The 144,179-nt window shown below is 37.6% G+C and overlaps 2 protein-coding genes across 2 annotated transcripts; both read left to right on the forward strand.

The window, feature by feature from the left end:
• Positions 1 to 29,887: 29,887 nt before the first annotated feature.
• IFI44L (interferon induced protein 44 like) lies at positions 29,888 to 53,849 on the forward strand. Its single transcript, XM_059134881.1, has 9 exons — positions 29,888 to 30,042; positions 33,121 to 33,608; positions 34,331 to 34,379; positions 35,116 to 35,311; positions 35,910 to 36,062; positions 38,224 to 38,395; positions 51,031 to 51,131; positions 51,422 to 51,594; positions 52,314 to 53,849. Exons 2-8 carry the CDS (start codon positions 33,131 to 33,133, stop codon positions 51,584 to 51,586), a joined length of 1,314 nt encoding a protein of 437 aa, XP_058990864.1. The 5' UTR covers positions 29,888 to 30,042; positions 33,121 to 33,130; the 3' UTR covers positions 51,587 to 51,594; positions 52,314 to 53,849.
• A 1,723-nt stretch (positions 53,850 to 55,572) lies between these two features.
• Positions 55,573 to 70,542, forward strand: IFI44 (interferon induced protein 44). Its single transcript, XM_059134880.1, has 9 exons — positions 55,573 to 55,946; positions 56,182 to 56,648; positions 60,609 to 60,645; positions 61,419 to 61,614; positions 63,068 to 63,217; positions 65,567 to 65,738; positions 66,781 to 66,881; positions 68,862 to 69,036; positions 70,098 to 70,542. The coding sequence occupies exons 2-9, from the start codon at positions 56,192 to 56,194 to the stop codon at positions 70,127 to 70,129; spliced, it is 1,320 nt and encodes a 439-aa protein (XP_058990863.1). The 5' UTR covers positions 55,573 to 55,946; positions 56,182 to 56,191; the 3' UTR covers positions 70,130 to 70,542.
• Positions 70,543 to 144,179: the final 73,637 nt, after the last annotated feature.

The following is a 144,179-nucleotide window of genomic DNA, read 5'->3' on the forward strand; positions in this document are numbered from 1 at the left end:
CAGACTTGTTAGTTCCAGTGGCTTGGCTCTCTCCTGGAAGGACCGTTTCCCAGATCTGTAAGTGAGAGTTGTTTTAGTTTTCTTAAATCAGATCTCTGGTTAAATGCCCCCTTCCCAGACAGGACTTCCTTGATCAGTCTGACTGAAATACTGTTGTCCACCCACTCTCGTGCCTCTGTGCGGTCAGACGTGTTGTTTAGTATTGCCATGGAACTTATTCCTCTGCTGTCTTGTTTATTAGTTCGTTTGCTTTTCCCACATCAGTTCATCACTCTAAAAGTTAGGTCCCATTAGAACAGGAACTTTGTTCTGTTGTATCCCTGGTGGCCAGAAGCACAGCTGGCCCTTACAAGTTCAGAAGTATTTGCTGAATGAAGGGATATAAGTTATATTTCATAAAAACAAGCCCGACAGCCTGTTTTGAGTATTATGAAAATACTCAAGTATTTTGCTTGAGTTCAAATTTATTTTGTTTATAAACTTGTTATTTAAACAGAAAATCATGTCCAACTCCCATCATCCAACTGATACTGCTGGAGGCATTTCAATATTTTGGCCAGAATTTAACCTAAAACATAATTTATACTCACCTTAGTACATGTGAGTACACTAATATATCTAGTCAGAGGAATACAAACACACAGTGAATTCAGCTGGAAAAGTCAGCAATAAAGGCAGCCTGCGCTTAATATGCCATGACCTTGAACCAATTCCATCAAGAATTGATTATTGGACAAAGTGTAGCACTTTTGAGGAGAAATGGCAGCAGGAGGAGAGTTTAGACTTGACCACGTGGCCTCAATGCTAGGCAAGTACAGTTTTATCACAAATGTTCTTTTATAAAGTTCTGAACATTTGGGCTTAGAGCTTAATTCATTTGTGATGCAGAAGTTGAACAGATGAATGGGCAGCAGACATATGCTCTGTTGACTTCTGTGAGCTGATCTCTTCATCTGTGAGGTAAGTAGACTAATTCTTGCCACTTTGGATTTTCATGGAACTAAACAAAACTACGTGTGTGGCATAGAATGTGCCCCAAACACAGTAGGTACTTCGTAAATATCAGCATATTCATTGGTTTGTCCAAAAAGATTGTGCTTGGTATAGTTACAGAGTTAACAGAAGCAGTTAAAAAAAAAAAAAATCTCATGGCATTCAACAGAGCCTGATGTGGGCTTATTCCCAAGACCTTGAGATCATGACCTGAGTCGAAACCAAGAGTCAGACGCTTACACAACTGAGACACCCAGGTATTCTGTCACTCAACAGCCTTCCAGATTCTTACTATCTCGCTATTCTGTGTTGGGTACCTCATCTAAATAGTCACCGTGTATGTTTGCACACATGCTCATGCACACATGAAGGCTGGGGTGAGTGAGGAGTGTGGTAAGCCATAGAGTGAGAGAAAGAAGTAAAACGGGATATGGTAAGTTAGAACACATGGGAAGTGATTTTCAGTTTTGTACATTAGATGTACTGGATGGTTATGTGGGATTATTATCAACCAGAGGTCATGCAGCAGTTTGTTCAACTAACTGGCATTCTTAAGACTTGCAAAACTGTGTAATTTAGGGCACTCAATCACTGGGAAACCACAGTAAATATTTGGAGGATGTGTTTATTTAACTTTAGCTTGCTTCACAACTAATATTCTAATAAATGCCATTCAAATTTTTATATTCCAGTAGAATAAAAGACATCTAACCTTTTTCTTATCCTAAAAGCTTTTGTAAATAATATTTATCTCAGTGCTAAAGTGCTGTGTGTATATAGTCCCATTAAACTGACCTAGATGTCATCTTAGAAGTGTGTATTAAAAATAGCTAACTACCATGAACTATTAGGGCTGCATCTAGTTACTTCTGATGTGGCAAGTGTATTTCAACTCTGCAGGAAGAGAGTGAGTTTCAAAGCCTACTTCTGGGTAAATATTTGGCTCTACTGAAAACTTTGGAAAGGTGATATAATAGCTTTCCATGATAATAGCTGTTACTAATAGCTACATGTTATATGCTTTTGTTATAGTTAATCGTCCTGTATCAGTGAGAGTCTTGATGGAAAATAGAATTCCACCTAGATAATTCTACTGAAAAGACTTTAACAAGGGTGGGGACAGGGTTAAGGGAACTAATGCATGGTGCTGAGGGGGTTGGTAGCCCAGCAACAGTGGTAAATGGTTATGAGTTGAGGAGGCTAGAAGGGAAAAGGGGATATCCCCAGAGTCCAAGGAGAGCCGGAGCCATACAAGAAGGTGCAACTGGCAGAAGCTGAAGTCCTGAGAGATTTGGTGACTGCCTGAACTTCCTGATACAAATGCGGGAGAGATAGGGAAGAAATACTCCAACATCTCTCTTTTCCTGCCCTCTGATCTTCTATCGTTAGGTTACACTACGAGGAAAGTCTCTGGATGCAGACCGTTGATGTCAGCCTACTGGGGCATAGATTAGGGCAGAGAAAGATGGAAAAGAATGATTCAACTCCAGGGGTAAAATCTACGTTATGAACATGAACACACTGAGCCTGCCAAACTACACAGATTATAAATGGTAAGGTCAGGAACTTATACCTGAACTCATACGCTTTCCGTGATAGCATTAAGATTGATTGACTCAGAATGAAAAAGAATGGGTCTAGACTAGCATGCGATCAAGAAGGACAATAATGGATAGATTAGATAGAATGACAAAAAGAAGGGAAGGGGGTTAAGGGTGAATTCCAGAAAAGAGATGAGGTATATAAAACGTAGTCTCTGAGACAAAGTCAGAGTCATTACTTCAGATCAAAATAATCCCACCATGATTGAAAGAATGGTAAACAGAATTTGTAAGCAATTGGGATCATATAATAAAACAAAGTTTAACTGTATGGTATGTTTATTAGATACTTGTAGAATGAACAAAGACAAATGTATTAATAGTTAAGGTCATGAGGTCTGGAGAAAAAAATGACTAGACGGGACCCAGGCTCTACAATTTAGGTAATCAGGAGCAAGGATCTCATTTTCCTTGTCTGTAAAACTGAGTAATAATGGTAACTACCCCATAGGGCTGTATACATTGAAAAGATATAAAATGAATAGATCTAAATATATGTATACACACATATGCACACACACATTGCTCAGTAAAATGCCTAGCATAGAGTGGTATATAATTGTTCTCTATTTTGTCTTCTAACTAGTTCAGTGTTAACCCCAACAGTTGTAGCAACATCATTTGTAATCCTTTGTACTACTTTTGCACAGACTATATTGAGATGTTCAGAATTTTCTCAGCACAAAAATAAACCTATAAAACTACTTTCTTTTAATTGTTTTGAACAGTATGCCCTAAATGCCTTTAGTCATATCAAAGTACACATTGACACCACAAATAGCTATAGGTCACCAAGTGCTCTGATTTATAACTGAATGCTCATTAACCGCATTAGAAGACATAAATGATTTACTATTTGTTTTTATGTGAACTGAAAGGTGTTTTGTGATTTAACCTCCTTGCGTTCAATAATCTAAGCACCAGTGTTTCCAAGAGGACTATCTTGATGAATGCTTGTCTTCATTCGGGGCATCCAATTTCTGCTGTACTTCCTGGCACTTTTTAAAACCAATTTACTGTCTGTAAAAGGATTCTGAACCTGGGACAATGTTTCATTTAATTAATCACTCCGTTTTATAGCAATATCACATATTTTATTTGCATTTTAAAAACAGTGGCAATTTCGGTCTTTTTCCTGGTACATTAACTTTTATAACTTGGATATTTTTGTACCACAGTTGTAGCTGTCATTATGGTTCATTTCATAATGGAGTCTTAAGTTGTATCTTTTTTGACACAGAGATGCTTTATTCAAATATGCATTCCATTTGGATTTTTTCTTTATTTTCCCACTTTTGACAAAGAAATGCTTTGGGAAATGCCATACGTGCCTCTAGCCACTTCCTCTCTGTCCACCTTTGATTTTGGCTGTGATCTAGTGGAGATCCCTTGATTCCCACTTCAAGTGCCATCTGTATCCGTTAGCTCTTTTATTTACCTAAAGCCCTGGCAGCCTGGGATTCTGCCCTAGAGTTGGGGGGTGAGGGTGGGTCAGAAGCGTCCCTAGGTGCAGCCCCCTGCTGATGTGGGTAAATACACCAGCCTTTCAACAAGAACAGTCATGTTTGTCTCTTCGTACTCAGCCTTAGTTTTTCAATAAAAAGAATAGTGGAGATGAAACTAACTTGGAAAGGTTATTCTCTATGGAAAAGGGATGCAGCAATGTAACTGCAGCCAATCAGTAACTAGCGGGAATAGGACAGATCTCTTAATTTTTCAAAAGAAGTTAAAACCTTGCTAATTAGTGTTTTTGAAATTAAAAAAAATTCAAAATAAAATATCTTCTTTTAGTTTGGATTCAGCCTTTGGATTATCAGTTACAAAGTAAAATTACAATGCTAGTAGCTGGTTTTCCTGTATGATAGCTGAACTGGTTAGTATCAAGTAACTAGGAAAAAATGTAACAAAAATGGGCGGGATCTAAATGAAAAACACAGAGTCTTATTAAGAGATATAAAATAGATAGGACAAGATGGCGGGGGAGTAGGAGGAGGCGCCTTTTCAGCCGGCACCCCAAAGTGAGCTGATTACCTACCAAAGAACTCCGATCACCCATGAAATCAGCCTGAGATCAGAATTATACACGTCTGGATCTCTACGGGGCAGAAGACGCCAGTGGGCAGGTAAAGCGGAGTGGGAACTGCGGACTGATATCAGAAGATAAACAAAAGGGGGAGGGAGCCACCAGAGATGACCGGTTGGAAAGTAATACCCCAATATGAGCGAGAGTGCCCTGCATCTGGGGACCAGCATTAACTCGGAGACTGGTTGAAAACACTCCAAAAGAGCAAAGGATCACGGGGGGAAATTATGGGAATCGGGGCGGCTAGGGACAGGAGCTTAAGTCCCTGGTCCCAGGACAGCCTCCCCTGCGCTAAGGCAGAATGAGTGCGGCGGAGAAACCAGGTCTTGGTCCCTAAGCCGCCAGCGCGCCAGGGAATACGTGGGTTCTGGCTCCTGTGAGGGGATGGGAGCCACTCCGGTGGGCAGAACGCGGGAGCCCTACTACAAAGCTTGAGATACGTGCGCACGTCCTTCATGCTCCCCTGAGAGAGTAACAAAGGCCAGGCCGGCGCTCTTTGACCCGCGCCATTGTTTCAAAGCCTAAGCCACGCGCCCCAAACTCTCCCCTGACAGAGGTGTGCAAAAGCCCAGCCTGGTCCTTTCGGACCTGTGCCCCGTTCTCAGTGCCTGAAACATGCACGCGACCCATAGCCGCCCCTGAAAGAGGTGCGCGCAAGCCGGGCACTCCCAGCCCAGGCCAGCGGCAAAATCTCAGTGTGCGATTGCTACTTGGAACCTCTCTGGTGGTTGGGAGCTCCCAGACAGCCGCCACTGCCTTGGCTTTGGGTACAAGCAAAAGATCCTGCGCCCCCAGGGTCTGCAACTTGGAACCTGCTCTGCCAGCGGCCAAGGGGGAACTTATTTAGGCTCTGCACCCAGACTGAGGCTTCTCTCTGAGAGGGAGATCAGGGTGCGGTTTGTTTTCCTCTAAAACTACAAAAACCATCAGAGGCGGTCAAGGTGAGAGAAAAAAAAAAGTGAACAAACATAAAAACTGCCAGAGAACAAAAGCCTGAAAAAAAGCGGTTTCCTCAGAGCCCACCCCTTGAGGGGGGCGGGAGGACTTAACTCAGGAAACATCATTGACTGACAACCCACGTGGCAGGCCCCTCCCCCAGAAATCCAACCAAGAAAGAAAAAAAAAAAAAAGAGAGAGAAAGAAAGAAAAAAGGACTACAAGAGAACAACCACTACTTCATAGGAAAACCTGTATTGTTTACTCGTTACCACTATTCCGGTTCATTTTTTTTTTTTTTTTTACACATAGGTAATTTTTTTAACCTATTTACCATTACAGGGAGCTGTACAGTACATCAAATTCCATAATACCTTTCTAACCTGAACTTTTTGATACATACACCTATGTTATACTTTTGCATTTTTATTTTTTGAATTCCTTTTTTTAAATTTTAGTTTAGTTTAGTCTAGTTTATTCCTTTTTATTTTTATCCTCTAATATTCATATAGAGTTAAACTTCAAAGTAATCCCCTTTCCCCAATCAATACTACCCCTATAGGTAAACCAATTTTTAATCCCCTTTATCTTAGGAAAGTTGAGTCCTTTAACAAAGATATCAAGATACACCCAGGAAGAATCAAAACAACATTCCTCACACACACTGAGAATTTATAAGAACTCTCCCATCTTCTTCCACCAGTGTTTCTGTGTTTGTTGTGTTTGTCCTGATAGCATATAAATTTTACACTTGGGGTTCTTTTTGATGAGGTTCTTTGTTTATTTGCATATATATATATATATATTTTCTCTTGTCATATACTTGTATTAGACTTTTTATCTCTTTTTATTTGTCTACTTCATAAATCTTACCTTGGGGCCCATCTGGGCTGAACCTTCTTTTTCATCTTCTCTTTCTTTCCTGTCTCTTTCTCTCTCTGTTTTTATTCTTTTCTTTTTTTCTTTTTCTTTTTCTTTTCTTTTGTCTCTCCTTTGGGTGGGGAATCCTGATTGCTCAGAAGTGTTCCAGGGTGCACCTTGACTGCACCACAGTTGATACATCCAGCTACATCTGTTTAGTCATCTCCCACCAAAATGACTAGGAGGGGGAACGCCCAACAGAAGAAAAATACAGAGGATGGACCTTCTGCAACAGATCTAACGGCTATCAACATAGACAATATGTGGAAAGAGAATTCAGACTAACAATTATCCAGGCAATAGCTAGGTTGGAGAAAGCCATGGATGACCAAACGGAATTGATTAGGGCCGAACTGAAAGCGACCAGACAGGATGTTCACAATGTTAGGGCGGAGCTTAAAGCTACCAGGGTGAGGTTCACAATGCTCTCAATGAGTTCCAATCTAATCTAAACTCTCTCAAAGCTAGGGTAACTGAGACAGAAGATAGAATTAGTGATCTGGAAGACAAACAGATAGAGAGAAAGGATCAGGAGGAAGCCTGGAACAAACAGCTTAGAAACCACGAAAACAGAATCAGGGAAATAAATGATGCCATGAAGCCTTCCAACGTCAGAATTATTGGAATCCCTGAAGGGGAGGAGAAAGAAAGAAGTCTAGAAGATATAGTGGAACAAGTCCTTCATGAAAATTTTCCCAATCTTGTGAATGGAACCAGCGTTCATGTACTAGAGGCTGAACGGTCTCCACCCAAGATTATACATTCCAAAAAAAAATCACGACACCTGATAGTCAAATTGAGGAATTATAATTGTAGGTATAATCTCTTGAAAGCTGCCAGGGCAAAGAAAGGTCCTTACTTACAGAGGGAAGCCCATCAGAATAACGTCAGACCTGTCCACAGACACCTGGCAAGCCAGAAGAGGCTGGCAAGATATATTCAGAGCACTAAATGAGAAGAACATGCAGCCAAGAATACTTTATCCAGCAAGACTGACATTCAAAATGGATGGAGAGATAAAGAGTTTTCAAGACCGGCAAGGCTTAAAAGACTATGCAACCACCAAGCTGACACTGCAGGAAATATTAAGGGGGGTTCTATAAAAGAGGAAAAATCCCAAGAATAGCATTGAACAGAAATATAGAGACAGTCTACAGAAAGAAAGACTTCAAAGGTAACTCGATGTCAATAAAAACGTATCTATCAATAATCACTCTCAATATGAATGGCCTAAATGCACCCATAAAATGGCACAGGGTTGCAGATAGGATAAAACGACAGGACCCATCCATATGTTGTCTACAAGAGACCCATTTTGAACCTAAAGATACACCCAGACTGAAAGTGAAGGGATGGAGAAGCATCTTTCATGCCAATGGGCCTCAAAAGAAGGCTGGGGTAATGATTCTCATATCAGATAAATTAGACTTCAAACTAAAGACTGTGGTCAGAGATACAGAAGGACACTACCTAATCCTTAAAGGGACTATCCACCAAGATGATCTAACAATTGTAAATATCTATGCTCCCAAAATGGGAGCAGCCAATTACTTAAGAAAACTGTTTATCAAGATAAAGAGTCATATTGATATGAGTACACTAATCGTAGGAGATCTTAACACACCTCTCTCAGAAATAGACAGATCATCGAAGCAGAAAATCAATAAAGAAACAAGAGCATTGAATGACACATTGGACCAGATGGACCTCATAGATATATACAGAACATTCCACCCTAAAACAACAGAATACTCATTCTTCTCAAGTGCACACGGAACTTTCTCCAGAATAGACCACATACTGGGTCACAAATCGGGACTCAACGGATACCAAAAGACTGAGATTATTCCCTGCATATTCTCAGATCACAATGCTTTGAAACTGGAGCTCAATCACAAGGAAAAGTTCAGAAGGAACTCAAACACCTGGAAGCGAAAGACCCCCTTGCTTAAGAATGGTTGGATCAACCAGGAGATCAAAGAAGAACTGAAACAATTCATGGAAACCAATAAGAATGAAGACACTTCGGCCCCAAACCTATGGGATACAGCAAAGGCGGTCCTAAGGGGGAAATACATAGCCATCCAAGCCTCCCTCAGAAAAATTGAAAAATCAAGAATACACCAGCTATCTCTACACCTTAAAGAACTGGAGAATCAACAACAAATCAAACCAACTCCACACATAAGAAGGGAAATCATCAAGATTAGAGCTGAGATCAATGAGGTAGACACCAGAGATACAGTAGAACGTATGAAACTAGAAGCTGGTTTTTTTGAAAGAATCAATAAGATCGATAAATCATTGGCCACACTAATCCAAAAGAAAAGAGAGAAAGCCCAAATTCATAAAATTATGAATGAAAAGGGAGAGAGCACAACTAACACCAAGGAAGTAGAAACAATCATCAGAAGTTATTATCAACAGTTATATGCCAATAAGCTTAGCAACCTAGATGAAATGGATGCATTCCTGAAAAACTATAAACTACCAAAATTGAACCAGGAAGAAATTGACAACCTGAATAGACCAATATCTAATAACGAGATTGGAGCAGTGATCAAAAACCTCCCAAAAAACAAGAGCCCAGGACTTGAAGGATTCCCTGGGGAATTCTACCAAACTTTCAAAGAAGAAATAACACCTATTCTCCTGAAGCTGTTTCAAAAAATTGAAGCAGAAGGAAAACTTCCAGATTCTTTCTATGAAGCCAGCGTTACCCTGATCCCCAAACCAGGCAAAGACCTTACGAAAAAGGAGAATTTCAGACCAATACCACTGATGAATATGGATGCTAAGATTCTCAACAAGATCCTAGCCAACAGGATCCAACAGCACATTAAAAATATTATCCACCATGATCAGGTGGCATTCATCCCTGGGCTACAAGGATGGTTCAACATTCAAAAATCAATCAATGTGATACAACAAATAAATATGAGAAGAGAGAAGAACCACATGGTCCTCTCAATTGATGCAGAAAAAGCATTTAACAAAATCCAGCATCCGTTCCTGATTAAAACGCTTCAAAGTATAGGGATAGAGGGAACATTCCTGAACCTCATCAAATCTATCTATGAATGACCCACAGCAAATATCATCCTCAATGGGAAAAAGCTTGCATCCTTCCCATTGAGATCAGGAACAAGACAAGGATGCCCACTTTCACCACTCTTGTTCAACATAGTATTAGAAATCCTAGCAACAGCAATCAGACAACAAAGAGAAATAAAAGATATCCAAATTGGCATTGAAGAAGTCAAACTCTCTCTTTATTCGCAGATGACATGATTCTCTATATGGAAAATCCAAAAGACTCCACCCCCAAACTATTAGAACTCATACAGCAATTCAGCAACGTGGCAGGATACAAAGTCAATGTGCAGAAATCAGTGGCTTTCTTAAACACTAACAATGAAAATACAGAAAGGGAAATTTGAGAATCGATTGCATTTACTATAGCACCAAGAACCATAAGATACCTGGGAATAAACCTAACCAAAGAGGTAAAGGATCTGTACTCGAGGAACTACAGAACACTCATGAAAGAAATTGAAGAAGACACAAAAAGATGGAAGACCATTCCTGCTCTTGGATCGGAAGAATAAACATTGTTAAAATGTCTATACTGCCTAGAGCAATATATACTTTTAATGCCATTCCGATCAAAATTCCACCAGTATTCTTCAAAGAGCTGGAGCAAAGAATCAAAAAATTTGTATGGAATCAGAAGAGGCCCCGAATCGCTAAGGAAATGTTGAAAAACAAAAAAATAAAGCTGGGGCGCTTCACATTACCCGACTTCAAGCTTTTTTACAAAGCTGTGATCACCAAGACAGCATGGTACTGGCATAAAAACAGACACATAGACCAGTGGAACAGAGTAGAGAGCCCAGATATGGACCCTCAACTCTATGGGCAAATAATCTTGACAAAACAGGAAAAAATATACAGTGGAAAAAGACAGTCTCTTCAATAAATGGTGCTGGGAAAACTGGACAGTTATATGTAGAAGAATGAAACTCAACCATTCTCTTACATCGTACACAAAGATAAACTCAAAATGGATAAAAGACCTCAACGTGAGACAGGATTCCATCAGAATCCTAGAGGAGAACATAGGCAGTAATCTCTTCGATATCAGCCACAGCAACTTCTTTCAAAATATGTCTCCAAAGGCAAAGGAAACTAAAGCGAAAATGCACTTTGGGACTTCATCAAAATCAAAAGCTTCTGCACAGCAAAGGAAACAGTCAAAAAAACAAAGAGGCAACCCATGGAATGGGAGAAGATATTTGCAAATGACAGTACAGACAAAAGGTTGATATCCAGGATCTATATTGAACTCCTCAAACTCAACACACACGAAACAGGCAAACATATCAAAAAATGGGCAGAAGATATGAACAGACACTTCTACAATCAAGACATACAAATGGCTATCAGACACATGAAAAAATGCTCATCATCACTAGCCCTCAGGGAGATTCAAATTAAAACCACATTGAGATATCACCTTACACCAGTTAGAATGGCCAAAATTAAAAAAACAGGAAACAACATGTGTTGGAGAGGATGTGGAGAAAGGGGAACCCCCTTACACTGTTGGTGGGAATGCAAGTTGGTGCAGCCACTTTGGAGAACAGTGTGGAGATTCCTCAAGAAATTAAAAATAGAACTTCCCTATGACCCTGCCATTGCACTCCTGGGTATTTACCCCAAAGATACAGATGTTGTGAAAAGAAGGGTCAACTATACCCCAATGTTTATAGCAGCAATGGCCACGGTCACCAAACTATAGAAAGAACCAAGATACCCTTCAACAGACGAATGGATAAGGAAGATGTGGTCCATATACACTATGGAGTATTATGCCTCCATCAGAAAGGATGAATACCCAACTTTTGTAGCAACATGGACGGGACTGGAAGAGATTAAGCTGAGTGAAATAAGTCAAGCAGAGAGTCAACTATCATATGGTTTTCATTTATTAGTGGAGCATAACAAATATCATGGAGGACAAGGGGTGTTAGAGAGGAGAAGGGAGTTGGGGTAAATTGGAAGGGAAGGTGAGTCATGAGAGACTATGGACTCTGAAAAACAATCTGAGGGGTTTGAAGTGGCAGGGGGGTGGGAGGTTGGGGTACCAGGTGGTGGGTATTAGAGAGGGCACAGATTGCATGGAGCACTGGGTGTGGTGAAAAAATAATGAATACTGTTTTTCTGAAAATAAATAAATTAATTTAATAAAAATAAAAGAGATATAAAATAACACTTGAAAATTATAAGGATGCAAATTGTCCCTAAATTAACTGTTAAAATTAGCACAATACTAAAGAAAATTGCCTTTTTTTTAAGAACCCAAAAGAATTATAAAGTCTACTTGGAAAAGTAATTAAACAAAAATAGTTTCCAAAGCAAACCTGGAAGATACTTGCTAAAGCAGATATTAAATGTATTACAAAATTACAGTATACGGACCTTGGGTAGGGTATGTGCTATGTTGAGTGCTGTGAAGTGTGTAAACCTGTCGATTCACAGACCTGTACCCCTGGGGCTAATAATACATTATATGTTTATAAAAAAATAAAAATAAATTAAAAAATTACAGTAATTGAAACCCTGTAGAACCACAATGAGATATCATTCACACCCACTATTAATAATAATAATAATAATAAAATAATAAAATGATAATGGTAATAATAATAAAACAGAAAGTAACAAATATGGGTGAGGATGTGAAGAAACTGGGGGCCTTGTGAATGTAAAATGGTGAGGCTGCTGTGAAAACAGTTTGGACGTTCCTCAAAAAGTTAAACATAGAATTACCATATGACTCAGCAAGTCCCATTCTAGCAATATACAGAGAAGAACAAGGAAGACTTGAAGCAGATATTCACACAAAACCTCACACATTAATGTGTTAACAAAAGGTGGAAACAACCCAAATGTCCATCAGACATAAGTCTGGGCCAATATATACAGAATTGGGAAGAGGAAATTTTTAATCAAACAAAATTATATCCATTCAAAATTATATCCATTCAAATGTATTATATTTCATACATGATGCTAATAAAAAGATAAATTCAGAAATGTGCAGAAAATATAATACCAAAAATATGATTTTTGAGAAATATGTCCAGGCATGCACAGGTCAACAGAGAAATAAAGATTTATGATCCTAAAATGAGGAGTTTGTGGTATTAAAGGAATGTGATGAGTATAGAGAACATTTCAATACAAAGTAAGTAACCAGCAATTATGTTAAATATTGCTTTAAAATATTGGAAGTGTCAAAAGTTCTTATCAAAAGAAAAATAATGTAATACTGAAAATGAAAATTTGATGTGACTAACATATATTGAACTCCCAGATTATATTTACTGTTGTAGAATGAAGAGAAGGAAAACTAAGTAAATTCCCATTTTACATATGGTGGGATAAGGCAAATTCACTACCGATTTTGGTAATCAGAAAAATACAGTACTTTTAAAAAGATTTAATTTATTTATTTGACAGAGAGATAGAGCACAAGTAAGCAGAGCAGCAGGCAGAGGGAGAGAGAGAATCAGGCTCTCTGCTAAGCAGGGAGCCCGATGTGGGGCTTGATCCCAGGACCCTGGGATCCGAGCCGAAGGCAGCCGCTTAACCAACTGAGCCACCCAGATGCCCCAGTATTTTTATTTTTTAATCTTAATGTGACTAGCAGCATATATTAAAGTTGCATATATCTCTGTGAAATCACTAGAGTAGATAAAAGCTAAGAATGGTTAGCCTATGCAACAAAACATGAAAACTTAATAGTGTATTTTCTTAAAGGAGGAAATACAAAAGAAGAGAACAGTTATTTCGGTTATGACAATAGACACAAATTGGTTAATCTCTCCTATTACATAGCAATATTCTCATAGTGATTTAAAAGGATATTTTAGCAATAAATTCTGTGTAAAATTTCATCTAAAGTAGTGACACAAGTGATTAAAAAATGAAGGGATGATGAAAAGTTACAAGGCAAGTAGAAACAAAGAGCAAAAGAAGCAGTGTTAAATTTCAAAGAAAGGATAATTCAAGCCAAATTATTTAACAGCATAATTTTACATCCCTAAGTATGGTTCATAATGACGATATAACAGTCATGAACCATTGTAACAGACTATGTATCTTTGAAATATTTCATGCAAAAAGGTGTTAAAAGTATACAGAGAATTTGATAAAAACAACTGTGGAATATTATGAAAAATACAACTAATGAAACAGATTATATCCAAAGGCCAGATATTTCAATAACAAAGTCATTTTAAAATTTGTATACATTAAAAAAATAAATTACTAAGAACAACCACTAAATTATTACTAACTACTAAATAAAATCCAAACTCAACCTTATACTATTTAGAGAAAGTAAAGTGAGACTGTTTCATATCAAAACATGAAATGTATCCAAAAAGCTACTCCACAGAAAATCCAAAACCTTAAATATTTAATGGCTCAAGCAGATGAAATTTAAAAATAGTTGAATTAAACATCTAACCAATGAAATTTGAGAATGAACAGCAAAACCATTATTGAAGCATAATGGACTGAAGGGAAAATTCTGTAGGAAAGGTAAAAGTAATCTCGTTCTAAAAGTCAGAGGAAGAGCACAATGCCAAAAACAGTATTGAGTAGAGTATAGAGCAAATAAGGAACCAAGAACTTGGAAAATAGTTAAAACAAGAGAACTGATAAAATTAAAAAAAAATTGTTACTTGCTGAGAGAAATTCAACAGCCCAATGTTCTTGAAAAGCCTGACAAACATAACTGGATTAAAGAAGAAACTATTAAAATCAATAATGAGAAGCTATATATAATAGCTCATATATAAATTACTTTTTAAAATTAAGAAAATATTATACACAATTCCATGCTACATATGAAATAAACTAGATGAAGTCAATTATTTCTATTCATTCTAATTTGCCTACATTGACACATATTGTAAACAATGAATATTTTCCAGTGCAAGAAACCACATTGTTAACTACAGGTACTATGTTGTGGAGCAGATCTTTACTCCTTCTTTGTTTTGCATGACAGAAACTTTGGATACGTCCAAACTCAACAAGACTTTGCCTACTTTAGATGTGTGTAATACTTTCATGTATTATTTATATCTCAATAAATATAAAAATGTGAAGAGTATTTCACTGGTCTTTTGTAATGGCACAGACTGAATCTAGACCATATTATGGTTTACTTTGGTCAAAACATTGTTTAATCTATTATTTAACTGCTTTGACTCCAGGCACTCTCTCGAATAACAATTTTGCATACTATATCTCTACCTGTATGATAATTTATTTATCATCTGTCTCTAATCTCATCTTTCCATAAATTGTTTTTCATACAAGTCATCTAATGTTTGCAAAACTCTTTTTCCTTGAAGCAGTTGGCTAGTTCCTAAGGTGGAAATCATTTGGAGTGTCTTTGTAAACACCAAAATATACACTTGTTCTAGTGAGATATCAAAGCATGAACATAAATTTATTCGGTCTTACAGCTTCCCCTAAAAGCATTATTCCTCAGTGGTCTTAGCTGGAGATTTGGGTTAAAATAAATGACCTCAGTGTGAAGTCCATGCTTCATTTTTCTCAGCTTTCCTAAGGCCATAAATAATGAAAGACAAATTTTAACTTCTTCGTATTTCCAATGACATCATCAGGCATAAAAGCATGGAAGTGAAACAGAGTATTAGGAAATGAGCAGGCTCTTTGTACATCAATAGAAACAACATCTGTTGGATCCTGATCTCTGAACCCTGTGTTCTTCAAAACAGGTGCTTAATTTTCCTGTGCTAATAAGTCTGTGTAAATTGAAACATTATATCATCTTCATGGGAAGTACTGATTCTTCCTTTCCCTGAAACAAATATTTGCTAAACTCTTCCAATATCTCCTAATTTTAAAAGCCTTGTATTAAAATTACATATTAATCATTAAGCTCATGGCAACTGAGGGGCCAATATTACTTTTATAAGAATAGAAAGCACAATGAGGATTTGAAACTTATATTGGGTATTATTAACTTAATAGCACCTGGAAATTTTAAGCACAAAATAATTTGTACTTAGTTTCCTTTTTTTAAAAAAATTTATTATTGAAGTAGCATTGACATACAATGTTATATTAGTTCCAGGTGTACAACTTAGTGATTTGACAATTCTGTACATTACACAATATTCTCCATGATAGGTATAGTTATCATCTGTTATTTGAGTATTATTAATATATTTTATATGCTATACTTTTCATCTCTGTGACTTACTCACTTATTTTATAACTGGAAGTTTGTACCTCTTCATCCCCTTCATCTATTTCACTCATCTTCTTACTCTTTATCCCTCTGGCAGCTCCCAGGTTGTTTTTTGTATTTATGAGTCTGTATCTGTTTGTTTGATCACTTGTTTTTTATTTTTGATTCCACATACAAGTAAAATCATATGGTATTTATCTTTCTCTGTCTGACTTATTTCACTTAGCATAATACTCTCTAGGTCCATCCATGTTGTCATGCATGGCAAAAAAAAAAAAAAAAATTCTTATTCTTTTTTATGGCTGAGTAATATTCCATTGGGCCTATATACCACATCTTCTATATCTGTTCATCTAGTGATGGACACTTAGGCTACTTCCATATCTTAGCTATTGTAAATAATGCTTCAGTAAAACATAGGGTACATCTACCTTTTCAAATTGGTGTTTTCATTTTCTTTGGGTAAATTCTCAAGAGTGAAATGATTGGATCATTTGGCATTTCTATTTTTCATTTTTTGAGGAACCTCCATACTGTTTTCCATGGTGGCTGAAACAACTTACATTCTTGCCAACGGTGTATGAGGTTTCTTTTTTCTCTACATTCTTGCCAATATTTGTTATTTCTTTCTTTTTGATACTAACCATTTTGACTGGTGTGAGGTGATGTATCATCATGCTTTTGATTTGCATCTCCCTGATGATGAGTGATGTTGAGCATCATTTCATGTGTCTGTTAGTCATCTGTATGTCTTCTTTGGAGAAATGACTATTCATGTCCTCCACCCTAATCAGATTATTTGTGCTTTTGATGTTGAGTTGAATCAGTTCTTTGTATATTTTGGTTATAACTCCTGATTGGATAAATTATTTGAAAATATGCTCTTCCATTCAGTAGGTCACCTTTTGTTTGGTTGATGGTTTCCTTCACTGTGCAAAAGCTTAATTTTAGTTTGATGTAGTCCTAATAGTTTATTTTTGCTTTTGTTTCCCTTGTCTGAAAAGACATATCCAGAAAAATATTACTAAGGCTGATGTCCAAGAGATTACTGGCTATGTTTTCTTTTAGGAGTTTCATGGCTTCAGGCTTAGGAGCTTTAATCCATTTTGGGGTTATTTTTGTGTATGGTGGAAGAGAGTGATTTAGTTTCATTCTTTTGCATGGAGCTGACAGTTTTCCCAACATCATTTATTGAAGGGAATTTCTTTTCTTTTATTTTTTTAAAGACATGTTTTATTATAAAAATAACACACAGAAATTATGGAAAATTTTAAAGTATTAAAATATAAAAGAAGTAAATAAAATCCCTGTAACTCCTCCTACCAGAAAAAGTCACTGTTAATATTTGGTTTTAAGGATTTTGTTCTGTTTTTCACTTAACTTATTTGCATATCTCTCAATATTATAGAGATGATCTAATACAGCAAACAAAATAGTGTTTATTACTTATATTGTTGGAAATAACTAAAAGCAAAACTTATGGCAGAGACAGATCTAAATTTCCTGAAGGGAATTTCTTTTTCCCATTGGATATTCTTGCCTCCTTTGTTGTAGGTTAACTGACCATATAAGCATGGGTTTATTTCTAGCTCTCTTGTTCCACTGATCTATGTGTCTATTTTTATGCCAGGACTATACTGTTTTGATTACTATACCTTTGTAGTAGATCTTGAAACCTGAGATTGGTAGCTACAGGTGAAATGAACATAGTTGCTGAGCACATCAGTGGCAGAAGACTAGAGTGGGATGCAGGGACTACTACTGTGGTAGGGTGACAAGTGTGCCGGATAAAGATAAAAATTCAAAGCTACCGTAATGCTGTGAGGTTCAACAGCACTGTGGCCTTTTCTTCCTCTAAGGTCAGGGTGCTTGTCTTATCTTGAATTCTCCTGACAACTAACCAGCGCCCGTGATTCCTCCTATTCTTATTTCCCTGTGCAGCCGACCAACTCGATCCTCATTAACTGAAATAGCTTGAGTAAGACTTTGTATTTTGCAAAAAGCCTAAAGCACGCTTGTGGACACACACACACACACACACACACACACATTCCTTAAACATTCTTCCTAGATTCTAACCAGTGATTTAAAGCGACACCAAACATTAATGAAATTTTGAGAGCAATATCTCTAAATTTGAGAAAAGTAAGGACATGGAAACTATTCTGAAAGTTACTGAACAAAAAGATTCTCACGAAGGTTAGTTACCTTAGATAAGAGACCAAAAAAAGGGATAATATACATATTTTAAAGAAAATAATAGTAAAAGCTGTGGAATATACAAAAGTTAGGTTCTAGAAACTTTGACATTTTAAATGAAGTCATGTCAAATATACTCAAACACATTTAATATTATATTAGCAAAGATATTATGAAACTGGAGAGTATAACTGCCTATAAAATAGAATTATAAAGGATCTTAAGCTTTCAAAAATTATGTTATCTATTAGTTGGAAAAAATAAACATAATGTTTATACAGTATTGAATGTGTGACCTACATAAAAAATTGTATTTTCCAGAATAATTTCTGTCAGATTATACTTCATCAATCACAGATATAAGATTGTATGGTAAATCGAATAATCTTGGTGGATAGAATTTGAGAAATGTAGAGAGACTGAAAGCAAAAGATACTTGGACGCAATGTTCTTACAGCACATATTTTTTTAGTGCCAAATATTTGAAAGAACACCAGAAAGCAAATTTCCAAGCTATACTCCAAAGCCACTGGCTAGTATGTGGTCTGAAGTCCCAAAAATCCAGTGATTAGAACACTGTGGTTCTCATCTTTCCCTGTCCATAGGTATGTGTGATCTCATCCCATTGTGTCTGAGCTTGTAAATTTTCCATCCAGCTGTAGTCAACCCTACTCTTATGGGACTATCTTGATGCAAACATTTAAAAATTAATTCTGTTTGGTGATGGAAAAAGGTTAGAGATTTAAATTGTTAGGACTACTCTGTATAACTTACAGATATTTGTATGAATACTTTTCAGGGTCTGTGTCCTGCAGTACATGGAAAGCTCTGTGAGGACAAGGACCATATTTATTCTGCATACCACTCCTCCTATGGTCAATAAAGATTAGGTAAATTAATGATAATAGAAAATGGTTTTAAAATTTCTCTGTCCTATTCTCCAATCCTTCCATTGTTTATCAGTTGTTAATTCTTTATTTCTTGACCCTCATTGGTATAGTGTAGATAGATATACTGAACTCTAAAGCAAGATAGTAGGGATTATGAATAATACAAATGAAGAAGTGCTTTAAAATTTGACTTTCTAGAACGGCAAAAGGAAAGCTTCATCAATATAATTCTCTCAATATTTTATTCAATTTTCTTGGAAGATTTTAAAGAGATTTGGTAAGCCAAAATTTTGATGATTTGCTGCAGTAGACATACAAGATAGGATTATTTGTTGATTGGCCATAAATGGAAACAAAGATTCCAATGCAGGTCCTGCCAGCTGCAATGAATTATTTTCAATATACCATGGTATTTTCTGCAACAAACTATTTAATCACTGAATTGAAAACCAGACTTCAAATGATAAGAGAAGCTTTTACTTATATACATATATTTTCTATTATCATTCTTCAGCTTTCATTTTTGTTTTGTTTTGTTTTGTTTTGTTTTTGGGGGGGAGAGAAAGAGCATGAGTGGATGGGCGGGGAGTGGGGAAGGTAGGAGGGGCGGGAGGGGCAGAGAGAGAGGGAGAAAAAGAATCCCAAGCCGGCTCCACACTCAGCCAGGAGCCAGACGAGGGGCTTGATCCCACGACCCCGAGATCACGACCTAAACAGAAATCAAGAATCATACGTTTATCCGACTGAGTCACTCAGGCACCCCATCTTTCAATTTTTCAATTCTTGCAGGGAGCAATGTTTGCAATCTGGTGGAATCTGGAATGCTTTTCTTTAATTTTAAGAACTAAAAATATTTATGATCATTTTAAATAAAGAAAAGAGTTTTATTTGTAATTCTTTTAATATTTGTTATTTTGTACGTAATTCTCATGCTAAGATATGTTTATCAAAAAAAAAAAAAAAAAGAAAATACATTTGTTGCCCATGGAACTGTCATTATTAATATATCCTTTTATTATTTTGACTAGATATTTTTTAAGAGATTTCATTTATTTATTTGAGAGAGAGAGAGAGAAGCAGATTCCCTGCTTAGGGCTCTATCCCAGGGCCTGGAGATCATGGGAGATCATGACCTAAGCTGAAGGCAGACGCTTACCTGACTGGGCCACCCAGGTGCCCCACCTAACTAATTTTTTATACTGAATGAACTGTAAAACTAAAGATTTTATTTACAGCACCTTTATGATATCATCTTTAATTACCAACAGACCTAAATATTTGTGAGCAAACCAATATATTTCTTTGTATTCTCCTTCTTTCCTTGTCTCCCTGTACTTCTCTGCCCCTCTGTCTGTCTCTGTCATTCCCTCCCCCCTCCTCTACTTCTCATTATTCTCCATTCTGATGAAAGTTAAAAAATGAATTTTCACAGGCAGTTTTCTTTACATCAGGAGGTGGAGTCATTTGGTGAGACCACTAGTTAGGTGGTGTCCAATTCCACTTAGGTAAATCTCCATGGATTTTGCCAAACAGGTTTGGCTGCTAGGATTGACTTGACCTATCCGGTTACTGGAGGAAACAAACTTAAGCCAGGCAAACAACGCTTTATCTGCTTATAAAAAAAATTGTCAAAGTTTTGGTCTTTGAGCTGGCTTAAAAGTATTTTTAAAATGGTAGTGTTTTGTTTACATAATCTCTGTTTAATTAATATGCTTTATATAAATATCAGCATTGGTTCAAGCAATATACAAGTGGACTAAAAAAAAAAAAAGTCCTGATAACAAGAAATGGTTCCTAATTCCTGCAACTTTTTACTCTCTGGGGAGAGAAATAAGATAAATATGTAGTATATAATGTAGATTAAACTGTACTCTCTGTTTTGTTCGGGGACATGGTAGACTGTAGGGAGTGAGGTATGAATCATTGAACATATATCTAAATAAACCTGGGATGTGCCTTCTACTGGAATTTCCCCAAAATCAGCTCGCAGATGGAGAGAGAGGAAGAGAAAGCAAGGGCCTGAACAAATGATCAAGTGACGAGTGCTCTTTAGGAACCCCTTACTGCTCTCATGTCCAACCACCATGAAACACCATGTGGACGTTTTACCATCTAGCCTTGTACATCCAGAATGGAAACTTTGTATCCGAGTGCCAGATCTGATCTTTCCTCAGTTTCCTTTTCATTCAGAAAATGACACCTCTAAACAGTCAATTGTTTAAGCCAAACATTTAAGAGTTGTTTGTTCTTTGTTTCTCTTCTGTCAGTCCTGTATACAATCCAACAGCAAGATCTCCCGATTTTACCTCTAAAGTATTTTCCATCTTTTCATTTATTTTATCCTGATCATTACCACCCTATACCAAGCCACCATAACCGCTTGGATAATAACCCAATTTTACCACCTTTTCTCTCAATCCATCTTCTTCTTCCCAGCATTCATAATCCTGTTTTAATTCCCCAAGCAGATAATATCTTTCACTGGAAATCTTCTGTGGGTCCCTAATGCACTTGGAATTAAACACAAACTCTCCAACCTGGCTAAGTCAAGTCACAACTCAAATGATCCTTTTTCAAAAAGATCTTCCCTGACCACCCTTTCTCTCCCTCTAACTCTCTTCTGCCCCAAGTTTGCTTTTATTAGCTAATCAGAACATATTGCAATGTGATACTAACTTACTGATTTATTTGTTTGCTTATTTATTTTCCATTTTTATCCCACTAAAAATAAGGCTCCTTGAAGGTAGGAACTATGTTTGTCATATTCAAGGTCCCCATCCGCAGCTTCTAAAAAGTGCCTAGCACCTTGTAGACGCTCCATATATGTTTGGTGAATGAATGATTGCCTGAATAAATGAATAGACTTATCAAGGAAGCACAGTTATCCTCAGATACCATCATACATTAGCCAAAAACAGGTTTTAATCCTCGTTGTGAAGTAGGTTGCTAGATCTAAAGACTTGCGTCATGCTGTAGACGTGGGATATATGGATTTCTGAAAAAATAAGAGAAAAAGGATAAATTTTTTAAAATATATGTTGACAAGATAGAGAAATGTAAATCCACTTTACAGTTATTTGGATTCCAATTGCTTTGTTCTTTTGTTTTGTTTTGTTTTTAAGATTTTATTTATTTATTTGACACAGAGAGAAAGCAAGAGATCACAAGCAGGTAGAAAGGCAGGCAGAGAGACAGAGGCAGGCAGGTTCCCTGCTGAGCAGAGAGCCCAATGCCATTGGATCCCAGGATCCTGGGATCATGACCTGAGCCAAAGGCAGAGGCTTTAACCACTGAGCTACCCAGGTGCCCCCCAATTGCTCTGTTCTTAAGTATATTATTTCACAAATTGATGAATATTACTGAGTTATTACTTTATGTTAGACACATTATGAGATCTGAGGCATTCAAGGATTTGTGTCTAACATAAGATTTGTGGAATCTAGTTTGATAACTGAATAAGAATGAAAATATATTGTAATAGGCTGAAATAATTGTCTAAACTTAACAAAGCCTATAAGGATTCACAAAGGAATTAGCAAAGTCCTACAGTGTGGGTTATACAAATGGTTTAAACATGACAACACTCAGAAAAAAAGCCATCTGTGAGTGTTACCTAGCCGTTAGCTTAAGTGCAGTTAGAGACAGGATGAAGCCGATATAAATAACCTCAGCTGCCTTCGTAGAAGTTTACACACTGTCCAAAACCAGAGAATTCTGGTTGTAAGAAACAGAGCAAGAACAGAGGCTAGACATGATGAGGACTAAGTTTAAATATTAAATTCGGATGCATTTTTCTAGTGATCAGATAACAGTTTTTGGAGAAACATGTTCTAGGACTTGTTGGATAACTATTTTCAGAGTAATTGTAGAGAAACTTCATGCTGTATACTGTATTCTGTACATTTACAGATTTTCAGCAAAGTGTGTGCCATGTTGAGCCCTTCAAGGATAAATAGGTAAAACGCATTAGAACACCAACAGACTAGAAAATATGTACTATCATAAACAAAGGAGTGTAGCAAGAGAACCCCCTTGTGGCCAGAGAATATTTATACCAAATGAAGACTGTAATTAGAGCTGGTTAGATTTGTCTGATCATAGACCCAGCTCACTTAAATTGTGGGTTCATTGTACCCCATTCACTAACTTGATGTCATCATGTTTTTCTATTTTTGTTTGCTTTTCTTTTCTCTTTTAAAAAACTTGACACATAAAACATACAAAAAATATGTAAATCACCAGTGTATAGTTCAATGAATTATCACAAATTGAACACAACTATGTAACCACACCCAGACTCAGAATAAGAATGTTACTGGCACCCAGAGTACTCTCCTTGTCCCTGCTTCTAACCATGACCCCTGCAAGGGCAGCCATTATTCTGATACTTAGCACCACAAGTAGGTTTTGATTATGCTTGAACTTGGGTAAATCTCACAGTATGTATTCTTTTTCCATCTGACTTCTTTCACTTAACGTGTCTGTGGGATTCATGGATGTAATTTTTTTCTGGAGCAGTGCAGAATTCCATTTTGTGCATTTACTCTAATCTACTTGTTCTATTGTTAATGGGCATTTGAGTCGTTTTCAGTCTGGGAGATTATCAACAGCGCTGCTAGGAACACTGTTGTGCTCGTCCTCCGATGAGTATGCTGAGGAGAACGCAGAGATGCTAGAACTGCTGGGTCATAAACCGTGCCAAGGCTCAGCTTTCACTGATGCTGCAGGCGGGTGGGGCGTGGGCGGGCGGTCGAAGTCATCACACCCACTTCTAACTCCGCAACAGAATTGCCATTGTGCCACATTCTAGCTAACACGTGGTTGGTTTTTTTTGTTTTAGGTGAATAGTAGTATCTCAGTGTGGCTTTATTTTTCATTTTCTTAGTGACCGATGAAATCGAATTATCTTTGCATCTGCCTTGCTGGCCGTTCAAGAAGTGTTCATTTTTCAGTCGAAAATCACTGTGTATGAGCTGTGGGTATTGAAATATTCTGGAGATGAGTTCTCTGTTGAATGTAAGAATTGGAACTCTCCTCTCCAAATTTATGGGATGCATTTTCATTCCCAGAATTGTGTCATTTGATAAGAAATCCTTCACTTGAATATTTTTCACCTTATCAGATTTTATGGTTAACAGTTTATGCATATTATTTAAGAATGTTTTGTCTACTCTGAAGTCTGGAAATGTTCTCTTATAATTTTCTTCTAAAAGTTTGATTGTTTTACCTTTCACATGCAGATTTGCAATCCATCTGGAAGTTTTTGAGTATGGATAGAAATTAATTTCTTTTCTGTAAGGCTATCTGGTTAATTCAGAACCATGTATTGAATAAACTATCATTTCTTGATCTGTACTGGTATATATATATATATGTGTATATATATATATATATGTTATGGTTAGAAGCAGGGACAAGGGGAGTACTCTGGGTGCTAGTTATATATATATGTATATGTGAGGGGTATACATATATGTGTATATGTCATCACGTGACTATGTATGTGTGAGTCTGTCTCTGGACTCTATTTCGTGCAATTGGTCAGTTTATCTCTCTTTCATCAATTACCCATTGTCATGTTTATGATGGTTTTACAATAGTTTGTAGTAATGAGTCCCCAAGTTTTGCTGTTCTTCTGTTCCAGTTATCTGTTTATTGACTCTTAGTTCCAAATTTATCTTTTGTTGTGGAGTCTCTGAGATGGAAGCTGTCCCTTTAAATGCCCCGCCCTTGCCTGTTGGCTCCAAGTTCAGTTCTGTCATAGAGGGCTCTGGAGAGTCGTTGCAAGAGAAGGGTTCTGCTTCCTGGTTCTGCAGGTTCTGAAACGTGGGGCTTCTTCAGGGTCCCGCTCCTACAGCACGCACAGCCATTTCAATGACGGGGCCCTCTGGGGTATGGGGGCCAGCAGCACCACCAGCCCACCGTGTTCCCCAGGATCCCCCCTTGAGCGGTTTTGCAGCCAGGTGACTCCAGTGAGACACCTCTCGCTGTGGCTTTCCCTAGCACACGAGGGGGTGAATTTCCAGCCATTTTCCCTTCTGCACCACAGGCACTTCTTTGCCATTTAGTGAGACAAGGCCATAACCAGGTCTTGCTCGTACACCTGCTGGGACATCTTCCTCTGTATCTTATTTCACCCTAAGGGTAAGATCATTCCTGAGATCCTGACATCTGCTCTTTACTATAGTTTTTGGTTTTTTACCTCTAGCTAATCCCTCATCACTACCATATGCTGTTACTGTAAATAGTTATTTAAATTAAACTTTCTCAGATCCTACCGTGTGGTTTCTTTCTCCTGACTGTATTCAGGCTGATACAATATCTTTATAATAATGTCTTCCAATATGTGAACATGGTATGTTTTTCCGTTAGTTCTAGTCTTGTAAGTCACATGATACATTTATTCCTAAAATTTTCATGTATCTTTTATTTTTTATCTTTTATTTCATCTATTTTATTAATTTTCCTGTTGTTCTTATAAGAGGAATCTAATAGATTTCTGGCAATTTACCTTTTATCCACTGAGCTTGCTAAATTTACATATGAATGCTTATAGTGCATATAATGTTCCTTGTTTTTCACATATAAAGTCATGCTTATGCTAATAACTGGGTTTATTTTTTCCTTTCTAATCCTTATACTTTTTATTCCTCTACCTTAACTTACTTCATGTCTAACTTTCCGTACAATATTGATTAGAGCTGGTAATAAAGCCTTGCTTTTGGAAAACTGGTTCAGTATTACACCATTAAATATGGTGCATGCTAAATTTGTTCACTTATTACCAGACACTGTATTGGATTAGGGAACATCCATTCTATTCAAAGTTAAGGTTTTTAAAAATTAAAAAAAAAAACTTTTTATTTTTAGAGAGGGAGAGAGCACGAGAGAGAATCCTGAGCAGGCTCCACACTAAGTGCAGAGCCTGATGGGGGGGCAGGGTTCACTCAGTCTCACAACCCTAAGATCCTGACCCCTGCAGAAATCGAGAGTCCTGTGGTCAATCAACTGAGCCACCGGGGTGCCCCTAAGGCTCTTTTTTAATATAATGAGTGGGTGTCAGAGTTTAAGTGTTTATCACTTGAATCGATATTATCATATTATCTTTATCTTTTTTGTTTATTGATATGCCAAATTACAGTGCTTCTTCAATGTAAAAACACCCTGTGTTATGACAATGAACCTGTCATTGTTGTTGGCTGTTCTTCCTGAGACTGAGTCTGAGTTTAAATCAGTTCACTTTCGATGTCTAATACAGAATAATATGTAATCAATAAATGACAAAGTAAATGTTTAATCATAAGGAAAGGGAATGATTTAACCATAAGAAAAATGTTCATTTTTATTATTTTTATTTTCTCAAAGAGACACTTTTCTTTAAATATGCTCTATCTCCTTTCAGAAAAGTAGATTGTGTCACAACGGCTAATACCAGGCTCCTCTTTAATCTTCACGACTCCTAAGTTGTCACTCATCTATTTCGTTTAATTCATTTTTGTCGTAAATCAAGCAGCTAAGGTACGGCAAGCAGAGGTGGGGGAAACTACAGAGGAGGAAGGAGAAGGCCAAGGAAGGAAAAATACTGAGAGGGCAGAAATAAAAAAGAAGGAACTATGAGGTGGGAAACCAAGTGGATGGAAGGAAAATGAAATCTTCGAGGCAAGACAGTACTGGGAAGTACATGACCCCAGGTTTGTACCGGCAAGAGGCTGCCGAAGAAGAACGGGGAGAGTGAAGAAAGAGAGAGAAGGCGGAGCCTCGTTTTGATGTCTCTTAGGTGAGGTAGCTCTGGCTCCCTGGTCTCCCGGACTCGCCACACAACATGGGTGATGCTCACTGCTTTGAGAGGTGGTTCCCTTATTCAGCTCCAGGATTATCTCAAGTGACAAAAAAATTTTAGCCATTCAGTTTTTGAGGGCTGGAGTGTAGGATTTAGGGCTTTACTCCAGGGAGGCCCTGGAATGATTTCAACTGCTCATTAATCCCACCAACCTCAGACTTGAGAGATGGGAATATCCTCTCTTCATAGTTCTCCACCTTCCATTTCTTTCTCTTTAAACAGCCTTTATATACTTTTTAAGAAGATTTGTTTCCTTATAAATAAATAGCATCCTCAAAACTTAATGAAAATATCAATTACTTTTATATTATGTGGTTTTTTAAAAGTATATTTTTTAACTGACAAAAGGTATACACCGCAGCTCTTTTTTTTTTTTTTTTAAAGATTTTATTTATTTATTTGACAGAGAGAAATCACAAGTAGATGGAGAGGCAGGCAGAGAGAGAGAGAGAGAGGGAAGCAGGCTCTCTGCTGAGCAGAGAGCCCGATGCGGGACTCGATCCCAGGACTCTGAGATCATGACCTGAGCCGAAGGCAGGGGCTTAACCCACTGAGCCACCCAGGCGCCCCTACACCGCAGCTCTTGTACGTACTCTAGTACCTCAAAAAAGATGGTCATGTTACCTCCTAATCCAGCAAAGATGACATCCATTCATCCTGTGGTTTTTCTGTGAAGGTAGCTTTTTCATTTTCTGTTGCCCATGGTCTAATAACTAAAAATACTTTAAAAAGAACCAGAAGATTGTTATGTGTTTCCCTTAAATTCTTTATTGCACCTAATCTTATTCTTAGGTTCATGCAGTGCCTCACCTAATTTCATTCTGGGTTGGTTTTATGAGGTAGAATCTATGTTTATGTCCCAGAGTTTAGCACAGAGTGTGGCATATTGGTACTCAATATATCTTTATTAAGAGAAGAAAGAACGGATGGATGAATGGATGAATGAATTAATGAGTAACTGCAAAAGGCTAAAAATTAATCGCTTGGATTCTAGTCTTGTCCTTTGTTATAGTCAGAAATCTATCACGGCCTCCCAATGGCCTACCTCCTTGTACAACTCCTTCCCCTGGAGTGTGGCAGAGATCTAAAAATGATGGGGTATCACTTCCATAATTCATTTATTGTCTTTAAGAAAGTGATTGTCTTCAGTGGCCTTGAAAAAATTGGACAAGCCCTTAAAAGAAAGGGATGCTTTCTGAAGGCAGAGACTCAGGCATGAAGGAGACAGACACAGAGAAGATTCTGCTGCTGACTTTGGAGGATTCTGTTGCTGCCATGTTGTATAAGACGAGTGCAAAGGCCATTGTCAAGAAACTGGGAGCAATCTCCAGGAGCTGAGAGTAGCTTCAGGTTGGCAATCAGCAAAGAAAACCGGACCTCAGTCTTACACTTGCTAAGAATTAAATTCTGCCAACAACCAGAGCTTAGTGTTAGATTCCTTCCCAGAGAAAGATCGGATCACTGTTGGCCAATGTCTTGAGGGAGGCACCCTGAGCAAAAAATTCTTTTGAACCATGTTGGGTTTCTTGATCCTCGGAAACTATGCTGTAATAAATGTGAGTTGTTTTAAAGCCTCTAGATTCATGATATTTGTTACAAAGCAGGAAAAAACGAGCTCTTCTTCCTAAGACTTTGAATTTTGATGATGCCATTCTCCTGCTTTTAGCGTCTTCGTATTGCCGAATCCTTTCCCTAGGGTCATTACGGCCAGTTTGATGCTGTCAATCTGTGCCAGCAGGCTAAAATCCTTGGAGGTCCCTGATGACCCTGTGCTCTCTCTTGCATCATGTCTTCCTTGCACTTTGTAGGGTCCCAAGGTGGGCTGCCCTCAAATATATCACAATGACATACTGAATATTTTGAATTGAGGCTACTTGGGAAACAGTCGGTGCAAAGACATTTAGAACCTTCTCTGACCCCCAGAAAGGAGGAGATAAATCTGTTACATGAAAAGTATCTTCCCTGTACTAAGTAGTAAAAAGATATCCTTATCACCAAAGAGAGGGAACTTAAAAGCCAAGAAAGCAGTAACAATAAACCTCAGTGTGTGTGTGTGTGTGTGTGTGTGTGTGTGTACCAATCTATAGCTAGCTTAGCGCAGATTCCAATTAGAATTCCTTACTAATGAAAGTTCCCAACCCTCTCTTTTCTTTATCCTGCCGAGTTCTCACAAATTTATGGTTTCTTTGTCTAAATTGTATAAAAACTGCCTGGCTTTATCATTTCATCAGGTCTCAATTTTATTATTGGGCCTCCATGCACATATCCTGAAACTTTGTTTTTTCCTTGTGTTAATCCGTCTCGGGCCCGTTGAATTCCTAGACCTCCTGGAAAAACCTTGGAGGGCAGACAGAAGGAAATTTCTTCCTGCCCTACAATTCATGCCTTAGTCTAAATTTTAATTTGCTAGCTTTTACTAGTGCCTTAAGACTGGGTGAGTCCACTGTTATCCTGGTCCCCAGGAGATCTGTTTTTTACCCCTTTTGTAGTATGCAGGGCATGGATATATCTGTCTGTGTATCTGACTGCCTCCCTGAGCACATGGCATGCGATGTGAGGGTGGTGTTTTCATCTTACTCAGCACTATCCATCCCCAGGTTCGAAACCAGTGCTGAATGACTGAATGTGTAAATGGGAAACAAGGCTGTGCACTGTCTTAGGAATGAATTGAAAAGTCCGATCCTCATCTGTTTGTTCCCGCGCAGGAAGACCTGGTTTCAAATACCGGCCAGGGCTACCACTCTGCTCGTGGAATTAATTTGGGCAAAGTCACCTCATGTCCTTAAGTTTTGTTTGCATACTTTGAGAAATAAAGATACTATGAGTGATTAGTGATTAGTGATACTATTAGTGATTAGTATGAGATTGTTTCAAGAAGAAACTAGGAAAATAAATGCAGTGGCACAGTGTCTAGTCCACAGTTAAATGTGCAGAATGTTAACTATTGGTTTTAGGGCAGTTCTTTATTAATCGCCATTTCTTGCAAGCTTCCATGTGGGCTCAGAGGAGACCAAGATCTTTTTCATGTGTTTGGCAGAAATCATTTTCTTTTTCTTTTGCCTTTTCGTTTTCTCTGTCTCTTTGTTTCTAGCAAGGAAAAAGAAACTTAAGGACAAGCCACAAGCTGCCTGCTGACTGCTGCTTTGAGTTTCACTTTCTTTTTTCTTGAACCGGAAGATACCGGTCTCAGCAGAACCTTTCAGTCTCCAAACTGGCTGCTGGATACGGGAAACAGAGCACCTACCACTACATGTAAGCTCCCTCCAACTCTTAAAACACAGGTAAGTGGCTTTTTGCCATTGGATGTTTTCCAGCTGTGTATGAAGAAAATTGCCTGTTTGCCTTTTTTTTTGAAAAAGAACTTCAGAGGAAAATTGCTGCTAATGATCACAACTTCCTCTTGAATTTGTTTTGTTTTTAATGAACATTTCAAACACAGGGGACTCCAGGATGTAAGTAAGCTCCAGTGTAATCTCACGCAGTTCTATCAGATTTTAAAAAATGACTTGCTTTATCAAATTAGAATAGTTTTTTACCTCGGAAAAATAAAAGCCTTACAAACAATGTTGAAGTTATGTTTGAATCTCTCCTCCATTCCTTACTCTTCCCTTCCTTCCCTGAGGGAAATATTATCCAGACTTTGGGATCAATTATTATTTTGCTGGGTTTTGGTGCCTTTGATATATGGACATATGTATCTAAACACAAGCTCTAGTATCCTTTTGTGTTAAGTTTATTTAAATATCATAAGTGTATGATTCTCAATTGCTTTTTTCCACTCAAGATTGATGTTTTGAGCTTTAACAATGTTGATACAAATAGGTCTAGTTTAGTCACTTCAGTGCTCTCTAGTATTTCATTGTGTGAGTCTGACAAAATTTGTCCCTGCAATCTTCTAACGTCACCCTAAACAATGCTGCTATGAGCACACTTGCTCCCCAAAATGATGTGTGTCTCTCAAAATAATGTGAATATTAGGGGCGCCTGGGTGGCTCAGTGGGTTGGGGCCTCTGCCTTCGGCTCAGGTCATGATCCCAGGGTCCTGGGATCGAGCCCCACATCGGGCTCTCTGCTCGGCGGGGAGCCTGCTTCCCTTCCTCTCTCTCTGCCTGCCTCTCTGCCTGCTTGTGATCTCTGTCTGTCAAGTAAATAAATAAAATCTTTGAAAAAACAATGTGAATATTATCTCTGTCTGGGTCAACTTGGTATTGCTGGACTTTTGTTTGATGTGAAATAATATCTCATTTACACTTCTTCATTTGTAAAATGATTGAACACTTTTGTATGTTTACAGCTTGTTTGAGTTACCTTGTCTGTGAATGTCTTCTTCATATACTTTGACTGCTTTTTCATTAGAGACAGATTTTCCACTAGATGTGAGATACACACACACACACACACACACACACACACACACAGAGTAACATCAGTCAGCCATACAAAAGGACGAGATCTTGTCATTTGGGACATGGATAGATCGAGAGGGGATTATGATAAGTGAAATAAGTCAGAAAGAAAAATGCCTTCTGATTTCTCTTACCTGTGGAACCTAAAAAACAAAACTAATTAATAAACAGTATGGGTTCATTTCTGTGTTCTGCTTTTTCTCTTGGTTTTTCTATCCTGTTATTCCATTTCCTCTCTTGTGTTTATAATGAATGTGAATCACTGAATATAGAAAAATGGAGGCTACGAAGATGTTCTCTTAATCTAGACAAGATCTGTTTTTGCATCTGCCATGCTGTTGGGGGCATAAGAAATCCTCATTTATACTAATCCAACCGTAGACTGAAATTACTTAGGAGATGGAGTTGAGTCTGTCCATTTCCAGTCCACCCTTCCTTCTTCCCTGTAGCTCTTCAGAATCCTTGTACACGGGGACGCCTGGGTGTCTCAATCAGTTAAGTGACTGCCTTCACCTCAGCTCATGATTCTGGTGTCCTGGGATCAAGCCCTCTCACCAGGGCCCCAAGTCATCAGGCTCGCTGCTCCCAGAGGGGGCGTGTCCGCTGCTCCCCCGCCCCTTGCTGCTCCTTGCGCCTGGCTCCTGTCCTCTCTTGGGCTCGCTCCCTCTCCCTGTCTCCTATAAACAAAAAACAAACAAAAATCCTTGCCCATGGCCTGAGAGGAGGGTTGCCAAGGCATCCTCTTCGTTGCACTCTATTGACCTGGCTCTGGGAGTCTAGCAGCAGTTTTGCCCCAAATCTCAGCATCTCTGGCACCTCGTCTAAAGCTAACAGACAGTCCTCATGGAAATGCGCTCCCCAATGCCCAGCTTACCTCTCTGTGTTCACTTCTTTTCCCAACCTTAGCCCTCCAGTGCTTTCAAATATATGTATTTACCGTTTACCCTGTGTTCTCATTTTTCTCGTTGAAATAATTGGCATGATGGCCAATTATTTATTGGTTGGTTTATTCTGCTGCTGTAGGACCTTGTTGTCTGTTAACTCCTTTCATATGTCAGTTTCTTTCTTTGGGAACTGTTTTCTGTAAAAATTCCTTTCTCCAACCTTCTACTTCATGGGTTGGCCCACTATAACCTGTGTGACACCCACCTGTTTTGATAAAAAAGGCTCTTTTGGAACACAGTCATACCCATTTGTTTACACGTTGTCTCCATTTTTGTGTCACATTGGCAAAGTTGAGTAATTACGGCAGAGACCACAAAGCCTAAAATATTTACTCTCTGTCATTAAGAAAAAATTATGCTGATCGCTCTTCTAATTTATTAATTTTACTATGTCCTTTATCTAAGCTTTCATTTGTCTACTGACTGCAAAAAATATAATGATTTTTAATTTCTAAATTACCTATTTTTTTCATAGGTACCTACTGTTTTGCATTTCTCTTTCTCTCTCTCTCTATGTGTGTATATGTGCGTATGTACATAGATATACGTATACATACATGTATATGTATACGTATATCTATGTATATATGCACGCATACACACATAGAAGAGAAATATACATACATAGATCTATGTATATGTATATACATACATAGATCTATGTATGTATATGTACACATATCTATATACATATATGTATATGTACATGTGTATACATATATCTATGTATACATACATACATATATCTATGTATATCACATGCATACACATAGAGAAGGAATAGAAAACAGTAGGATATATATAGGATATCCTATATATATCTATATATAGAGATATATATGTATATACATTTGCATACACATTTCTTTTTGCCTTGTGGTCCAAATAACATATTTTAATTGGGCCAGAGGGAAAAAAATAACGTGTTGGAGCTAGAAGCAGAAATCTATGCTTTAAACCATTGTGATATACTAACTAGCCTCTCAACAACTTATTGTTTTTCTATCAGATACAGAACAATGGCAGTGGTAACCAGATTGACATGGAGTCAGCAGAAGAGTCTGGAGAAGATGCTTGGAAACGTGTCCTTGAGACTTCTTTATAAGTCTAGTGTCCATGAGAGTGACATTTGTAGAATGAATGAAAAGTGCACTCGTCAGGGACCTACTGTAACAATAATTTATGTTGGTAACTTTGTTTTGGGGGTCTTTATGCTTGGGGATCATCCTGAAGAGCATAACAATTTAAAAAGGCCCAACCCCTCCTTCTATTTTTCATTTCAAAAGAATGATATAACTGCAATGATAACTGCAGTTTTAGAAACAGAAACAAAAATTAATTCTGGACAAATGGTATGTTATTCTTCTGGCCAAGAGGTGTTTTCTGTACATCCAGGCGAAAGCAGCTTTTCTGTGGATGATTCATTAAAGAAGACTTTAGGCATATATTTTCGTTCTGGCAGCAAGTATTCGGAATGTGAAGTTTTTCACGTTGACGGTATGTTAAATTAGATAATCTTACCTTTTTTTTTTTTTTTTTTAAAGATTTTACTTATTTATTTGATAGACAGAGATCACACGTAGGCAGAGAGGCAGGCAGAGAGAGAAGGGGAAGCAGGCTCCCCACGGAGCAGAGAGCCCGATGTGGGGCTCGATCCCAGGACCCTGGGATCATGACCCGAGCTGAAGGCAGAGGCTTTAACCCACTGAGCCACCCAGGCGCCTGATAATCCTACATTCTGATTCTAGTTTCTCTTTGTGTTCATGGGTCATAATTGAGCTGCAAGAACAAGAACAAATGAGAGGAAAGTCAGATTTCATGCTATCCGCTTTCTCGTTCATAAACTTCAAAATGAAACCTAGGGAGCATGAAGGTTGTGAGGTATTGCTTAGAATGTACAGGCAGCTTTGAGCAAAGCAAGCTGAGAAGTAGGAGTGGAGAATTGGAGAGGGAGAGCCAGCGAGGGCGGGGTTTATGTTGGTGCGATGACGGCTGGCTTTTGGGTCAGCTCTAAGATCTCTAGGTGTAGTTAGGTGAGAGTTTCCAGAACCAGTTACTGTGCAGGGAGGTTAGTTTTCCCTTCTCTTTGCGTGATGTTGCCAACTGGACAGCCCAGCCCTGGTTTGTATAAGCAAACTCTCTGCCCCATTCAGAAGGCTCACTGGGGCATATTTAGTTGGGCAAATTAAAAAGCTTATTATGCTGTTTCTTTCCTACAGGAATTGGGGATGATAAAAACTACATAAGCAAGATAACAGGAGCCACCAAGTAAGTTAGGTTCTTGGACTATCTGTTACTTATTTTATTTAGGACACATCTATAAATGGCATTGGAAATGAACGAGTAAAATAAAGATCATATAACTTGGAGTGATGAAAAATGAGTTATAACGTTATTTTATAGTATGTTCAAGGCAATTTACGGCAACAACAGGGACAAAATCACTACCAACTGCGAACCTTTAAAATAATCTACCTGGTGATAGTTTGGCTTTATGTTTCACATTGGACTTGCTAGATTCAAAGTCTTCCAGACAGAAAAGTCTAGAGGACTATTTCAGATAATTCCTGTGAAGGCTTTCCCTGGATATAAAGGTTTTGGGGGAGTTTCAGTAAGTTTTAAAAACAAAGTCTTCTTTCGCTAATCTATAGATAAATATCTGCATTGCATATATTTCATTTCTCCTTAATATGGTATTATTACTGAAATAATGCTTATCTTCAGGGTTGTTGGAATTTGTTAGATCTGTGTGGTCTAATGCTCATAGTTTTTAACAGTGATTTGGTTGCTGGTTAATGTTTCTTTATTTGGATATAGATAAACGCATTGTCTTCATGCACAAAATGCATTAGCTTTAGACCATTTCAAATCATATGATAGATGTTAATGCGAAGATAATAAGTAATGAAAACATACTTGTAAAGGGAAGGAAAGAAGCAGCAGAATTGTACTGTTCCTGTGAAAGTTTGGCTTTTGTCTTTAAGTATTGCGTGTTACTTGACAGGCACAGAAATTCACTTCTAGTCGAACTTGGAACCTACAAGCCCTGTGTAGACTTTGTTTCAGAAATTCGTATTCTCTTGCTGGGTCCAGTTGGGTCTGGAAAGTCTAGTTTTATCAATTCAGTGAAGTCTGTTTTCCAAGGCCGTCTGACTCGCCAAGCCAGAGTGGGGTCTGATGTCACCAGCATTACTGAACAGGTAAGTGATTTAAGGATTTCCTGAGGATTTTGTTTTATTGATTATAATTTTCAGGTTTGTTCATTTCTTCACCATTTTCTCTTAGAACATTAACCTCCTCCTGATCCAAGCAATTAAATGCTAAGTCAAATATAAAAAAGGAGCAAAAGTTGATTCAGAATTCCCTCCATTGAGTTGTGTTTCACTTAGAGGCTTTCCATTTTTATGCATGCAAGAAGCAGTAATTCGAAGAATGCTTTTTGGTACTTGTTAAAAAAAAAGAATTGCAATTGATAATTTTGGGGGGGAAATAATTTTTTTTCATAAAAATGTCCTTAAACTTAACATTGTAATATAGATTCATAATTGTATTTTAAAATTATTAAAAAATATTTAATTGTTTTGTCTAAAATTTTTATGTTAAATGTCAATAGCTATAACCTACTTTAATAAAATACCTTTGAGATTCTCAGTAATTTTTAAGTGTCAGGTGATCCTAATACCAAATGTTTGAAGACCACAGTGTCAAAATATTAACCACTCTCTGTTCTTCCTATTGTCATGTTCTGAATGCTGGGGGAAGAATGAATTTTTACCTTTGATATACTTTGTTTTATAGTATAGGATATATCCTATTAAAGATAGGAGACATGGCAAATACCTGCCATTTAGGTTGTGTGACTCCATGGGCCTACATGAGAAAGAAGGAGTTGGATTGTGCATGGAAGACATACCCTACATCTTAAAAGGCTGCATGCCAGACAGATATCAGGTAAGAGCTCTCCAACCTCTAAAACATTTAAAATCAGTTTCATCAATTGTTTTTGTTAAATTTTTACCCCATAAGGTGGTTTCAACTGTCATAAGGTATTTTCAACATCAACCAACACTACTCTACTTTAAATGAATAAGTACTCAAATAAGTAAAATAGAGTAACTTGTTTTCTAGAGCATTAAGAAAGAAAGCCTGGGGTACATGGCTGGCTCTCTGTAGACCTCATGACTCTTGAGTCTGGGCCATGAGTTCAAACCACACTGGGTGTGGTGATAACTTAAAAAAAAAAAAAAAAAAGTGATCTCAAAAGAAAAAAAAAAAAGAGAGAGAGAAAGAACAGAAAAGAAATGCAGCCAAATTACTCATAGAGATTCCAGGAAAAGGACAGGAGGAGATTTTGTTTATATCATTCTTTATTGTAAAATAGATAGGAATGTTATATTTTAATCTCATGCACTTTTTTTGATCAATTAGACAAAATCTTGGAACAATTAACCACTTTTTGTTGAAGTGTGCTATTATTATACTGTAAGTACTTAGATTTCACTACTTAAATGCTACCTAATTACCTACGTCCAAAGGTTGGCTCTGCCACTAGTTCGATGTGTACCCATAAGCAAGTTACATACTTGTCTTTATAAGTCTTACTTTTTTATGTGTGAACTGTAGGTGATCATAATGCCCATTTCATAGGGTGGCTGAGAAGATAAATCAGATGATAACTTTTTATTCTCAAAAGGCCAACCATTATCATCACTTTTCTTTTAGGCATTGGGTATAATACAATTTTTGAACAGTGACTTCTGTTGTGCTTGATTGGAAACCTTAACTATGTACTCATACATTAAAAAAAAACGTGATTAAAAACCTAATTTGTGCCAGATGCTATGCTGCTTACTGGAAACACAGGGTTGAATTAAGAACATAATTTTTATCCTCACAATCTAAGGAGACATAAAATACAGGGAGGTGGAACAGAACAGAGAAATGGGAGATATTGTGAGCCTATGAAAACCTTCATTTTTTACAACAGAGAGGAATCAGTTCAGTCCAACATGGAAAAATATGGGGAAAAAATGAATGTAGCCCTTTACTATATTTTTATTTATTTATTTTAATATTTCTTATCTATCTATCTATTTAATATTAAGTATTACATATTTATTTATTTTTTAAGATTTTATTTATTTATTTGAAAAGGTGGGGAAGCAGCAGGCAGAGGTAACGGGAGAAGCAGGCTCCCCACTGAGCAGGGAGCTCCATTCCAAGACTGGGAGCAAGACTTGAGCCCAAGCAGCCGCTTAACCGACTGAGCCACTGAGGTGCCACCCCTTGCCCCCTCCCCCCCTTTACTGTATTTTTAAATCTATTTTCTTAATCCTAGAAAAATTATTGTTCTGCGGTATGGGGATACTAACTTAAAATTTGATATTTCTTCTGTTTCATTTTTATTTATTTTTCTTCTGCGAAATTAAGGAAACTATAGTATTTTAAAAATGCATTTTCAATGTATTTTTCTCTTTCCTTTTTTTCTCTATCCATTAGTCCATTTAAGTACACAAAATGTTTAGAGAGGGGTGCCTGGGTGACTCAGTAGGTTAAGGCCTCTGCCTTCAGCTCAGGTGATGATCCCAGGGTCTTGGGATCGAGCCCCACATCGGGCTCTCTGCTCAGCGGGAAGCCTGCTTCCCCTTCCTCTCTCTCTGCCTGCCTCTCTGCCCACTTGTGATCTGTCTGGCAAATAAATAAATAAAATCTTAAAAAAAAAAAAGAAAATGTTGAGAGAGAAATCTTAAATGAGGTATAACCAGTTGTAACGGTAGTTTTCTTTCTTTCTTTCTTTCTTGACTCTGGGATGTGAGATTAGCTTTTTAAACATTGTACTTTCCTGAGATATTTCCACTATGGATAATATAAAGTGTGTGTAATTCTCATTTTCACCAGTGCAATGATGTGGTTTTTCTATAAGCAAGATAGAATATTACACTCATAGTGGAGAGGAAGTATGGAAGGACACTACTAATTAACCTGGGGGCAGAGTGGGTGGAGGGAGGAAAGTTTCAGTTTGGAGGTTAGTGGTAGTCACATTTGAAGCATGAATGTGTCTTAAAGAACTCAGCATAGATTCTCTAAATGTTATCTTATGTTTCTATAACAGTTGAACCCCAGTAGACCAATTACACCCAGTCATCCTAACTTCATGGCCTCTCCGTCACTGAAGGACAGGATTCACTGCGTGGCTTATGTCCTAGATATCAACTCTATCAATGATCTCTCCTCTAAGATGGTGACAAAGTTCCAACAAATTCAGAAAGAAGTCTTGAGCTATGGTGAGTCTCATTGTCCTTCTCAAAAAACTTCTATTTTGAAATAATTACAGATTCACAGAAGGTTGCGAGGAGGGTTCAGAGAGGTCCTATGGACCTTTCACCCAGTTTCCTGAATCCCGGGTTGGTTGGTGGCAATAGCAGACAGAGGTCATTCATTTTGTTGTTGTTGTTGTTGTTGTTGTTGTTGTTGTTGTTGTTTTTGTCACATGTGCTTTTCCAGTGGCTTGGTAGGGTGGTCATCTCCCCAGGTTATGTGACCTGACCAGGAAGATCAAACGCAGAAAAATGACACTGTTACAATGCAAGCGTGTGCCTCTGTATTGTTGAATCACATGTGTAGATTTAAAAGGAGTGAGTGGGTCTCTCTCACAGTCTAGCTGCTTTTCAGTCTGTGGCTTTCTCACTGGATCTCAACGTCTGGGTTTGCGTGGGAGCCGTTTAAGATTGGGATCTCTATTCTTCATAGGTCTGTGATTCTCTTGGTCTTAATCCCCACTGATTTTCAAGACCAGACATTTTGGGGCTTATCTTTTTGGTGCCAGCCCCCAGGGTTGGGATGCCTGATGTAAGGCACAATCTCTTCATACCTTGAGAAAGAGTTCATATTTTTTTTGAGTCCCACCTGAATTTGGGGTCACTGCATCTGGAGTGGGGTGCTGGGTAAGGCAGTGTCTCTGCCTCTCATACCTTTCTGGATGCAGTTCATGTTTTTGTGTGTGGAGGTGCTATTCATCTAGTTGTCAGGTCCTTTTCAGAGGAAAATTATTCCATATGTAGTTGTAAACGAGCTGTGTCCGTAGGGGGAGGTGAGTTCACAGTTTTCTTATGCTGCCATCTTCAATTCCTCCTCTACGGGCATTTTAGAATTACTTTGTCTATTTTCACACAAAAAAAATTTGATTGGATATTGATAGTAATTACATTAAAAACATAAATTTTGAGAGAATTGACATCTTTACTCTGTTGAGTTCTTCCAATCTATGAACATAATATATCTACCCATTTATTTAGGTCTTTGATTTCTTTCAACAGTGCTCCATAGTTTTTATTTATTTCTTTATTTATTTTTTTAATTTTTTATTTTTTATAAACATATATTTTTATCCCCAGGGGTACAGGTCTGTGAATCACCAGGTTTACACACTTCACAGCACTCACCAAAGCACATACCCTCCCCAATGTCCATAATCCCACCCCCTTCTCCCAAACCCCCTCCCCCCAGCAACCCTCAGTTTGTTTTGTGAGATTAAGAGTCACTTATGGTTTGTCTCCCTCCCAATCCCATCTTGTTTCATTTATTCTTCTACCCACTTAAGCCCCCATGTTGTATCACCACTTCCTCATATCAGGGAGATCATATGATGGTTGTCTTTCTCTGCTTGACTTATTTCGCGAAGCATGATATGCTCTAGTTCCATCCATGTTGTCGCAAATGGCAAGATTTCATTTCTTTGGATGGCTGCATAGTATTCCATTGTGTATATATACGACATCTTCTTGATCCATTCATCTGTTGATGGACATCTAGGTTCTTTCCATAGTTTGGCTATTGTGGACATTGCTGCTATAAACATTCTGGTGCACGTGCCCCTTTGGATCACTACATTTGTATCTTTAGGGTAAATACCCAGTAGTGCAATTGCTGGGTCATAGGGCAGTTCTATTTTCAACATTTTGAGGAACCTCCATGCTGTTTTCCAGAGAGGCTGCACCAGCTTGCATTCCCACCAACAGTGTAGGAGTGTTCCCCTTTCTCCGCATCCTCGCCAGCATCTGTCATTTTCTGACTTGTTGATTTTAGCCATTCTGACAGGTGTGAGGGGATATCTCATTGTGGTTTTGATTTGTATTTCCCTGATGCTGAGTAATATGGAGCACTTTTTCATGTGTCTGTTGGCCATCTGGATGTCTTCTTTGCAGAAATGTCTGTTGATATCCTCTGCCCATTTCTTGATTGGATTATTTGTTCTTGGGGTGTTGAGTTTGCTAAGTTCTTTATAGATTCTGGACACTAGTCCTTTATCTGATATGTCGTTTGCAAATATCTTCTCCCATTCTGTCAGTTGTCTTTTGATTTTGTTAACTGTTCCTTTGCTGTGCAAAAGCTTTGGATCTTGATGAAATCCCAATAGTTCATTTTTGCCCTTGCTTCCCTTGCCTTTGGCGTTGTTCCTAGGAAGATGTTGCTGCGGCTGGGGTCGAAGAGGTTGCTGCCTGTGTTCTCCTCAAGGATTTTGATGGATTCCTTTCGCACATTGAGGTCCTTCAATCCATTTTGAGTCTATTTTCGTGTGTGGTGTAAGGAAATGGTCCAATTTCATTTTTCTGCATGTGGCTATCCAGTTTTCCCAGCACCATTTATTGAAGAGGCTGTCTTTTTTCCATTGGACATTCTTTCCTGCTTTGTCGAAGATTAGTTGACTGTAGAGTTGAGGGTCTATTTCTGGGCTCTCTATTCTGTTCCATTGATCTATGTGTCTGTTTTTGTGCCAGTACCATGCTGTCTTGATGATGACAGCTTTGTAAGAGCTTGCAGTCCGGAATTGTGATGCCACCAACATTGGCTTTCTTTTTCAATACCCCTTTGGCTATTCGAGGTCTTTTCTGGTTCCATATAAATTTTAGAATGATTTGTTCCATTTCTTTGAAAAATATGGATGGTACTTTGATAGGAATTGCATTAAATGTGTAGATTGCATTAGGTAGCATAGACATTTTCACAATATTTATTCTTCCAATCCAGGAGCATGGAACATTTTTCCATTTCTTTGTGTCTTCCTCAATTTCTTTCATGAGTACTTTATAGTTTTCTGAGTATAGATTCTGTGCCTCTTTGGTTAGGTTTATTCCTAGGTATCTTATAGTTTTGGGTGCAATTGTAAATGGGATTGACTCCTTAATTTCTCTTTCTTCTGTCTTGCTGTTGGTGTAGAGAAATGCAACTGATTTCTGTGCATTGATTTTATATCCTGACACTTTACTGAATTCCTGTACAAGTTCTAGCAGTTTTGGAGTGGAGTCTTTTGGGTTTTCCACATATAGTATCATATTGTCTGCGAAGAGTGATAATTTGACTTCTTCTTTGCTGATTTGGATGCCTTTAATTTCCTTTTGTTTTCTGATTGCTGAGGCTAGTACCTCTAGTACTATGTTGAATAGCAGTGGTGATAATGGACATCCCTGCCATGTTCCTGACCTTAGCGGAAAAGCTTTCAGTTTTTCTCCATTGAGAATGATATTTGCAGTGGGTTTTTCATAGATGGCTTTGATGATATTGAGGTATGTGCCCTCTATTCCTACACTTTGAAGAGTTTTGATCAGGAAGGGATGCTGTACTTTGTCAAATGCTTTTTCAGCATCTATTGAGAGTATCATATGGTTCTTGTTCTTTCTTTTATTGATGTGTTGTATCACACTGACTGATTTGCGGATGTTGAACCAACCTTGCAGCCCTGGAATAAATCCCACTTGGTCGTGGTGAATAATCCTTTTAATGTACTGTTGAATCCTATTGGCTAGTATTTTGTTGAGTATTTTCGCATCTGTGTTCATCAAGGATATTGGTCTATAGCTCTCTTTTTTGATGGGATCCTTGTCTGGTTTTGGGATCAAGGTGATGTTGGCCTCATAAAATGAGTTTGGAAGTTTTCCTTCCATTTCTATTTTTTGGAACAGTTTTAGGAGAATAGGAATTAGTTCTTCTTTAAATGTTTGGTAGAATTCCCCCGGGAAGCCATCTGGCCCTGGGCTTTTGTTTGTTTGGAGATTTTTAATGACTGTTTCAATCTCCTTACTGTTATGGGTCTGTTCAGGCTTTCTATTTCTTCCTGGTTCAGTTGTGGTAGTTTATATGTTTCTAGGAATGCATACATTTCTTCCAGATTGTCAAATTTGTTGGCGTAGAGTTGCTCATAGTATGTCTTATAATAGTTTGTATTTCTTTGGTGTTAGTTGTGATCTCTCCTCTTTCATTCATGATTTTATTTATTTGGGTCCTTTCTCTTTTCTTTTTGATAAGTCGGGCCAGGGGTTTATCAATTTTATTAATTCTTTCAAAGAACCAGCTCCTACTTTCGTTGATTTGTTCTATTGTTTTTTTGGTTTCTATTTCATTGATTTCTGCTCTGATCTTTATGATTTCTCTTTTCCTGCTGGGCTTAGGGTTTCTTTCTTGTTCTTTCTCCAGCTCCTTTAGGTGTAGGGTTAGGTTGTGTACCTGAGACCTTTCTTGTTTCTTGAGAAAGGCTTGTACCGCTATATATTTTCCTCTCAGGACTGCCTTTGTTGTGTCCCACAGATTTTGAACCGTTGTATTTTCATTATCATTTGTTTCCATGATTTTTTTCAATTCTTCTTTAATTTCCCGGTTGACCCATTCATTCTTTAGAAGGATGCTGTTTAGTCTCCATGTATTTGGGTTCTTTCCAAACTTCCTCCTGTGGTTGAGTTCTAGCTTTAGAGCATTGTGGTCTGAAAATATGCAGGGAATGACCCCAATCTTTTGATACCGGTTGAGTCCTGATTTAGGACCGAGGATGTGATCTATTCTGGAGAATGTTCCATGTGCACTAGAGAAGAATGTGTATTCTGTTGCTTTGGGATGAAATGTTCTGAATATATCTGTGATGTCCATCTGGTCCAGTGTGTCATTTAAGGCCTTTATTTCCTTGCTGATCTTTTGCTTGGATGATCTGTCCATTTCAGTGAGGGGAGTGTTAAAGTCCCCTACTATTATTGTATTATTGTTGATGTGTTTCTTTGATTTTGTTATTAATTGGTTTATATACTTGGCTGCTCCCACGTTGGGGGCATAGATATTTAAAATTGTTAAATCTTCTTGTTGGACAGACCCTTTGAGTATGATATAGTGTCCTTCCTCATCTCTTATTATAGTCTTTGGCTTAAAATCTAATTGATCTAAGGATTGCCACTCCTGCTTTCTTCTGATGTCCATTAGCATGGTAAATTCTTTTCCATCCCCTCACTTTAAATCTGGAGGTGTCTTCGGGCTTAAAATGAGTTTCTTGGAGGCAACATATAGATGGGTTTTGTTTTTTTATCCATTCTGATACCCTGTGTCTTTTGATTGGGGCATTTAGCCCATTCACATTCAGGGTAACTATTGAGAGATATGACTTTAGGGCCATTGTATTGCCTGTAAGGTGACTGTTACTGTATATGGTCTCTGTTCCTTTCTGATCTACCACTTGTAGGCTCTCTCTTTGCTTAGAGGACCCCTTTCAAGATTTCCTGTAGAGCTGGTTTGGTGTTTGCAAATTCTTTCAGTTTTTGTTTGTCCTGGAAGCTTTTAATCTCTCCTTCTATTTTCAGTGATAGCCTAGCTGGATATAGTATTCTTGGCTGCATGTTTTTCTCGTTTAGTGCTCTGCAAATATCATGCCAGCTCTTTCTGGCCTGCCAGGTCTCTGTGGATAAGTCAGCTGCCAATCTAATATTTTTACCATTGTATGTTACAGACTTCTTTTCCCAGGCTGCTTTCAGGATTTTCTCTTTGTCACTGAGACTTGTAAATTTTACTATTAGGTGACGGGGTGTGAGCCTATTCTTATTGATTTTGAGGGGCGTTCTCTGCACCTCCTGAATTTTGATGCTGATTCCCTTTGCCATATTGGGGAAATTCTCCCCAATAATTCTCTCCAGTATACCTGCTCCATAGTTTTTAACTTTCAAGTCCTGTTCATATTTTACTAGATTTATACCTTGGTGTTTAATTTTAAAAAATGGTATCATATTTGTAATTTTGGTTTCCAGGTGCTTCTTGCTGGTACATAATTTACAATAGAATTTTGTACGCAGATCTTGTCTATTGTGATCTTGCTGAATTCACTTATTAGTTCTAGGAAAGGTGTTTTTTTTTTTTCCCCCATGCCATTTTAAACTGGGATAATTTTCTCTCTCTTTTTAATCTGCATGCCTTTTATTTCCTTTGCCTTTCATATTGTTCTGGCTAGAAGTTCCAGTACTATGTTGAATAATAGTGGTGATACCACATACCCTTGTGGTGTTTCTTATCTTAGAGGGATACTATTCACTGTTTCACCATTATGAAGATAGTTATGAGTTTTTATTTTTTTAATTTTTTTTTTTTTTACAATTCTTTATTAGTTTGAGGGAGTTCTCTATTCTTAGTTCTCTGAGAGTTTTTGTTCATGAATGGATGTTGAAATTTATCAAATAGTTTTTCCCCACAGTTTGACATAATCATGATATTGATCTTTGTCTTCTTAATATGGAGGATTACATTAATTTTTGAATCTTGAACCAGCCTTGTCTCTTTAGAATAAAACCTGTGTAATCATGATATATAATTCTATTCACATTTGCTGTCTTATTGATAATGTTTTATTAAAAATATTTCTATCTATATTTATGAGGGATATTGGGCTGTAGTTTTTTTATTTTGTTTTTGTTTTTGTTTTTATTTTTCCATATTTTGTCAGGTTTTTGTGTTAGAGTAACACTGGCTTCATAAAATGAGTTAGGAAATGTTCCTCTTCCATTTTCTTGAAGGGATTGTGAAGAATTGGTGTTATTTCTCTTAAAATCTTTGTTATAGTCTTTCAATGAAGTCATCTAGTGTGGAGATGTATTTTTCAGGTTTTTTTTTTTAAGTTTTTTTTTTTTTTATGTATTTGAGAGAGAGAGAATAAGAGAGAGAGAGCATGAGAGGGAGAAGGTCAGAGGGAGAAGCAGACTCCTTGCTGAACAGTGAGCCGGATGCAAGTCTTGATCCTGGGACTCCAGGACCATGACCAGAGCCAAAGGTAGTCGATTAACTGACTGATCCAACCAGATCCCCCTTTTCAGGATTTTTAATGCCCAGAATTTATTTCTGGGCATTTAAATTTTTTTGTAGCGACAAAAAACTACAGCCCAAAATAGTCAGCAAGCTATTAAAATAATTTGTTTCATATTAGGTGAGTTGGGATAGTTTTGTAATTTTTAGTTCAGTCTTTTCCACCTAAGTTGTCAAATTTATGTGTGTAAAATTGTATCATCTCCTCATTATTTCTTTTCTGTCTGTGGGGTCTGTAAGGATATCCCCTGTGTTCTTCACCATGTTGATGATTTACGTCTTTTCTTTTGTTTCTCTGTCACTATTTCTAAAGGTTTGTCAATTTTATTGATCTTTTCAAGGATCTATGTTTTTGTTTTACTGATACTTTAAATTGTTTTCCTGTTTTCAGTTTGTTCATTGATTTCTGCTGTTCAATTTCTTTCATCTTCTTGATGTGGATATACTTTGCTTTCTTTTTTCTAGGTTTTTGAGGGGAGGAACTTAGATTGTTGATTTTGTACTTCTCTTTTCTATTATAAACATTGAATGTTACATGTTTTTCTGTAAACACTTGTTTAGTTACGTACACAATTTTTGATATGTTATATCTTTATTATCTTCCAGTTTAATGTATCTTTTATTTCCCTTGAAACTTCCTTTAGGACACATGGATTATTTAGAATGTATGGTTTAGTTTTTAAGTGCATGGAGTTTTTCTTGTTACCATTCTGTGATTGACTTACAGTTTGATCCACTATGGTCAAAGGATACACTCTGATTTAAATTCTTTAAATAGGTTTTAAAGTTAAATTATGGCTTAGTCTATAGTATATTTTGGTAAATGCTCCATGGTACTTGAAGATTATGTGTATATTCTACAAGTGTTGATTAGATAGGTTTCCTTGGTTTTTGGTATGACAAGTGATTCTTGATTATACCTTTAATATTTGGGATATTATACTGTGAGACCCTGGACCTTATTTATTTATTTATTTTTCTTTTTTAAAAAAAGATTTTATTTATTTGAGAGAGAGAGAAAGAGAAAGCACAAGTTGGGGGAGGGAGAGGGACAAGCAGACTCCACACCAAGTACAGAGACAAACTCAGGGCTCCATCTGAAGACCCTGAGTCCATGACCCAAGCCAAAATCAAGAGTCAGATGCTCAACTGAGTTGGCCTCTTCTGACACTGGTAAAGAGGGAGGGGGTACACTATTACTGATGGTTGGGGTGGACGACCGGAATCCCTGAGTAGTATTCATTGATACCATCAAGAGGGACCTAGCACAGTACAGGTATCAAAGTCCTGGATCCCTACCCATTCTTATTCTATGATACTATCCTGGCAGAGTATGGAGGATAGAGAAGGGAAGTGACACTTCTGTAGATGGGACTGAGGTTTTTTCATGGTGTTTGGCTTGCATAATGTTGCTACTGTGTGAAAGTTTTTTGTCTTGTTAGGTTGTTCCTTTTCTCATGCTTGGCAAGAGACAACAGACTTCCTTTTCCAGTTCGATTTCCCTAGAGGTGTACTTTGCTAGCTGCCAATATAGGATTTATGAAGTAAAAAGAAAAGCTAGAGAACTCACCACCATATTATGATTGTAATAACGTACTAGCAAAAAGAGAAATTAAGAAAATAGTCTTTTACAATTACATAAAAAGGAATAGAGTATCTAAGAATAAATTTAACCAAGGAAGTGAAAGACTTGCATACTGAAAACTGTAAGACATTAATGCAAGAAATTGAAGAAGACACAAATAAATAGAAAGACATTCTGTACTTAGGGATCAGAAGAATTCATATTAAGGTGTGCCTACTCTCCAAAGCAATGTACATATTCAATGCTATCCTTATCAAAATTCCAATAACAGAAATAGAACAAATAATCCTAAAATTTGTATGGAACCACAAAAGACCCCAAATAGCCAAAGCAATCTTGAGAAAGAAGAACAAAGCTGGAAGCATCATGCTCCCTGATTTTAAATTCTATTACAAAATCATAGTGATTTTAAAAGTATGGTATTAACATAAAAATAGACACATAGATCAAGAGGACAGAATAGAGAGCCCAGAAATAAATCTACACATTTTGGTCAATTAATTTATGACAAAGGGGCCAGTAATACACAGTGCGGAAAGATAGTCTCTTCAATAAATGGTGTTGAGAAAACTAGACAGCCACATGCAAAAGAATAAAACCCAACCACTGTCTTACACCAGAAACAAAAATGAAATAAAAATGCATTAAATTCTTGAATGTTAGGCCTGTAATCATAAAAGAAAACATAGGTGGTAAGCTCTTCACTGTAGACCTTGGGGATGATTCACTGAATCTCACATTAAAAGTAAAAGCAACATGTTGCATCACCACTTCCTCATATCAGGGAGATCATATGATAGTTGTCTTTCTCTGCTTGACTTATTTCGCTAAGCATGATACGCTCTAGTTCCATCCATGTTGTCGCAAATGGCAAGATTTCATTTCTTTTGATGGCTGCATAGTATTCCATTGAGTATATATACCACATGGGGCTTAAGTGGGTAGAAGAAGAATCAATGAAACAAGATGGAATTGGGAGGGAGACAAACCATAAGTGACTCTTAATCTCACAAAACAAACTGAGGGTTGCTGGGGGTAGGGGGGTTGGGATAAGGGGGTGGGATTATGGACATTGGGGAGGGTATGTGCTTTGGTGAGTGCTGTGAAGTGTGTAAACCTGGTGATTCATAGACCTGTACCCCTGGGGATAAAAATATATGTTTATAAAAAATAAAAAATTAAAAAAAAAAAGTAAAAGCAACAAAAGCAAAAATAAACAAATGAAACTGCAGCAACCTAAAAAGCTTCTGCGCAGCAAAGGAAACCATCAACAAAACAGAAAGGCAGCATACTGATTGGAAAAAAAATATTTGCGGATCATATAAATGATAAAAGATAGGTATCTAAAATATTTAAAGGGGTGCTTGGGTGGCTCAGTCAGTTAAGCGTCTGACTCTTGATTTTGGCTCAGGTCATGATCTCAGGGTCCTGGGATAGAGCTTCACGTTGAGCTCTGTGCTCAGCAGGGAGTATACTCAGGTATTCTCTCTCCCTCCATTCTTTGCCCCTTCCCCATACCTCTTTCTCTCTCTGTAATAAATAAATAAATATTTAAAAAAATATGTAAGAATCCATACCATCAAAAGCAAAACAAAACATAAAAGCAATCTAATTAAAAATGGGCAGAAAATGAGTAAACAGCTTTCCAAAGAAGATATACAGAAGGCCATCAAGTACCTGAGAACATGCTCAACATCATTAATCATCAAGGAAACACATAATAAAACCACAGTGAGGTATCATATCACACCTGCTAGAACAGCTGTTATCAAAAGAAGATGAGAAATAACAGTACTGGTGAAGATATGGAATAAAGGGAATGTGTGCACACCATTAGTGGGCACATAAATTGGTGTGGCCATTATGAAAATAGTACAGAGGTTCCTTAAAAAATTAAAAATAAAACTACCATACAATATGGGTACATATCTGAAGAAAATGAAAACACTAACTCAAAAAAATATATGCACTCCCCCACCATGTTCATTGCAGCACTATTTACAATGGCCAAGATATAGAACAACCTAACTGTTCATCAGTGGATCAATGGATAAAGAAAATGGGGTGTACATACACACACACACACACACACACACACACACACACACGTGCGTGCGTGTGCTCTCACACCTAGGAATATTATTCAGTCATAAAAAAGAATGAAATCTTGCCCTTTGCAACAACCTTGGTGGACCTCAAGGGCATTATGCTAAGTGCAGTAAGTCAGACAGAGAAAGATGAACAGTTAGACAGAGAAAGATGAACACCTATATGAGCTCTCCTATATGTGAAATGTTTAAAAGAAAAAAAAAAGGCTCATAGAGACAGAGTAGAGATCAGTGGTTACCAGACGTGGGGAAATGGAGCTGGGAAAAATAGGTGACGGGTGAAGGTGGTCAAAAGGTAAAAAGATTTTTAAAAAAGAGAATTATTTGGTCATTTATACTCTAGAGCCTCTTCTTTAGTATAGCTGTAGAAATACCACTTAACAGAGAAAGCCACACAGTGTAATGTACAGAGGATTGTCTTAGTGACGAAGTAAATCTATATTTTTTAATAGTCATAACTTGATCTTGTGAAAGTTAACTTCAGGGCACTGAACTTTAGTTTTCTGTGTAATGGGAATAAGTTTTGAATCTAAATATTATAAAATTATAATATTTAAATATTATAATCTAAATATTGTAGTAAGTACATTAGATGTACTCAACGTAAGTATATAAACATACACAGATCTATTTCAGTTTACAATGGGCTTAGTGTAACTTGAGAATGCATTTATTTATTTATTAGAGATTTTATTTATTTATTTGACAGAGAGAGACAGAGAGAGAGAGAGAGGAAACACAAGCAGGGGGCAGTGGGAGAGGGAGAAGCAGGCTTGCCATGGAGCAAGGAACCCAATGCGAGACTTGATCCCAGGACCCTGGGCTCATGACCTGAGCCAAAGGCAGACACAACTGACTGAGCCACCCAGACACCCCCTGGAAAGACATTTAATGTGCCTAACCTACCAACATTGCAGCTTAGTGTAGCCTTTCTTAAGCATGCTGGGAACACTGTAGCTGTAGCCTGTAGCTGGGCAAAATCATGTAATGCAAAGCTGTTTTATAATAAAGTGTTGAGTATCTCATGTCATTTATTGAGTGCTGTAGTGAAAATGAGAAAGAGAATGGTGGTAAGTTTATAAGTTGTTTACCCTGTGGTCATGTGCTGACTGAGAGGTACCACACTATGTATCTCTAGCCCCAGATAAGGTCAAAATTCCAAATTTGGAAGTATGGTTTATTCCAAATTCATAATGCTTTTGCACCATCGTTAGGTCAAAAAATCTTAAATTGAACCATCTGAAGTCAGGGACTGTCTGTATAAGCATGTAACAGCTCTAAAACGATGGTGGATTTGGACTAAGGCTGATTTACAAAGTGCTGAGGTCTGAAATGTTTTTTCTCGAGGACATCTGGCCATACTCCATGCTGGGCAGCATGGCTTTGTTCATCTAACTGGGCTGATTTAGAGCTCTAAGAAGACATTGCATTAATTCTGAAAGAGAAGAATTGCATTTTAGCAGAAGTTGAAAAGAAATTATATGTGTCAATTGAGAACTGCCTTCTACACAAACCAGGTTTTATTTAATTGGCCAACATTGTTAGTTATTCCTCTGGGACTTGGATAAAAGGAAGAGGGTAAAATAATCACATAGGAATAGGGACCACAAACACTAGATTTATGTTAGGGGAAAATACTAAGAGCTCTGGTAAAGAAGTCTCTCAGGGCTATCCTTGAATGGCATTTGGAAATTTCAGGTTTATCTCTTGGAGAAGCATTCCTTAGTAAAGCAGAACTTTGATTTGATTAGAAGCCAACTGGGAGAGGACAAGAGGTCCTTAGTAGATTTCCAATCCTCACATATAACCTTCCTCACTTCCTAGGGTTCTTTTTCAGTCCTCAGTGTCCAGCAACCATTCCCTCCTACACCCCTGATCGCCTTAAAACATACTATTTGGAATAATAAATGATTGCAATGCAGTGTGAATTCAGTTGCATTTAGAAAAAATCTCTCTGCTGGAAGAAAAAGATAATTTCTCCTATTAGAAGAACTTCAGGTTTCATATTGACATTTACTAAAGATATTTCATTTTTTTAGGAGAGCTGCTTTTACTCATACTTAATTTCTTTGTTGAAACATTGCTATTTATGATACAAAATAATTGATTTATCTCTTTGATATAGATACAGCCTGTGTACTCTTGCTTACTAAAGCAACTAATTGCGGTGAATTTCTTCAAGGAAATTTTTCAAACATGGATAAACCTATGACTTTCCAGAGTCAGGTAAAAAATATATTTCTAACCAGGCATTATTGTGATGCTGTTATATTGTGTGCATGTGTGTGTTTCTCTGTGTGCGTGCACGCGCTCATACTACGTATTCATAGGTAAATGAAGACATGGATTGATTGCCTTGTTAATTCAAGTTTATGTCCCACTTTAAAACAATAATTATTTGTATTATAATTATATTCAAAAGAGTACTTTTTTTTGCTTTTTCAGTTTCTTTCTTGAATTATATTTGAATTCAGTCAATTTTCAGATATGAGTTATGCTTATTAATTTTTCCACAGATAATGGATGCCAGCAAAATGTTAAATATTCCTATTTATAATACATTCGTGGTTGAAAATTACACATCAGAGTGGGAGCTGGACCCTGTAAAGGACACTCAGATCCTCTTTGTGCTGAGGCAGATGTTACGGGTAGCAGAGGACTTCTTTGAGGACTTGCCTTGAGGAAACAGGTGATCTGGCTCCTTTCTGTCCCTCTCATAAAGCATGGTGCTCTTTGAAAATCCCACGGTTCTATCTCACTGGATGACTGATGTCCATTAGCTTGCTCTAGACCTGATAGCTATGTCAGGATATGTGCTCTGCTTCTATTCTCTTTTATTTTGCTCTCAGATAAAATTGTAGGAATGTTCCAGCTCTGCATGTGATATCTTTGTCTTGGTTCTGTTACTTGCCCCAACCCTGGACTGGCAGGACTCAATGAGAGTCATTGTCTGGTGACAGCCTCCTTATGACTTCTGCTTTCATTCACATTTTGCCTTCAGTCCCTGAGAGCGTCTAACTGATGGTTTCTTCTAGAATCTGTCCTTCTTCAAGCTCAAAGGTCAACCCTGAGCAGTGGTGGGCCAAGAAAGGCAAACCACCATTTGGGATTTTAATTTCTGTGACACTTTCCTCAACCTCCCCAGCAAAATGAACTATCCCCTTACTTATTTGTCTATAGCACTTTAGTTAGAACTCTATGTGAGTACTATTACATTGAATAATAAAATGGTTACTTGGATATCCACTTCCCTAAATAAATTGTGAGTTCTTTAGGAAGCAGTGTTTGGATTTTACATACCTTTGTATTCACAGAACTTAGCACAGGGTCTTACAGTGAGCAAGCATGCCCGCCATTATGCCTCTCTCCCAGGGTGATAACATGTACTGAAAATTTTTCTTCTTGTAGAAGGGAAGACTGGAAGAGAATGAAATGCTGGAGAGAAGAAATGGACATGAAGGAGGGAGAATGTTTTACTTATCTTTGGCTGAAGATATGAATTTAAGCTAATTAAAAAGAACAGATATTTCTTAAGGACTTAACATGTTATTTCTGTAAAAAAAAAAAGTTTTCATTAATCAATTTCAAAATATCCTGCCATGTCTCCCAAGTAGAGTGATCAAATAAGGTTACTAGTGCAAGTCAAGAAGAAGTTTATCTGGGGCGACTGGGTGGCTCAGTGGGTTAAAGCCTCTGCCTTTGGCTCGGGTCATGATCTTCTCTGCTCAGCGGGAAGCCTGCTTCCTTGTTTCTCTGCCTGCCTCTCTGCCTACTTGTGATCTCTGGCTGTCAAAAAAAAAAAAAAAAGGTTATCTTATACACATGAAGAAGGTTATCTTCTACACATGCCCCCAAAAGGTTTTAAATTCCTCTGGGTAGCTGTAGAAATTAGCACTATTAGTAAAGAAAAAAAAAAAAAGATTTTCAGAAGATAAGTTTTAGGTTTTCCACTTAAACCCTAACTCTCTTTTCCAAATTTCTTAGTATTTTTCAAATGAATATGCTTTGGCTCAATAGTTATGTTTAATAGTTATACTATTATCTTTTAATAGTTTTTTTAGTTTAATACTTTTATCTTTTAATAGTTATTAAAGCCATCTAATGTGCTTTTAGTCAGAATTATTGTCTTCTTTGGGAAACTAGGAATACTAGAGATTTTGTGTGGTGGGTGGGTGGGGTGGGCTGTGGCATTAAAAAGTGACTGTTTTGAACTTAAGTGTGTCTATTGGCAGAGGAATGGAGAAAGAAAATTTGGTATGCTGGGGCATCTGGGATCAGCCACTAAGTGTCTGCCTTTGGCTCAGGTCATGATCCCAGGGTCCTGGGACTGAGCCCTGCATTGGACTCCTTGCTCAGTGGGAAGCCTGCTTCTCCCTTTCCCACTTCCCCTGCTTATGTTCTCTCTCTCTCGCTGTTTGCTGTATCTCTCTGTCAAATAAATAAATAAAATCATAAAAAAAAAGAAAAGAATTTAGTATATGTATACACACACACACACACACACACACACACACACACATACACACACACCCTGGAATATTATTCAGCCATAAAAAAGAAGGAAATTTTGCTATTTGAGACCATAATCTCACATATATGTGAAATCCTGGAAAGCCTAACTCATAGAAACAGAGTAGAATGGTGGTTGCCAGGGGCTGAGGAATGAGGGAATGGGGTGATGTTGTTTGAAGGGTAAAAATACCCAGTTACAAGATGAAAATGTTCTGGGAATTTAATGTATAACATGGTGACTGTGACTAATAGTGCAGTATTATGTACTTGAAAATTGCTAGGATAGTAGACCCTAAATGTTCTCATCACATATACAAAAAAGGTAATTATCTGAGGTAATGGATGATGGATGTTAACTAACCTTATGGTGGCAACTATTTCATAATATATACATGTATCAAATCATTGCATTAAATAACTTACCTAATTTTATATATCTTTCTGCTTGTTTTTTCTGGGGATTTTTATTTATTTGGTATTAAAATCCACTGGTTCCTGAGTAACCCATGAAGTCTGGAAACAAATTTCTTGAGTCTTATTTACTTATTTTAATTTAAATTTATTTTGTTCAGTAATTTCAAGTTTTTATTTAAATTCCAGTTAACACATAGTATACTATGAGTTTTAAGAGTAGGATTTAGTGATTGATCATTTCCATATAACAACCAGTGCACATCACAATGACTGCCCTTCTAGTCCCCATCACCCATTTAACCCATCCCCTGCCCACTTCCTCTCTAGCAACCATCAGTTCTAGATAGCCAGGAGTCTGTTTATATCAATTATATCAATCTGAGCAAGCTGGAAACTGGCATACTACCTGTAAGTCTTTGCAAAGTCTGGTGATGTTGGAGAAAATGCAGACTACTGGGGGCAGCCAGACAACAGAATTAGGATTATGGCCAATATCCAGCTGCTTGCCCCCCACATGCTTTCCCAACACGACTCACACAATGGATTTGAGCTGGTTCCCGACTCCGGGACAGGAATAACAGCGTCAGCAAAACTGCAGATAGAGATTGTAGGAATTGGGGTGAACATGGCAAAGAAGAAGAACAAGCTATGTTAAATAATGGTGTGTAAATATAATGGTCGAAGTTTTAAAACAATTAATTTCTTTTTGAGAGAGGGAGAAGACGCATGCACAAGCAGGGAGAAGGGGGGTGGGGAAGAAGGAGAGGGCAAAAGAGGGAATCTTAAGTGGGATCCATGCCTGGTGTGGAGTCCTATGTGGGGCTTGATCTCACCACTCTGAGATCATGACCCAAGCTGAAACCAAGACTTGGACGTGTAACCAACCCAACCACCCAGTTGCCCTCCAACACAGGTCTTTAGAGGGGACTGTCACACCTCTGAGCTCATGTTGGGGGTTGGTGTCTTCCAAAAGCTCAAGGAAAAGAGAGCTGGGAATATTAATTTCTGGAAGGTGATTGTTCATTCAAATGATGTAATTTACGAGCAAGGGCTACCTGAATTATGGATTATTTGTGTGTGTAGGGGGGGTTGGAGGCAGGTTTGAAACTCTGCCTTAAATGCCAATTCTATCTTAGAAGAATATGAGCTAACTGGAGACTACCAAGTGATCTTTTCTACCATCTCCATGTCTCATTTCTTTATCATTAAGGCGCTAAGCCATTTTTTTTAAAAAAAAATTCTATTCCATTGATGATACAAGTAATTTGTCAAACATGAAGAAATCTGGCTTCCTTAGTGAACTGAAAGCTGTTTGCCAAGCGATGTTAGATCCTCCCGCTTCAGTCTGAGTTCTTGAGACGGTCTGCAAAATGAAAAAGAATCTCCTGCTTGTTTGAATCAGGGAGAAGTGGGACCCGACCATGGGGAGGTTTTCAGATGGTGGTGACATGGCCCTTAACACTGGCTGATCTCCAAAAGCGTTCTGCATTAGCTCAGTGTTCTCTGTTTGGGATCGTGGCTCCTCTGGCACAGCTTGTCAGAAATCTGTGTTTTGCTGTGTTTTTTTTTTTTTTTTTCCCTGAAATCTGTCTCCCCTACCTCCCCCTCCCCGCAAGCAATGCAGAAAACAGTGGACCCGATGAAAGGAAGTCAGTTGATAGCAGAGAAGTGGATGAGTTTGAGGCATGCGCCCTGGCGTAGGAATTAACAGCCCTTTTTTTTTTTTTTTTTTTTTTTTTTTTTTTTTTTTTTTTTGTATTTCAACATACATAAACGGATTGAATTTTTCTTTAAAGAAGTCGGTTAAAAATCTAGTGGGCTGTTAGGTTTTCGTCTCTCTGACATCAATTCTTTGATTCTCCTAATGTTTTTATTTGACCCGAGTGTGTAAATGTAACTGGAGCAGTTCCCGTCTCCCCTCCCCGCTCCTGGGCGGGAGGAAGCTGGCACTCTGCCCAGTGGGCTGAGCCTTGCTAAGTTTCATTTTCCTCTTCTCCGAGTGCCTGAACCCCGGAGGTTGCTGAAGAATGTTCTGTGTGGATTTCTGAGTCTGCTTAGCCGTCCAAACAGAGCAGCCACCCTCAGCCCCAGTCCTTGTAGAGGTTCCACAAACAGGTAAATGACGTGCTGCTTTCTACTTTTCCTAGCCACTTGCCAATAATAGTCTTTTTTAATTAAAAAAAAAAATTTAGAATGAAAAGCGAGTAATTTTTCTGTTATCTGCTCATCTTCTTTTTACTCACCTTAAGTGTAACGTAGAGTACGTAAGAGGCACATATACAAGCTTCATGCCAGGATGTGTTACCTGGTTTTCAATATTTAATGGAAAGTATGTTTGATTTTCTGCTAGATTGAGAAGCATGGCAGTGGCGACTCGTTTGACGGCGATGCAAGAAAAGAAGCTGCAGAATTACTTTGGAGGAAAACGGTTTACCCCTCTCTATAAAGCTAGTGTCCATGAATTCTCTGGATCTAATTGTCTTAAGAGATGCTGTGGCCAAGGGCCTACTCTGATGGTGATTTATGGTGGATGTTATGTTTGGGGGGCCTATATAAGAGAGAATTACAAGAGAGATGACACAGTTCCCGTTGTCCTTTTTGCCTTTCAAGAGAATGAAATTTCAGAATGTGATGTAGGAGCACACTCACCATCTACATTTCTTTATGAATATAGTGTAAGGTGCAGTAATAGTTTAGGGTTCTTCCTAAATCTGAGGGAAAAAAAAGCGACTGTGAGTTTAGATACAGCTGAAAAACTTGGACTGCCTCAAGATCAACCTATTTCCCTTGAGGAATGTGAAGTTTTTCGTTGTGAAGGTAAGTTTAATCAGATAGGCTCTTAGAGAGTTCTCTCCTGAATGTTTGGAGGATTTGAGGCAACCCATCTCTTTAAGGAAAGAATGTCCTTATCTCTGGATGACCCAGACTGAAACCCGGCCACACCTCTTTTGCTGAGACCCAACCGTGGTCAAAGGTAGCATATACAGAATTTTCTGGAGTGTGTTTGTGTGGGGGATGGGGTAGGGGAGAGGGAGGGAAGGTAGAAGGAGAAGGAATGGGGGAGAGGCAGCAAACTTAAAGACTGAGATTCTTTCGGAATGAAACCAAACCTCAACCTTCTCTTGACTGGTACTAGATCTTGCAATTTCCTATTGTATCCATTATATTAAAAGACCAAAATGAATATACTTATTTTTCTCCTAAAGGACATTGTTTCCAATATTTGCTGTTAGAATCAATGCTTTTGTAATGTGTTTGTGAATATAACTGTGCACAAAAATACTCTTTATAGTAACTTCCTGGAAGTGGGTTTGTTGTTTAAGAAAGATTTATGTTTTCACTTTAATAGACACATCTCAAAGGCTTTTATACTTTTCCCAAGAGTGTTATAGAAATGCCTATTTCCCTATCTTCTTGCCAACATTTGATATTATCAAACTTTGGAATATTTGCAATTTGATGGTCAAGAGATGGTTTCCCATTTTCTTCTTTGCTTATTCCCTATTATTAGCAAGTTTATGTGTATTGGCCATTTACATTTTATCTCTGAAACAGTTATTTATGTCTATCCATTTAAAAGAAGGGGCCCTGGAAATAATATCCTCTTGAGTATTTGCATGTTCCAAACTAGTTGTCTGTGGTCTTTATACTTGAATGATCACCAGAGTACATAATTCTTTGGGGACTTGTAATGTTTTCACAGTACTGATATTGCTGTGGAAAACCTAGGGCCAGACTTACTTATTTGTTTTTATTGTTTCCCTTTGAATGATTTGATCTTACTTCCTGGCTGCCTCAAACATCTAAAAAATTTTGTTGATGTCTGGTCAGTTTACTTGGATATGTCATGATGTTGACAATCCTGGATCAGTTAAGGAAACTTTTATTGAGGTATAACACATATTGAGAGAAATGCACAATTGATAAATGTACCAATGACAAACTTTTATAAACTAGACACACTAATGTCGCTACTACTAGGATGAAGACATAAGATTATTATTATCATTTCAAAAAGCTCCTTGCTGATTCTTCGTGGTTATTACCAACCAAAGATAACTATTACTTTGGCTCATTGACACTAATTACTTCTTCTTTTTGAATTCTATGTAAGTGGAATCCTTTCACAATGTGCACTCTTGTATGTCTGGCCTCTTACATTCAATATTATGTTTGAGGGATTGAGCTAAACAAGGGAGTGGATTATAAAATCAGACCTCTACAATTCGGATATCTTTCCCAGTATCAGGCTTGACTAATCATTTCATGGATAAGGTTAAAAGCAGTCAGAAATCTCGGAGAAGGCAGAAAAGGTATAAGAATATTGTGCATGGCTCATAGGATCTTCCTTTGCATATTAGACATATGCTTTCTGGATAAAACAATAGGCAGCGTTGTAAAACAACCTGCCTGTTGTTTTTTTGAACTTTGTGGGTCACCTTAAGTACTGAAGAGTGGTTATATTATGGAATGTTTATATGTCAGTGCTATGGACTGAATGTTGCCCCCAACCAAGACTCTTATGTTGAAGCCCTAACTCCCAGTGTGGCTATACTTGGAGACGGGACCTCTAAGGAAGTAATTAAGGTTAAATGAGGTCCTAAGAGTGGGGTCTTAATTTAATAGGATACACATTCGTTTAAGAAGGGACATCTGAGAGCTTACTTTCTCCCCTTGAATATACAAGAAGAGGTCATAAGAGAACACAGTGAGATGGTGGCCACCTACAAGGCAAGGGAAGAGGCCTCAGGATGAAATCTACCTTGCTGCACAGTGGTCTTCTGAGCTTCCAGAACTGTGAGAAGGAAATTTTTTATTATACGTATTTGTATGGCAGCCTGAGCAGATCAAGACAATCAGCTTACATGACATTCCCATGAAGACATGCCTCATAAATCCATGGAATCTCTAGGCCTTCGTGTATATGTGTTTTGGTTCACACATTCGTATTGTTTAAAGAATACGTATACAGAATTTCTGGGTCATTGGATTGGTGTATGCTCAGCTTCAGTGGATACTGACAAAGCTTTCCAATACCAATTGCCCTCACCACAGCAGTATATGAGAGTTTTTGTCACTTCTAAATTTTTCCCAACACTTTTTGTTACAATATGTAACCATTTGGCACATGAACTGTGGCATAATATTTTGTGAATCTGGTTTACTTTGATTAGACTAGTTAGTAATTTATTTTACAGTTTAAGCCAATTACTATATTATTTTATCCTTTTTTAACTTATAAAATTTGCGTTGTATTTTGGCTAATTCCTTCTAATATTTCTAAGGTTTGTTTCTGTAGTCTTTTCTGTTTCTATTTTCGATTTTCAAAACTTTCCTTCTTTCTTGTTATTAACGAAGTGTACTTTTGTCACAAGGTTGATATAAAATGTTTATATTCTGGTTAACTTCTATATATTTACAGTTTTGATTTTGAATTTCCTTTTGGATGTTAAAGTTAAGAGGTGCTTTGTAAAAGTCCCAAGAAGTGGCTTTTGTCTCTGTGTACACTTAACTCTTTTCTCGTTTTATTATAGTCATTGTATGTAGTCTTTACTATTTTTACTTTTGGTCATTTAAAGAGGTTTTCAGTCCATATGTTTAGCCATATTTTTAAATGTTTCACACAGTATTTTTTTGTAGTGTAGAGAATTGCCAGCGTCACTACACCTGATCCTTTCAGTTTTCTTTTTTTAAGATTTTATTTATCATTTATTTATTTTAGAGAGAGGGAGGCTGAGTGAGTGAGGGAAGGAGAGGGAGAATCCACTACAGGTGCTATGTGGAGCATGGAGCCCAATGTGGGGCATGGATCCTGACCCAGGCTCTATTCCACTACTGGGAGATCATTACCTGAGCGGAAACCCAGTCAGTCACGGAACCCACTGATTTTTTTTTTTTTTTTAAGATTTTATTTTTATTTATTTGACAGAGAGAGAGAATGAGATCGCAAGTAGGCAGAGAGGTAGGCAGAGAGAGGTGGGGGTCGGGGAAGCAGGCTCCCTGCTGAGCAGAGAGTCTGATTTGGGGCTTGATCCCAGGACCCTGAGATCATGACCTGAGTCTAAAGCAGAGGCTTAACCCACTGAGCCACCCAGGTGCCCCTGGTCCGTCCAGTTTTAAATCTACCACCGAAGAGTATCTCTTCACAGGAAGTGAAATTCTGGGCCTGAGTCTCAATGGTTCACAAAAAGTCCTCCGCTCTCCCTTGAACCACTTACTGTGCTCTGATTGGGTGAGGGAGGCGTCCTGCACTCTCTTTGGAGCCACAAAGAAAATTAATTGGACTGGAAGTTCCAGGAACTCCAGCCGTAGACAGTAGGTTTTAGAGAAGATTTGGTGTCTGTGGGTTTTTTTTTTTTTTTTTGTATCTCTGTACATTATCCCTTTCAGACCTCTTGGATTATGGAGAGGAACTATTTTAGAGTGTTCCCAGTCTTTCCTTGGCCTGTCCCCCTGCCTTCATGCCTTGCTTCTTTGATTCAGAAAGGACCCCAGTTCTCATTTCCCATGTTGGGGCAAGCCACATCCTACTGCTGAGTAATTGGGTGAGAAGAGATCTGTAGGAAATCTAGTCTTACAGTGCCCACCTTCCCTCTAGCACTAGATTCTTCGAAAGAGATATTAAGGAGCTTTGCAGAATTTTCTCCGCTTGCTTTCGTTGTACTGTGCTGCTGTCATGGAAGAGCTGTTTCTGTATTTTACCCTAGTGAATGCATTGACATTCATTTAGACCATCATTCAACAACTTGTGCTTTTCATTTTTCTTTATTTCCCTAGATTTATTGGATAAAAGAACCATGAAAGGGATTACTCAGTAAGTCAATGTCAATTAAAATCATGTTTTTATTATAAATATTATATATTGTATGTTATAAAATAAGTCAATTAAAATAATGTTCTGTTATTCTGTTTATTATCTTAGACTTATTTTTTTATAAGTTCTGTCAAATTGTTAACATAGATTATAACGTAACTTTTGGATCATCAAGAATAAACTATAATTATATTTATAATCATGAAACTATTTGATAATACCAATGTTAAAATAGAAAGAATGCTGGGCAAAGGGAAAGCACTCCTAATGTTTTTATATACTTGAAGGAAAATAATTATTTGGCTGCATGTCTACATTTTTGCTTAGACTTTTGAAGTTACAGTTTCAACTACTTGAGGGAATTGCGTTGGAAAGGGTGGCTGGTAGGTACAGGATACTTAAATGAACTTCAAGAACATGTTAGAAATTATCTACTTACATAAACTTCAAAAGTCACACGTTATGTTGTGCTTTTTGAAATTTATTATTGATAAGTTACCTTCATAACACAGTTCATATTTGTTATTAGGTTTATATGAACTGGTTGCTTAAATCTGAAAGGTTTTGTGTCTGGTTGGCTTTAGTTGTGTTATTTTTGCTTTTTTATTCTTTTATAGTAGGATTTGAAGTAGGATAGCTGCTTGTCCTTTCAACAGGAAAGTAAGTTGCTAATCAAAAAGAAATAATAATATATAAGAAAAGAAAAGGAATTCTAGGAAAGCTTATGGTAAGTTCTTGTGATGTACTCTTTGTTGTTATAATTGTCTGAACAGACTCCATGAGAGATTACTGCATGACATAAAAACCTACAGTCCATATGGAGGCCTCGTTCACCAGATACGGATTCTACTCCTGGGTCCCACTGGGGCTGGGAAGTCTAGCTTCTTCAACTCAGTAAAGTCTGTTTTCCGAGGCCATGTAACACACCAGGCTCTGGTGGGCTCTGATACAAGTGGGGTATCTGGCAAGGTATGTCCATTCAAAGTCACTCAGCCTTTGCTTCTTTGTTCAAATTAATTTTTTTTTTAATTTTTTTTTCAGTGTACCAGAATTCATTGTTTATGCACCACACCCAGTACTCCATGCAATACATGCCCTCCATAGTACCCACCACCAGGCTAACCCAGCTTCCCACCCCCTGCCCCTTCAAAACCCTCAGATTGTTTTTCAGAGTCCATAGTCTCTCATGGTTCATCTCCCCCTCCAATTTCCCTCAACTACCTTCTCCTCTCCATCTCCCCATGTCCTCCGTGTTATTTCTTATGCTCCACAAATAAGTGAAACCATAGGATAGTTGACCTTCTCTGCTTGACTTATTTCACTCAGCATAATCTCCTCCAGTCCTGTCCATGTTGATACAAAAGTTGGGTATTCATCCTTTTTCTGATGGAGGCATAATACTCCATAGTTTATATGGACCACATCTTCCTTATCCATTTGTCCATTGAAGGGCATCTTGGTTCTTTCCACAGTCTGTGGCCATTGCTGCTATGAACATTGGGGTACAGATGGCCCTTCTTTTCACTACATCTTTATCTTTGGGGTAAATACCCATTAGTGCAATTGCAGGGTCATAGGGAAGCTCTATTTTTAATTTCTTAAAGAATTTCCACACTGTCTTCCAAAGTGGCTGCACCACTTGCATTCCCACCAACAATGTAAGAGGGTTCCCCTTTCTCTACATCCTCTCCAACACATGTTGTTTACTGTCTTGTTAATTTTGGCCATTCTAACTTGTGTTAGGTGATATCTCAATGTGGTTTTGATTTGAATCTCCCTGATGGGTAGTGATGATGATCATTTTTTCATGTGTCTGATAGCCATTTGTTTGTCTTCATTGGAGAAGTGTCTGTTCATGTCTTCTGCCCATTTTTTGACATGATTATCTGTTTTGTGTGTGTTGAGTTTGAGAAGTTCTTTATAGATCCTGGATATCAGCCTTTTGTCTGTACTGTCATTTGCAAATATCTTCTCCCATTCCATTGGCTGCCTCTTTGTTTTGTTGACTGTTTCCTTTGCTGTGCAGAAGCTTTTGATTTTGATGAAGTCCCAAAAGTTCATTTTCGCTTTTGTTTCCTTTGCCTTGGGAGACATATCTTGAAAGAAGTTTCTGTGGCTGATATCAAAGAGTTTACTGCCTGCGCTCTCCTCTAGGATTCTGATGGATTCCTGTCTCATGTTGAGGTCTTTTATCCATTTCGAGTTTATCTTTTTGTATGGTGTAAGAGGATGGTTGAGTTCATTCTTCTACATATAGCTGTCCAATTTTCCCAGCACCATTTATTGAAAAGACTGTCTTTTTTTCCACTGTATATTTTTTCCTGCTTTGTTGAAGGTTATTTGACTTCATTCCATGTAGACTTTATCTCCATTTGCAACTAAAAAAATGTACTCTTAAAATTGCTTTTTTTCTCCTCTGTAGTACAGGACATATTCCATTAAGGATCAGAGATCTGGCAATGCCCTGCCGTTTATTCTCTGTGACTCAATGGGGCTGGGTGAGAAGGAAGAAGGACTATGCATGGATGACATAGTCTACATCTTAAAAGGCCACATTTCGGACAGATATCAGGTATGATTGGGCTAATCACTTAGATATTGGCATATGGGTCATGGTATTAGGAGGTGGGGCCTTTGAGAGGTGATTAGGTCATGAGGGTAAATCTCTCATGAATGGGATTAGTGTCCTACAAGAAGAGATAAAAAGAGAGATGATCTTTCTCTCTGCCACATGAAGACACAATGAGAAGGTAGCTATCTACCAACCAGGAAGAGGTCTCTCATCAGAGGCCAAATCTGCTAGCACCTTGATCTTGGACTTTCTAGCCCCAGAACTGTGAGAAGTAATTTTTGTTCTTCATGGCACCAAATATGGTAATTTGTTATGGCAGCCCAAGCTGACTAAGATGTGTGGCTTTCATCTTTAATGCTCTCCAGATGTTAATACTGAGCCCTGTCTGTGTTCTAGACAGGAGAAGGGGGGAATAAAGAGAAAACTACTTTAGTCTGTCATTTTTAAAAAAACTTTCTAGTCCTTTGTATAGACATTTAGATTTTTAATTAATCATTACTTTACCTTTTTCCAAATGAACAGTAGTGCCAGCATCTTTCCTTGAATGTCTTTGCATCTTTTCCCTACCAAATACAGGGATTGGTTTGTTCTGTTGATGTATTTATCAATTCCTTTATGATACTCTTTTTTTTTTAAGATTTTATTTATTTATTTGACAGAGAGAGGTCATAAGTAGACAGAGAGGCAGGCAGAGAGAGAGAGAGAGAGAGGGAAGCAGGCTCCCCGCTCAGCAGATAGCCCGATGCGGGACTCGATCCCAGGACCCTAAGATCATGACCCGAGCTGAAGGCAGTGGCTTAACCCACTGAGCCACCCAGGCGCCCCTATGATACTCTTTCTATTACCACATCGTTTAATTGTTGTAACTACCATAGCAATCAACTGTGTCTTGATACCTCACTGGACAAGTCATATTCATTACTTATTTCTTGCATTTGATTTTCTCACTATTTCCACAATATACTTTTCTAAGTGAGCCTGTTTGTGTTTGATTTGTTGTTGTTTTGATTAGAATTACATTAAAATTTTATATCAAAATTTGATTTACATCTTTACATATCCAATGTTCTTATCCAGAAACACAAAATGTTTTATTTTTCTACTCATACAAGGGCTTTCATTCTTTGGTACAGCATTGTCTTGTAGAGGGAAAGTTTATTTTTCAATATTCTTTTTTTTTTTAAAAACAGCTTTATTATAGGGGATTTTAAATGATGCAAAAGTAGACAAACAATTTAATGAATTCCCATTTACTCAGCTTCATCAATTTTTGACTCATGGCTCATCACCTGTGTTTATCCACTTTCCCCTCCCCTGTATTCCTTGGAATCAAATTTAATACATCTTAACATTTAATCCATAGATCATAGCAAGTACACCAATACTCTGATGACAAACATCAAACCCACCCTTCCTAGTCAACTAACATTTACCAAAACCACATACAGTTAGGTTTGGTATACTGAAATATAGTCTAAAGTCAACTTTACAAAATAGGGTGTAGTCAATCTATTTCCTTTCTCTGGCCCTTCAAATACACTTCTTCCTTTTTCTTATAAATAACCATATAAGGGGCGCCTGGGTGGCTCAGTGGGTTAAAGCCTCTGCCTTGGGGCACAGGTCATGATCCCAGCATCCTGAGATCGAGCCCCACATTGGGCTCTCTGTTCAGCAGCAGGGAGCCTTCTCCCCCCAGCTCCCATCTGCCTCTCTGCCTATTTGTGATCTCTGTCTGTCAAATAAAAAAATAAATTCTTAAAAAATATATAAAAATTTATGGTATACTTTCCTTTTTTACAATATAAGAAAATACAGGTCTGTGGTTCTCCTCTTTTTAGAGAAGTCATGAACTACTCTGTGTTATTGGTACATTAGAATCCTGCCACTACATGTAGTCCTGAAGTTAACAGACTTGTGCATGCATCATTTTGTATTTTTACTGCCATACCTGTGACAGATTGCCAGCAGAAGGATTGCTAGTTCAAGAGTAAATGCATCTCATTTTGAACCACTTTCAGCCCTTGCATTCTGTGTGGTGAAACCACATTTCTTTCTGAAGGCTCTCACCTCCACCTTGCCCACATTGGTTCTATCTAGAATGCTTTTGGCCATGTGCTCATTCCTTTTATCAGACTAACTTCCCCTACTTTTCAGCTCCCAGATTACGTGTCCACTTCTTTGGAAACTTTATGTGACTGAGGGAATGGGATGCTGGCTACTTGCACAGACTGTCTTCTCTACTGGATTGTTAGCCTCATAATATCAGAGACTTGCACACTGCCTGATATATAATACATGCTCATGAATATATCCATGGAATTAAAATGTTGTGTTGTGTTTACCTTTCAGTTTAATTCCACAAAACCAATCACACCGGGTCATAGTAACTATATTGACAACCCATTGCTGAAGGACAGAATCCATTGTGTGGCACTTGTGTTTGACATCAACTCTGTTGAACACCTCTCTCGTGACATGATGGCAAAGATAAAAAAAATTCGAAGGGAGTTGATAAAGTGTGGTGAGTCTTGTTCCACTCTGCTATTGAGGGCAGTTAATTAGACTACATTGTACAATGGTTTTAGGACAGGATGAAAAATTTGAGAAATTGCAAATGTGAATCTTCTGTGGCCCATCAGTGTGGTTCAAACAAATCAAGCACTCAACAGCTGTATGACTTTGTGCCATAACCTAAATTCTCTATGTCTCGATTTCCTAATCTAGAAAATTAGTAAAAGGGTAGCACCTATCTCAGAGATTTATTATAAGGATTAAACAAATCAATATATTTGAAGAATTTAACACAGTCTTCACTACTTGTTACCACTGTATCCTAACATAGATTCATTTACCAAAAGTTCTAGATTTCTACTTGGGCCTTAAATGATTAGAAATGGAAAACAGTATATTAGTAAGAAAACAGGCAGGGAAGTAAGATGTTAGGTAGGGCGGGGTAGCATAAAGGCTTAGGGGAAGGTAGACAGGATCGGGGAATTAAGGTGCCCCATACTGGCTTTTCTTGGCTTTATTACCCATTCTGTCGGGAAAAGAGCCAGTTTGTCACAGCTTTGATTAAGTTAGAAGCATGAGTGATTTACTTGCTCACTGTAATTTGAAACCTTGCCAGTGAGGTGTGCAGGGAGGTGCTTGCTAGCATTGTCATAGAACAATTTACTTGTGATGCTTTCATACTTGCTTTTGACTTCTGGAGGATTCTCCCCCATCTTGCTTGTGAGATCTCTTCTGTAGTCTCCATAAAAACAACCGTTTGGACAGGATAGGAGACCAATCAACAATATTGTAGTATCACTAGTTACCTCTTTAGTTATCTCTTCCAAAAGGTGGTTTCATTTGAAGCCACATTTCTTACCATGAAAAGCAATGAAGGGAATTTCCTATGATACTAATGAGTACTTGAGCAGTGCGTTTTTAAGGGATGGTGGGCCTTCCCAAATCTCTAAACTTGCTCCAGAGATAGCCTGCTGCATAATTGATCCCTGGTTAACTGAAACATCCTGATGCTGTCTTTAATGATCAAAGTGACAAGTATCTGTTTGGCCTAGGTGTAGCACATGTGGTTTTACTCACTCATGTGGATAGCATGGACCTGATTAGCAGAGGTGACCTTGGAGACATATACAAATGTATGCTTGTGAAGCCTAAGGTAATAAATGATGTTCCTCTTTGCAGACACATTTTCTGAGATATGTCACTATAATCACATGATATTGCTGTGAATAAAAATAAAAATGATCACCTATTGAACTTAAGATTTAAAATAATTTCTTGGGTAATTCAGACTTACATCTCAAATTTAAAAATTAAATATATATTCATCTTTACATGGACACAGATCATTCCATTCATTATAATTTAAACCAAATAGCTTCAATTCAACAAATATTTATTGATTGCCTTTCATAATTGAGTCAGTGTGATAGTTGCTAACTAGATACACAGTAATTAAAACAATTTCTCTGCATTCAAAAGGTTATAATTTTATCGGTAGAGGTGAGAGGGTGGGGGAGAGGGATAGGAAAAAAATTGACAGAGTATGAGTATGATAAATCTTATGAAGGGATTCAAAATAAAATCGAAAGTTTAGAGGAGGAAAATATTAGTGAAGGAGATGGAGAAGATTTCATTCCTGGAGTGTCCCTGGAAAATAGGTTTCAAAGAGGAGGAGGATTTGGGGAGGTGACGAGACAAAAGGGGACAAAAAAAATCAGGCTATGAATGTAGCCCAAGTCAATACCGTAGTGTAGGAAGAGGCAGTGTGAGTGGGAAGCATGGAGTCATTCAGTTTAGTGGAGAGCCGAATCCTTGTAGGGGGAGATAAAGAAGTTATATTTGCATGAGGTGACTTTACGTAATTGGGCACACTATGGGGAATCATAGCAATTCTTTTTCTCTTAAGTTTTTATTTAAATTCCAGTGAGTTAACATACGGTATAATATTAGTTTCAAATGTACAATGTAGTGATTCAGCTTTTCCATGCATCACCAGTGCTCATCACAGCACATGCCCTCCTTAATCCCCATCACGGATTTAGCCTGTCTCCCCCATCCCCCGTAACCTTCAGTTTGTTCTCTCTATTCTTAAGAGTCTGTTTCTTAGTTTCTCTCTCTCTCTCCCTTTTTACCCTTTGCTCATTTGTTTTGTTTCTTAAATTCCACATATGAGTGAAATTATATGGTGTTTGTCTTTCTCCAAATTATTTCACTTAGCATAATACTCTCTAATTCTAATCTTGTAAATGGCAAGATTTTTCATATATATACACACACACACACACACACACATATATATATATACACATATATATATATGAATCACATCTTCTTTATCCATTCATCAGTCAGTGGACACTTGGGCTCTTTCTATAATTTGGCTATTGTAGATAATGCAGCTTTAAAAAATAGTGATATAGCCAAACTGACGCATCACAAAAATTAATCTGCCACTACATGTAGAATGGATTGTAGTCGAAAGGAACCTGGATTTGGGAATACCAGTTGGGAACATGTAATGATAGCTAGTATTTGTTGAGCACTAAATATATGATAAATTTTCTTATTCAATATTTACAACAGCCCTGTGAGATGAGTACTGGCATTACCACATTTTATAGATGAGGAAACAAACACACAGAGAGTAAAGTATTTGCTAGTGTTTTTGACAGTGACGAGAAATAACAGAGCCCTGTTTTAAATCCAAGCAGTGTCAATCCCCAGATAAATTTGTCTAAGCAAGAATTAAAATAGCATACTAAGCTAATCTAGTACAATTGGCTAATCATGAGAATAACTTTGAATAAGAAACAGGGAAATCACATAAAGCATTAAAAATGCTTCAGTTATCTACATGGAACTATTAGTAATAGTTCTACATGTAATCTACATGGAACTATTAGTTACCTTTCATTTCTAACTCACATGAAATCTATTACATGTATTCTCGATGAAAGTTGGTAGTGACACTGGAAATTGACTTGTGAAGCTCTTTAAGAAAGTATTTATGGGACCAGATCTCTATCTTTATTTTCCCCGACAGGAATACTACTGCCAAGCTCCTGCTATTTGTTACTGCTTTCGTGGTATATATTGACCTAAAATAGTCTTGGTCACTGTTTCTCTATTGCAGTTAGAGACAGTCCACAGAGAACTTGGATTTGCTCTTTCTGACATCTTGGTGGTTAGTAATTATACCTCAGAGTGGGAGCTGGACCCTGTAAAGGACGTTCTGATCCTCTCTGCGCTGGGACAGATGCTGTGGGCTGCAGATGACTTCTTAGAGGATTTGCCTCCTGAGGAAACAGGTAGATATTTGATGGTATTGACATTTGAAGGTGTCAGCTGTATGGCTACTCCTGCTTGGATCTACTGGGTATGTGGAAGTTCACTGTGTCACTGTAGGTCACCGTCTTGTGAGGAGTCCTACCCTGTAGCTCACTGGCTGGGTGTGTTTTGTCCCCCCCCTCCCATTTCCTGATGTCCCCACCCTTAGGGTAAATCCTAGGAATTTGCACTATTTCTCTTTCCCCCCATGTCTAAAGACAGAAACTTGGAAATGATACAATTCTGTCATTTCTACTGTGTGAGCACTCAAAGTTGTATCCTTGCCTTCTTCTCTCAAAATGTGCTTCTTTGCTTGGGGCCCAGAAATGGATTGGATCAGCGTTGTTCCTGATCAGATAGGATCTTTGCTTTTTGCCATTTTTGATTTGACTTTTTTGATGTGTCTTCCGCCTCAGAGTTTCTCTTAATGCCATGTAGTCAGTGCTAGATAGACATATGTGCCTTTCATATTTATGGCCTCAGATTTTAGCATTACATGTATTCTCTACAGATTCTCTCAAGAATACATGCTGCATAGTTTCAGTCAAAGATCAGACAGAGGGGCACCTCGGTGGCTCAGTGGGTTAAAGCCTCTGCCTTTGGCTATGGTCATGATCCCAGGGTCCTGGGATCGAGCCCCACATTGGGCTCTCTGCTCGGCGGAGAGCTTGCTTCCCCCTTCTCTCTCTGCCTGCTTCTCTGCCTACTTGTGATTTCTGTCTGTCAAATAAATAAATAAAATCTTTAAAAAAAATAAGACAGAAGTTTCAATTTATACTCAAATTTTATTTTCGTTTGTGAGAAATAAAATTAGAATATCATATCTTCTTTATTCTCTTTCACTTGCAAACTGCTAAGAAACTCTCATGCTACTACCGACTCTACCATCTTGGTTTCTTCGTGTCTTCTCTTCTTCATGGAGCATGCACTGCCAAAGTCAGGGATGGTTGGTTTAGACCCCCCAGTAGCCCAATGTTTTTCCTCCTTCTGGTTGCTTTTCCCTAAATAATCCAGTAAGAATATGTTGTTTCTCTTTTCTCAGAGATCAAAGAAGAGGAATCACCAAGTGTGTAAAAGAAGGAAAAAAATACACGAACCCTTCACATACTAATAATTTTTAGCTCATCATAGAAGATTGAAAATTGCAAAATAAGAAAACACAGGAAAAAGAGAAGTAGCTGAAACAGAAATGGCATGTTTTATTTATGTCTGTGTTGAAGATACATATGGAAAATCATAATGCCTGCAAATAACTAGAAGCAGTGGGCTTTAAAACCATTAATGGTGGGGGGCACCTGGGTGAGTCAGTGGGTTAAGCCGCTGCCTTCGGCTGAGGTCATGATCTCAGGGTCTTGGGATCGAGTCCCGCATTAGGCTCTTTGCTCAGCAGGGAGCCTGCTTCTCTCTCTCTCTCTCTCTGCCTGCCTCTCCATCTACTTGTGATCTCTCTCTGTCAAATAAATAAATAAAATCTTTAAAACCATTAATGGTGGGAAAAATGAACATAATTTCTTTTGGATTTATGTTCTGTATCTGTGAAAAATCAAAGTTTCTTCTTACAAAGTCTGAATTTAACTTAAGTGTGGATGTGTGATTTTGGAAAACTTTATTTTGTCAGCATCATTTGGTCTTCACCCACATCATCTTAATTTTGCCTTCTTATTTTATTTCCAAATTATTTGATCTTCTCTTTGGGTCTCCAGTTAATGGTGTACTCTTTACACTAAGGCCATTTTTTGGTTTGCTTAATATCAGAAACCCTCTTTTAAGGTGTGACAGTACTGGTAAGAGTTTGAGGGGATTAAAGCTGACAAGAACTATAGTCCGATTTTTCTGTCAAGTATGACTATTTTAGTTACAAGTGATAAAACGCAACATGAATTACATGATTAAAAAAATAGTCAAACCATATAAAAGGCTGGGGTTGAACTGAACTGCCTCAGAAATGATTGAATCTAGAGATTCAAAAGCTATTCTTTCTCACACACGTGCACATTTGTGTGCACGCGCGCACGCACACACACACACACACACACACTCTGGTTCCTTCTTTGGTTTCTTGCTGTCATTCTCTCAGGCTAGCATTCTTGATAAATCTTAAACCATCTGAATCCAAGCTGACATTCATTCAGTCTTGTGACCCAAAAAGGAAGAGGGCTTTTCTTTTCCAGTTTCATTGTGAAATAATCCAAAAAATGGCTGTTGATTTAGTTCAAATCATATGCGTACTCCCCAAGAACAATCACTTTCTCTGCAGAAGAGAGAGAAATATGATCATCCCATTTTAAATAATATTTGCCCAAGAAGAGTGATTTGTTATTAGAAGGAGGGATTTAATCATGGACATGGCCACTGTGCATTAACTGAGCTGGAGAGGCACCTTAATATGTATCTTGTGAATTCAGGAAGTTTTCTATCTAGTTTCTCACTTACAATATAAGAATAAATATATTCTTTATAAGAACATAAAGTCTTATTAATAAGTCTAAAAATCATTAACAATTTAAAAAAGCTTTTTATTAAAGTAGTATATACACATAAAAAGTATACAGTTCATAATTGTATGGCTCAATACATTTTGATAGACTCAAGCCATGAAACTAGAACTCAGGTAAGAAACAGAACATTCTAGAAGTTCCCTTTAACTCCAGTCTAGCTACATAGGATATCCACTATTCTGACTTTTTTTTATCCCTAACATAACATTATGGACTATTTACTCTTTTGGGTCTAACTTCTTTCCTGTGATGGTTTATTTGTTTGATTTGTGTTATTGTACATAGGTGAAGATAATTTGTTCTTATATATCCTATTATTGTTCTAATACTTTCCTTATAGGTCAAGAATATATTCCATATCTGTTGCATTAAAAATTTTTCTAATTAAAGCTACATAAAAATAAACCATTTGATTTTGGGTCTTTCCAATTTTGTATAATAATAAAGATTCCATAGTGGGAACTTACTGTATTTCAATTTGTAAATGTAGCTTGAAAATGAGAAGTAGCATCATGAAGGAGTTGACATGATCCTAAAATTTACAGAGCAGTGTAAAATGTCAAACACAGTCAAGATGTTCTTGAGAAACGAAGTGGGAAAGCAGGTATAAAGAGACATATTAAGAAATATAAATTAACTGTAGTGGGTTAATTAATGGAACAGAATGGAGAGTCCAGAAACAGACTTGAGCATGTCTGGACATTTGTTCTATGGTAAGGGTAGATGAATGGAGAAACAACAGACAATTCATAAATGGTCTAGTCAATTGGCCATCATATGGGGAAAAATAAAAGTGAAACCTTTATATCGTATGGAGAAGTCTACTTTAGGTGGACTAAGCACCTAAATGCTAAAAGGATTTTGGAAGATAAAATAGAAGGGTACTTCTATAACTTGGGGGTAAGGAAATATTTCTTGTCATATTTCTTAAGATACAAAAAACTTAATACCAAAAGAGATTAAAAATTCAACTATATTGAAATCAGTAACTTTTTAAATTTTAATTTTAATTTTTTTAAATCAGTAAGTTTTATATTCAACAAATCCCATTAAGATAGTAAGAAGATACAGCATATTGGGAGAACATATAACTAGCGAAGAACTAATAAAAGGATGTACAAAGAAATCCTACAGGTCTAGAAGAAAACTAAAATATAAAAGAAAATGAACCGAAGACTTGAAAAGGGAGCTCTAAAGAAAAAAGAAATTCAAATATCCAGTACATAAGAAACATGTTCTACATAATTTGTAATAGAAAAAGATCCAAACTAAAATAATTTGGTTCTTTTTTTACATTTATTGAGATTTAATTGACATATAAAGTACATATATTTAAAGTGTAACATTGAGTGAGTTTTGACATATGAATGCACCTTAAAATAGTCTTGACAGTCAAGATAACAAATATTTCTATTCCCCTCCCCCCCAAAATTGTAATCCATTCTCTTTATTCCATCTCTTGTTCTATTCCTTAGATAACCACTGGTCTGTACTCTGACACTCTAAGTTACTTTTCACTTTTTTAGAATTTGTATACATGAAATCGTGCAGAATATACTCTTCCATGTCTGGCTTCTTTTATTCAGTTGTTTTGAGATTCAACCATGTGGTTGTATGTAACAATAGTTCTTTCTTTTTATTGCTGAGTAGTATTTCATTGTGTGAATATACTACATTTCTTTATCCATTCACCTGTAAACAGACTTTTGGATTGTTTCCAGTAAAGTTCACGATATGCAGAGAGACCCCATGAGCTAGCATTTTGACTCTCAGTTACATATCTTAAGGATACTCTTAGGGTGCATCAAAATACACGTATAAGAATTTTTGTATTAGCCTTGTTCATAATAGGCCCAGTTGGAAGCAACCCACATGCCCATCAATAGTAGAAAAGATAATAAATTGTGGTATATTATACAGAGTACTTCATTTCATATAACAAAGAAAATTAAAGAACTATAACTATATATATATCAGTGTAAATATTACAAATATAATATTGGCCAAAAGGATAAAGACATGAATGAATCTATGCATTATGTATAGGTTTATATAAATCTCACAAAAGTTCTAAATAAGAGAGAGGAAATGATGATCGTAAAAGTGAAGATGATAATTACCTTTCAAGGGTTTGGGGTTGTGAAGAGTCAGGGGTCACCTAGGGATTCTTCAGAAATTAAAAGTTTCCTTTGTTTTGAACAAGGTGGTTGTGAAATGGATATTTGCTTTATAATTATTTTTAAGTTGTACATTTGTATTTTATGTACTTTTCTGCATGTATTATATATTTCATAATTAAAGCAGGAAAAATGAGAAGTGATATCATATACAAACATTAGAATTAGACAAAACTGGGTCTTGCTGCATATTATGTGATCTTTAAGAAGTCTCTCATTTCCCTATCTTACAGATGATAACAGTTTATTCATAGATATTTTGTAAGAGCCAAATTAGATAATATATACAGCTATATTATCAGTGCAGGCACTTAGAAACGGAAACTCAGGTGCTGATGGACACTGCCAATCTTGTATAACAACAAACTGATAAGTTACTAGGTTTCCCTATTGTCAATTTAACTTTACTATAGTTGAAAACGAAGATAAGACTTGGGACTTTGAAAGCTCATAACAAAAATGAAAGATACCAAAAGCCAAATTATCAGAGTTTTTGCTTTTGGTTGTTTGATATGCGGTGGTTTTTTTTTTTTTTTAAATATATCTTTGCCTTCAAAGAGTGCACTGTAACTCAAATTCAAAATTTATAAAAGCAAATAGAAACATATTAAATGGCTTGGTCACGTCTGCCCCCTACCGGCCAATTTAAAAGTGGAAAGGAGGCTGAAGGTTGAATTTGGAAGCTTGAATTAAAACTGCTAAGGTTTCTAATTCTTAAAAAATCTGACACAACAAATTTTCAAGAGTGTGATTCTTTAAAGGTATACAACATTTAATAGAAGATAATTTTCTCCTGGTGTTGAAGATGTGGTAGTCCTTTGGAAATGCTGTGGTCTGCATTCTCTAATGTTTCTGGCATTATATTAGACTTATTATTTATACTTATTTACATTTTAAGCTAACATTAATGTGTTGTATTTTAGCATTTTTGCTAACCTGCAGGACAGAAATTTGAATATATAATACTTAAGGCTTATGGTGATCAATGAACACACAAAATGGGTACTTTTGCCTTTCGCTTTTCATAAACGGGGCCCCCAATTACATTACTTTTGGATAATGAAGTCTCGAACCCACTTATACAGGAATTAATTTGTATAGATAAATCACAGTTGTGGGGACCAGGAGAAACATTATACTTCAAGTGCCATGTTCTCTCAATTTTAATTTCTATTTGATTTAGGATTATTGCATATGATCTGAGAGTTTGCAAATCAGTTACTATAGCAAATTGCTACAAAAGCATGAAAATATGTTCCATTTATGTGCCAATGGTGCCTTAAGAGAGATTTACAGTGGATTCCTTTCAGCTACATAGTACTGAGTCCAACCCGTTTTTAGGATGGTTTTCCTAATCTGGACATATTTGATCTCAAGCCCTAAAACAAGCGCTCAATTGAGTGACTTCCTCTTCTTCACTGTTTTGTGCATCTTCTTGTCTCCATGGCTTTGTTCATACTTTGGGGAAGTTACTTAATTTCTGTTTGCTTTGTCTTCTCATCTGGTAAATGGGGATACTTTACTTACACTGATTATTTTGAAGATTAAATGAGAAAGCATAGGTAAAGTACTTTTTTGAAAAGCATCTAAAACACACTAGGCACTAAATAACTGCCATTAACCATTATCCATTTTCCCCTGACCTTCTCCAATATTCCTCCTCCATTCCCATCTATCAGCTACCCATAAAGAATTTTCTCGGGCACCTGGGTGGCTCAGTGGGTTAAGCCGCTGCCTTTGGCTCAGGTCATGATCTCAGTGTCCTGGGACTGAGTCCCGCATCGGGCTCTCTGCTCAGCGGGGAGCCTGCTTCCTCCTCCCTCTCTCTCTCTGCCTGCCTCTCCATCTACTTGTGATTTCTCTCTGTCAAATAAAGAAATAAAATCTTAAAAAAAAAAAAAAAGAATTTTCTCTGCCATTGGCATTCCGCTGACCCTTTGTTGATACCACTCAAGCATCATGACACTCTATGTGAATTATCTCCCTGCAAGACTGCCTACTTGGCACAGAGCTTCTTGTGGGCAGGAGTCCAAATAGGGTAGTTTCTGAGCATAATAGATGCCCAAGAAAATTTTGGGAGACTAAATGAAGTGATCAGCAAACATGAAGGTAGATGGGTTGTGAACCCAATTCACTTAATACCAATTGAGAACAATAACAAAAAACTATTTTGAAGTATAGGAAACTAAAGTAGGAAAAGGCAAAGAAGGGCGGAGCTGAAGCCATTATTCCTTTTAATAGTCAGTCTTAATGGCTATCTGCATTCATGAGACTCCAGCAGAAAACAGAAAGAACTCCAGGTCATTTAAGCAATGTAATTTAATGTAGAAATTTTGCTGTGCAAGTGATGGAAAGGCGAAAGGTCAAATGAAGGACTGAGAAGCAAAATATGTCAGCCAAGTATGGGAGACGAAACTTTACCTCTTCCCATTTGAAGTGGTTTTAGCTGGGGCTCTTTAACAGAAGTCAGATTGGCAAGAGAAAAACCGTTTATTAGCCTTTGCACTGTGTACATCATGAGGGAGAAACCTCAGTGAGTAACTCAGAGTTGTGGCTTAGAAAAAGATATATACACCCCCTAAATTCATTCCAGCTTTATTTACAATAGCCAAGATATGGCAGGAACCTAAGTATCCATCAGTGGATAAATGGAGGAAAAAAATAGATACAACATAATATTACTTAACCACAAAAAGAATGAAATTTTGCTATTTACAACAATGTGAGACCTAGAGGGTATTGCTAACTGAAATAAGTTATACAGAGAAAGACAGATGCCCTATGATTTTACTTATATGTGGAATCTAAAAACAAAACAAGGGTACCTGGGTAGCTCAATTGGTTAAGCATCCAACTGTTGATTTTGGCTCAAGTCATGCTCTTAGAGTCCTGGGATTGAGCTCCATGTCTTCGAACTCCACGCTCAGCATGGAGTCTGCTCCAGGATTATCTCTCTCCCTCTCCCTCTGCTCCACCTCTGGAATAAATAAATAAATCTTTAAAAAAAATATATAAACAAGGGATGCCTGAGTGGCTCAATTGGTCAAGCAGCTGCCTTCGGCTCAGGTCATGATCCCAGGGTCTTGGGATGGAGTCCCACATGGGTCTCCTTGCTTGGCAGGGAGCCTGCTTCTCCCTCTGTGTGCCTTTCCCCCTAATTGTGCATGATCTCTCTCTCTCTCTCTCTCTCTCTCTCTCTGACAAGTAAATAAATAAAAATCTTTAATTGAAAAATATAAACAAAACAAATGACCAAACAATCAGAATCAGACTCAAATATAGAGAACAAACTGGTGGTCGGAAGGGTTGGGGGTACGGGGTAGGCAAATATGTAAAGGGATTAAGTGGTAAAAACTTCCAGTTAAAAGATAGATTGTGGAGATGAAAATCACAGCCTAGGGAGCGCCTGGGAGGCTCAGTGGGTGAAGCGTCTGTCTTTGGCTCAAGTCATGATCCCAGAGTCCTGGAATCAAGCCCTGCATCAGGCTCTCTGCTCAGCGGGAAACCTGCTTCTCCCTCTCCCACTCCCCCTGCTTGTGTTCCCTCTCTTGCTGTGTTTCTCTGTCAAATAAATAAATAAAACATTAAAAAAAAAAAAAGAACGAAAGAAAAGTAGGGTAGAGGGAATAGAGTGAGTAACACTGTAGGCACATTGCATGGTGATACATGCTGACTACACTTGAGGTGAGTATTGTGTAATGTACAGAAATACTGAATTGCTCTGATGTACACCTGAAATGTATATAACATTGTATGTCAACTGCAAAACACTCCCCAAAAGCAACCCAACAAAAAATCCCGAAAAATAAAAACAACACCCAAAGTTGTAGCTTACAGCTCCAGTTTATGTAACATCTTCAACGAAGAACAATACATTTGTGGGGAAATGACAGGACAAGGAGAGCAGTTTCAGGCTTCCAAGGATGGCAGGCTGTGGGATGTAAATATATAGGAGGGCACTCACTGAGTAAGGCTCCTCTGCGCATTGCTCTGGTGCCATCTCGGGGATAACAGGAGTCTGTCTCCAGTGAAGGGAGCATTTATAGCTTACCTTCAGGCAGAAAGGAGGAGGAGAAGGGAAGCTTTTCTCACGTTTCCCGCTTCTTAATTGCTTTTAGCTCAAAATAATTTTTATGTCCAAGAGGCATATTTTGGGGGTGATGTATTCTAATTTCCTTCTGCTGAAGCAGGAAGCCGCTGTCACCCTCAGGGCGGAAAGCACAATGTGACAAGATAGAGTTCCCAGGACCAAAAGGCCAAAGCTCTTTCGAGGAAGGTAACCGAAGTGGAAGCTTCCTTGTGACAAGTGACGCTGCTCTGGGTAGAGCTATGCTATGGAAGCTAGAGCCAGAAGAGGATGCTTTTGCTACCAGAGGTCATGACCAAGAGTAAGAGAGGAGCCCAACAGCTCGCACGTCTGCCCTCCCATCTCCAGCAGGTACCTCCCATTGGCCAGACCCAGACACAAACCTGCTCGGGTTGGAGCCTAAAGAAAGCAGCCTACAGAAGTAGGCATTTTTTTAAATTTACTTTTTTTAAAGATTTTTATTTATTTATTTGACAGACAGAGATCACAAGTAGGCAGAGAGGCAGGCAGAGAGAGAGAGAGGAGGAAGCAGGCTCCCTGTTGAGCAGAAAGCCAGATGGGGGGCTCAATCCCAGGACCCTGGGATCATGACCTGAGCCGAAGGCAGAGGCTTTAACCCACTGAGCCATTCTTTTCTTTTCTTTTCTTTTCTTTTCTTTTCTTTTCTTTTCTTTTCTTTTCTTTTCTTTTCTTTTCTTTTCTTTTCTTTTCTTTCTTTCTTTCTTTCTTTCTTTCTTTCTTTCTTTCTTGAGTATTTATTTATTTATTTGAATGAGAGAGCACAAAGGGAGAGTGAGAGGGAAAAGCAGATCCCCACTGAGCAGAGAGCCTGCTGGGGGAATTGATCTGAGGACCCTGAGACAACGACCTGAGCCGAAGGGAGACACTTCACTGATTACCCCCAGATGCCCAGAAGTGGGCTTTTCTGTGACACTGGGTGAAATCAGGTGCCTGTCTGAAGAACAGACCTGGAGGCAAATGTGCAGTGGGCCATCCCATAACCTCTTTTCATCCCTACAACTTACATTGTGGCCTCTGGTCTTCTCTCCATTCCTAAACACAGGATGAATATTCATGCCTTCACTGCAGCATGGCGTACCATCTCTCTGTTTCTTCCTGTTGGAATTTAACAAATTGTTCAAAGCTCAACTGGACCACATTTTATAACCTTTCTCATGTTATCAGTTACATGGAATATCCTACTGGTACTTTATAGTACTTCAGTTATATTTTTTCTGTAGCAAAAATTTTTGCTTTACAGTATGATGGCCTGTATATGTATCCTCCTCTCCTAATATATTAAAAATATTTTTGGCTAGCACTTGACTAAAAAGCCCCCGATTCAATACTCTCTTTGATGCCAAAGTGTGTGCACTGCGAGTTGTGTCCATAGGGCATTACCTGAGGTGGTTTGCCTCCATCCACTGCCCAGGGACTACAGCCCCAGTGCGAACTTCTATTAGTATTAGTTCAAGACGACAGGAAAAGAACTTTCTTCCTGAAGTATGGGGGGGTTGAAGTGGCAACGGATGTCAAAATTTTGCTCTCTTTTTCAGAGAATCCATTGCTGGCATGAACTTAATGTAGTTAGAAAAATAAGTCCATTGAACTTTTAAAAAAGATTTTATTTATTCATTTGAGAGAAAGACAGCACACAAGCAGGAGGAGAGGGAGAAGGAGAAGCAGACTTCCCGCTGACCCAGCCAGGGACCCAATGTGGGGCTCCATTCCAGAAACCAGAGTTCATGACCTGAGGAGAAGGCAGATACTCAAGCATCTGAACCACCGAGGTACCCTAATACATTGAATTTTTTGTTAAGACTGTCTTTCTTCTCCAAAGACAGAGAAGATTTCTATCTCTTCTCAAGACAAGGCCCCAGAGGGTAAGAAAGTTGTGGTCCATATGTTTTTCCTTCACAAGTGACATTGGGACTGATTTATGAACACCAGTATTAGAGTTGGTCACTATCTGCAGACATACCTTCAAACTATGTGTTTTCCAACGTTATGGCAATCCCTGGCATGGTGAGGTGGTTCCTTTCAGGGTGTGGATTGAGGCTATCCAGGACCCAGTCTGGATTAAAATGATACCATCTACCTGAATCATAGCAATGCCAAGGGCATGCATGTCAACAGATAAGGCTTAGTTAGTTGTTCCAACATCTCAGTTTCTAGAAGCTTGCAACTATTTTGTGATCTCCACAGACTTGAGATATTCTTCAAAGTCTTAGACTACGGATCTTTGAGACTCCCTCCTGTACTGTTCTAATTTTGCTTCTTTTCCAGGCATATTTTGTTTTTAAAACATTGAGCACTCATCTGGGCTACATTTTCTATGCATTCCACATTTTTATACATGGAAAATATGCTTATCCTGAAAATCATGTAAACCATAAGTTATAAGAATGGACTCTTATTTGTATCCAAGTAAATTGATTCCTTCCATCCTTCAAGATTATTATTCATGAGATTCTTTACAGTGCAGAGTACTGTTCCAGATTCGAGATTCTGAGGAGGTAACGTTAAAATGGGACTTTGGAAGCAGAGAGTCAACATTTGGCTCTATCATTAACTAGTTCTGTGATTTGAGGTTAATTTCTTAACTTCTATAAGATTTAGTTTATTTATAGAATTAAGAGCTTGGACTTCACAAGATTAATTCTAGGCTTTTTTCCAGCTCTGAAATTCTATGGTATCATGATTTAAATATTTGCATATATGGGGCAGGCAGCTAAAACTCTATGAAGTACACACCTCTGACACATGAGGTCGTAAGAGATACAACCCGATTTTGCAAGTATCTTTGGTGAGTGAATGGTGGGAGAAATACAGGAAGACATGGGCAACTGTCGGTTACAGACCATCTTTCTGTGACTTTTATTTCCCCTTTTCCTAGTTTTCTATTCAAAACCAGTTTTATCACAATTTGCAGCTGAGTAGAATCAAAGTAGGACATAAAAATCAATTCATGTTTATTCTGTTTTCATAGATCATTTAAAATTACCAAACGATGTGCCAAGGATCTGTAATTGGTCCCGGTGTGTCATTTGTGGGCTCAGATGACGAGACTGCCTAGAGAAGCGAGAATATCATTTCATGACTCCAGGCAGGTGAATTCTGCACAGACAGGAAGAGACAAGCTCATAATTCACAGTGAGGCCTGGGCAGTGGGGAGGGCAGGAGAGGGACAGACTTAGCAGATAAGAAGGAACAGGCAGGTCCCGGGAGCAAGGACCCGAGAGGTCGGGAACACATCAGCACTGGGAGCTTCAACAGTAGTTGCTGATCAGGATGATGGCTAGGAGCTCTGCTCAGTGGCTGATTTCATGCTTTCTCTTTTTTACCATTAGTCACAGAATGAATCAGTTGCATTCAGAGCCAGTATCAGTCATAAAATGACAAGTCATTAACTGTTATTTTCCCTGCACAACATTTATTATTGTTGTTTTCCCTTAATGCCAGTTATTATAAATACATTGCAAAAATTTAGAATAATATGCAGGATTATAAGACAAAGACTCACAAGGGCAGATTGTAACCCGTGCACTCTTTTCAGTCATCATTGATTAATTTATAGGATGCTCCAGAGTGATCAAATCCTCTCACCAAAATCAAAGATTAAGGACAGCCAGACTATGCTTAAAATATCTAAAGAAATAAGGTTGTTTATTTTCTTCTTCCCAGGTGACTTCCCCAAAGTGCCTGGATATGCAAACAGGTGGAGAATCAGGTAGCTTCTTGGCTCTATAAGTCACCCATGACACCTGCCGTGACATTTCTGAGAGTTCTTCCTGAAAGTGACCCATGATGAAGGGCTCCAGCTGGGCTCAAATGGGCGACCTGCTGTTCTAATGTGGTGCTTCCTGGCTGGAGCTGGAGCACCGCATCAGAAAACGCACTCACGCTTAATGTTCAGTGGATTTTCAGTCCAAGTTCCAAGGTCATTCCACAGGAAAAGATCACCTTTTCAAAAATAGTGCTGGAACAAATAGATGAATAAATTCAGGAGGAAGAAAGAAACTCCAATCCTTATCCCACCGCACGTATCAAGGTTGACCCCAAATGGGCCATAAGGTTAAATTTAAGAGCTAAAAATATTGATGAAAGCTTAAATGAAAATATTTATGATACTGGATTAGACATAGATTTTCTAAACAGGGCTCAGAACCCGCATTTCTGAAAGAAAAATGGAAAAAATGGACTAGATCAGGGGCGCCTGGGTGGCTCAGCGGTGTTGGGTTGGTGGGCTCTGGGAGTGCAGGAGGAACAGTAGAAATGACTGCCCAGGCCACCGTCTTCCAGCCTCCTCCCTGCCCGCCTTTCCTTAACCCTTGAGTCTCCCGCCAACAGGATGTATGCCCAGGTCACGTCTCCATAGGTAACCCAATACCTATGCAGGAAACAGAAGTATCAGGACTCCCCACCCCATACCCTCCGATCACCAAATACCCTACCATATATGGATGTGAGCCCATGCCCTACCTTGGCCCAATAAAAACCCCCCGCCAACTGCCTCCCAGTGCGACTTCCCAGACTCCACTTTCCAGAGTCACTGAACCTCGCCGGAGGGTGCCCACCTCCTTCCTGTGTGACTTTCCAGGTTCCCCTTCTCCTGAGCCCTGAAACTTCGCTGGAGAGTGCCTTTAATAAATCTTGCCTTCCGCTGACCCCACCTGGTGTTGTGTTTACCTCACTTGCTAAACTTCACAAGTGGGTTAAGAGTCTGTCTTCAGTTCAGGTCATGATCCCAGGGTCCTGGGATTGAGTCCCACTTTGGGTTCCCTGCTTACAGGGGAGCCTGCTTCTCCCTCTTCTGCTGCTGCTCCCCTGCTTGTGCTTTCTCTAATAAATAAAAGCTTTAAAAAAATTAAAAGAAAAGTGGACTAGAAAAATTAAAAACCTTTTCTGTTTGAAATATTTATGTCCTCAAGGAGCTGAGAGCCAAAAAGTAAGCCAAGACCTCACCCAGAGCATATAAAGAACTCTTAGACAAACATAAAAGAATTTTAAATGGGCAAAGAATTTGAAGAGATACTTCACGAAAGTGGCCAATGACATCACAAAGGATGAACAACACTGGCAGTCATCAGGGAAATGCAATAAAAAACACTGCATTGCCTGTGACTTATCATACAGTAAGGCCTGCTTTTAAGAAATTAACATTACACTGAAGACTTCTACTTCCATACTTTGGGAAAATAAAGATTCTATGGTTACCGAGAAGCAGCAAGCAATAGTGAAGAGAGATAGAATTGGGTTCTGAGTACTTTGTCATTGAGCTCAGTATCTGCATGGAAATACAATAAAAGGGACAAAAAAGGGTATCCAATGGCATTTCAGACAACAGTAGTCATCACAGCTTCATCCTCTCTCAGTGGCATTTCACCTGCCAAAGATCTCCTTGGGACCAAATTCCATTCTCATGTAGGTCATAGTTTGGAGTCTTCTGTGTCACATAATTGTATTATCTCTACTATCACAAAGTGAATCCCTTTGCCACTCAGTGAAAATATAATATACTTTATATTGTAAAGACATCTCTCAGGATTTCTAGCCCAAGGTCATTTTTTTTTTTTTTTCTTGGAATGAAACAGCTTTATCATTTGGTAATCCTAGTAGCAGAAGTCTTGAGACTATTATTTACTTTAAAAAAAAAAAGTGCCTCTTCTAGTTTTAAGGGAGTAGCTTGCATCAGAGCATACTTCCTATCTTGAAATAAACAATAAACATTGGATACAATAAAAAGTCAATAAATAAAAATGGCTATTTAAAAGCACTGGAAAAAAAAATAAGAGCACCGGAAGGGAACCAAGGCAACCAGAAATAAAAAAAGAAGAAAAAGAACACTGTGGTAAGCTTGTCTTGCTCTGCAACTTGAGGCACTTGTCTTGCTCTCCCTTGAGGCACTTGCTGATGAACAGTTCGAAGGTCAAAATCTAAACACAAGAGACTTAAAGCTTGTTGTAATCTCACCAAGCTAATGATGTGAAATAGGAGTTTACAGATATCCAGGGACTCCTGACTTCACTGGCAAGGTTCTGAAGAAAAGGGAACCATGGAGAAGTGAGGCCATCTTTCCAGTTGGCTTTTGCCCTTTTATGTTATAAAATGAGTAAGGATCCTCCTCTGAAGAACCTTAGCTTGTTTTCTGTGGAAATACCTGGAGCTTCCCAACTCTTTGTTCAGAATTCGCCTCCAGAGACCACCACAGGGGGAAATTTCCAGTACAAGCCCTTCCCTTTTGTGTGTGTGTAGTTAGTTCAAGGTGAATTAACCCACCACGGAAACAACAATAAAAGAAACCCAAGAGTCTGGAGACCAGCGTCTGATGAAGAAAGGATTAAATGTATGAAGATGAAAGAACAATGAATTTTGAGACGTGAGGGGCTGGCTGCATTGGTTCTCATGTTTTTTTTTTTTCTTCTGGAAACTGGTACCTGGGTTTCTCAGGCTATAGAAACCACCAAAGGCGTCATAGCACCCCACCCTCACACGAAAGTGACTTTAGGGCAGTAGTTAGCAAACTTTTTTCGTAGAGGCTGGTTTAGTCAATATTTTCAGTTTTTTCTGTCACCCAGTCTCTGTCGCAGCTAGCCCACGCTGCTGTTGTCACAGGAACATAGCCAGAGACGAAAAGTAAATAATGAGAATGGCTGTGTTCCAATACAATTTTATTTATGGACACAGATATTTAAATAAATTTCATCTCATCTTCTTGATTCAAAAGTTACTACTTCCTTTTGATATCTTTCTTTTTTCACCATTTAAAGTTAAAAAAAAAAAAAAAAAGGTGATGGGGATTAAGGAGAACCCTTGCGGCTATGAACACCGGGTGTTGTGTGAAACTGTTGAATCACTAGATCGTACACTTGTAACTGATATTACACTGTACGTTAACTAACTGGAATTTAAATAAAAAATTAAAAAAATAAAATATTTAAAAAAATCCCCATTCTTTTTTTTTAATTTTTTTTTAAAATCTTTTTTTTTTTTTTTGGATTTTTTATTTATTTATTTGACAGAGAGAAATTACAAGTACACTGAGAGGCAGGCAGAGAGAGAGAGAGAAGGAAGCAGGCTCCCTGCTGAGCAGAGAGCCTGATGCGGGACTCGATCCCACGACCCTGAGATCATGACCTGAGCTGAAGGCAGCGGCTTAACCCACTGAGCCACCCAGGCGCCCCAAAAATCCCCATTCTTCACAGGCTGTACAGACAGAGGTGGTGGGTGCTTTGACCAATGGCTATAGTGTTCTGACCTCCGTTTTAGGAGGTCCTCCCTGATACTCCGGATCCTGGGAGATACTCTTTCTCTGTAATGAAGGCATTACCGTCATATGGAATTTTGGGGAAATACTCAGGATAGTCTGTTCCTGGAGTTGAGTTCAGCTGCTTAATAGCCGCATCAAGGAAGAGAAAATGGCTTGTTAGTTTCATGGTTATTCTCAGCGATGGCTCCGGAAATTACTTGCTTGATTTTTCTCCTTCTTCAGAGTAACAGGCTCGAAACATGAATGAGAAATCATTCGGAGTGTTGCGCTGTACTGTCCTGAAGGCATTGTGGAGTGAGACGTGATTTTTGTTTTTGTCGTGGTTGAAATCTTACATTTGTTAATGAATGGCTTCTATTTATGAACAGGTGTAAGACCACTAGATTCCTGCACACATTCAGGTGGGGGGGGGGACCCTCAGTAGGGAAATGAGCATCTGGGCTATCTGGCTGAAACCACAGTAAAAATACTGACATGTATCTTTTTTTTTTTTTTTTTTAATGAGTTGAACCGGAGAACAGCCTGATAAATGTGAGAATTAAAAAAGAAAGACCAAATGGCAGTAAGATAATAAGGACATATGACAGTACGCATCCAACTGTAAGATTGTTGTAGTTCAGAGATTTATACTAAAGTGAAAAACAACAACAACAACAACAACACAGAAGTCTATCCTTATGCAAATCTTTTTTAATGCAAATGGGAAAATGTTAGAAATGAATTTTAGGTGGGCATAAGGATATCCTATTCCAAGGCAAGTTTCCAGTTTTGGAAAAGAAAATCAAACCTGATGTTTACAGCAAATTTGGGAAATGGTTTTCTCTCCTTTATCAAAATGGCTCCTGTTTTTCCCCCCGAGAGTACTTCCAATGGAGGCCCGGAGCCTGAGAAATTTCGCTGACATAGAGAAAGGTTAGTGGGACAGACCAACACAACAGCGAGAGGCTGCTTCAGGGAGAGTATCTTTGGCAAGAAACGGAGTATTTGAGTGAAAAGACTCTCAGTACTGTCCCTCAGATGATGGTAGACTTGTCCTAGCCCAGCAGCAAGAGAGAGTTGTGCAAAGTCCGTTAACTGCAAGGACCAGTAGATGGCGTAAATAAGTCAGGATAGACTCAGAGGCTCCAGGAAAGGAAAAGGCTATTCTGCCAGCTCCTTACTCACATGTCTAACGCTTCTGTCTGAGCCGGCACTACTTGCCTCTTGGATCCTAGCTCTCTGAACTATTGTGACTTTAGTTCACATTCAAGAACGATCCCCCAGAAATGTCCTGAGGTCTTAGGACCGAAAACTCAATGCAATGACGAGATCAAGAGAATTATATTTACCAGCATTATTTTCCTATACATCCCTGTTCTTTTTCCTTTCTAACCCCTTCTTTTTCTTCTTCCTCTGTCCCTCCCTCCCTCCCTGCCTTTATGCCTCAGGTGCAAATAGGTGAGCCCCTTATGCTCTGCTCAGCATCATCACCAGTCGTCAAACCCTCTATTTTTAAACTTTCTCCCTCTTCTTCTTGGAGTTCCAAACAGGTGTCCCCCGTACGCATTCACGTGCATGTATTGGAGATCTACTCTTGAAAGTATATGTACACGGGTGACATATGTAGTGTTTTGTACATATTTATATTCTTAGTGTTCACAAATGGCATTATTTTGTTGATTTTTTGTTTCGCTTTCTTTTTCTTCACTGAATGTTTGGTTTCTGAGAAATGTTTAAGTTGCTGCTACTTCTAATTGCTATCTATGATTATTCCACAGTGTGGACCTACATTTTAACTGGCTAGTCTTTTAGTGATGGACAAAGCTAGGCCCGTATTTTTTAGGGGTTATCTTTCATTTGTATCTTTCCTTAGCACATCGTCAGATTTAAGGAAAAAACTACATGTTGTCAAACGGCTTCTAAAAATGTGATAAACAGTGAATCAGACTGAGAAGACAAGCTGTGTGTTTTAGAAAAGCATTCTGAGTCCAGCACAGATCTGCTCTGCTCCTTTAATGCTACTTCTAGAAAGAATTTCTGATTCTCATTATTCCTAATTTTTACATTGCTTTACTAAGCATAAGGAGGAAAATCAAGGAGATATTTATGCTCATTCCATTCTTAAATTTATTTTCTCTCATTCTAACAGTGGAATCTGAAGAGAGAACAAAAGCAAGAATGTTCTAAAATTAAAATAACTAGTTAGTGTTTTATAGCCAACATCACGGCTATTTCTCACCTGACTCCTCTCTACATATGTAATACTTTTTATGGAAAATGCATAGGTGCTCTGCAACGTTAAACACCAGTAAAATATTTATGCCACATGGATGGGCAATATGGTAGAGTAGAAAGACAGTATTTTTTGGTGTAGACCAGGAGTGTCTACACATAAAGGCTACTATGGATAAATTGTGTCTCCTTAGACTCCGTATTGAAGCCCTAATTCCCCATGTGACTGTATTAAAGATGTGGTACTTAAGAAGGTTGTTGTTAAATGAGGTCATAAGAATAGAGCCCGGATTCACCAGAATTGGCGCTTTTGTAAGAAGAGGAGGCGACACTAGACTCTCTCTCAACCACGTGAGGACATGGCAGGAAGGCCATCTTCTGCCAGCCAGGTTTCGGTTCTCATGGAAACCTGACCTGCTGCCACCCTGATCTCAGCCTTCCAGCCTCCCACCCATCCTACGGTATTTTGTTACGGCAGCCCAAGCTGACTAATGCAAAAGCCCAGATAAATATTTTAGGCTTCTGCCCCAGGACCAGCATAACAAAACTTATTTTGGAATGCCTTTCTGAGATGGTGACAGTTGGCTGAGATTGATTAATCATGAGTGGGATATTATAGAAAATTCAAGGTGTTCCTGGCAGAGCAACCAGTAGGTGAGAAGTTCTCAAGGTGATGGAGGTGGTATCTAGCTGGTGGGGGGCAAGGTATGCTCAGGACAACAATGGACCCAGTGTGTCTGGCTTAGAGTGTGAAAGTATGAGACGTGTGGAAAAAAGGAAAGAAAACGAGGAGGGTAAAGTCACGATGAGAAGATGGAAAGAAATTTGGATTTTCTCATAAGGGTTGTGGGAAGATTTTAAGTGTGTGCACGTGTGTTCTGTGTTTAACTCTGTATTTCTTTTGGACACTTTAAAGCCTGGGAGTAACTTGATCTGATTTATGGTTTTTTTTTTTAATTTTTCAAAATTACTTTGGCTTTTAAATGAAATAGAACGTGGGTGCCCAGTTGGGAGTCATTTGTAAACATGTAACATTGGTGCTGGAAAGAGTGGGTAGATTTCAGGTTTTATTTCCGTGTAGAATCATCAAGATTTGTGGATGGGTTACAAATGGAAAGCAAGAGAAAGACAGGATGACACACCGTGTTTTGGTTTCAACAACTCCAAGAAGGATGCTGAAATTTGCTAAGATGGAAAAAATAGCAAAAGAATAATCTTTTCCTAAAGAGAGGAAGGCAAGAGTTTATTTTGGGCATGTTGCATATAAGATGTTATTAGAAATGCATAGAATTTTGAGTAGGTAGTTATGCACAAATCCACATCTAAGTTGAGAAGGGGGGTTGGTGTGTTGTCTTCAGCATAGAGATGGAAGAAAAGCCATGGGACTGAACGAAAGCTCCCAGGTGTGACTGAGCAGGGAAAAGAGAAGAGGGGGCTCAGGACTGAGCCTTGGGACATTTAGAGGCTGAGCAAGGAGAAGGACTCATCAAAGGGCACCAAGAAGAAGCCTCTGGGAAAGGAGGAAGAATATTTACCTCAGGATAGCAGTTACTGTAGAAATGAAGATCAGAGAGGATTTCAAGAAGAGAAGAGAGGTTAGTTGTTTTGGATGCTGATGAGAGGTTACGAAGGATGAAGACTGAGCGTGACCATTGGGTTTGTCAATGATGGTTGCCCACAGAAGCGACAAGAGCAGTTTCTCTTATAGGAGGGGAGAAAAGCCCTAATGAAGAGCATTGAGGAGAGAATAAGGGTATGAAATTGGAGATTCAGAAGGAAAATAGCACACAAACTGAACTTGCCTCATGAAGATAATCTCTGCCGCTAACTGAACCATCTGGGAAAAATCACTTAATGTCTTTGAATCTCATTGTACTTTTCTCTGTGTGTGTGTAAAACAGTGCACACAGGTTTTGCAAGAGGGTTAAATGAAATAATGCAGGAAAGTGCAAAATGCAAGCGATAGAGACTTGACAAGTATCATTGACTTTTTCCTCTCACATTCTACTCATCGATCTATCCTCTTCTTCAAGAAAAGAAGGTCTCCAATGTAGAGAGTCACAGCTGGCTTTTCCAAGAGCCAGGGAACTCTGGTGCTGTGAATACTAAAACTCCTAAAAAAAAAAAAAAAAGATTCTGTTGTTCTGGTTTCCTCACCTGTGTATGACGTGCAGGAAGCATAAAGACCTCCATCTCGGTTCTTGGAGGCCACCCACATGGGAGAGCAAGAGGATATTTGGATCAGATCCTGAAAACGCTCCTTGGGATCTGTCCAATGTTTCTGATCTGAGGTCCAGCCACATGTAAGGTGTATGTGCCTAGGGACTGAGTGATGATAGAACACTGAAAAGCCAAAGATGATGCACTTTTCCCCTAGAAAGCAAGATTTGGTGCTGAGAGGTTCTAGGAGCCCAGTTTTGTGTTCCTTTTTAATTGCATTGCACATGCACTTACACTCATAATAGAAAATTGGGCTGAAGTAGTCGGTGAATGACTCTCCTCCGTCTTCAACAGTATTTCTTCCCCCAGGAGATTACAGTTTCATTGCAGGCCACACTAGTACCCACAATCAAAGGAGAGTGAGTTATTCCAACTGAGAGACTTGCCACATTCAATCTGCCTTCTTTTAAGCATGTGTCCTTATTTCTGTCTACTTCCCCACCCCTGCACCTGTCACTAGGAAAAAAATAGTCTCCTTAAGCTTCATAATTAAAAAATGCTTTACTGATTAAAATATTTGTTTATGTAATAACAATAATAATAACTAATTACATCCAGCTTGATGAATTTTATATCACGTTTCAGCCAAGTAGGGCTCAAAACAGCTGAGCTATTAAATCCTGATAAGTGATAATGGAAAAGACTGCTCAGCCTTAACTATAGTGAAGCTACCAGCAGCCCTATAATTATAATTTCCTCTTTCACTAAGGGCCATAATTTGCCATTGATTTTTATGTAAAACCCCATTGCCTTCAATGGGAATTCCTTATATACAGCAAAGGGAAACTCTGGCTTTTGTTAGTTCCTTGAATGTTCCTAAAACATTGAAACTCTAATTCTTTACAGAGTGATGGAGTTATCCTATTCTTTCTATTTTATTTTCTGCAAAAAGTGTGCATAAAGCTACCACAATTCTGCTTAGAATGTTTATAGCGTTTGGAAAAATTTGGTATGGGATCGTATTTTCAAGAGAACAATAACCCAAGTTTTGTCTGAGGTTTGCTATAAGTTCAAGAGAACAATTATCATAGAATCTACAGAATCCCTTTACTTATACTTCATCCACATTTCACCCTGTTTTATTGGTTTTGTTTATTTGTGTGCGTGTGCGTGTGTGTGCATACACATGTGTGTGTTGATAGTGTCTGAAGTCTGTGAACTTCCTGAGATATGTTCCCATGACATATGAGATACCATGTGAAAAAAAGGTGAATTGCCTTTTCCTCCCAAATATCTACCCACCATTCCAGTCACCCAACCTCCCACATTCTCCACCTCCTTCTTCACTTATGCACACCTAGATGCCTTCTGTTACAGGGCACAACCACATTGATTGTCAGGCCAGCATTCACTTGCCATTAAAGCAGTAGAGTTGGAAAATGGTAACTTACTAGATCTCTTACCAGTATTCCTCATGTCTTCCTCCCTCCCGAGCCCACCCACTTTTCCTTCCTTCCTTTCTTCCTTCCTTCCTTTTTTTCCCTTTTCTTTTCCCCTGCTAAGGGCTTGATGCTCCCTAATGAGAAGTTTGGACACCCCTGCCTTGTTAGTTAAAGCAAAAGCGTGAATAATTTTCATGTGGGAGGGAGCATCCAACTCCCACGCTAACTGAGCCTCCTGTGAGAAGGTCCTGGGATGATGGCTGGCTGTGGAGTGGAGCTAACTCTGGGCTGATGCACAGTGTTGGGGGGGACATGAGTCATGGTTCTCCTTTGCTTATTATTTTCTAAAACAAAGTACGCTCAAGCAGTTCAAGGTAAATGTGGTTTCTTGAGTAAGCATCAGTCTGGGTATGCCTCGAGAGTTTAGCTCTGCCACTATGTCACCAGGTGAATGGGAACAAGTTACCCAACCAGGCTGGGCAAAGTTCCTATTACAAGCTGAAGGTTAAGAATCAAATGGCACTAAGTCCTCTATTATCGGTTATTGGTGCTTAACAAACCAATCCAAAATTCAGATATCAAACAATACTTTATTCCTGACTATGTGCTCATGTGGACTATTAGGGGTAAATAGATCTAGGGAGAGTACAACTGGGTGGTTCTGCTTCAGATGGCAGATCCAGCTGGAATTGCTTTGAGGGCCCAGCTCAGGTCCACTCTGCCTATGAAAACTCTGGGTCCAGGCTGAGGGGGCAGCAGCTAACCTGGGGAAGCTCTCCTTATGGTGGTATCAAAGGCACAAAGTAAAGCCCTTGCCAAGGCTCATTTTGCATCAGGTTTGCTGACATCCTGTTGGTCAAAGTAAGCAGTGGGACTTTTTTCTGAAGTGGTGGTATAGTAGGGAAGTATATTTCTTTCTTTCTTTCTTTTTTTAATATTTTATTTATTTATTTGACACAGAGATTGCAAGTAGGCAGAGAGGCAGACAGAGAGAGAGGAGGCAGCAAGCTCCCTGCTTAGCAGAGAGCCCAGTGTGGGGCACGATCCCAGGACCCTGAGATCATGACTTGAGCCAAAGGCAGAGGCTTTAACCCACTGAGCCACCCAGGTGCCCCAGGAAGTATATTTCTTCCATTGAGGTGGGGTAGGGAGGAAGAGTATTGTGCAGAATAAGATTATAAGCAGAATTATTTTTTCTAGATATGTATTTTTCCATGTTGTGTGTTGATACTTCCAGAAAGGAGGGGTTCAACAGAATGCATTTGGGGCGGCAGTTCTTTTAATTGTGGAGATGAAATTCTAGGGATAAAACAAAGCTTTGAAGTAAACACCATGAAAAACTTTCTTATGTTGATTTTATTGTTATCTGTCTTTAAAAAAAAAAAAATCCATCAATTGACTTGTTAATGTTTATGGGCTGAGTGAAACTCGAGTTGCAATGCCATTGGGGTCCAGAGAGGATACGCCCATGGCAAGAAATTTGAGGTAGAGTCTCTGAGGGAAACATTACTATCCCATTTTATGTAATGGTGTCTGATTAGAAAAGAAAGTAGCATAGCAGATATTAATTTGCCAAGAATATATATTTATGTGTGCAAAAATATAACTTCCTTTTCCTATAACTGAACTTAACTTCCATTTCAAGACATCTTCCCATCCAAAGGCAGGAAAGCTGTTTATTTTTCTCCTTACACTTGAAGGTACATTCAGTCAAATTCAGGGATTCTTCTTTTGGGGAGGGGCCGTTTCAGGTTTAAAGTAAAAGGAAATCAAGATGTTCTCCCTCCTCCTTATTCTCCTTGAGGATAATTCTCAGTCCCGGGGCAATGACCCAGCGCTGCGCTGTCAGTGAGCTGCCGGGTCTGCCATTTGCTGGCGTCCAGTGAGGTCATCAGACCACCTGTGGGGCCATCGCAGGGTATCTTCCCTTTATGCCTTCAGAGTTTGGAAGTCAAGTGTATAATATCAGACTGTAGATAAAATCTCCCTTCTCAATTCTGAGAATCCCTGGGTGAACCTTGTTCCTGGAAACTCATGCCATGCTGAAGATATGAAAAGCAAAAGCAAACAAAAAATGTTGGCAATTCTTGGCATCCTATCAGGGCATGGTGAAGCCCTGTGAGGAGGGCTTAGAGGTTTCTCTTGGGGAATCTCTGTGTAGATGCCCTCTCTTCTCTCTTAGGCTATTCCCCATGACTCCAGAAAGGTGATGAGTCACCTACCTCCCGGTCTGCAGATTCCTTGATTTATCTTGGCCCTCGATTATTCCTCCTCCCCAGGGACTCTAAGGCTATAGGTTGGGCTTAGGCCAGTACGCCACTAACTAACTCTTCTTTCTTCCAAGCCTGGATGATCTTTATTAAGTGGGTCACAGTTGCCGAGGAAAGAGTGTTTTCCCATGTTATTTTAAATATGTCTACTCTTTCCCATGAATTGACCAAATGACCTGGCTCTTTGGAACCGAGAACCCAACATCTCTCTTCACCAATCCTACTCACCCTAGAGGTGAAGAGCTGCCCTGAGGAAAGCTGACCGAAGGGTAAAAAGGAAGGAAGAGGACAACAAGCCGGTCTGTTTATCTCCCATATCATGCCATCTCAGCCGTCTTAGAGAATAGAGAAAATAGACTTTAACAACAGTCATGGTTTGCCATGGTAAGTCTCCTCAGTGTTTTCGAGTATTTTCTCAACCTCATCTCATTTAATTCTCACAGGTGGCTCTCTGAGCTGGAGCTGATTGGCAGCTGTAGAAGTGTGGCTCAGCTCTGTTACTTAATGAGCTGTGTCTCCTGGGACTGTTGCTTTCACGGGGCAGGGAATCTGGGTACCGAAGCAGCTGGAGCCACCTTGGAGAAAAGGCTGTATCTTTTCAAGCATAATCCTTTTTTCTTTTTTTAATTCATAAATTTGAAATTGCTAAATAGCAGTGGATATTTATTGAGGCTTTGCCAGATGTACTAAAAGATGATTCCATTCATAGGGATTTAGCCTCTCAGAAAACTTCAAGGATTCAACCTAAAAGGCAGAGTTACTTAAGCTCACAAGCATACGATTCTGTCTCCTCCACCTTCCGCTTGCCCACTCTATGGGCTCTTAAAGCTGGGTGTCCTCAGTGAGCCTAAACCTAGGTTCGGCCTCCTGTATAAGTATAGAGACTAAAAAGCGTGCAAGGAAAAACTGAAAGAAAAATTTCGCTTTGTACCGTAAATAATTATTAGGGCACGAGTCCATCTCATGTTCACAGAATGGGAAGCAAAGTCATTCTCTTGTTACAGACCGGTGTCTGATAAAGCCTAATTCAAATCCTGTCCCCACAATGCATTTAAACCATGTGACCTCAAACTTTCTGCGACTCAGTTCACTCATCTCTAAAATGGGAATAATAAAAACAACTACTTCATTATTTTTTTACGATGTGACCAAACTTTCTGTGGCTCAGCTCACTCATCTCTAAACGGGAATAATAAAAACAAGTACTTCATTGTTTTGTTGCGATTAAGTGAATAAATATAGGAGCTAGACCATTTATGAGTTTAGAGAAAATATGGCTTTGTACTGCTATGGTATAACTCCTTATAAAGGAATTGAGACAATTTCTTTTTTCCTTTCGTTCTTCCTTCCTTCCCTGCCATCTTCCTTTCTTTCTTCTTTCCCTCCATTGTTCCCTCCTTTATTTGAAACTACCATTTTCTATAATTTTTCTGATCAACGAAGATTGTTTTGGTTGGCCCAGTGTTCCACCACCGCCAACAATTACTGATGTTTCTTAATTTTATTTCTATATTTAAAAAATAACTTTTTCATTTTGGAATTAATTTTAGACTTAGAGGAAGTATGTAAATATAGTAAAAAGGATGTCCCATATACCCATTACCCATTTTCCCTTAATCATGAGACTTTTGTTCAAACTAAGAGATTAACATTGGTATATTACTATTAACTAAACTAAAAACTCTATTTGGAGTCCACCAGTTTTTCTGTCAGTGTCATTTTTCTATGTCAGGATTCAATGCAAGATATTGGATTGTATTTAGTTATTTCTATTTTTTAAAGAAAATATATATTCATAAAATACAAATCTTTTTTTTTTTTAAAGATTTTATTTATTTATTTGACAGACAGAGATCACAAATAGACAGAGAGGCAGGCAGAGAGAGAGAAAGGGAAGCAGGCTCCCTGCTGAGCAGAGAGCCAGATTTGGGACTCGATCCCAGGACCCTGGGGTCATGACCTGAGCCGAAGGTAGAGGCTTTAACCCACTGAGCCACCCAGGGACCCATAAAATACAAATCTTGAGAAAAAATGAAACCAACCATCATTGATTTGTTTATAACACACTGATTTTGATAAATTAAGCAAAAGTGGCAAGAAATTAGAAAGTTTTGATTCTTAGGTCCCATTGATATGACTGTATTCTGTATGAATAAAGTCCTAACCCACTTTTGTATTTCTAAAATTGCTTGAGAAAATAAGTAGACTGAGGCCAAAAGCTATGATTATTCATTCGGTCAGGATCTTTTAAGGTAACTGTCAGGAGAGATATGATACACATTATAAATGTCATTAATTATGTATAGTCATTTAAGTGTTCGGATTTTTAGTTTAATTGGGATAAATGCTACTTAGTTTTAATTTGTATGAGTATAAGAATAATGCAAATAATATACAAATTATCTTATTAGATCATAGTTTGATATTCACTTAATTTTTATTACTTAAATGGTAAAGTTATTCAACATTTTTTTGCTTAAATTTGATCATTTGAAAATAAAGAGATAGATGTAGATGGTCGTGAAGGCTCAGTTAATCCTGGAAATCCTCTATATTTTCTTTTATTGTATGTTTTGAGTTATATTTTCCATATTTTGTTTATTTCATATTTCATTTCATAGTAAATCATGCATGGCTAAAGTCTGCTAAATATTTTTCTTGAATTCTCTTGGAAAAATAAGTTCTTTGATATCTATAGAGCATTACATTTGTCCGTGGATTTGACCATTTGGTTTCAATAGGTGCTGGTAAATTTAAGGTTTGCTTTTTTAAGCCTTAAGAGGAGCACTCTGCTCAGGAATAGATGAGGAAGTGTGGCTTGGAAATGATGCTTCTACACAAAGACAACATGTACGGCTCACCTCAGAGTCTCTCAAGAACCTCAGCGGTATCTCTGGGCCTCATCTTCTAGTCTCAGTGTAAATACCAAAGAGTGTCCTTGAGAAGCCACAGCTTTGGTTAACCAAAGTTCAACCTCCTTCTGTGCTTTATCCCACTTTTTCTTCTTTAACCATAAGTATGTACTTGTGTTTTTTGGGAGGTCCCTTGGAAGCACCACTTATGGCTTACAAAGTGGCATTTTTGGTCCACCACCCATCATCCTCTATAAAGCCCTGATGAACTTGAAGGTTTTAGTTGAGACCCTCCTCAGATTTGTTTGTGACCTGGATGTATGTCACATGGAAATATTCCAGGCAGACCTCTGGCCTTCTGTCAAGTGCAGAGAGGGCTTGCTGTAGTCTTTTCAGGTACTCATTCTCCCACAGAGTATATTACATGAAATTTCTGCTTACTACATTTTGTTTGAGTTTTCAACTGGTTCTGGAGATATAAACTAAGTCATGTTTCCCTGAGGGGGTGATGGATCCAAGAGTGATCCTCTGGGCTTGGAGAACTATACTGCAGTGTTTTAGAATCTGTCATTTATAAATAGTATAAATCCTTCCACTTATTTTTGAAAAGTGGTTTTAGAAATGAGTCTGGTGTTTGGGACTGAGTGTAGTTTTGAAAGTTACATTTTAGCTTCATTCTGGCTTGCTGGAATTAGTTTAAACATGCATATTTTTCTACAACATGTCCCATATCTGACAAGAAAGGTGAACAACTCTGATTGCTATCATAACAGGATATTTTTATAGTCTGTCTGTGAAATGGAAGTAGTCATAAGTTAACTGATGTTGTAATACACTTGTTTAATCCATAGCACGTGGTTAGATTCTGTCCCTCAAGAAAGACTATCCATTTTACCATCCTTGTCGTTGAACATATGGTATGGTTTTTCTGTCACCAAACATGGTGTCTAGTCGTGTTAGAGTGGCCTGCAAACCCTCTGCCACATGGCAGAAACCTGTGTTTTCTACTGCCTTCGTATGTTATCACCTATCTTCTAGGAGTTTTATAGTTTAAGGTCTTTCATTCAAGTCTTTAATCCATTTAAAATTAATTTTTGTGTATGGGATAAGATAATGTTCCAGTTTCATTCCTTAGTATGTGGCTGTCCATTTCCCCAACACCATTTATTGAAGAGACTGTCCTTTTCACATTGTATATTCCTGCTTCTTTGTCACAAATTAATTAACTATATATATGTGTGGGTTGATTTCTTATTTTCTTATTTTGTTTCATTGATACTTGTGTCTGTTTTTATGCCAGTACTATGCTATTTTAATTAGTCTAACTTTGTAATATAGTTTGAAATCAGGGAGTGTGATGTCTCCAGCTTTGTTCTTCTTTCTCAAGATTGCTATGGCTGTTTGGGTCTTTTTTTTTTTTTTTTTTTAAGATTTAATGGGATTCTATTTTTCATTCATGAATTCATTTTACATTTTATATTTTATCGATTTTTCTAAGCTTTGGCCAATATTCACTGCATTTTTGAATAGCTTTTATCTATTATTGTAAATCATTTTTCTGCTACATTTGTTTAGTCATGGTTATCCATTTCTTCTTCCAAGTTTTTCAGATATGTGATATCAATTTCCAAATAAATTATTTAAAATGTTTATTTTTTATACTAAACTTCTATGAAAAACATTGATATATGTATTATGGCATATTGTTCCCCTTTCAACTTATTTTTTAAAATGTGAATGTGCCTTGGCAAATATATATTGTTTCTTTTTTAATTTATTTTTTTATTTTTTATAAACATATATTTTTATCCCCAGGGGTACAGGTCTGTGAATCACCAGGTTTACACACTTCACAGCACTCACCAAAGCACATACCCTCCCCAATGTCCATAATCCCACCCCCTTCTCCCAAACCCCCTCCCCCCAGCAACCCTCAGTTTGTTTTGTGAGATTAAGAGTCACTTATGGTTTGTCTCCCTCCCAATCCCATCTTGTTTCATTTATTCTTCTCGTACCCACTTAAGCCCCCATGTTGCATCACCACTTCCTCATATCAGGGAGATCATATGATAGTTGTCTTTCTCTGCTTGACTTATTTCGCTAAGCATGATATGCTCTAGTTCCATCCATGTTGTCGCAAATGGCAAGATTTCATTTCTTTGGATGGCTGCATATTATTCCATTGTGTATATATACCACATCTTCTTGATCCATTCATCTGTTGATGGACATCTAGGTTCTTTCCATAGTTTGGCTATTGTGGACATTGCTGCTATAAACATTCGGGCGCACGTGCCCTTTGGATCACTATGTTTGTATCTTTAGGGTAAATACCCAATAGTGCAATTGCTGGGTCATAGGGCAGTTCTATTTTCAACATTTTGGGTCTTTTATAGTTCCATATACACTTAATCTTAGGATTGTTTGTTCTGTTTCTGTGAAAAATATTGTTGGAATTTTGATAGGGATTGGATTGAATCTGTAGATTGCTTTGAGCAGTATAGGTATTTTAATAATATGAATTCTTCCAATCCATGACTGCAGAACATCTTTCCTTTTATTTGTGTCTTCTTTAATTCCTTGCATTAATGTCTTTTAGTTTTCAGTATACAGGTCTTTCACCTCCCTGGTTAAATTTATCATTAGGTATTTTATTATTTTTGATGCAATTATAAATGGGATTGTTTTCTTAATTCCTCATTCTCATAGTTTGTTGTTAGTGTAAAGGAACAAAACAGACTTTTGTGTATTGATTTTGTATGCTACAACTTTACTGAATGTGTTTATCAATTCTAATAGTAAAGATGGAGTCTTTAGGGTGGGTGTTTATATATAATATCATGTCATCTGCAAATATTGACAGTTATATTTCTTTCTTTCCAATTTGGATGCCTTTTGTATCTTTTTCTTGCAAATTGCTCTATATAGGACTTCCAATATTAAGTTGCATGAAAGTGGAAAGAGTGGACATTCTTTTGTCCCTGATCTAAGAGGAAAAGCTTTCAGCTTTCCACCAAAGAATATGATGTTATCTCGGACTTGTCATATATGACCTTTATTATGTAGAGGTACATTCCTTCTATACTTAATTAGTTGAGATTTATTATTGTAAATGGAAGTTGAATTTTGTCAAATGTTTTTTTTCTACATCTGTTGAGATTATCATACAATTTTTATTCTTCATTTTGTTAATGTGGCACACCATATTGACTGATCTGTGGATGTTAAACCATCCTTGCATTCCTGTACTAAGTCCCAGTTGATCATGATATATGATCCTTTTAGCGTATTGTTGAATTTAATTTGCTAACATTTTGCCGAAGACTATCCATGTGCTCATCAGTGATCTTGGCATCTTGGCATCTTTTTGTGGTATCCTTGTCTGGTTTTGGTATCAGGATAATGCTGGCCTCAAAAAAATGAGTTTATAAGAGTTCTCCCCTCTACTATTTTAGAAGAGTTTGAGAAAGATTGGTATTAATTCTTCCTTAAATATTTTGTAGAACTCATCAGTAAAGTTGTCTTGTCCTGGACTTTTGTTGTTGTTGTTGGGAGGTTTTTGATTACTGATTTCAATCTCCTTGCTTGCAATTGGTCTGCTCAGATTTTCTATTTCATTGCACTTCAGTCTATGTTTCTAGGAATTAATCATTTTGTCTAGGTTGTCCAAATTTTTGCCATATAATTATTTATAGTAGTCTCTTATAATCCTTTGTATTTCTGAGGCATCAGTTGTAAAATCTCTTTTTCATGTTTGATGTTATTTAGTTGGGTCATTTCTTTTTCTCATGGTGAGTCTAGGCAAACTCTTATCAATTTTGTTTATCTTTTCAGAGAACTAGCTCTTAACTTCATTGATTTTATTTACTGTTTTTTAAATATCTATTTCATTTATTTCTGCTCTGTGTTATTTTCTCCCTTCTAACTTTGGGTTTTGTTTTTTTACTAGTTCCTTGAGGTATGATGTTAGGTGTTTTATTTGAGACAGACTTTTTGTTTGTTTCTGAGGTATGCTATTTATTTATTTATTGCTATAAACTTTCCTCCTAGAACTACTTTTGCTGCATCTCATAAATTTTAATATATTAGGTTTCCATTTTTGTTTGCCTTAAGGTATTTTTTTTAATTCATTTGTGAGAAATATATTTATACATTGATATATTTCTTTAGAAATAGCAACTCCATGAAACAGGTAAGACCTGTGGCTCATTAGGGTTTAATGGCTCATCCATGTCACCTAGTGAATAAGTTGTAGGCTCACAGGCAAAATAAAGTCTTAGGACTACAAGACCAGTGTGCTCCCCACTCCATGATGACCTGCTTTGTGAAATACCCTAAGAATGGGAAACATACACATGCAGCTTCTTAGAAGTGAAAAAAGGTATTTATTTAAAAAATCAAAAGGAGCTCTGGAATGACTATAGCATCATTTTGCTTCATTTTCCCCAGGATGAGAACTGCTAGAATTGTTTTATTGTTGATAAGATTGTTTCCACGATTTCCTTTATTTTGAAAAAATAATCTTTCATCTAGCTAAATTTTTGACAGCCTGTGACCAAGGTAAAAACACCATATGACTAATCTTTTTGGAATGGGAAGTTGAAGATCAGATAAAATTAAATGTCTTTGACATTATCACCTAAGAGACTAGTGCTTCACTACTGATAAGATGGTAAGTCTCTGAGTTTAGTCCTGTGTACATTCTTAACCCACCACTAATGTCCATCTACTGAGCATGCTTCTTGTCTGGCCTCAGTGCCCTAGTTGCAAAGCAGTAAATGGCTAACTGCTTTTTCTTTTACCTTCCTTGAAGGTCATGCTAGCAATAGTGGTGCCTTCTTATTACAAGGAAGACAAAAGATGTAGCTGTATTTTCAAATGCCCACAGTTGTGACCATCATTTTTCACAAAAGCAAATGAAGATTTAAATTCCGAGGCTTGTGGCTGGTGTGCTGATGCATCCGTTCAACCTGTCTTTCTTTTAAAGATGTGCAGTCCATCACAAAGCAATGGCACTAATGAGCCTTATAAACAACCAGGATCACACTTTCTAATAAGGAATGGAAAATGAGAACTACGATGTCTTGCCTGTCAGAGAGAAAAAGGAATGTGAGAGATATATAAAGTCCTGCCTCGTGTAAATTGGTATTTGCCTTTCCAAATGACATGTTTGCTAGTAAGGTATACAAAGATGTCTTAGCAGGTATTGGAGAGAGCCTTAGGGTCTGCTGGTGTGCAGCAAGTAATCAAAAAAATCTGAACTTGGAGTGGGGCAAAGGGACAGTGGGAGGAAATAAAAGCTGTTACATATTGTTTTTCTTTCTAAAGGTTCCTTTATGCCTATAGTGATAAACCCTAAAACTGACTGTGAGAACACTACCAACATTCCAGACATTTTATAGGCTCTGCCTAACTATATAGTAGAATGAATCACAGCTGACTTAACCTGATAATTAATTGTTTTTCAATAGAAAAGGGCTTTAAAAATACAGAGGTATGAGGACACCCAGCAGTTTTGGGGTCATTTGTCCAGATGAAAAATAGTAGATAAGTGGGGACCACATTGCCAGCACCCAATTTAATCTTCATTCTGAAGACCATCTTGATCTTAGCTTAAGAAATGCTTTGGGCAAATTCTGTTGGAGAAATGTGATTTCAATACCAAACTCCTCATACAGTGGATACGGTTGTTCAATCTGACAAATGGAGAAGAATATTTAAAGAAACAAACACAGAGTCAAATTCCTTTAGAGAGCAGGGACTAGCATTATGTCTATTTACTAATAATCAAAAAAATGGCCTTTGTAGCACAGAAAGTCCCCGAAAGCTTTAGGGTAACTCTAACCAGTCTCAATTACTAATTTGTATTTTACTTTGAGATTAGTTCTTGGGTTAGGAGTAAAAAGGTTGCAATTTTTTCTCTTCTATGCTGGGAAACATGAAAGACCAAAAAAAAAAAAAAGATACAGTATTTTTAGTAGGCTAAATATGAAATACTTCATACAATGAAATATTAAAGGTACCCATTTCTTGTTTCTTTTCATCTGAGCATGATTTAAAAAGGGGATAATGTGATTATATTTTTGAAGAGGAGGGAGCAGAATTTCTGGGTAATCTTATGCTCAGCTTGATTGCTTTATTGATAAGAAAGGAGGATGTGTGAATGTATATTTTATGAGTAATGCATTTATTAAGCACAGACGGTACATAATGCATTAGGCTTTATGTGAATTGCATTGGATTTATCTTTCTTTTAGAGCATATTTTAAAAATGTTTTACTGCATCTATTATAACCCCTTTATAGCTAGGGTGTTACTCCATGGTAATAGTGGTTTAGCATTTTAGAGCAACTTCTAAGATGCTGTTCAAGGGAAAAAAAGGTTGTTCAGGCATACATAATCAATATCAACATCTCTGGTCTGTCCATTTTCCCTGTTCCTTGAACAATGCATCTTTTCCTTTTGTAATTTTCTAGTCAGTCAAGTTTACTGACAAATCTGTGAAGAAAGTGGAATGATTATAAATTAATAGTAGGAGAAATAAACAGATCTAAAAATAGCTTGCAGAGGTAGAGCCAAATGTCTTAGTCCGACAGAAGTAGCGTGAAGCTTGAGAGTGTGTCATATTCTCTGACAGAGTGAAGCCTACTCCTGATTGCTCTTTGTTGAGAACGAACAACCTCCTGCAGACAACTGGAGTTGGCTTCCACAGCCAGCCTGGGAAAGGAGACCGTTGTGGAAATTATGCGCCAGCCACCTGTTTTCCCTTAATCACTGCCTGCGTATTAGCTAATATATTAGCTCTAAATTCATCGTAAGTTCATTCATAAGGATAAAACCTTTGGAGATTTTTCAGAGTTTTATAAACTTCTAATTAAAATTTTCCCTATATTCTCAAATCTGCCATCGCATTTGTCAGTTTTAGCATTAACCTGACCACATGGCTTTATCATCTGCAGCATGAATAAGCCGTATCCTTTAATGCTGAAATAATCTAAATGGAATAATATGATTCATCCTCCCAATAAAAATTTTCAGCTGTTTGGAGGTTTATCATGGTGTAGAGATGAGTATTAGAGCCTCCATTTGGATTAAGTTTGCATAACTAGAATGTGCAAAGCTTTCCTAATTTTTTTTTCCTGGCTTTGCTATTTATGAGCAATATATTTCATATGAAGAAAGTTTAGAACTCTTTAAAACAGTCCAAATTACACTGTGGATTTGGGTTGGGACTCTCAGCATCATCTGTTTGCCAAATCAAGCAATATTAAGGTCGTCTTAGAATTATACTTTTTTGATCAATCTAACCCCAAAGTTTCAAGCACATAAAGTGTCATACATGTTATTCCAATGGTGTGTGTTGTATACAATTTGATATAAAGAAAGAGATGTTGAGAGTCAGATGTCTGACTGCAAGATTCTGAATTAATCTCATTCATCTGCTCTTCTTCCCTACTGTTCTTTAGTGTACATTCTTTCCAAGGTTGTCATTATGTTTTGTGCACAGGGAGATTTGATTGGCAGGGGAGTCCATGTCACCATTGAGCAAGGAAAGATATCAGCTATTTCCATTACCATTTCTATAACAATCATCTTTTTCTAGAACCTTCTAGTAATGCCCACTGTGATGGGAACATCAGATTGTACATAGGCCTGCTTATTGTCAGCACATTTCCAATGCTTTACATTTCATGGTGGCCAACACTGACTGTTTTGCTTACAGCTATACAGCCACTTGGCTGGCATAGCGACTGATGCATATTAGGTACTTAATACATATTTATGGAAATGAATGAGTGATATAGCTGTTTTTTGCCATATTTGCTTGACTCAGGGTAATTAGAGTAGACATCTCTGTTACAGTTACTATGACTGTGTAACAAACCCAAACTTTGTGATTTGAAACAACATTTAGCAGTGCCTGGGTGGTTCAGTTGGTTAAGCATCTGACTCTTGATTTTGGCACAGGTCATGATCTTGGGTCAGGTCATGATCTTGGGGTCATGGGATAGAGTCCCATGTCGGGCTCTGCATGGAGTTTGCTTAGGATTCTCTCTCTCCCTCTCCCTCTGCACCTCCCCGATTAGGTGTGCTCTCTAAACAAACAAACAAATAAATAAAATCTTTAAAAAAACCCAACAACATTTATTTTTCTTACAAAACAAGAATCAGCAATTTGGTTTTTCCACTCATCATGGTGGAGACAGAACAATGGTTAGGGGCTGCAATTATCTGAAGATTTCTGACTCAATGTGTCTGAGGGCTGGACTGGAAAGACTCAAATTGCTAAGGACTAGAACAGCGTGGGTTCCTTGGGCATTTCTCTCTTTCTCTATGTACTCTGCTGAATTAAATTTTCATTATAGCTGCACTCTTAAAGGGTGGTTTAGAGTGTCAAAAGCATGTGTCTCAAGGGAAACAAACAAACAAACCCAGGGTGCCTGGGTGGTTCAGTTGGTTAAGCGACTGTCCTCAGCTCAGATCATGATCCTGGAGTCCCAGGATCAAGTCCCACATCAGGGTCCTTCCTCAGCAGAGAATCTGCTTCTCCCTCTGACCTTCTTTCTTCATGTTCTCTGTCTCTAATTTTCTCTCTCTCAAATAAATAAATAAAATCTTTAAAAAAAGGCCAAATTATTTTTTGTTGCTTGGCCTAGGAAGTCACATAGCATCATTTCTGCTATATTCTGTTGGTGGAGGCAATTACAAAGGTCCACCCAAGTTATAGGGGGATACACATAGATCCCACCTCCTGATGAAGGAACATGAACATCATATTGTAAGAACATGTGGAATAAGCTACATCTGGCTGTAGACACTTTTAGAAAAACATTATCTGTTATAATTCTCAACCTTGTGTTATTATTTTACTTGAGGAGTATAGGAAGATTCTAGATCAGAAATCCACCAATCTCTTTTCTAGAAATGAGAAAGTAACAAAAGCTTAAGTGAATAAAAATCTTATTAGGACTCTGGCCAACACGAATTTCCCATTTAATGTTTCTAGGGAAATGCAAGATTATTCACATTCTACCAACCCTGAGAAAATTTGAAGCTTTGATTTTTGGTAAATGCCAGTTCTTAGAAGAGTAGAGAAAGTGGAATAAAAACATTCATAATCTACTTTCTTATTATCTGAAGAATGTGAAGTACAACATTATCTGAAGAACATGAGAATTTAATGGCAAACTTCAGAACCATTTTCTGCTATAGTATTATCCAAATTCTAGCCCAATCCTTGAAAATGCCATTGCCCTGTGATAGTATGCATTATCATCTTACCCTTGACCTTTACCGATCATGCTCTACAGATCATGGTGTTTCTGGTCAGAAAAAAAAAAAAAAAAGATTCTTCACTTCAATTATAGAGTCTAGAATAACATCTGTCAGATCATAGTATAAATGAAGGTTTATTAAATTCATGTGCTACTCACATAAGTCAATGCACTAGCTTATAATAACAAAGCCACTGACCGTGGCTGCAGTAAAATCAGAAAAGGATTTTTAAAGGATGCTTAGCTGTTTTCTGTTACTTTTTACAATTTCAGAAGATATTTTAAAATTGATTTTTAATTTCTACATTTGGAACATATAAAATAAAAAGTTCTCCAATTTGAATTTTAAGAAATCATGATGGAAAGGAAAGAGTCCTCAAATGATGGCACAGAGTTAGGTTTAAGTCTCTACCAAACCTCAAATTCTGCAACCCAGTCACATCACTTAAACCCCTCATGGACTTGCTTCTTAGGCAGAGTAACTGAATGCATGGCAAGAGGAAGAAATGAAAGAATTGTTAATGACTAACTAGGCCCGAAAGAAAACTCATAGGTTCCAATCCATAAGAGATTCTCGAACATGGCCAGGGTGCTAGAACCTTGGTGAAATAAAATGGAATCCGTTTATCCATACCTCTCAGGGAGAAATGGAATGTGGATAAAAGGAATAATGTACTTTGATAAACCCCTTTGGTGGGGCATGAAACCCAACAAGGGCTGGAAACAGAATTTTCTTCTAGGGTGGCAGGGCTTTGGTTTTGTGGAGTGAAGACAGTGAACCAGGTTTAAAGCATTTCATTTGGGGGCCTTCAGGGAAGAAAAGTTAGGCTCCGTGTCCCAAGGGAATGTCATTCTCTACTTTCCCCAGTGCTGCTTGGCCTTCCCTCCTCCCTTTCTCCCCTTTCTCTACCAGCCAACATTTATCAGCCACTTACTTTGGGCCAGCTGGTGTTTTTAAGAGCTTTCTATATAGTGACCCATTTATAAATGAATGTTGGACACTTGCTTAATGAATATTTATTAGCCTGTGTAGGCACTATGCTGGAGCAATTACGTGTTACCTCGTTTACTCAGACTTTCACTTCTGTCCTGTTCTGGGTCTTGGTTTTTTTTTTTTTTTTTTTTTTTTTTTTTTTTTTTTTTTTTTTTAAAGATTTTATTTATTTATTTGTAAGAGAGAGAGAGAGTGAGAGCGAGCACAGGCAGACAGAGTGGAAGGCAGAGTCAGAGGGAGAAGCAGGCTCCCTGCGGAGCAAGTAGCCCGATGTGGGACTCGATCCCAGGACGCTGGGATCATGACCTGAGCCGAAGGCAGCTGCTTAACCAACTGAGCCACCCAGGCGTCCCATGGGTCTTGGTTTTGCTGAAATCCTGCGGGAATGAGCAGGAACCTCTCTTAGAACTCAGTCCCTTCACTTCTTCAGGTTTTCTTTGATTCGTCATCTCTTAAGGTCTTTGACCAGTTAAACTCCAGAAATCAAAACACCAAAACACCCAAACAAAACAAAACAAAACACCCCCCCCCCCATAAAAGGAAGAGGAACAACAGATACTATCACATTACCACTATAAGGAAGAGGTTAGTTTCTTTGCAAACTAAGATATTATGCTAGGTGAGGTGAAATACCACAGCATTGTGGTCAGAACCAGAACAAAAGATAAAACTAGTGAAATGTCAAAATCAAAGACAAAGGTGGAATGAGCAATTAGTTATTGAGGGATTCTGAGATTAGGAAGTTGAGATCATTGAAATGGATGTTACTAGAGTCTGAATATTTGTTAAGGAAGATATCATAAGAATTTTAAAACTATGCAGACTTTGGACAAGTTATTAAGTCAGATGTATAATGCAAGTATGGAGTTTTAAATAAAAATGATTATTCACGTTTTTCCAGTAAAAACCATGTCTCCGGAAGGAGCAGCCTTATCTTTTTTTTCTTTATGTCCCCAGCACTTAATGTGTTGTTGGCTTGCAATGGGAGGTCAAGTAATAGTTGTGAAAGAATTAAAAAGAAAATCCATTTGCGAAAACATTAAGAATACACAAGAATAACATTAAAAATCAGAAAGAATTAAAGTTTAAATCATTTTTCATTAAGATATCACTCTAGATCTCTAGTTTATGTAGAAGTAAATTATAGAGATTTTCTGATTGTTCTGCATACTCATATTCCTTCCTTTAGTTTTTCATTCCATACCTTTTTGTTAGCATTTGCCACTATCTTTGCCTAAGATATATTCTCTACTGTGGATTCATGTTTAAATAACTGTATCCGAATTTCAGAAAGTTGATGCAGACCTCTCTATTTTGAAAAAGAGTCATAGATCATTGTCATGATTTTCCCTTATTAAGAACCACTGGGCTACCTTACCTTTACCCAACTCATACTTGTCCCTAATCCCTTTTTGTTTTTTGGGATTTAGCAGATGGTTAATAATCAATGTAATAAAAAAATTTTTGGTTTTCTTTTTTTTTTATATTTATGAACAAACACAGATGGACAATACCAGTCAGAATAGATATATTTGAGAACCTAAAGTGCATTAAAATTTTACATGGATGTTACCTGGTATTATAATTCATGTTGATAGGGACAGATATTGTCCTTTTATTGCACATCAAGTTTAGCATATTAATACGAAGCTGATAGTCCTGAGGAGGAAAAAAAAACTCAGAGTTTTACAGCACTAAATATAGCATTTTATGGAGTTAATATATGAAAACACACTTGGAAATAAACTATTACATATTAAGAGCAGACTTTCATTTTCAAGAGAAAATTATTTTTAAGTAAAGAACTCTATAGCATTCTAAGAAAATCTCACCACCTTACAAATTGTAATAATGTATGGTTTAATTAACTAGCTTTAAATTCCTTTTTGGTAGAGGGCATAATAAAAATATATCAACCCTCATATTCAGAACCACTTATCAATATCAGCATGATATTCAAAATTAAACAGTGATTTAATGATGCAAAATATATTTTAATTTTCTGAAATGAGATGAATTACTAATTTTAGTTCATAGACAGTACTATTTCCAACAAATTAAATAGTTGTAATTATTGTTTTAACATCTAAAAAATTTTATACATGCCTCTGAGGTAAGGGGTGTAATTTTATAGTCAGGATTCTGAATAAAACCAATAGTCTTGATGAAAGCATTCTACAATTGTCAGGAAATGGTCCAGTATAAAGACTTAATGGTATAGAACTGAAATTAATGTTTGTGATCATTAACTCCAAAAAATAATGAATAAAGGGTTTTAGTTCACCAATGAATAACTGAGTCTCTAGCTTTTGACTAGTGCAATATGGTTGATTTTCATTTGTACTATTATATATATTTGTGTTCATATTGTGAATTTTGCAGCTTTAATAAGTTTATGGTCATGAACAGGTATTTTTTTAGCCATAGTTAAAGTACTCTAATGTTTATGATGGATCAGTAAATAAGTATATTGAGCCTCCTGTTTTACGCCTAGTTCATGTTCACCTACTGTTTCTTTTACTCATATTTTAGTCTTTCAACAAAGCATAATATTTTAAAATTGTCAGGATCTAATGATACTGTTATGGTTAAGTTGAGGACTGGTTAAGTTAAGGATTGGTTAAGGTTAAGTTCAAGGAACTAAAGGACTAGTTGACTGATGAGAGAATTTGAAAAGTAATTACAAAAAAATAAAGCAACTCTGATATTTAACAACCTTGTCTTGGAAGAAAAGAAGATCTGAAAAGGAGTTGATATGTAAGCGGGTTCTGTAGTATGTGTTGATATTGACTAGATTGTTTGGGAGGAAATATAGACACTGCTTTGCATGGTCCCAGGGGCCCAGAGACGATGGCCATCTGAGCAAGAGGCAGGGGGCATTCATGGCGAGGGACACAGCACAAGCAAAGGCACATGTATGTGGACACTTATAGATCAGACCATCTGAACAGTATGAGCTAACACTGTTATCATATTGAATTGCCACATTTCCATCAAATCAAAGCAATTTCTTTTAGAAATTTCTTTTAGAATGAGGCTAGAATGAAGGTAGAGAGCTGGTTCAACTCGAATTTTGACATTTGTATTGTAAGGGAAGAAGAAGTTTGCCCTCGCTCTCTTAGTGTACCTGGCTGGGTTTAAAAATCAAACTAACAAAAACTAATAGGAGATATGTATTCATACAAATTTTGTTGAATTTTTACATGTTTATGGGATCCTTCCCATGAGAACGAAGACCCCAAAATGTGACCAGAGCAAAAAGCTTTTATACCTTTTAGGTAAAGAAACAATAAACTCATGAAGAATTGACAAGAGAGAGGGGCTTGGGCTAAAGATAGTAAAATGGTGAAGTAACTAGGATGATAAAGTTTAGTTCATCAAGCTTTGTTTGCATAGATTTCTTGGCCCTAAATTTCCTGACTCTGGTAATAAGAATGTCTTCCTTCCTGCTGGCGGAGGGAGAGTGGCTTTCACATTGAAGTCTTAGGTCCTGTTTCAGGGAAGAAAGGCAAGGTGGGGAGGTCAGAGTAACTTTCCTGCTTCTTCCATTTTCCCAAACTCCTTCAGCTTAAGATATCCAATATACCAGGGTGCCATATTGGGTAGCATGTCCCGAACCCCATCACTATACTAAAGGTCACTCTCCTTCCTGTCTATTGGCTCTTGTGCACACGCAAGTTGTTACTATGTAGCAGTTAGCACCTTCCAGATCTTCTTAAAAAATCGACTCATGCAAAAACATCAATTTTCTACTGAGGATTAACTCAGACTCTGGAGGGGGAATGGGGTGGTTGTGGTGGATTTAAATTCATCACAATAAAGCAAATCATCTTTAGTCATTTTTTCAAATTCCTTGCTTTACCAAGTCAACTAATGGGAACAAGTGATGGGGTAAGGATGGCCGAAGAGGGTATCCACGGTCCCTTACTTGTTACACAGAGAAACTCCTGGCTTAGTTATTTTTTATTTCAATGCTTTCCTTTGGAAATTGCATAGCAATTCCGTTTTATCCAGATTCTGAGATTAAATTTAGCTACTCAATCCTCCACATTGTAGTCAATGAAACACATTGTTTGGCCAGTTGTCTGGACCCCGACTCCTAGGAAACCATTTACTACTTTTTATTGCATGATCATTCTTTTGGAAGCACACTCCCAAACTATATATTTATACATTTATTTCAAAAATTTACTGTTCAATAAAATTTGGTGGGTAAGATTTTGTTCATCTTATTATTTATTGTTTGTATCTCAAGGACCTACTTGCGTCCCTCTCACTGTTACTCACATAGATCCAAAAGATCCCCTAGTTAAGAGTTACTACTGTGAGCAAAATTGCTATGAGCACTTACTTTTCTACTCAGTTAATTAAGTTATTAGTTTAATTCAGATATTTCTGTGTGGCAAACATATCTCAAGTTGAATATCACCTTAGATAAGAAGTCTGTGTAGCCCTTGACATAAAGTCCATGGTACATGTGTATGATACGTGTGTGTCTGTGTTTGTGATAATAGAGCTTATTTAAATAACAGAATGGAAATAAAAGTGTCAGGCCTGGGATGTGATGTGTTATGGTCTTAAACAGGACTTAGAGAAGAATCCAGTGGGACGAGAAGTGAGGAGCAAACTAAATTCCCAATGGAAACTTCTCCCACGTTCACTGCTGTTTCCCGTCCCTAGGATACTCAAGATTATAAGCTCCTTGAGGACATTTACTCTGGTTTGCTTGGCACCATGTTCTTTGTATGCCTAGTGCCCCAACTTAGTGTCTAGTAGGTAGGCTCACTTAATATTTATTTATGGAGTGAAGGAAATATGACTGAAGTGGGAAAGACAGGTGGTTAAAAGCGCTGAACTCCCAGAAGTGGAACAGAGATGGGGAGAAGGAAAGTCACAGGTACCTTCCACGGAGGTTAGATGCAGAGACAGTGTGGGTGTAGTCAGGGTCAACAGTGCCCTCTGTGGGCAAGGAGGAGTTTTCCTTACTCATCAGTATGCTGCTGAGATGATTTCTGCCACCACAAATGGTTAGAAGGGATCACCCATTTGAGACAAAACCTCAAGGGAAAGGGATTACCAAATTAGATCAGAATCTACTAAAAGGAAATACAAGTGCTGTTTTTGAAAAGAAGTATTGGTGGATAGTCTCATCTCTTGGCAAGAAGTTGTAGTTGGACCAACCGTTGTAAAATTAAACTCACCTTTTTTTTTTTTTTTTTTAAGACACTGATGACATTGTTGAATCTGATGAAAATTTTATTTCATAGACACCATAAGTCCTGTTAACTGGATGCAGAAGTCAAGGGCTAAAATGTAAAGCTCATACTAATAAAAAATAGATGCACAGGGCATGCTTGCTTAAGAAACTGGCTGGAATGAAGCATTACCTGGGAAGGATGATGGTGGCCTCCCCTTGTCATTGACAGTCCTCATCTTAAGCAATCTTATGTACTCCACGCACACTAAGAATATGTTGAGGAGCAGGTGGAGATTTGCCTGTGGATTCTTTCACAAAAAGAACACATGTACTTCAAATTCCCATTTATTCTTGCCTTGCCTCCACAAAATATTTAGAAGCAGGTTAACAAACAGCTATCATAACATAATGGTAAACAGAATTAAGAAGGAAAATTTGGAGGCAAGAAATTATAAGTAAGAATAGATTGAGGGAACTGCAACTAAGTTTGTGTCAACTGGTAGGATGGAAATAGTTATTCTATCTAACCTTAGATTTAGTTGCAAACTTCCTGGGAGCCAAAGTGAGAAGGAAAATATGACCACTATTGTAAGTCTTCTGATAAGAAAGGACAAAGTGCACCAAGTTCTCAAGGAAAGCTAAGATTTTCCTAGAACTCGATTTCAAAAGAAATTTTTCATGTGGGACTTTGTTTAGAGGGCATTTTGTGATGTGGTATATACATTTAATAGTATTTCTCTGGAGTGATGGATTCCATATGGTTGTCTCCCATAATTACTTTCTACAAAAGTCAAGTCAATGCTAAAGTGAAATTCAGTGAAGGCATTTCTACAAGAGGCCGTAATAACATGATCTGGGGGGGACAAGCTTCTATGGCCCAGAATGAACAAAGCATGGTCCCTAGATCAATGATCTTTGAACCTAGAAGACTTTTGGGGAAAAAACAACCCAAAAGCAAAAACTAAAACAATATTTTATCCTCTTCCTCATCTTTAAGATTAAAGTTGATTTCCATCTTAAATGTTACAAAGTTTGTAATTTATGGTACACTGTGAATGCTGACATTTAAAAAATACCTCTTACATTATCCTTTTATGTGTATTCACTGGAATCTAACCAACACAATATGAAACACATCATCACCCACATATACAAACAATGTAAGTTCCTTTTGACAGTTATAAATTGTACATCATTTATCCTAGAACTTTCAATTCTATTTCTCCCGCAAGATTTAATCCTCATGCAAATTTTTTATTTGCAACTTTCTAGTGACCATGCAAACATATTTCTATGCAACAAAAATATATAGATAAATATTTTTTTAAAATTCCTTTGACCATAAGCTTTAAATGTTGAAATTTCTAGGGAATTGAGGTTATACAATGATAATTATTAATGGATAATGGATCTAAAACATACAGATATAGGTTCAAATTTTGATGAGTAACTGTTAAGCATAGAAAGTAAAATAGATCTCAGTGCGATTCTTGTAAGATGAGGGAAGGATATCCTGTTCTTTTCTAAAATGACAGTTGTGGAAGGAAAGACAGGAATCAGAAACTTGGGCCAGAGGCATTCTCTTAGGAAGATCAATTTTATATAGAAATTAAAGATATAGAAATTGAGTCCCTTAATTTTTTTGCATTATTCCTTGGAACATTCTTTACAGATTTCAGTTTCAAAATATCTGGATTTCAATTTTTTTTTTTTTTTTTTTTAGAGAGAGAGAGCGCATACACTCAAGTGTGCATGACCTGGTGTTGGGAGGTGCAGAGGCAGAGGGAGAGAGAGAATCTTAAGCAGGCTTAATGGCCGGTGCTGAACTTGACACAGGGCTCCATTCCATCCACCCTGAGACTATGACCTGAGCTGAAACCAAGAATCAGCTGTTTAACCAACTGAGCCACCCAGATGCCCTGTGGATTTAAAAAAAAAAATTTTTTTTATCATGGTGCACTTACATGGGGCAAGACCCTTTGGCCCACCTAGCTTGCCTGTCCTAGGGGTGCAGGGGATCCTATATAGGAGCACATATGTAGACACAGTAAGAACTTCGATTTCTGACTACAATCCTGAAATAATAATGCTCAGTAAGTTTTAATGATATGCTTCATTTGGTTTATAAATACCAAACTTAGAAACTACATGGCTATTAATAAATTCCTTTAATCATATCAAAAATGAAAGTCTTTGGCATTTTATATCTTTCACTATGAACTTGTGGTTGGTTTGTTTTTTTGATTTATCTGTGGCTCTGTAGGAAGAACATCACAGCTGAACCATGGACCTCAGGACAAAGTTTGAAAATTACCAACCTGTTGCAATGGTTGGTCTGTATGGTTTCCAAACAATCTTTATAAATGTTACCTTTTAAAAACTGAGTTAAGAATAATGTGACTCAAAGGTTTGGTGTTTATGTACTTTCTTTTCTTTCTGACCCCTCCCCAGCCCACTGAAGGGCTACCTCCTTAGATCATACCAAAGAAAACGGTGACTCAAGACAGTCTTTTTTAAGTGTAAGCTGGAAAAATCCAGAGGTTTGCCTACAAAGCTGATTTTTCTGTTCTCAAAGACCATATACAACTTGGATTAGCACAGACTCTGACACTTAGGAGTTTTGCATTCTAATTCTCCCTCTACCACTTATTATTATTATTTTTTTAAAGATTTTATTTATTCGATAGATCACAAGTAGGCAGAGAGGCAGGCAGAGAGAGAGGGGGAGGCAGGCTCCCTGCTGAGCAGAGAACCCGATGTGGGGCTCGATCCCAGGACCCTGAGATCATGACCTGAGCCGAAGGCAGCGGCTTAACCCACTGAGCCACCCAGGCGCCCCATCCCTCTACCACTTATTAACTCTTGTGATCTTCACCAAGTTATTTAAGTTATCTGTAATTCAGTTTCCTCATCTGCAAAATGGCACTTGGGTGAGTTGATATTTGTAAAAAAAAAAGATGCACAGACCAGTGCTTAGTGAATATTGAGAGGTATACAAGTGCTTGTCTATTTAAAAATGTATGTGTACATGTCATACTCTTATAGCATTTTATAGTTTATATACCATTTTTATAGTAGCTATATTATTTAAATCCTTCATTATTTTATAGTATATAAATTTCAAAAAATTATAACTCGTTGCTTGTCCTAGACCAAAGAACTATTACCTGACAAGTCTGCAATTCAGATTCATGTGTTCTAGGTCCACAGGTGGAAGTTTTGTTTTCTTTTTGCTGAATCTATACCTGAATTCACTTTACTCCTTGACCTGTTTTGTCACTTGATTTTCTGATATTTAAAGTTTGGAGCTGCCTGGATGGCACAGTCTGTTAAGCCATTGCCTTCAGCTCAGGTCATGATCTTGGAGTCCTCGGGTCATGATCTCGGGGAATTGAGCCCCATGTCAGGCTCTCTGCTCAGTGGGGAGTCTGCTTCTCCCTCTCCCTCTGCCTGCCACTCACCCTGCTTGTGATCCCTCTGTCAAATAAATAAATAAAATATTTTAAAAATATATTTCTTCTAAACTTTGTACTTACAGCACATTTTCAGGTGCTTAAAGCAGACATATCTATGATTGAAACTTTATCTGGCTTTTCACTGTCCTAGTGGCTAGACACTACTTTTGACTAAGTTTTTCTGATCCCTGTTCATACCCAGATCAGTTAAAAAACTGTCACCAACCATTCTGGAAGTGCAACCACTCTGGAAAACAGCATGGAGTTTCCTCAAAAAGTTGAAAATAGAGGTGCCCTATGACCCAGCAATTGCACTACTGGGTATTTACCCTAAAGATACAAACGTAGTGATCCGAAGAGGCACGTGCACCCGAAGGTTTATAGCAGCAATGTCTACAATAACCAAACTATGGAAAGAACTTAGATGTCCATCAAAAGATGAATGGATAAAGAAGATGTGGTATATATACACAATGGAATACAATGCAGCCATCAAAAGAAATGAAATCTTGCCATTTGCAACACCATGCATGGAACTAGAGGGTATTATGCTTAGGGAAATAAGTCAATCCGAGAAAAACAACTACCATATTATCTCCCTGATATGAGGAAGTGGAGATGAAACGTGGGGGGTGTGGGGGGTAGGATAAGAATAAATAAACAAGGTGGGATTGGGAGGGAGATGAACCATAAGTGACTTAATCTCACAAAGCAAACTGAGGGTTGCTGGGGGGAGGGGGGATGAAGAGGGTGGTGGGGTTATGGACATTTGGGAGGGTATATGCTAAGATGAGTACTATGAAGTGTGTAAACCTGGCAATTCACAGACCTGTACCCCTGGGGATAAAAATACATTATATGTTTATAAAAAATTTAAAAAAATTAAAAACAAAAAAATCTGCCACCCAGGAAAGGAAAGATCACTTCAAACAGTACTAGGTAACACATATAATTGAAATAGAAGTTCTCTTCCACACTTACTGCATTTTCTAGGACTAAGATTTTCCCAGGTTTTTGGATAAAAATTGTGGTTAATGGAGGACAATACGAATACACCAAAAGGTCATATAGATTCTTACTGCTTCAAGTTCTGCTAATACAAATCCATTATGTTTTCTCTGATTGGTCATTATTTTTTCCTATTTTTCTCACTAAACTTGAATAGTAATTTCTTTCATTCTGTTAAAATAAAATTAACTAGTCCAGAAAGAGAGAAACATGTCTTTTACAATTTTTTTTCAAATTTCTTTTCTTCATTTTCAAGAATTAATTTGGGAATTGTAGGTCTGAGTTTGGGGTGGGGGCATCTGTCAAAGATCTCTCCACTCTATTTGGTTAAAACGGAAATGTCTCCCAGCCTTGCGTGAACTCTGGGTTTGCTCAACTTTTAAGTCCCTGAGTTTTTGTCCAGTTGCAAAGTTCCAACTGAATGCAAAGCTTCATGCATCTCTTAGAATTCTGTCACCAACTCGAGACTTCTTGCGCTCTTTCTCTCTTCCTAGCCACTTCCTTTCCAAAACTCTGCCTCACATAGTCAAGCTACCCCAATCTCCGTGAACTCCCAGGTCTGACTCTTCAATTGTTGAGCCTGTCTTGTTCTGCTTGGTCTCTCCTCTCCTGTGCCATGCCTTTAGGGAAAAAGCTTGGGTGATGAAAAGGCCCATCTTGTTTGTTTCCCTTCCCTTAGGGATCAAAGTCCTGTGTTATCTGTTGTCTAATGTTTAAAAATTACAGTTTCATGTATTGTTTCTGGTGGGAGGATGGGTCTTACTCCATCACGGTCCGTCCGTTGAATCAAATAACAAAACTTTGGCTTGTGCTTTGCATGCCTTTTTTCAAAAACGATTTTTCTACCGACTTGTTTTTATTATACGGTAAAAGTATATCAGACTGTGACAGAAGGAAATTTTTTAAAAAGCTGCTTTTAACCACAGCAGTTTAAACGTTAATGTACATACAAATCACCTGAGGATCTTGTTAAAATTCAGATTTGGATTTAGCAGGTGTCAGGGCTGAGGCTCTAATGATTTTTCAGGTGATCCCATCCTGCCAGTGCACAGATCACATTTTGGGTTGCAACGCTTCGTGCCATAGGAGGATCGACTTTGGAATTCAGACACATCATGGATATTGATAAACAGTGAGTTAGATTTACTGAAGGAGCAAAACCCATGAAGAAATGTCAAGACAGCCCAGGTAAGGAAAGGGACATTTGTTCTTTTCATCTTCCTTTTTCCTCCCCAACCCTGGAGGAGTTGGTATTAAAGGGAGGAACTGAGAAGAGATTACTCAAAGAAGAAGTCAGGGTCCCAGCTCAAGGCTAGACTCTGGGAAATGGCGGGCGGCATATGAAACCCTAATAGAGTTTGAGATTTTAAATGCTGAAAGTGATGGAATTGGCCCAAGATAACATCAAAGTACAGGCAAAATATACAGAACATAACTGAAAGCAGTGATTAGAGAAAAAAGTTATTTCATATTTATGCTTCTCAATATTAAGACAAACTGACAACGCTTATGTATATACAACACATGCCTGGAGAAAAATTTTCAACTGCATTTCAAAGTTTATATAAAAATGAAATAAAATCATGCATAAAATTATTTTAAAATGTTACCATAGAACCGTCTTTATATAATTAAATATTTAAAACATCCTCTCTATCCAGCGCAACACACACACACACACACACACACACCAATTTTTATAATAGAGTCAAGTCACTGCTTTTATAAGTGGCATCCCTGGCCATCAGCTCCAAAATGGTCTCTTTATTTCTAATGTGTTTACTTTTTTTGAATATTAACTTGTTCCACTTGAAAGTGGTTGGGAGATGCAGTGAAATCTAGGTAATAGAAGATATACAATGCAAGGCTGATTAACTCTAAAGAGAAAAGTTATTTTGTGACATGGAATAGGCAGTAGGATTGGATGATTTTGTAGATGCATAAATTGAATTACAATTATTGCCAAAGGCAAGCAGCACCGTTAGAAAGCACATCAAAGCAGTAACCAAACCAGACACACTACCAGTGTTTTTAATGGATGTGTCAATTGTCCGTGGAGTCGCTGTTGAGAAATAACTCGATGAAACTCTTTATCTGTTGTGCTACCGAGAAGGGAACTATTAAGATGTACATTCCATTGGCCTAGAAAACACTGCATGTTTTTGGAATTGAAGTGAATCAACTCCTGAAAACTTGTGAACAAGCACGTGTGTACACGCGTGCACACACACATGCACACACAGGAAATTTACGCTATGGCTATCTTTTCAATATTCAAGATAAAATATTTGTGCAACGGCCTTCATCCAGAAAGCTGTATTCTCTAACAACTCCCCGGAGAGAATATGGCTTCTCTTTCACAATTCTGAAATTGAAAGTCCTTTGTCAACTTTCTTCTAGGAAAAGGAAAAAACGAGAACTAAAATTTTGTTAAGATGACCGAATTGGGGGGAAAAAAAAAAAGATGAATGTATCTGCTTCTCTTGAGCTTGACTTCAATTCTCCTTTTTCTCAGTGAGGCTTTTTTCTGGCTGCCTCAACATAAAATGGTCTGTTTCACCATCATTTTAACTCATTAGCTTCTTATCTGTATCACTTATTTGTCACTTAAACACTGCTTTGTATCAATAATTATTTTCCCTTCTGTTATTTCTTCAAAAAGCTCTTCCAGGGTAAGGAATTTTGGGGCATCTCATGGTACTTTCCATGGTATCTAACACACAGTAAATATATTTTTTATTTTTTTTAATAAACATCTATTTTTATCCCCAGGGGTACAGGTCTGTGAATTGCCAGGTTTACACACTTCACAGCACTCACCATAGCACACACCCTCCCCAAATGTCCATAACCCCACCCCCCTCTCCCGACTCCCCTTCCCCTAGCAACCCTCAGTTTGTTTCGTGAGATTAAGAGTCACTTATGGTTTGTCTCCCTCCCAATCCCATCTTGTTTCATTTATTCTTCTCGTGCCCCCTTAACCCCCCATGTTGCATCTACACTTCCTCATATCAGGGAGATCATATGATAGTTGTCTTTCTCCGATTGACTTATTTCACTAAGCATGATGCCCTCTAGTTCCATCCATGTTATTGCAAATGGCAAGATTTCATTTCTTTTGATGGCTGCATAGTATTCCATTGTGTATATATACCACCTCTTCTTTATCCATTCATCTGTTGATGGACATCTAGGTTCTTTCCATAGTTTGGCTATTGTGAACATTGCTGCTATAAACATTGCTGCTATAAACAATATAAAGGGTGCACTTGCCCCTTCGGATCACTACGTTTGTATCTTTAGGGTAAATTCCCAGTAGTGCAATTGTTGGGTCATAGGGTAGTTCTATTTTCAACATTTTGAGGAACCTCCATGCTGTTTTCCAGAGTGGTTGCACCAGCTTGCATTCCCACCAACAGTGTAGGAGGATTCCCCTTTTTCCACATCCTCGCCAGCATCTGTCATTTCCTGACTTGTTAATTTTAGCCATTCTGACTGGTATGAGGTGGTATCTCATTGTGGTTTTGATTTGTATTTCCCTGATGCCAAGTGATATGGAGCACTTTTTCATGTGTCTGTTGGCCATCTGGATGTCTTCTTTGCAGAAATGTCTGTTCATGTCTTCTGCCCATTTCTTGATTGGATTATTTGTTCTTTGGGTGTTGAGTTTTCTAAGTTCTTTATAGATTTTGGACACTAGCCCTTTATCTGATATGTCATTTGCAAATATCTTCTCCCATTCTGTCAGTTGTCTTTTGGTTTTGTTAACTGTTTTCTTTGCTGTTCAAAAGCTTTTGATCTTGATAAAATCCCAATAGTTAATTTTTGCCCTTGCTTCCCTTGCCTTTGGCGATGTTCCTAGGAAGATGTTGCTGCAGCTGAGGTCGAAGAGGTTGCTGCCTCACACAGTAAATATTTAATAATAATCGCTACCCTTTGTTGAGTTTTAAATACCTGTTAGATACTGCTAATTTACTCACATTTTCCAATTGATTTCTGTGAGGCAGCTATTTTTTCTCTTTTTCTAAATGATGAAACTGAGACTCAGAGAGGTTAAATGACTTGCTAAACCCATGCATTTCGTTAGAGTTTAGGTCTGACTCCAAAGATCATTCTTGTGATAGCTGGCCTTCCTGGTACCCATTGTATGTGTTAACTGACAAGTCAGGAGATCAGATTCAAGGACCAGCCCTGCCTATAAATAGATCCCTGATTTTGCATTAGCCATGTTATTTCACCAGCTCATTTTCTCTTGCTGTAAAACAAAACTAAACCCATAGAGCTTACATGTATGTTTAAAGGAGAACTAACATTTATTGAGCACCTATTATATGCCACAAAGTATATTAATCACCTTCTTACATACCTTCATCTCACTAAATCCTCCCAACGTCCCTAAAAAAGATATGTTAATATGTCTATGTTATAGCTGATGAAGGTGAGAATTAAGGAAGTTTAGTAAATTACCTAAAAATACTCAGCCTGAAAATGAGAGAGTGGTATCATTGTCTTTCAACTTCACCATGCCAACAACTTGAGGAAAGCTGTTGTTGAGTTAATTTTGATGTAGACACTCAGTTTTCTATTTTGGGGGGAAAGATGAACATCACTAATCCCTTTTATTCCTCTTTTGGTCTCAGATTAGTCTCACTTTAAAAAATACCCTCCCTATCAGAAATGTATAGTTTAAGGCAGAAGTTAATCATGCAAAAGCAGTTGTAATAAAGATGCAAAGTTATCAATGTATCCATCTCTAGATATAATGGTAGTTTTGATCACTTTGAGATTCAGAAAGTACAGGCAATATTTCAAATATCTACTTATGGCAAATATTTTATAGAGTGTCTTCAAAACCATTAGAATTTTCCAGTTTTCCAGTTTACAACTAACATTTGTAGTTATCTCTAAAACGTTAAAATGATTAGTATGCCCTCCTAAGGACATGTAATAAAGCATCTGCTTGTTCTCTAGATCCAATTTTTTTTTTTTGGTTTCTAAAAAAATAGCAACTAGTTATTTAGGGATGGACTTGGGTATTATTGTTTGTTTATTTTACTCATCCCAATCTGGTGTCTGACCTGCTCCCCCCTGCCCCAAACCATTTCATTATGAGGCATTACGTCTGAAGTCAGAGCAGTACGCAGCATTTAGGCTGCTGTTAAAATAGTGTAGACTCAGAAAAGCAATTTTCTGTTTAGGCAGAAAGAATGAAAAGAACCACAACTATTTCTCCCAGTTGTGTCCCAGTGCAACGTTCACCTTGCATGAAACCTTTAAGTCAAAACCTGCAAATAGTGCCAGAAACTTTTTGGCTTAATATTATACAGCAGTTAGGACTACTATTATTTTTTCTCTTTCACCAGGTGAGTTTACAAATTAGGTGATTATCAGAAAGTGTAATGTTTGCCTTTAGGTGAAAATGCTGGATTGGGCATTAAGACGGTTCTACAAGAGTCCTCTGAAAGAATGCATAATAAGAAGACCTCCCTGTCCCATGAAGGTCATCCCAACTGCTAATCTCACTGCACGGAAAGGCCTTCTGTACAACTGATAAATAGAAAATGTGCTTATTTCAATTTCTTCCTGAGCCCTAACAGCTGATTTCTCCTCAAAGTGATAGTACATATAAAAATTGAAGAACTGAGGCAAAACTGGCATTTACACTGAGCCATCGAAAGGACTTCTTTATTTTTCCAATGAATATAGAGCCCAAGAGTTCATTCAGATCCACAGGGTGGCGTAGTTGGGGTAAACTGAAGCATGTGCAATTCTTAAGAAGCGCTGAGAACAGTTACAGGACAAGGAGTTCTGAAAAAGTCTTGAGGCCCTGGAGGGCTACCATCCAGTGCCTGCTTGACTTGAGCCTGGCGTTGAACACTATTTTGGCCATAATTTATCGTTGTGAAATCCGTTCACAGTGAGTTTTATGAAAGGTTGAGCACAGCTCTGTTCTGCTGTTTCCAGGTGGATGTCTTAGACTTTACTGTATCTGGTCTACCCTAATTGGCCTCCTACGGGTCTGTAACACCCTACAGACAGGATTTGAGGATACAAAGTTGTAGATACCGCTCAGTAGGTTGAATTCATAACCTTCTAGCACTCTATTCACTATCTTCGGCAGAACTGACACACCTCTGCCGCCTATTGTCAAAACGATCCATTTCTGATTCATTCTTGAAAGCGTGGGATTCAGTGTCCACCAAGGTTTAAACTTCATAAACATTGTTCAAACTAAAGTTACCTGAGGGAGGGAGACATATCTTGAATTAATATAGCTGATCCTATAAAGAAGGCTCTTGGCAATTGCATTGATTTCATTTTGCTGAGAATGATTTTGAGACATTAAAAAGTAATTGAATATTTTACTCCCTTTACACAGTCTGAAACATCTAAAAAGGACAAGGATATTTAGGAGCCATATTATGGAAAATAATATATACTCTATAGTCCCAGTTAAATACTTCTGTGCATTTTCAGTCTGCTGGCTTTGCAGATTATACATCAACAATCAAAATATGTCTTTCTTGCTTTCTGGGGCTTTTTTCTCTCTCTTTAGTTTTGCAAAGAGATACTAGCACCAGTGAGTAAACTCTGTGTCTTGTATTCTGAGAGAATAAATTTTTAACTGTGGTCAATATATTTCCTGCTGTGTTAGGTTAATAGCTCCTTTCCATTGTTTACTACAGAAAATGTATTTCTTCAAGGTTATTCCTGTTTCATTAAAGTTATTAAAAAATTAGAAAGGAATAATCTCATGTGTAAAAAAGTTCCCACAGATTTGGATGTCACTGCCAGGATGGCTAATACGGTGGCCGTCATTATGGCCACGCATGTTTGCTGGAGATCACTTTCTTTGCCTGAATCCTATAAAGCCAGAGTGAACAGGATTAGGTTTGTAAATTATGCCAAAAATTCAATCTTATGTTAGGGGCAAATACTCACATTTCTTTTCTTTCAAATAGCCAATTTAGCCTTTCAACCATAGAACAAAGTTGAATCAAGGGTGCTAAGTTCTTTACCCAAGTGAGGAAGAGGAGAATTAGTCTAGCAGAGTCTCCCTGCCTGTGGCTGCCATTATCCCAGCACATGGACAGAGAACAGCTGCCAGTGTCATTGAGTTGAAATGTAATGTTTTTTACTTGAAGCCGTGGCTCAGAAGAAGAAAACCTCCTATTTAAAATAAACAAAAATTGTAAGAAATCTTATTAAATTTTATCTTCAATTTTATGCTTTCATTCTACCTGGAAGCAGTAATTTAAGATTGCTTCTGTGGTGTTATTTAACACAGTTCCTTGAATATAGCAAGTTGGTGTAGGATTTGAGAACATGGGGTGGAATTGAATTTGATACAAAAGATAAGTTTAATCACTTAATTGCTACGCTAATCTCTTTCCAAGTCCATGGCATCACTGGTGGTCTTGCATTTAGATGTATATTTCAATTTCTATACCCAGGACAGTGAGTCTGAAAAACCTCTGTTGGGTCAATAGTTCTGGAGACTTAGGTTGTTAGAGAGGGGAGAGAAGTCTCTCTTCTCTAGTATTAGAATCAATCATGATCATGTCTTGGCAGTTCTTGGTCTGAACTCCCAGGGCCAGAGCTCTTTAGAACAAAGCTATCTCAGGGTGTGCACGTGCACAAACACATACACACACACACACACACACACACCCAATTTCCCAAGGCAAACAGGTAGCACCAGAGCAGGTGGGTCAGGGGCAATTTCCACTGTAGCCATGTGAAGTGCTTGAAATCTTATCAAAGAAGACTATCATTCATTCATTTAACAAATATTATTGATTGTCTTCTGTATGCCCTAGACTGTTCTGATACTGTAGATTATTTGATGAAAGACAAAGCATCTTATTCCAGTCAGAGATGTAAATAATAAAGAATATAACTTCAGGTAGAGGCAAATCCCACCTGAAAAGCAGAATAAGGGGATAAAGGGTGACAACTGGTTTGGAGATGTGGTCAAAGACAATCCTTTGGAAGAGGTGCCATTTGGACACCTGTGGATAAGAAGATGAAGGAGTGAGTTGTATTAAAATCTGTGATAAGAGCATTCCAAGCATAGGGGACTGAAATGTAGAGGTGTGGGGAAGGAGCTAGTTTTGTGTGCTTGAGGAACAGCAGAAGCAAGCCTGGCTAGAATGTGTTGAGCAGAGTGTTATCAAGGAGAATGTGAAGAGGATCTTTTAATACCCTAGAAGAAATTATGTGGCTCCAATGATGATGGTATTCATGAAAGCAATAAGAAATAGTTCAGATTTAGGAAATGTTTTAGAGTGGAGTCAGAAAGTCTCATAAGGTGTGAAGAGAGAAAGAGAAAATCATTATTTCATTAATTCAGATAAGAAAGTATATGGGTGGGTCTCTTTTCTCCCTTCCTGGAGGCTGTTGGGTCCCCCAGTAATGGGTCTGTGATTAAAGGAGCGAGACTGATACAAAGCAAAGGTCAAGCAAAGCTTTATTTCGCGTCAAGCAAAGCTTTATTTCGCGCCAAGCATCGAGAATCATACCGAGCGTCAAACAGACTGGTCGGGGCTGCTTCTTACAGAGAGGGCGACCCCTCTCTGCCTTAAGGACTAGCTTTTAAGGGCAAAGGCCATGTAGTTGGGCCTGGACACGCACAGGTGGCCAATGAGATTGTAACACACAGAGAAAGCTGCACAGTCACACCGGGGTCACACACGGGTGGCCAATTGAATTACAATTTACCCTAGTAGATATTTGAACTAGCCTATCACCTTGGTCAGAATTGGCACCCCAAAGGCGGGACCCACACTCCTTGGTAGCTAGGGAGACAGTATGCGCCCCCACTGATTGGATATCTCCACCTGGCCTGACCTTCCCTTGTATTTGGGCTTTGTTACCTGTGACTGGTTTCCCCGGCATGCTTTTAAGTAAGTCCCCTGGGGGAGGAGGGCAAGGTCAGTTTAAGTTTTACTGCATAAACAACAAAATGACTGTTTAATCCAAGATGGAATCGCTCTGGTTAAATAGGCCCTTACAGAGTCATCAAGTGTTCTTTCAAACATGCTAAATTTGAGTAGCTTTTCTGACATGCAAATGGGGATTACAAAAAAGTATTGACTATTTGCATCTGGAGTCCTGGGGGGCAGGGAGTTGGATCTGGTGAAGTAAATGTAAGATTCATCCACCTGTTGATGGCATGTAACTCCATGCGACTGGATGTGGTCACCATAGAGATAGAGAAGGTAGAGAGGAGAGTTCTAGGGCATGCTACCATTGGAGGTCTAGAAGAAAGGAAGGAACAATTAAGATGTCACATTGTTAGGATGGGTCATGCCGATGAACACGTCTAATCACATCGATGAATGTTCAGATCACAGAGTGCATCAGCACTCCTTAAGCTATCAAGGACAGAGGAAAAGAATTCTCTATAGCTTGGAATTAAAACAATTGTAGAGGAAAGCAAACAAAGCAATTGTGGAAGAAAACAAATTTCCCAAAGTAGAAGGGTTCAACACTGGACAAATATCCGATGCATAATTAACACAACTCTCTGTCCTCATCTCCCCAAGATTAAAGATTTAGACTGGACTTTTCACTATATCCCATGTTTGAAAATTAATTCCCAAAGAATGTTATTTGGTACTTATTGAATACACAAAAATATTTACGTAAATCTTAAGAGAGAGCTATATGTTTTTTTTTTAATTTTTTATTTTTTATAAACATATATTTTTATCCCCAGGGGTACAGGTCTGTGAATCACCAGGTTTACACACTTCACAGCACTCACCAAAGCACATACCCTCCCCAATGTCCATAATCCCACCCCCTTCTCTCAAACCCCCTCCCCCCAGCAACCCTCAGTTTGTTTTGTGAGATTAAGAGTCACTTATGGTTTGTCTCCCTCCCAATCCCATCCTGTTTCATTTATTCTTCTCCTACCCATTTAAGCCCCCATGTTGCATCACCACTTCCTCATATCAGGGAGATCATATGATAGTTGTCTTTCTCTGCTTGACTTATTTCGCGAAGCATGATACGCTCTAGTTCCATCCATGTTGTAGCAAATGGCAAGATTTCATTTCTTTGGATGGCTGCATAGTATTCCATTGTGTATATATACCACATCTTCTTGATCCATTCATCTGTTGATGGACATCTAGGTTCTTTCCATAGTTTGGCTATTGTGGACATTGCTGCTATAAACATTCAGGTACACGTGCCCCTTTGGATCACTATGTTTGTATCTTTAGGGTAAATACCCAATAGTGCAATTGCTGGGTCATAGGGCAGTTCTATTTTCAACATTTTGAGGAACCTCCATGCTGTTTTCCAGAGTGGCTGCACCAGCTTGCATTCCCACCAACAGTGTAGGAGGGTTCCCCTTTCTCCGCATCCTCGCCAGCATCTGTCATTTCCTGACTTGTTGATTTTAGCCATTCTTACTGGTATGAGGTGATATCTCATTGTGGTTTTGATTTGTATTTCCCTGATGCCGAGTGATATGGAGCACTTTTTCATGTGTCTGTTGGCCATCTTTTTTGCAGAAATGTCTGTTCATGTCCTCTGCCCATTTCTTGATTGGATTATTTGTTCTTTGGGTGTTGAGTTTGCTAAGTTCTTTATAGATTTTGGACACTAGTCCTTTATCTGATATGTTGTTTGCAAATATCTTCTCCCATTCTGTCAGTTGTCTTTTGATTTTGTTAACTGTTTCCTTTGCTGTGCAAAAGCTTTTGATCTTGATAAAATCCCAATAGTTCATTTTTTCCCTTGCTTCCCTTGCCTTTTGAGTTGTTCCTAGGAAGATATTGCTGCAGCTGAGGTCGAAGAAGTTGCTGCCTGTGTTCTCCTCAAGGATTTTGATGGATTCCTTTCGCACATTGAGGTCCTTCATCCATTTTGAGTCTATTTTTGTGTGTGGTGTAAGGAAATGGTCCAATTTCATTTTTCTGCATGTGGCTGTCCAATTTTCCCAGCACCATTTATTGAAGAGGCTGTCTTTTTTCCATTGGACATTCTTTCCTGCTTTGTCGAAGATGAGTTGACCATAGAGTTGAGGGTCTATTTCTGGGCTCTCTATTCTGTTCCATTGATCTATGTGTCTGTTTTTGTGCCAGTACCATGCTGTCTTGATGATGACAGCTTTGTAATAGAGCTTAAAGTCTTGTGATGCCAACGTTGGCTTTCTTTTTCAATATCCCTTTGGCTATTCGAGGTCTTTTCTGGTTCCATATAAATATTAGAATTATTTGTTCCATTTCTTTGAAAAAGATGGATGGTACTTTGATAGGAATTGCATTAAATGTGTAGATTGCTTTAGGTAGCATAGACATTTTCACAATATTTATTCTTCCAATCCAGGAGCATGGAACATTTTTCCATTTCTTTGTGTCTTCCTCAATTTCTTTCATGAGTACTTTATAGTTTTCTGAGTATAGATTCTGTGTCTCTTTGGTTAGGTTTATTCCTAGGTATCTTATGGTTTTGGGTGCAATTGTAAATGGGATTGACTCCTTAATTTCTCTTTCTTCTGTCTTGCTGTTGGTGTAGAGAAATGCAACTGATTTCTGTGCATTGATTTTATATCCTGACACTTTACTGAGCTATATGTGCTTTTTAATTCTTATTTTGAATTCAGTAATTTTTAATGAATCTTTTTGTTCTTTTTTTGGTACCAAATTAAAAAAAAAATCCTTTGAGTCAGTGTAATAGATTGAATTCTAAATCCTATTTCTGATGTTCACAGGAGGCAAAGGGCGGTCAACTTGCTCCTTTTTCAGGATAATGTCTTAACAAGGCTTTTTCTTCTATGGGTACACTAAATATTATAAATGCTCCAAACAAATTGCCTAAAGAGACAGCTCTCTTTTTCAGGGTCCTTTGATAAGGTAGCTTTAAGAACAGGAAAGGAGGCATTTGAAAAAATGTAAAAGAAATTCTGTGGTTCAATTAGACAGAGTTATTTTCTTACCTCTAGGAGTTTGCCCTTCCTTTATCAAAGAGTTGTTTACAAGGGCTGAGAAGGCCGACCTATCTCTCTGTTCTTTAATTCTTTTGTTTATGAACTGGAATAATCAAACAAGAATGTACATAGCATGGGGAGAGAGTGGTAAACAACCATGGCTTTGTTATCATAGTTTATAAAATTACAGAATTTCTCCAGAGATTTGCATCATTGTTTGGTGCAAAGCATTTTCCTGTTAACTAAGAAACAGATTTACTTCCAGAGATTCAGTAATCCATTTTAATTATTTCCTAAACAGTGTCTACAGCCAAATGAATGAGAAGGTAATATAAATTTCTTTTACCTTGAATTCATTTGAAAAAACTTTATGTCAAATATCTTTTGGCTAGTATATCATATATACTAGTTGAGTTTTAATTGTGCATTGTGGCCAGTATATTCTTAGTAACTAAAGCTGATGCTATCTTGTGCAATGTTCTGTAGAGATGATAGATTTTAAGCATAGCTGACTTTGGAGGTACAAAGCAAGAGGTCCAATGAAAACATGGCTTATCTTCATTCTTGAGGATGGTTAATGTGTTTGAAACTTTCTCAGGATCCCTGAAAGCACCATTTATCTTGGGATTTGATTCCATGGAGCCCAAGGAAACTAGGAAAATACAAGCTAACTGTGGATTCTCTTAAAACTTACGGCACTAAGTTTTGATATCCCGGAGGTACTTTTCAGATTGCTGCGTCTTTGATTCCTAAGTAATTCCATTTATGTGTTTTTTCTGTAACATTTTCTGTTATGTTAATGTTCAAAAATTAGAATAAGAAGTACTGATATTACAGAGGACAACACAGACAAAAATATTTCATACACAGACTCTATCTTATATACTATGATTCCCTAGTGCCATAGATGGAATGTTTGTGTCTTCCCAGAATTCATATGTTGAAATCCTAATTTCATAATGTTGAAATGCCATCCACTGTGATGGCATTAGGAGGTAGCTGATTAGGTAATGAGGACAGAGCCCTCATAAATGGGATTAATGTCCTTAAAATAAAGAGATCCCAGAGAGACCCCCTCCTCTTCTGTTATGTGAGGATACAGCAAAAAGATGGCCGTCTATGAACCAGGAAGCGGGCCCTTATCCAGCCTCCAAAACTAAGGGAAATGCATTTCTGTTGTTTATAAACCATCCAGCTTGTGGTATTCTGTTCCAGTGAGCCAAACAGACTAAAACACGTAGTTAACAAATAGATATCTTTCTCAGCTTTGTTTTACATAGGAACATTCATTACTTAAGATAATGCTACCCGTTGTTATGAATTACCTTGTAATCTCAATGGTTTAATAAAATATAAGTTTATTTTCTTTCTCACATAAAGTTCAAACTGGGTGTTCTTGATTGGCAGGCAGCTTTCCACATTTAGTGACTCAAGCTCCTTTTATCTTGTTCTGCTCACTCACTACTTTCTCTGTTTGGCTGGCAACTTTTACACATTACATCCACTGACAACACAAGCCAGAACCAGCTGCACGGCATTAGTGCTAAACTGGGCTGAACACCGTGCGGTCCATTATTGACCAGCCATTTTCTGGTAACATCTCTACACAATGGAGAGGAAACCTCAGTCTTTGTTCTTCAGACTTATCTGTCTCAAACATCCTTAACATATACTGAAGTGATAGGTTTCTATTTAAAACAGTTCTGTTAGGTCCTTACTTTCAAGAATTTTTAAAAATATGGAACAGGGGCGCCTGTGTGGCTAGTGGGTTAAACCTCTGCCTTCGGCTCATGTCATGATCTCAGGGTCCTGGGATCGAGCCCTGCATTAGGCTCTCTGCTCAGCAGGAAGCCTGCTTTCCCCTCTCGCTCTGCCTGCCTCTCTGCCTACTTGTGATCTCTGTCTGTCAAATAAATAAATAAAATCTTAAAAAAAAAAATATGGAACAATCTGATGAGAACTTCCGGGTGAGAGTGTATTATTTAAAAGGATTTTTTTCTTTAAAAGGAGTCTTTCCTTTTTTTTAAATTTTTTTTTTTTTGAGTATTTAATTATGGAGTTAGTACAGCATTGATTTCCAAATGATTTACTTATACAAATGTTCACCAAAGGACCAGAATCAGTTTAATCAAGAGACAGTGTCTTGTAAGTTGTGATCTGAATTGAATGGGGGGAGGTGTTTTATCTCAGACGTTTATTCTCAACTTCTATTTGAATTTTACCAGATTTAGGAATTTATTGCATTGACCTTAGAACTTTTTAAGAGGCACGCAATAAAATGCAGTATAAATATTTCTGTACTATAAATGCTATATCATTTAAGATTAAGCCTAGGAAAAGGCTCTTGTAAGCATGGGACTCAATGTGAAGGCCCGAGGAAAGAGAGAGCGTGGAGGGGCTGATTAGGATGTGGGAGATGGAAGGATGAGGTCAGTGACAGCTGCTCTCTCTTTTCTAATTGTGCTAAGTGTCAGCTCTGTGTGGAGCTGTTGATATGGAGTACAATGAACAAATATCAGTGAATAAAGAAAAGCTACTGTTCTATTCTCTTGAAATGCATTTTGTGTCTACTATTTGCGAGACATCTTGCAAGAAATAAGAGCTCCTAGTCTAGTGTAATTAAGATTAAATTGGCTTAGTCAATAATAATGCATAATAATGAAAATGTGTTGATAATATTGGTAGTTTCAGTTTCATTTAAAATATTTTGACTTCGAGGGTCTCTGGCTGGCACAGTTGGTTAAGCATCTGACTCTTGGTTTTGGCTCAGGTCATGGTCTCAGGGCCCTGGCCCCTGAGTGGTGAGATCAAGCCTTGCATCTGTCTCTGTGCTCAGCACAGAGCCTGCTTAAGACTCTTTCTTCCTCTTCCCTTCCCACCCCACCTGCTCTCTTTCTCTCGAATAAATAAATCTTTAAAAAATGTTTTGACTTCAAGTAATAATTATAACTTATGTATGTAATTTGTTTTTTAAGATTTTATTTATTTATTTATTTGAGAGAGAGACAGTGAGAGAGAGCATGAGTGAGGAGAAGGTCAGAGGGAGAAGCAGACTCCCCATGGAGCTGGGAGTCCGATGGGGGACTCCATCCTAGGACTCCGAGATCATGACCTGAGCCGAAGGCAGTCGTCCAACCAACTGAGCCACCCAGGCGTCCCTGTATGTAATATTTTTATATTACACATTGATATATTTACATGGAGGATGAAAGGCAGCATAGTGGTATTCCTATACCCAATGTAGTATCTGGTGTATAACACGTACTCAATCAATAATACTGGGTGAATGAATAAGTAAAATAAATTGGTGAAAAATCAGGAGACTCCAGATCTTACTATGATTCTGCCAATGATTGTCAGTGTGACATAACCAATGACTTCTTATTTCAGTTTCCTAATCTATAAAGTGAGATAGAAATACCCATTCTTTCCATCTAACAGTCTAAACTGTTCCCTGGGTAGGAACAAAACAACAGATATGTAAGACTTGTGACGGTTCCAGTAGCTGATAAATAGTCAAAATGCAGAAGATTCTTATTTGACTAAGATATGTCCATATTCTCTTTTAGAAATAAGCTTTCTGATTGGCACATATCCTAGGGAAATGAAATCATTTTATTTTAGAAATTTAATTATATCACCATCAGGCAAGTATACTTTGTGAAATCCTGGAACCTAGCATGTCTTAGAAATGTAGCCTAATGGCAATGTCTTGGGGCCCTGGAAAAATCTCAAGTACATCAAATGGTGTCTTTCCCCCAATCCTTTTCTACTCATGGACAGATGCTTCCCAAGGTAAATCCTTGGTACATATTTTTTCAACCTGGTTTGCATTAGAAAACAGACTAAGAGGGAAAAGATACACACTCACAAATTTGAGACTGAGATGAAAGAAGCATATTTTATTCAAAGTTCAAGATCCACTTCTTTTCAGGATAAAGGTGTCTGTGTTGTGACTCATGCATGCTGTGAAAAAAAATGCCAAGTGTCTTGATAACTAATGTTAGTAAGGAAAGATTCCCCAAGAGGGGGCAGAAGCTCATGAAATGCTAATCTTTGAATATAAGAGTGAGAATCAATTTTAGATTCCAATCTTTTTTGGAATACTTCACAGGACTTAATATTTTGGTTAAAAAAGAAATTCATATATTCTGAAAGTAATGACAAACACTTTTCTTTATTACTATTCATCTTTGAGGTTTTCTTTTCTTACTGCATTGGTTTTCCCATTTTGCTTTTTTCTTCATGCTATTCCTCATCTTCCCTGTAAGCTTTCAGAACAAACATGGCATTCATTTTCTTCGAAGATTTCAGACTAAACATTCTATTTACCTTTAAAAAATCTGGTTGTGAAGGTACTCATTTTATGCTAAGTGTTGAAAAACCATAAACTTTAAGCCAGAAGGACAATACTTCCTTCAATAACCCCTCCTTTAAAAGTGATTTTTCAGAGCATTAAAAAGGCCATAAAAAGACATTCCTCCTGCCATTGAATGTATGATGAGTGGCATATCCTGAGAATGAATGGAAGAGCCATTTTAAAAAGTCCAAAGAACAAATACTCAGGCTTAGTTAGGGACTGCACAGTAATAAGAGACACAGGGCAGTTCATTTTGGATAACAGTGGATCAAATTAATTCTGCAAAATAACAAGGTCGAACACTGGGAACCTTCATTATAAAATGCCTTGGAGTGAAGGCTTAGCAAGAAGTCAGTCTTGTGTAAGTATAAAAAGACAAACTCTTTTAGAAGCCAAATTGCTGAAGATGGTTTATTTTTATGTGATTTTTAAAAAATTTTAGAGCTTTTACTTGAATAGAAATATTGATTTGACTAATAGGGCATACCTATTTTTTCATCTTAAGATGATAATAACTTCACAGGAAGAAGTGAGTAGGACTCAAGTAAGCAATCAGACCACAAGCATAGAATAGTTTCAATAATGTTGCATTTAAGTACAAAAATTAAGTTAACAAAACCACAGCCTCTTTCAACTTGTAATTCAAACACACACAGTAACTTGACTTCAATAGGCAAGGCAAATACACACTTACTTGGAAATTTCTCGGGTACTTACAGAAAGAAAGTCAAGGAGAGGATTTAAAGCAAAGAAAAATGTGTCTGATTAATAATTAATAAAACTATTGTTGATTCAACAAATGCTGTTGAATGGAATCTTTTCAACCTCTTAAATATGTCTTGATGTTAAATGCAACGCTAGTGAATAGTTTCAAAAGAAATGTTGGCTCTGTATTGAGAAATCTGCATTTAATACATAGCTAGATAGATTTAATATCTTTGTATTAGCCAGTCTTGAAAGAAACTTGCCATATCCAAATTCATACATTGTGCGATTTGCATATTTTGAGCCTGATAAATGTAGCTATAGCGATTACATATTTTAAAAAAATAACCATGCCACTTGCTCTTTTAAATTGCTCTGCTGCAATTTTAAAACTTTTAAAAATGGGTCCTTGTACATAGAACAGCAACTGTTGCTCATTCTGTCTTTGCCTCTACTTCAGCAAAGGGATATTTTAAAAAGGAATACATTAGGAATACATCAAGATACATGATGCAAAGGAAATGCTTTACTTTTTTTTTTTTTTTAACCTTCACTACAAGCATTTTGTCTGCTCTGCAGAAAAGAATGTCTCTCACAAAACCTTCATGGCCACTTATCTCTGTGGTCCCATTCTTAGCTCCATCAAGGCAATTGGCAAGGACCAAAAAATATGACACTCGTTTAGAGAACAGCCTATCCCTTGCTGGAATAAGATGAGGGTTTTGGTTGAAAATGAACACAGTTGAATGACTTGTAAGAATGTGGTATGGCTGGCTAGTGTGGAAAAACACTGCTTCAGGCCACATTTTCCTTGATCCCTTTTCCTCTGTTACCAGAAATCAGGAATCTTATTTCCGCTAAGAACAATAGTGATGTGAAACATGGACATAGAAAATTGGATCTCAAAGATGAATGGGGAGACTGGTTTCAGAAGTTTGAAAGATCAAAACTTTGAGTAGAATGTATTCCAAACCAATTTGAGGTTAATCAATGACCGTAAAGTTGGGTGCCAAAGAGTCTCTGAGAATTTTGAAATATAAGCTGAACTTATAATTGTTTTACATCACTAACAGCCAAATTCATTTTGAAAGCATAGAGAAGAGTGCTGTGAAAATGTTATAATTTCTTTTCTGTTTATGTTCTAAATTCAAATATAACAGTATTTATAATGTACTTACTTTATATCACATGTATTTACATTATATACACAGATTATAAACATTTATATGTGTATAATTTTTATATATAAGCTATGTTTGATTTATTCAAATACATGTATATATGTTGGAAGAAAAATATAATAAATATTACTGAACCCATTACCCAACCTAAGAACTAAAAGGTGACCATGACTTGCTACTATCTATATGTAGTTTACTATCTCATCCTGTATCCACCAGAGAAAACTGGATTTATATTAGTAGTTTCTACAGTAGTATAGGAAACTAACTATAAAGATAGTTATTTTGGCATATATAAATAAACCAGAGGCAATATCTGATCAAATTTTTCTTGTGTTGAGATTTATTAAAATGGTTTTATATTTTATGCAGTCTTACAGGACAATTCCATTCAATGTATTTTAAGGCACATCCATATTTTTATAAATGTTGGGTCTCATTTACCTTAACTACTTTCTGTAGTCAGTAAATATAACACCGTTTACTTTTGTTATTCCTTTGTCAAAGGACCTTTGTATGGCTTCCAGCATTTTGTTATTATTAGTCCTGCTGTTATTCATGTATTTGTATCTTTCTTCTTGTACACATATGTAAGGATTTTTCTAAGATTTGTATGTAAGGGTAGAAATACTAGTTTGCAGGGCTGAGAATGCTTGTTAAAATTTTCAAGATAATGTCAACAGGTTTTCTGAGAATAAATCCAAATGTGCATTCCCACCAGCAGCATAGAATCTACATCCTCCCAGATTGCCATATTTCTTAACTTTTTGGCACTCTAGTGGGTCTGTGTAAGAATTACAAATGACTTTATTAACCATCCCTATCTCATTGTAGTCTACATTTCGTTCATCACAGTATTTAACACATTTTTATTGAGTGCCTACTATGTGGCAGGTACTGTCGAGTGTGCTGTGGATCCAGTAATAAGCAAAAGAGGAAAAAAAAAATACCTGTCCTCATGAAGATGAAGTTCTAATTGGGCAGAGACTGAAAATGAACATAATAAGTGAATTATGTAGTATATAAGGAGGTCCCAAGTGCCATGGAAAAAAAGAAAGGGAGGTGGAGAATCTGGAAGTAGAGGGCCAGTTGACATTTTAAGCAGGGTTGATTTCTGTGAGAGAGAATTTGAGCAAGGACTTGTAGTAGTGAGGCCTTAGGGCTGTACAGGGAGCAACCTGGCCTGGCAGGAAGGATCCTGGTATGTTTGAGGGATAGTTATAAGGTCATTACCTCAAGAGCAAAGTGAGTGAAGAGAGAGTGGTATGAGATGAGGTCGAAAGGTAATTTTGGGGCCAGTCTGTCTTGCATCTTATAGGCTACTTTAAAGATTTTAGCAATTACATGGTGAAGTGTGAGTCTGCTGAAGGATTTTGAGCACATGATTTACACGTGGTGTGAGGCCAGAGGTAGCAGTAGGTTCAAACAAAGGAGGCCAGTTAGGAGAGGATCAGAGAAATGTGGAAGATGGTGGTGGATTGGACTATGGTGATAAAAATGGAGCTGGGGAAAATTAAGGAGAGTATGTTAAAATACTGGCTTTTAAAATATTGACTCTTGGCATATCTTTCTATTTATTTAGGTCTTTTATAATGACTCACAATAATGTTCAATTTCCTACAATCATATCAGTACATCCTCTGCTTTTGGTGTTACTGTAAAAAGACTCTTCGTGCCACTTCTGAATTTTGCTTTCTCTGCTTGAAGCATTTTGTCAGGGATGCCTGGATGGCTCAGTTGGTTAAGTGTCTGCCCTCTTCTCAGGTCATGATCTCAGGGACCTGGGATGGAGTCCTGCTTCGGGGCCGCAGGGGAGGTGGGGGGTCCCTGCTCAATGGGGAGCCTGCTTCTTCCTCTCCCTCTGCCTGCCGCTCCCCCTGCTTATGTTCTTTCTCAAATAAATAAATAAATAAATAAATAAATAAATATCTTAAAACTTTTTTCCAGTTTGTCACTTATGTGAGATACCATTTATTTTTGTATAGTGTCTTCCAAACATGGGTAAAACCCTACTAAATTCCTATTAATTCTAGTAATTTGTCTATAGCCAATTCTAGGTATTTTATGTGGTCAATTATATCATATATAAATAATGTTTTCTTTATGTATTTTTTAAATAGTTATGTTTTTAATTTATTTTGCCTTTCTTACTGTACTGGAAAAGATCCTTAATAAAACTGGAATAAAAGTTAGCAATATGGGCATTCTTGGCTTATTCCTGATTTTGGAGGGAATACATTTCATATTTTGCCACAAGAGGTTATTTATGGTAGATTTTTGGTATGTGTCTTTTATCATGCTAAGAAGCTCCCTTCTAGTTTAGTTTTTTATTGGCTCTCTATATGAAGAGATGCAGAATTCTATAAAATTTCCACATCTCCTAGATGGTTTTATGCTTTTCCTTTTAAATATGCTTATGTAGTTCAATAGATTTACAATGTAAAAGTGTATTTGTGTTCCTAAGATACGTCAGACTTGGTCATATGTATTTTTTGTGCTGTTCTGGATTCAGTTTGTAAATCTATTGTTTAAATTTTTGCATCTACATTCATAAATGAGATAAAGCAATGATTTTCCTTGTTAAAACTGTTCTTGTCTAGTTTATAAGTAATACCAGTATTTTTATTTCTCAGATTTCAAATGCACTCTACAGAATTTGTACTCACTGAAGTTGTGAAGAATATTTTAATACTTCAATCTTACTTACTAACACCATGCTAGTAATATCTTTACTTAATTACTACATACCTTTAATAACTTACTTACTAATACAATGTGTGGATTTCCTACATATTGACACAATGCAAAGATTTGTGTTAGGCCATTTGGATATTTTAAGGTAGCAGATATTTGCCTAAGCTAATGAAATCAACACTCAGTATGTATTGTGTCTCTTTTGCTTTTGTAATTCATAAGGGATGATTAACTTATGTTTATAGATAAACAGCACAAGAATTATTAGTCTATGGAGCTAAGGTGTTGCAAACCAATTCCAAAAAGAATCTGATGAATCTTTATGAATGTTAAATCAGAATCACTGTGTAAAGTGTCTATTATTTTATTGTATATACATTTTTTCCCCCAAATTCCTGTGTATGTCCTAGTTTCCAGATGTCTACCCTAGCCATATGGGCTCCTGTTATCATCATGTCTGCCTGCTTTTAGATTATCTAAAAGTTAACTTGAGATTATCAAGTTAACTGAGTCTTATTAATAGTGATTTTACTAATTCACTCTAAGTTCAGAGATCTTTTCAAGCTGTAAGACTCTTTATGCCGTTATCACTTCTAGATTTCTCTAGACCACAGAAGTTGTTAAATAAATAGAATGATTAAACATGAATACTTAGAAGAAAATTTAAACTAATAACTTTGTAACTGTTATTTAAGTGGATTACTTTTTTTTCTTCACCGTATTATGGAGTTGAGCATTTACTTTATACAACGGCACTGGTTTGAAAATTCCAGAGATGTATCTATTTGACAACTTGATGAACTCCCTGCACAGGATTACTAGAAAAATGCAAGACATGTACTATTTGGGACATACACAAGCCAATATTTGCAGCTTATTCAAATTTTATTTTTTCATTTTTTCCATTTATTCAAATTTACCTGGGTGGCTTGCAGTTTTATTTGCTAAATCTGGCAACCTTCTCCCTAGGGGGATTAAAAACAAAAACAAGTTTTCATAAACACAGTGTGTAATTTTCAAGTAGCACCCAGCCCATCTGACTAAACCTATTATGTAATCGCTTCAAGTGGTTAACATCTGCTCTAGTTAGTCAAAAATAAGAAAGCAATGCAAGTCAATTAGGGGAGCTTGTGTATAGCCTTTCTACACTTTTAAATAGAATTTTAGACAGTTCTTGGTATATGGATTCAGTTTGTAAGATATGGTATATCTTTTACATGTGAAATGGAAATATGTGGGATGATAAGAACAGGGGAGAGAATAAGGAGTTGCTAGATGGTCTCCTGACAATGACTAGGGATGAAGATTTCTTTCAGTAGTCTGGGGGTAAGTTCACTTAGAGCAACTAGCTCAAGATGCTTGGGCATTCACAGATGTGTTAGAGATGGTTGCAAGTAAAGGGAGAGGACAAAACTCTCAAACACAATTACTTAAAAATTGACTTGGGGGGGGGTCCAAGGCCAGAGAATAGTTTCGTTAGAAAGTGAATGAAATAATTGATATATTCAGCTAGTCCCTATAGTTACCAGATAAGACCTGATCCCCTTAACTGCTCATCTTATAATCTGATGAGAAATCCTTGGATTATTTAAAGGATTTATAAATGATAAAGTTTGTTTCTGAATCAAGCAGAATCAAGGAATAATTCCCATTTCCATAAATAAACTTGAAATTATGTTGAGAAGAAAAATTCCAAATAACTTGAAAGCCATTTTGGGAATTTGTGTTAAACCAAATAGAGAAGTCACATAATGACTGAAGTGGCTTTTTAAATGGCCATGGGCTGAATATGCAAATTATTTCATATAGTCAATTATTGCAGGTAATATTATAATTTGAGCAGAGAGAAAGGACGCTCTTATAAGTGTTAGTGATCAAGCAGATTTTTTACTATGACTTGGTAAAAGCCATCTGCCTCCCAATGTGACTCCCCACCTTGAGTTTAACTCTCATGAAAATCAAAGCAAAACAAAAGGTTAGACAAACACAGTATGCAATAATCATCAATATTGTTTCCCATTTTAAGGTAAACTTATGTTAATTCTTTTTTTAAAAAAAGATTTTATTTATTTATTTGATAGGGAGAGACACAGCGAGAGAGGGAATACAAGCAGGGGGAATGGGAGAGGGAGAAGCAGACTCCCCACAGAGCAGGGAGCCAAGGACCCTGGGATCATGACCTGAGCCAAAGGTAGATGCTTTAACGACTAAGCCACCCAGGTGCGCTAACCCCGTCCCCCACCACCAAAATATTTAAAATAAAGTGCCAAGTTGCCAAATATTTTTTGATGAATACAAATCTTTATTTTAATATTATCTTTTACAAATGTGCCTTTAATTAGAAATAGAAGACTGCTCAGGAAGTTGAGTATCAGTCCAGTCTCAATAATTAGTTATATTTGTTGATGATGAAGCTTCCATAATTTGAGTAGCAGAATATTCTTAAGCCCTTTGGTATTAACATTGCTACTAATTAAAGAGCACTTTTGCCAATAAACGGCAAATGCTTCGCTTTTAAAACTCATGTTTTTAAAAAAATTATCATGAATTGGATTGCTCGTTCTTATTTCAAATATTTATATATATATACATTTTTATTTATTTAATTTCTTTTTTATATTTTGTGGGTTTCTTTCATATTTTACAATGATTTTTCTCTGCTTTCAATGAATTAATATGTGAAATACTAAAATATTTAGGACAAATCACCTGTTAGAATAGGGTTTATAGGTATCATGGATTATGCAAAACCATTTACAGTTTAATAATATTCCTTATATATTAATATAGAAGCTTATTATGTCTCTAATATACACCACTTTGGCTGAGAATAAACTTGTCTGTAAAGAACATTATTGAACAGAAAACACATTTTGATTCTAGCCATCTCGTTGGTGAATTCCCAATGTAAAAAAAGTCCGAGAGTCTGAGTGTTTTTTGTTCATACCTCTGAATAAGGGGTGGAAAAAATTTTTTTATCAGCTCTTTAGCTCTCTAGGCTGGAGGTCTAAAGATAGCTTTTTGGTCCATGAATAGATTACCAGGGATTTATTTGACATTTAATAAATTCTGTGTACTGTGCTGAGTAGTTCACAGCATAGGCCATATCTTCAGAGCTTTTCTATTTATTTAAAAATGACAGGGTTGTGAGCAAAAAATCAGGTGTACATTTAAGTGCATTAAAGTGAGACAGTGTAGAATCATGGGTCTCTCTACTGTGTTGCAAAGTGCAAATTCCACATCTGGAATTCTATACTCTCCATAGTATAAACACACCCTTTTCCAGAGTTTTAGTCCATTGTTTTCCTGCAAATAGATTCCATCATAGTTTGATGAGACTCTTTGTAATTAGTTCAAACTACTATTAGCCAATTTTCTGAATGCTCATCATGTGTCAAGTATTTTACTAGCATGGAATCGTTTCATCCTGACAACAATTCTACAAGGTAGTTACTACCATTACCCTCACTTTATAACCTGAAAAAAAGAAAAAAAGGAAAGAAAAAGAAAGGGCAAGCCAGAAAGATGGTCGGTGACTTGTCCAAGGTCACTGAACTAGAGGTTGGCACTCTCAGCAGGTGAACCCCAGCTGACTGGCCCCAGAGTGTGCAGATGTAATCACGATGTTATGCTTCCTTCTTGCTTGCTCTTCTGCTTCTGAACTTCTGTTCTTCTTGTTCCTCCTTACAATGCTTCCTTCCACCAATAAAACTTTTCTTTTTATTGAATTCCTACTCATCTTTTAAGGTTGTCCTCCAAAGTCACCCTTTCTGATTGACCATACAAAATCTACCTTTCCTACCATTCCAAACTCCTCTATCGCACTTTGTTTAACTCTTTTGAACTATTTATGAAGTTTTACCTTATATTTTTGTAATCTTTGCACTTGCCTGCATTGTGAGATTATAAGATTCTTGACTGTATCTTAATTCACTCATTTATTTATTCAACTGAATGAATGAATTAATGTATGTATGTATGTAATGCTAGTCTCTGCAGAGCGTGGAATAAGACAGAGTTATTGTCCTCACGGAAAATCTTTTAGAGTAATTTCAACAAATAATTACAATAGCAGTGGAGTCTGTGCGATGGCAGTAAGGGAAAACACAGCAAAACCAGGTGTTTGAACTAAGTTAGCTGGTGACTAGGGAGGTGGAAGGCAAGAACAACTTGGGATTGTTGCTAGAGAGCTGAAAGACTGGTGTTGAAATGACTGGTGAAGAAATGGGTGGTATAGTCCCCAGTGACACCAAACTCTATTTCCACACATAATAGGTGCTTAGCAAGCACTGACAGAATTTAATCACATTAAAATTGCTACATTCATCGCCCTGTTTGTCATTCATACGGTCTGCTGGTATGCAGACCTGGCGAGAACAACCTCGGAGCCATTGATCGGAGAAGACTTTATAGGAATGAAAAGTTTCAGCTTTTTGTGAAGTTCTCTGCTGAGGATTCTCACAATTGCACATCATGGTTAATAGTTTGGCAAATATTATGGGCTTTGTAGTCTTTATTTTCTTTAAAGCTCTCTATTTTTTTAGAGATTGCTAGATAAATACGTGGCAGCATTCCACACAGAGTGTGCAGAACAGAACATTCAAGGATAAATCCTACCAAGCTGAGGGGATAAAAGAATTTTTTAAAAGTCAACTTGCATTTCAGGTGGTTAGTCTGGGCAAAAAGAGAATAGAAACAGCTTTTATTTAGCCCATTCAATAATTCAAATCACTGGAGAACAGTAGTGGTGTCACCCCCAGGCAGCAAATTCTCTTATTTTTAAAAATAATTTTTTTTTTTAATGCCAAGGGTCTACTTGTATCATCTAATGAAAGCTGAAGATCAATTCTTCCCTGGTGAGTGCAGAGAGTTGGCCAAATGGAGCTGCAACACAGGTGACATATGTCAATACTTGTGGAATTTTAAAAATAGACAGGCAGAGTTGGCTCCGGTGTTTTAACATAAAATAATGTATTATAAAGATATGAGAACATATGTGCTCTCTCTGATCTTTGTACCAGGAAAAGTATGATTGATTATTTCCAGTTTAAAAGCACTCACACTTTTTAAAAATTTATAATATTGTGGAAAATTGAGTGTCTTCAATAGCGATTGTATGTATAAAATGTTTACTTGAAATTTATTTAGATAACTTTCCTTAACATAGTATTAGAGAAAAAGAACAGCATTTTCCATGGCATATGCCCACATTTGTGCTTTAATCATAACAGCCTCATTTTCCAAAGGTTTATTTACATAAGTGCTTTCTCTGTAAATGTTACATTAGGAAAAAATATACACATTCACATAACCTTTTAAATCAACGACTGCTGACAAAATGAATGGAGGAGACCCAAGAAATATGCCAAAAGTGGTTTGGAAATGTAGTTAGCGTTAATGCTGTTTGTAAAATTCATTTTAACTTTGATGCCTGATTGCATTGCAGCACTTTTTCAAGATTCCATCTGGCACCATAAGTGTAGTGGGTGATCTGTGCTGAAAAGGGAGTTTGGGAGGTGTTAAGTACATTGCCTCATGGGGATCTTGGACTAGGCTTCTCAGACAGAGGTATTTTTGACTGATTAATATCTGGTGAACCTGCCTTTATGTCTTCATCTTGTGCCCTGGAGGCCTGCTTTTCCACAGCAGACTCACTTCAGCACCTTTTTAATGGTTGATAATGAGACCAAAGGAACCCCTCCTAACATGGTGAAAGGTATTGTCCTCAGATATTTAGAATGCTTTTCACTTTCTAGACGATTTTTAAAAAAAATTTAGCCAAGTGCAATTTTATGTATTTATGTATTTATTTATTTATTTAAAGTAGCTCCACGTCCCCTGTGGAACCCAACACGGTTTGCACTCACGACCCTGAGATCAAGACCTGAGCTGAGTTCAAGTCGGATGCTTAATCGACTGAGCCACCAGGCGCCCCCTCTAGATACACTCTTTAAAGGATTTGATGAAATTAATGAACTGTTTTGGTCTTGAATAGATAAAATCTACAAAGATAGAGCTGGAACAACAAAAGTAAAAAATGTCCTAATAACTGAGGGAAATTTTTAATGAGTTCTTGAAATTTTGTTCAGTTCTCAATGTGTTTTTATCATTCTGATGTCATATTTTCTAAATCCATTGCGTGCACTTTTTTTCTTTGGTCTGGCATGGACCCAATGTTGTAATTGTGAGACCACAAAACAAAGTAATTGACTTTAGCTGTGGAAGTTCTGGATAATTTTTATAAATGTTTTACCTTAGAAATACAATCATGTTTAAAACTGAGAGAGATACCAGCAAACCTTATTTCAGTCACTTTTAATGTTAACTTTCTGAGGGCAATGTAAGAAAATTCTGTCTATAGTATATCCTCCTGCCGCCCTCCCCGGGGGACAAAATTCTTTCTCAAGATTACACTACCATCTGTTTTCATTCGTTTGGTATTTGGTTGCAATTGTTTCACAGGGTATATTTTTGAATAATAATTAATTGAAGTAAATCAAACCTCTCAGAGAAATAACTCTCATATGTGGAATAACAAAACCAGATGAAAATGTGACTGGAAATATCAAGTTTATTTTCAAAGTTAAGGACTGGAGATTTTGCCTTGTGGCCTTGATCAAGGTCAATAGGACTCATGTGAGTAAGTCTTGGCAAAGTGCTCTAAAAATCCTATCCCCAGCAAGTATGTAAGGAAACTGGAACCAGGTTAAAAAAAAAAAAAAAAAAAAAAAAGGCAAGAAAACACAGGGGCATGAAAGAAAGAAAATCTCAGAAACCCATTTTTTTGGTAAAAGCTAGCCTAACATGTTATATTAAATCATTCAGTATTTTTGACAGTGTATTGGAAGTAAAATTTTATACTCCGGAGCAACCATGACTAATTCTTCTACCTGCTGCCCCTTGGTTTCTGTATTTTTTCACTGGTGTTTCCGTGACTCTGCTGAATTCCTCTTGGGGAAGACCAATGAAGAGTCCAATTTTTCATTATTCGATATGATCTAAAAATCTCATCAGCATGCTGGTCTCACTTTGAAATCAATGGAGTCTCAGCCCCCCCGAAGAGGTATTTAACCAAATGAGAAATAGCTCATGGGAAAATGACAGGGAAACCATTTTATCATACTAATGTATATCCCAAATCCAGATGTAAAAACATGATGGACAATAGAGGCAAAACTGTTTGACAAAGGCCATAATGCAAAGAAACATATTATGTCAAAAATTAATTTACTTCATGTAACAAAGTCTCAATTAGGCAAAGGGGGGAATAAAAAGAGGCAAGTATTAATGTCATGAAGTTAATGTGATTAATGTTTTGTCAGTATGATTCAGCATGATTCAATA

Source organism: Mustela lutreola, chromosome 10, assembly GCF_030435805.1.
Source record: "Mustela lutreola isolate mMusLut2 chromosome 10, mMusLut2.pri, whole genome shotgun sequence".
Classification (NCBI taxonomy): Eukaryota; Metazoa; Chordata; class Mammalia; order Carnivora; family Mustelidae; genus Mustela; species Mustela lutreola.

Excerpts from the sequence above, each read along its gene's own strand:
- IFI44L (XM_059134881.1), top strand. The coding sequence starts at position 33,131 with ATGGCAGTGGTAACCAGATTGACATGGAGTCAGCAGAAGAGTCTGGAG. Across the intron at positions 33,609-34,330 it reads TGAAGTTTTTCACGTTGACG|GAATTGGGGATGATAAAAAC; the intron begins GTATGTTAAATT and ends TCTTTCCTACAG. Across the intron at positions 36,063-38,223 it reads GCATGCCAGACAGATATCAG|TTGAACCCCAGTAGACCAAT; the intron begins GTAAGAGCTCTC and ends TTTCTATAACAG.
- IFI44 (XM_059134880.1), top strand. The coding sequence starts at position 56,192 with ATGGCAGTGGCGACTCGTTTGACGGCGATGCAAGAAAAGAAGCTGCAG. Across the intron at positions 61,615-63,067 it reads CAAGTGGGGTATCTGGCAAG|TACAGGACATATTCCATTAA; the intron begins GTATGTCCATTC and ends TCTCCTCTGTAG. Across the intron at positions 69,037-70,097 it reads TTTGCCTCCTGAGGAAACAG|AGATCAAAGAAGAGGAATCA; the intron begins GTAGATATTTGA and ends CTCTTTTCTCAG.